This window comes from Loxodonta africana, chromosome 22 (assembly GCF_030014295.1).
Source record: "Loxodonta africana isolate mLoxAfr1 chromosome 22, mLoxAfr1.hap2, whole genome shotgun sequence".
NCBI lineage: Eukaryota > Metazoa > Chordata > Mammalia > Proboscidea > Elephantidae > Loxodonta > Loxodonta africana.
In genome coordinates, this window is record NC_087363.1 from 53,390,399 (window position 1) to 53,534,577 (window position 144,179).

General features: G+C 37.9%; 1 protein-coding gene across 3 annotated transcripts; it reads right to left on the bottom strand.

The window, feature by feature from the left end:
* Positions 1 to 9,845: 9,845 nt before the first annotated feature.
* Positions 9,846 to 110,720, bottom strand: CHL1 (cell adhesion molecule L1 like). Of its 3 annotated transcripts, XM_003409782.3 has the most exons (26): positions 110,630 to 110,720; positions 102,373 to 102,478; positions 98,176 to 98,363; positions 82,495 to 82,617; positions 81,237 to 81,407; positions 80,231 to 80,278; positions 77,533 to 77,653; positions 67,594 to 67,778; positions 60,225 to 60,356; positions 53,041 to 53,181; positions 52,598 to 52,709; positions 51,082 to 51,248; positions 48,020 to 48,185; positions 38,587 to 38,711; positions 34,242 to 34,343; positions 33,851 to 34,048; positions 31,626 to 31,696; positions 25,692 to 25,914; positions 24,283 to 24,398; positions 23,951 to 24,155; positions 23,626 to 23,748; positions 20,191 to 20,370; positions 16,776 to 16,937; positions 16,036 to 16,167; positions 13,851 to 13,923; positions 9,846 to 10,255 (listed from the first exon to the last, which is right to left on the bottom strand). In XM_003409782.3, the coding sequence occupies exons 1-26, from the start codon at positions 110,718 to 110,720 to the stop codon at positions 10,039 to 10,041; spliced, it is 3,678 nt and encodes a 1,225-aa protein (XP_003409830.1). In that variant the 3' UTR covers positions 9,846 to 10,038. The 3 variants fall into 3 exon arrangements, with proteins under 3 accessions (XP_003409830.1, XP_010588345.1, XP_010588346.1); XM_010590043.2 differs by lacking the exon at positions 80,231 to 80,278; XM_010590044.3 differs by lacking the exon at positions 16,776 to 16,937.
* Between the last annotated feature and the right edge of the window lie 33,459 nt (positions 110,721 to 144,179).

A 144,179-nucleotide genomic window follows, 5' to 3' on the forward strand; every position in this document is an offset into this window, starting at 1 on the left:
CTGTGGTATAGGTATGTATAGATTCACCAGAAATAAAATGGTATTATTGTACCCGGCTTATTTATATACTAAAGAAAAAGCTAAGAAATATTTCCTTTAAAAATAGATAATAATATAAATAACTCAGAGATCACGTCCCTCTGCTTCAACCTGAAATAAAAAAAGTTAAACTAAGAAATGAATTTTTTCTTATGCTCTAAGTAGAATGACAAAATAATTTTATTATGTCAAGATTTGAAAAGTAATGATTCCTATCAAATTTATGGAAAACTCAAAACAAACAAACGAACAAAACTCATTGCCTACGAGTCAATTCCGACTCACAGCGACCCTACAGGACAGAGTAGAACTGCTCCACAGGGTTTCCAAGGAGCAGCTGGTGGATTTGAACTGCTGACCTTTCCGTTAACAGCCTAAGTTCTTAACCACTGTGCCACTCCCAGAAACTAGGGCTCCCAAAATTATAACCCAAAACCAAGTGCCGTCGAGTCGATTCCGACTCATAGCGACCCTATGTAATTTCATAAAACTTGCATTAATGAAAGTCAGTAACGATTATAATGAGATCATAATTTAGAACTGAAAGAATTGTTAATAAATTATAGGTCATACATACATAATACGTACTTATTCTTAAAAACTGCCTTCAAGAAAAAAAATCTTGAATACAGGATGCTTTCTGTACATTGCAGTTCATATTACTTCAAAACACTTCCATCTAGTGGTTGAGTCTTGTAATTACATCTTCTTATTTTAAACGGTACAAAATTAAAAAAAAAAAATTTTTAAGATACTTCCATTGTTTAAATTCATCAAAGAGGTACATGCGGGCATTTTAAAAATTAATTTTAAAACTTAAATTTAACTCTCATACTTTATGTAGGCATTTATACTTTTTATAATACAAACATTTCTCCATGGAATTATAAACATACATTATAAACATTTTACTGAGTTAAAGCATTAAAAAAAAAAAATGCTTCATCAATTTGGCTTCGACTCATGGTGACCCCATGTACAGCATAATGAACCGCGGCCTTGTTCTGTGTGACATGTCTGAATCTATTTCAAAGCCACTGTGCAGTGCCTTCCAACCTAAGGGGGCACATCTTCCAGGATAATATTAGATAATATTCTGTGGCGATCCACAGAGTTTTCACTGACTAATTTTTGGAAGTAGATCAGCAGGCCTTTGTCCCTAGTCTGTCTTAGTCTGGAAGCTCCGCTGAAACCTGTCCACCACTGCTGATCCTGCTGGTATTTGAAATATCAGTGGTATTAGCTCCCAGCAACACACCAGCCACCCTAGTTTGACAAACTGACTTTTGTGTGATGGTAAGGCATATTACGTATCACATAATTTTTTTTTTTTAATGAATCATTAGTAGTAATTTCTTTTCTCAAGAGAAGAATAAGAGAGAGCTTGACATAAACTTTGGGGAAAAAAATAGTTGCATGGTGATGAGGCCTACATGTTAAGTTTTGTGTGTCTGTGCTCAAGAAAAGCTTTGGGTTGAGGCCACTGTTTACTCTCAATATGTCAACATAAAGAAATTAAAGTCCCAAGTCAATAGGTTTTGATAAGCAGGTTAATAAGTTTTTCTATTATTAGTTGCATATTTTCACATTTAATGCTTTAGTTCACTAATTTACACAACAAATATTTGGGATCTATTATATACGTATATATATGTATATAATAGATGCCAAATAAATGGTGCAAATGGAGACTTTTTTCATGTGTCAGAATCAGCATTTCCTCAAATGCCTTCATTATTTGGAACATTACCTATTTCTGGTTCTCATTCTTTTATTTAATAAATATTTAATGAATGCCTATTACATGCAATACACTATGCTAGATGTTTGAGATTTCCTGTGAAAATAAAGATAGATTTTCTGCTCCTATAGAATTTTTAGACTAATGAGAGACAGACACTAATCAAATAGACAAATAATAAAAGTGATTTGTGCTAAAAGTGAGAAGTACTTAATATGATGATACATTAAAAAAGGGTGATTTGAGGTAGTTGTGGAAGTCTTGGAAGGTCTCCCTAAAGAAATGATATTGAACTTGAAAATAGACTAGTTATTTTGTCAAAGAGAAGTAAGAAATTTAAAGGTCTCATATTAGGAAGAAATTTTTTTTGTTAGTCACCATTGACTTGGTTCCAACTCATGACCATCCCATATATAACAGAAATAAACATTGCCTGGTCCTGCACCATCTTCACGATTGTTGGTATGTTTGAGTCCATTGTGTGGCCACGTTGTCTATTCATCTTTACTAAACATGTTGTTCTCCATCAATCGGTCCTTTCTGATGGTACATCCAAAATAAGTGAGTGGAAGTCTTAGACAATAAGCTGTGATTCATAAAGGTTTCAGTGGCTTATTTTCAGAAGTAGGCTCCAGGCCTTTCTTCCCAGTCTGGAAGCTCTACTGAAAGTTATCCACCACAGGTGACCCTGTTGGTATTTGAAATACTGGTTACATAGCTTCCAGCATCATGGCAACATACGAGCACCACAGTAAGATAAACTGACAGACAGCTGGTGGACATGGGACTGCACTCTCTAATAAATTAGTAGTCCAAGTACTAACTTTCCCAGACTTGAGAAGCCTGACCATGCAGGGCATTGAAAGCCAAGTTGAGAATGTTTGTCTTTATCTATAGAACAACGGGAAGCCTTTTTTTTTTTAGTTCAAAGTAGTGAGGCACATGGACAGACTTGTACTTCAAAAATCACTGCCTGTGTAATAGAGAACAGATTGGAGGGGGAGACAGTAGACACAGACTGACCAGTTACCATCCCAAGAAAGTGGTCCAGCCAGAGTGGTGACAGTGTAGAGAAATGGTGGATCCAGGGAGGCTGAGGATGTGTTATCAACAGAATTTTGGGGTGGATTGAGTGTGGGGGTTGAGGGAGACAGGGTTGTATGAAGGATGATGTCTAGGTTTTTTGCATTCACTAAACTAGCAATAAAAAACTATCGTAATCCAGTCAATTCCGATTCAGGGAGACCCACTGTGTTACAGAGTGTAATGAGGAAAAAAACAGGCTTGAGGGGGAAGTTTATGTACTCATTTTTGAAACAGTGAGTTTGAAATATCCTTGAGACATCAGAGATGAGATGTCAAGTAGGAAAACCAAACCAAACCCATTGCTGTTAAGTTGATTTTGACTCATGACTACTCATTGTGTGTCAGAGTAGAACTGCACTCCGTATAGTTTTCAATGGCTGTAATCTATAGAACATGGTGGCGTAGTGGTTAAGAGCTATGACTGCTAACCAAAAGGTCGACAGTTCAAATTCACCAGTGGCTCGTTGGAAACCCTATGGGGCAGTTCTACTCTGTCCTACAGGGTTGCTATGAGTCAGAATCGACTCGACGGCAACAGGTTTGGTTTTGGTTTAATCTTGAAAGTAGATACTTTCTGTTTGTGTCACCCAAGGACCTGTCAAGTGTTGTTGCTGTTAGGTGCCATGGAGTTGGTTCCGACTCAAAGCGACCCCATGTACCACAGAAAAAAACACTGCCCAGTCCTGCGCCATCCTTAAAATCATTGTTATGCTTAAGCCCGTGTTGCAGCCATTGTTGCAGTCAATCCATCTCATTGAGGGTCCTCCTGTTTTTCACTGACCCTGTACTTTGCCAAGCATGATGTCCTTCTCCAGGGACTGATCCCTCCTGACAACATGTCCAAAGTATGTGAGACACAGTCTCACCATCCTTGCTTCTAAGGAGCATTCAGGTTGTACTTCTTCCAAGACATAGTTGTTCGTTCTTTTGGCGGTCCATGGTATATTCAATATTCTTTGCCAACACCACAATTTAAAGGCGCCAATTCTTCTTTGGTCTTCCTTAATGATTGTCCAGCTTTCACATGCATATAATGTGATTGAAAACATCATGGCTTGGGTCAGGAGCACCTTAGTCTTCAAGGTGACATCTTTGCTTTTCAACACTTTAAAGAGGTCCTTTGCAGCAGATTTGTCCAGTGCAATGCATCTTTTGATTTATTGGCTGCTGCCTCCAGGGGTGCTGATTTTGGATCCAAGTAAAATGAAATTCTCGACAGCTTCAATCTTTTCTCCATTTATCATGATGTGGTTTATTTGTCCAGTTGTGAGGATTTTTCCTTTCAAGTAGGAAGTCATTTATAAAGGATCTAAGGGAAGTTATGAGGTAAAGAATATCTTAAAGTCATTTATCTGTACATTGCAATCTAAGTCTTAGATGTGGGTGAAGTAATTCAGGGAGAAACTAGAGTAGGAAAGAGAACTAAAATTGAGTCTGCAAACTCTAGGGTCAAATAAGTCTGAATGTCATGTTCTCCCCCTGGAGATTTACAATGCAGTAAATATATCAACTTAATTATTTTTACCAGTATTCTCAAAATAGTTTGGTCAGAAATATTTTTTCCACATCCCACGGAATTAGTGATTCAAGGAACCTCCTTTGGACAAAATTTGTACTGATGATCAGTGTGACAAATTTTAATATTTTTATTCCATTATTATTAGGCCAGTCAGTGTAATATTTTCATCTCCATTTGTTAACAGAATTTACACATTTGCGTTGCAATGCAATTAATGATTTTCTTCAGGTTACAACTGGAGATGTCCATATTTTAGCCTTTAATAACATATACGTACGATGCTACTCCATATTATGTGATACAAGTGTGATGTAAACCTCATTGTAGTAAAATAGCAGTATCCCAAACTAAGAGCCCTTGAAAAGTTGTTGTACTTATGTTTATACAATTTACTTTGGCAAGTGGAATGCCATTAGTCTAAGGATATACAGCCTGAGAAATCTCTGTGTTATAGTTAATGGAGAAATAAATGAGAATGGCAAAAGAAGAACAAAAGTGCTCAATTACAGATTTCAAATTTTAATAAGGAGACACAGATGCCAACTTGAAAATATTCTGAAGAATTATTTCTGAAGGCATTTCTGGTAAGAATCTTCTACTCTCTTTTTAGTTACTCGAAGGACTAAGTAGAATATGATGAAATACCTGAGATCCATTTAAAATTGATTTATTTGAATTACTACTATTTAGGTTACACACACTCAATGGTATTATATGACATTAACCAAAAAACCAAACCCACTGCTGTCGAGTCAATTCCAACTCATAGCAACCCTATAGGACAGAGAACTGCCCCATAGAGTTCCCGAGGAACACCTGGTGGATTTGAACTGCTTACCTTTTGGTTAGCAGCCGTAGCTCTTAACCACTATGCCACCAAGGTTTCCTTATATGACATAGTATTTGTTATTTTCCTTATTGTATGTCTTCACATATCTTAAAACCAAGAGATTTCTAAACATGATCAGTAAGTCAGTTTTAGGCTCAAACTCACCTTTGTTTAGCATTTCTAAAAGAGAATGTGGAGGAGTAAAGAAATAAAAAAAAAAAGTATATGTTAGTATGGAAACCCTGGTTTGACTGCTATGACTGCTAATCAAAAGGTCAGCAGTTCAAAGTCACTAGGCACTCCTTGGAAACCCTATGGGGCAGTTGTACTCTGTCCTATAGGGTTGCTATGAGTTGGAATCAACTTAATGGCAACAGGTTTGTTTTGGGGGGGTTATATATTAGTATAATGATTATGAGCCTAAGCTATAAAGTCAGACAACTCTAGGTTTAACTTCTAGATTTAACCAAAGTTATTTAACTTTCCTGTGTCTTGAATTAAACAAAGATTGTTTTGACTAAAGGTGATAATGTACATAAAGCACTTTTCCCAAAAAACCTGTTGTCATCAAGTCAATTCCAACTCATAGCCACCCTGTAGGGCAGAGTAGAACTGTCCCATACGGTTTCCAAGGAGCGACTGGTGGGTGTGAATTATCGACCTTTCCGGTTAGCAGCCGAGCTCTTTACCATTGTGCCACCAGGGCTCCACTACAGATAAAGTTCTTTTTAAAGACCATGATTTTCAATAGATTGTTTGCTGAGTCAGGTTGGATGTCCCATTTCTCAAGGACTAAACCAAAATTGTCTTTTATCCTTATTTTAAAATATAATATTCTTGACATTTTCTTGAAAAGTGACATTTTTACATTTTTCTGAAAATAACCAGATAAATATCCATTCATCTTAAATTTTATGCATCATAAGTGTAAAATATATTGGCATGTTAAATGTCATAGATATTGATGATATTAAATGGTCTATTCCTAAATAGCCATTGGAATCAGAATATGTTCTTTGTATCTCATTTGTGCTTTATTAATTTATACTTCATTTATAGATATTCTAGTGTCACAGGCAACCGAAATTAAGGTTGATACACAAATTCTCGTTTTTCTCTCTGAATAGAAAAGAATACAAACATTTATAGAGTACATGAAGTTGAACTTTATTTGCAAAGTTGAATTTCATGAAAATATTTTAAACCTTACATATCCATCAGCATAATACAAACACCATCTACAATACAGACACATTTTAATAAGGTTCTATGAAGAATATTAATCTAAGCAAACAAAAATTTATTAGGGGAACCTATTCTACATACACTTTACCTCTTCTGATAGTGTTACCAAACAATTTATGATATAAAACAAAGTAAGCTTTGGATCAACCCTACTTATTTCGCTATAGAAACACTAGGATATACACTACCACAGATTACAAATCCAATCCCTTTATAATCAGTTTTAAATTGTTACAAGAATCACATCTTAATGACATGTAAACATACTTAAGGTTTCAATTGGCAATTATGTTTAAATGCTTAGAAAAACACACCAACATTTCTCATTGTTCTCTCTTTAGCTTATCTCTTCCATGAGTATAAAATAGGAAAAAAAATATTATTTGAGACTTCCAGCATAATTTCATTGTGCTCTACATTTTTATAAACATGGGCACATCTAAAATATCGGATGCCTTTGCACCAATAGAATAAAGCCACCAAATTCACATTTTCTTGTAAACATGCAGGCAAAATTAGTGAAAAACACTTTTGTATAGCAAAGACCCTGCTTAATTTTCCTCTGATTAATAATTTTCAATGGCATGTGCAAATCATACTGCTCATGGAACAGCAGATTTCTTTTATTTCCTGTAGATTCGTTTTTCTATAAAAATATATTTATGTGTTTACAGGAAAAACGAACTGAGTTGTTGTGGGTGGGGTGACTTTTAGATACATGATTAGATTAAAGATTTATTTATGAAGTTAAGAGGCATCTTAGCTTTTATCATTTTCAAATTTGTCTTCATAAAAAAGAAAACCCTGTGATAAGGATAAGGTAACCCAGGACATTGTCAGCACTTTATAGTTGAGACCATTTGAAGCAAAAGGGTTAAGCAACTAGTCTAAGTTTTGTGTACAAAATCAGTGCTGGAACCAGGAAGAGATCTCAATTTTCCCAAACCCTGGACAACTCTTTAGGTACTCATGCCCACGAACCATCCTTGAGATTATATACAATATATGACATAAAAGTAACATTGACAATAGACTAGAGAAAGTTAGTGTAAAGTTAATTAAGAATAAAGTTCTAGGTATTGGCTGCTGCCTTATCACTTAGTGGGCATATTGCAAATAGCATCCATTTATAATCATCATCGAACATCGTGAGCTCTGTTATTGAGATGCTGAGGGAAAAGAACAAAATGCATTTAAAAATATTTGAATCTTTTTTTTTTTTTTTAATTTGAAGCTTACTCTGGTTCACAAAACAATAATTTGATCATTAAAATCAGGAAAAGTCATGGGCCCTATTCCTTCTTTACTGAAGATTCCCAGTAGAAGCCAAGTGATATTGAGAAAAGGCAATAGAGAGTGATAACATGAAGCAGTCACAGTCTAATCTCATTTTTCATACATGTAAGTTCTGTCCATTGAGAAAATATGAACAGGACACTCTTGCTTCTCAGATCACTAAAGGCAAACACTGAGGTCTAGGAAAAGCAAACATTTCAGTATTTCAGAGTTAACTTCTAATTTAAAAAAAATTCTAATAAATCTGCTCCTGGTGTAGATTTATTTGACATTATTTCCAACCCACATACTTCTTTTAAAACCATCTTTTGGTTGATGACAAAGAAAAAGAAATGGCAGTCCCAACCTTGGCCTCATCAGTAGCTGAGCACCACAAATTCCTCCCGGATAAATCAAACCGGGATCATAGTCTTCCTTCTGAAAAGTTAGTTGTGTCTTAGAAACCAGATGGTGACAAAGCTCAAGTTGCACTGATTGACACGTGGATCCTTATGCTCACATGGGGTGAACCACGATGGCACTCTCCCTTCGAAACGCTTACTTCCATGAGAGTGGTCAAATCTTGAGCCCTTGAAATACTGTTTTAAATAAGACTTTCATTTCTTCCTGACACATTTTGGAGAACACATGAAGTTAAAAAGGACAATTAGATATTCCACTTGCATTACTCCACTGACCATTATAAACACATCTAATTTTGCTCCTCCAAGAAATACAGTTGATTACATAAATCAAAGTCGAGGATTTAACAATTCGCACCCATAATTACAGTTCAAAAAAGCAAGTTAAATACATGCATCAATTTCACTTAAACATAATAAGAATTTCAGTATAAAACTAAAAAAATATTTCCATAAAATGAGGGGTTGAACACTGCATTTTATTGGTATGTATGTGTGGGTCTTCATATTATTTGTGAATAAGTTTCATTTAAAATTTTAAAAGGATTAGTAGCCCACATGCCAGGAAATTAGTTCTCTAAATTCGTACTGACTTTGACAGAGGATAATATAGAAAAAATCCCACCCTCAAGATGTTTGAAGTGTGATAGAGGCAAACATATGTATAGGAATTTCTACCGCAAACAGTTTTTCTTTCTTGGGGCTGTGGTAGGAATACACTCAACAACAAAAACTTATTTTTGAAAAATATGAAAACATTTCCCTCAATGTTTATATGATACCTTATTTTGAGATTGTTGAAAAAAAGCAATAAGAACAAAATCCAAATGTTTTTTACAATGTCTTCGGTCTTGGAACCTTGTGTTATTGGTGGTAGCTCTGTAATGATGAAAAATGATATCTTACTATATACTCTAGCTGTACAGACATGCCTGTTAATGTTCTTTTTCTCACTTCAAAATAAAACACATCTATATTTTAACTTGTGTAAATATTAACACAATATGTACAATGCATTCATGAAATATATGCAAGCATACCATTATATAAACACAGAAAAAAGGTCAAAGCAGTCAATTTAGAAATGGACGTTTAAATAGATGTAGCTATTAGACTCCAGAATAACGGACACTTCATGACCATTCTTTCAAAGATCACCTTCTGACCACTGCTTCCTTTGCAGCTGAATTTAGTCTAAGGCTGGGGAGAGAGAGATGTCTGTTGATGGCATAACTAATAGAAATATAAAATCCATATTGAAACTGAAAAAAAGTTATAATTCTGTTTAAACATGACCATCTCTGGGCAAATAGTTAGGAGCTGAATAAATACTAGTCACTTGTTCACCTAAGACTCTTGCTACTCAAAATTTAAATAATAACTTCAGACTGTATATATTCAGTAAACTGTTTTAAACAAGACATTCATAACCCTTTTTACATTTTAAATAACCAGTTTGCTTACCATCTTTTAACCTCTACTGAAGCAAAGTCACCAAGAAAGTTCTCAGAGACTGTGTACAAATGTGCACGCAGAGAAAAGCCCCCAAGGCAGCAACACCTAAGCAAACACGCTGCAGAGGAAAACCAGGTACATACGGAGTACACTGAATGGGTACTTTGGATTCAACTGAGGTGAATCTAAATACAGGATTTGTTTTGTGTTCTGCATTTTGAGCACCTGAAAAAAAAAAAAAAGGCCTGAAGTGCTTGGCGTTTCATTCTTTCAAGGCAGTGCTATTTTTCTCAACACAATTCTAGAATGCTTGAATTCTAGATGAAATCTCTGCCTACATGTTTTTACTCCTATGTGAAAGGTCTTGCTCCCTTGAACAGATACATATGGAAGGTTGGTGTGAACCATCAGTATTGTTGGCACGTGTTTATGCCCGGAGTGGAAATGTTGCAGTAGAACTTCCATTGCTTTCAACAGATCCTTTCTCCTTAGATCCAGTGTAAGCGCCAATGAATGATCCGTCTTCATTGAACAGACCGTGGTCTCCTTCTCCGTACTCCACTAAGCTGTCAGCACTTTCTGTGACCTGGATATCCCTGTTGAGGGACCGAAGGCTTCCTTTGAGAGGTTTTTCGTCACTGTCACTAGAAAACAAAAAAGAATAGTTCAACAAAATCTAATAATAGGTATTTTTATAAAGCAAGACTCAAGTGCTAATAGGACTTATAATTTTCAGGACATTCATATTAGCACTGAAGATGGAGAAATAAACCCCAAACAGCATTTCCACAAATACGCATTTGAAAAGTCAGAACCAGATTGTACCATTCTGCGTAACTGAGAAACTCTTTTCTGTTATTCACAACACTGGTGTGAATTTTAAGGGAAGATTTTGTGGGATATATGGAGAAGCTCAGCCTGTGACATAGAAAGAGGATGAACGCAGTTCTCTTTGCTTTCATAGGCTTTTGGAGCTCCATGTCCCCAAGTCTTGATCTCCTGGCCTTACCTTTGATCCTGTTAAGTTCCCTAACATTGTTTTTAGGTGCCGTCAAGTTGATTCCAATTCATAGCAGTCCCACGTGACAGAGAACTGCCCCAGGCTGTAATCTTTACGGAAGCAGATCATCAAGCCCTTTTTCTTGTGTCACATTGCTGCTGGTAGGTTCGAACCACTGACCTTTCAGTTAGCAGCCGAGCACTTAACTAAGCATTGTACCACCAGGGGTCCTTTAAGCTCCCTCATAGCCTTCTAAAAATGTCTCTTTTGTTCAGGTTATCAATTTAATTCTGTTGTTTGCAACCCAAGAACTTTTTCTAATATTGTTTACTACCTCAGGTTTTTTTTTAAGGAAAAGAAAAAGAAAGGGCTGGCAGTTTAATAGCATAAATACTTATATGAGTTGGGTTTTAATCTTCAACAAAAGAAATTCTGAGTAAATAAAATGTCTATAAAATGATATGGTCTTCTAAATTTCTGATCACGATTTTGTTTTGGAAGTACCAACTAATACTACAAAGCTGTATATCAAATTAAATAATTTTATAAAATTTGAGTAAGGAAGAATTTGGGGAAAATATAATTAAAATAGGAATAAAACGAACAAACAAAAATCAAACCTGTTGCTGTGAAGTCAATTCCAACTCATAGCAACCCTATAGGACACAGTAGAACTGGCCATTAGGGTTTCCAAGGAGCGATTGGTGGATTCAAACCGCTGACACTTTGATTAGCAGCTGTAGTTTGCTATAGCTCACCATAGCTCTTAACCACTGCACCACCAGGACTCCAAAATAAGAATATCACTTTATCATTTGTGTTAGTCATGAGTGCTGTTTGTCAAATACGTCCAGCTCTCAGTTTTCTGGAAATTTGGCAGCATGGCATATCCCTGACCACTTTGAGTTATGCAATCAACCATGTGACTTCATTTGGTCAAAGAAAAGTGAGCAAGGATAACATGTGTCACTTCCAAGTGGAAGAAAAAACATTTTGGAGTTGTATCCTGACTGATGCAGTAACTGGGTCCAGAAAGAGGTTGGAAAGTATATTAACTACTACAAAGGGATGACTTGTTAAGCTAGTGAGGGGGATTGGTTTCACCTATTTTTTTAAAGAAGCAGCACAGTATGAGGGAATGAGAGCCTTGGATTCTAGTTGAGCTCCATTCACTGCTATATATAAGCTTTTGGAGAAAGTGTTTTCTTAGTTTCTCATGTATAAAATTGAATTAATAATATTTATCTTCCAAAAGTACATTAAGCAGTTATCACATGCCATCAGTGATCTCTTCCTCATGGAAATCAAACCCCTCCATAATCTCCTCCTTTTGAGCGTTGACTGAACTTATTGACTCGTTTCTATAGAATATGACAGAAGTGATGGGATATCACTTCCAAGATGAGGTTAAAAAGACTAGTGTTTCCAAATTCAGTGCTCTTTCTCGCTCAATCACAGCGAAGGAAGCCAGCTGCTGCTTCGAAAACTGCTGTATGGGTCCGTCCACATGGTAAGAAACTATGGATGGTCTCTGGCCAATAGCCCGTGAGTCCTTAGTTCAGTACCTTGCATGAAGTTGAATCCTGGTATCACCCATATGCTTGAACTAGGACGTGGCTTGTGCTTCAGCTGAGCCTTTAGGTAAGACCACAGCCCCGACCAAAATGCTACTGAAGCCTCATGAGAGACCTTGAGCCAGAGGCAGGCATGCAGCGAAGCTCTGCTGTGATTCCTAACCCACAGAGACTGTGAGATAGTACATGTTTGTTGCTTTAAGCCACTGAGTATTGGGGTAATGGTTATGAAGGAATTGGTAATTAATACAACAGTAATGAGTAAAGTTTCAATTTTCTTTCTTTTTTCTTCCCTTTAATGCTTCCTCTGGAATGGATTTAATGTGACTTCTCAAAAAATATAAAAACATAAAAAGAGTGTACCAATTGAGTAGAAGCAAGAAAAACAAGGACAATGATGGCATCCCAAGCAAGAAGAGCTAAGAACTAGAGAGGGTGGTGGAAAGGCTAAGATGGGGAAGAAAAATGGCGAGTGAGAGGTTCCACAGTTCCTCAAGAGCTATCGACCTCATGCTAGATTTCTTGCTTATCTCTCAAATGTATGGCACACTTTAATACCCTCTGCTCACCAGTTAAGAGTAACTTTTTTTTTTTGCACTTGAGAATCTTTCTCATCCTTTAAGTTCTGGCTTATCTTTTGGGGGGTGATCTCTTTCCAGAATCACTCCTGGGCAGACGTAGTTGCTCTCCTTTTTTCTGTTTTAGTCTATTTGGTTAATTACAGTTATTTCCATTTATAGGAGGCCTGGTGGCAAAATGGCTAAGTGCTTGGCTGCTAACCAAAAGGTTGGTGGTTCGAACCCACCTAGCAGCTCTGCAGGAGAAAGACCTGGTGATCTGCTCCCATAAAGATTAAAAATAAATAAATAAAGATTACAGCCTAGAAAACCCCATAGGGCAGTTCTACTCTGCCATCTAGGGTCACTAAGAGACAGAATTGACTCAATGGTACCTAATAATAATAAAAATATTCTTGTACAGAGGTGCTTGGGTGGCACGAATGGTTTGTGCATGGCTACTAACTCTACGGTTGGCAGTTTGATCAACCCAGCAGCCCCACAGAAGAAAGTCCTGATAATCTACCTCTGAAAAAAATCAGCCACTGAAGACCCTACGGAGTGCCTTCTACTCGGAAACTTGGGGGATCGACCTGAGTTGGCATCAGCATGATGGCAATGGCGTTTGGGTTTGGTTTATTCCTTTTTTCTCCCCTCTGCAGGCTAGGTATATCTTGAGGACAGGATCTGTAACTCACTTATGTTTGTAGATGCACACAGTAGGTACATACAATATGTGTTTGTGGATGTAAACTGGATACAACCTGAGTTCATAACGGCCATGCTGAAAAGTGGCTTCAACATGATTTAATCACTCCAGAAATTCAGTCAAAATAAAATTGAGTCCTTGCCTTACCCATACAGCTTGAGGGAAAGTCTCCTAACACACACTTCTATCGCGACGCTGGCTCTTAAGCACACCCCCACCCCACAAACAGAAATTCTGTTGTTAAGGCTTCAAGTTGGCCTTACTTTTTCAAGCTATTCTTTACAAGTGCATTACAATATACTAACCTTTGTTTTAAGAATAAATACTACCTTGCCCTTTGATCTTGTCACCTGAAGAATATGTGTTTTGATGTGTTTGAACATGGAACCTTATGTTTACCTGTATTCACCAAAGGTTTCATCTTTTACTGACTGAACTTCTGAATCTGGGTGCAAATCTTCCTTTTCTTTCACTAAAAGGAAAAAGAAAAAGGAATGCAAAGAATTTTTAAAGGTATTTAACCAGTGCTGTTGGGAGATGGATAATCGCTAAAAACATTTTTTTGTTTGTTTGTTTTTTCTTAATGCCAGTGAGGCAAGTTTTCTTTCAGAAAATAGGTTTTCTGGGGTCTACTTATTTGTTGTCAGAGTTTCCGCACGTTGCCAAACTTCACGTGACTACTCAATATCATGTGGGCAATAAGCCTTATGGGAGGGGTCAAAGTTGGTTAAGGTCTCTTAATGAAGATCAAATTACTAAGCATTTATTTTACTATCCAAAGCTTTTTGAAGGTATCAGAGGTTCATAGCAGATCTACATCATGAAGCTAAAGAGAGTAAAACAATCAATCATTTGGTGATACTCCGTTACTCAGTGTTACCTCGGTAATCAAAATATTCAGGACCATAGTGACATTTTAAAATTTGAGTTATTCTAAACAATGCTATGGAGGACAAGAAGGGCCTTGCTTCATTTCACTGGGAAAACTCAGATAAAAATCTTTCTTTACCTGAGGAGATACCATCGTTTTACCACGGTACTTCTCACTAAGACCAGAGACCTTAGGAGATTCTCTTAGATTTTCTGGAATATGAAATGCTGATTTTGTTTCTTTATGGGCACGATTTGGGGAAGCTTTTTTGGTAGAATGTGGTTAGGGTTTTACTTTGCAAATGACTGTTTGTTGGGCATACTCAAAGGGAAATGCTTTATCTCTTAAAAGTTTCCAATTCATTACTTAGAATATCCATTAGTCTTTGAAAACCTAATCCATAATAATTCAGTCTTCACAGGAAAGTGTAAAATACATAACTGAATAAATTATTCCTATAGTTGTAGAAAAATTTAGGAATTATGCTAATGGTAGCTCTGTATATATGGCGGGTTCCTATAAATATTTGCTGGATGAAACATAGGGCAATAAGAACTCACCAATCTGAACATCAGCAAATTAATAGCAGCAGGACCTATATTTCCTGTCCTATATAAAGACATCATGAATACTAAGCAAATAATAATATTGCAATATGTATATTTGGAGTTGGAATCAACTTGACAGCAATGGGTTTGGGTTTTTCCTTTGGTATATTTGAAAAAAGACAAAATACATTTGGAAATTAAATATTGAAGTAAAGCCAACCATTACTTTAATAATGTTGTTATTGTTGTTCTTAGGTGCTGTCAAGAAACCCTATATGACAGAGTAGAACTGCCCCACAGAGCTTCTGAGACTGTGATCTTTAGGAGAGCAGATCACCAGGTCTTTTCTTCCGTGGTGCCTCTGGTGGGTTTGAACCATCAACCTTTTGGTTAGCAGCCGAGGGCTTAACCATCCCATATTAACAACAGGGTGGATTTTGTTTCTATCTTACATATTCATTCAAGAGGCAGTGTAAAGATATGTAATGCTAATAAGAGGTGTATTCCCAACAAGGGTTAACTTTAACCAAGTTGACTGGTAGAGTCAACACTGTAGAATACAGTCATACAAAAAACCTTTGGGTCATGTAAGTATATAGAGACATGGTAAGGATGGGCCCTTTTTTTCTAAGACACTAAAACTTAGTAATATGTCTCCTAAACACCTCTTATATTTTAAAACAGAAAAAAGAAGATGGAAGCATTGCCAGCACTGCAAATAGGCTTAAAATAGAGCCTATTTTAAGTACTAGGAACTGGAAAACAAGTAACCACCTGGAGATAATATTCTAGACCATACATGTACCCACTGCCTTCAAGTCGATTTCAACTCATAGCAACCCTATGGGACAGAAAAGAGCTGCCCCACAGGGTTTCCGAGCAGTGCCTGGTGGGTTCAAACTGCCAAGGTTTTGGTTAGCAGCCGAGCTCTTAATCACTGCATCACCAGGGCTCCTAGACCATACATTTTGCTAAAAAAGAAAAGAAAAGAAATTTTTTCTTCTCTGTAAATTCTATGTCTAATTTCCTCATATAAATTTGACTTAAATGTGAAATTAAAGAATAGAAATAAAAGATGTCTCTGAAGAATGCCTCCCAGAAAATACTACTTAATGAAGTGGAAATCCACATTTTCTGTAACTCTGTAATTCTGTAACAGCTTTACCTGAGTACTTTCCACCTTTGTTCCTCCTCACAAAGCAAACCGTTAACAAGATTAGCGTCAGAAGAGCTATGGCGCACATCAGTCCAATAAACCAGCCTTGAGTGGAGATGTCGTCATATAAACCAGCATATTCTGTTGCACAGAGAGAAGTCACAACATTGGACACTAGAAAACAGTCTTTGAGATTTTGCACCAGGAAAATCAGACATCATTTTTAAAAATTATCAAAGAGTATCAATTTCACTTTTCCTTTGAGCAACCCCAGAGGGTAGGTGATTTGAGGGGCATTTCATTGGGGGAAATACTGATACAGCATTCCTTCTTTCTTTAGAAAGGGTCTTCTTAAGTTGCGTTTGATTCTGTGGATGAAAATCAAAGAAGGATAGTGGATGCAGATCAGGTTAAATACAGAAGTAGCAGAGAGGAAGCAAAAGCAGAACTGCCTTATTTAGATGCAGATTGCCATAGAGCCTCTGTGGTTTTTGTTTTCCTTTTAATTTGTGTTATTAACATGTGTTAATTAGCAGGAGATAGTATTTTTAGGCAGCCACCCTGGTGAAAATAACAAGGGGTAAGTCGGAGCACTGTGGAACATTTTTCATTGTGCTAATTTGAGAATGCTATGACAAAACAAATGTGCTCCATAGTTTTATCCGTAATATTGGAAATAAATACAATGAAATAATCTACAGAGCACTGGATTTGTCTCTGATTGCACCAAATATAATCTCATTTCTCACCTCTCCCTCTTGTCTCAATTACATCTTCAAAAATGCTATTGTTATCAACCCAATTCTTAGTCGATAGGCGAACTATATGTTCAGCTCCCGACTCAGACACCTCTATTGGGTGAATCTTTTGAGTATGATTTACTCCTTCTGATATCTTCCCGATACTTTTACCTATAAAATGTACACAGTTAAATCATATGAACTGTAATCACTGAAACAGGAGATGAAAAGTAAAAACATTGTTATTTGAGATGAGTAAGAAAACCACTTGTAGCATTTTTTCTCAAAGAGTTCTTGAATTTAGAGAGATCAAGAAAATCATAACATTGCATGGTGTATTTTTAATAACATGCTAAAACTGAGTAAATGAAATAAATTCAGTTAATGCCACTTTAAGATGAACGTATTTCTTAAGTGAGAAAATAGTGCTATAAATTTGCCTCATCACTTAAATTGTTCAAAACCAAATACAGACTTAAAAACACACAATTTTGATTTTTACTAACCAAGTGGGAAACTCAGTATGGTCATTTTGGCTTATAACTGACAACATGTGACATAATCCTAATTAACTATATATTAATTCTTTTTGCCTTGTTCTCCTCCATACGTATGATGGAATAGCATCGTGATATGGTCATATATTAAATATCTGATATTTGTAGAAACTTAAGAGACATAAAGTACATGTCTATAGGTGCATTTGAATTAAATGGATTTCACTAAGATTTTGAGATGGTGTGAGACATTACCACTTTTCAAAAAATACCAATATATCATTATGTTAATGACAGAATATCAGAGTAGTAAACATGAGTCAAGTTGAATTAAAATATACATATTTTTGCATTTGATCCATGATTTTGCTAGGAATCAATGCAATACAGTAAACATAAAGCAGAAAGTGTTACTAATTTGTACGTGAAAATAAACATATTCCTTGCCAAGAATATAAGAAGTTATGAAACCTGTTTTAAATTTAGTTATAATTTCTTACCATAGAGTAAAAATTGAATATATAGTTACTGAGTAATAAAAGGGCATCATTGAAAAATGGCACCACAGGAGAAAGAAGGCCAGAGTTATATTAGTTGAGCAAAGCCTTCAAGATTGAGCACCAATGAAATAGAGATGCAATTAATTTTGACCTTGAAAGACAGAAATATTAGTAATCTTTAAGGAGTGTAGCTTTGAAAAATATTGAGGAAAGCAAGTATTTTATTCAAACTGCTAATGACACACACACAAAAGAATATTTCTGTTCAACTCCATCTTTTTTTCTCTTGTTCATTACGGAATGTGAACCATCTTAAAATTGGACCAACTATCAGAAAATAACCAGGGGAAAAAAATGCTTGTCTACTAAATCTCATCCTTTGAATAAATACAATAATGTTAAAGTGTGTCAGCAAGGCAGGGCTGGGAGAAGAAAGACATACAGTAAGAGACTCCAGTTTGCACCAAAGTTAACATTTTCAGAGTGTTTAATGATAACAAGATGTATCTCCTCAATTAAAATATATGTATTTTTTCTCTTTTCAAAGATCATGGAGAAACCCAGTGGGAAAACAGATTATAGATTCTTCTGTATAAATGAGGGGAAGACAAGCCTATAGAAGAGAAATCAGTATCAACTGGGAAAGGGGCAGTAGGTAGAATACTGAAAATGTAGATTCCTGAAAAAGAGCACAAACACACCAGTAAGAAACATTTTCAAATTACCAGCATCTAAGACAGAGAAGACATTTACTTGAAGACACTCAAATGAATAAAGTTACATCTTTAGTTTGCAGAAAAGATACAGCCTTGTTTATAAAATCATACAAACAGCATTTTCCATCCTCTAAAAACAATTTGTCAAGCATGAAGGCAACCAGAATCAAATTTTACAACATTTATATTAGAATGTGTACCTATTGTAAGAAAGGTTGTGAATCTTCTGTTCTTATGTGCTGCAAATGGGCAAAATGGAACTAGCATTTCTCATGCATACAATGGTCTTGGTTCTACCAAAATAGCAACCATCTCCATGCCTTAAAGTTTATTTTAAAAATATGGAAGTTGTGTATTTATATTACTACTATCCTGATTTGTCTCCTTCATATTGAACACTTGATGCCAATTTTAAACATCTGAGAATTAGAATCTTTTTTTAATTACTAGGAATTGTTCAATCACCATCTTTACATCTAACTTGTATGAGTGGATAAATTAGCTCTTCATCTCACTTGATGCTCAGTTCAACTTTGGAAGTAATTTTCTTGAGAAATTATTTGAATATTTATATTTTTCCCATTGAAGGAAGTTATGAGTGTTTAGGGAGTATGAGAAAAACAAAAACCATTTATTATTTAGATAAAATAGAAACAATGAGGAAGGAACAAGTACACTGACAATGAAGGTCAGAACATAACTATTCACGCACAAACACATGGATTGACAAACCTATATTTTTAGATGCAACATTAACAAAAGATGGACAACTTAAATTTTCTCTTTATTATTATTTCCTCTTCCTGGTGTTTCTTCCATTGATTCTACCTTTTCTCTCATCTACAGTTTTGAAGAACATCCAGAACTGTGTCTGACACACAACACATGATAAATAAATGATCCTTTCTATTTCCCTTCCATCATCTCCATTCCCTTCTTCCCTTACTTAGCCTCCCATACCTGACCAGCCTAAACAAAACACGTGACCCCCTTTATCCATTGATTAGTTACATCAATTTCTCTGATCCATTTCCCTTTCTCCCTCTACCTTCTTAGTTTTCCGTTGACTTCCTATTGTGATCATAAAAAGGTTAGCAAGGATGCTGCTAAAATCCGTAACTGAAGAAATAATGTGGGAAGGGAAATGGATATAAGGTTAAAAAAAAAAAAAAATGGAAAAGTGCAATTGGATCAGGAAAATTTTTAAAAAGGAAAACATAGATTTAGGGACTGTTTTGAAGCCATTATTTGGCAGCAACCACCCAAGAGTAAAATAAAATTTATATATGAATCAATGTATAAATGAGACAAGGCACGGAAGTAAGATTTATTGGACGAGTGTTGCACAATGTCTTCCAAGGCAAGAGATAAATATTTTTCTCTATGGAAACATTTCCAAAAGAAAAATATGCCTCTACTAACCTTGTGAATACCTTTATGATTTTATGTCCTTCTATTTTAATTAAGTAAAATTATAGTTCCTGATCTTATATGTACTAAGACTATGGATTGATTGCTATTCTGTAGAAATCCATAAATTGAGTCAATATGAACTTTACAAACAAGATAAATAAATTCTGAATTAAAATCAGTGGAAAACAAAAGGTCAGGCAGATTTGGATCACAATAATTTCTAATTTACAGTGTCTAACATGGCATGCTCCTTTCAGAAAAATTGTTTAAAAAGAGAAGGCATGCAGAAACCACTTACTCTCTTCTCCTAACGTGGAACTTTCCTCAGTGACTGGTTTTCCACAGCCCTTTGATGTACAAGCCCTCAAGTAGAATTTGTACTTGGTAGTTGCATTGAGGTTCGAGAGATGCCAGATGGGCTTTGATGGAGTGGTAATGTTGATATCATTTAATTCTCCAATCTCATAGGTGTCATTTACTAAAGAAATAAACATGAGCCACAATGTTTCCAATTTCATAGTACTTAATTCAAGTTACATTGTCTCTTTCCTTGTTTTTGCTTCTCCTTATGCCTGTGGTACGCAAGGCTCTAACTTATTTATATGCATCAACTCATTTAATTCTATGAGGTAGATTAAATTATAATGCCCTTATTATAAATGGGGAAACTCAAGTCTACCAAGATTTAACACTTTCCCCACATCTAGCAATATTCAAAACCCATTACCCATTGCCGTCCAGTCGATTCTGACTCATAGCGACCCTATAGGACAGAGTAGAACTGCCCCTTACAGTTTCCGAGGAGCACATGGTAGATTCAAACTGCCCACCTTTTGGTTAGCAGCCATAGCTCTTAACCACTACACCACCAGGGATTCCCTAGCAATATTAATAATTGGTAAATTGAGATTTGAATCCAAACTACAGCCTTTTGATTCCAGAGCCCATGTTCTTACTGGACCCCAAATTCTACCTTTCTCATACCCATTAAAATGACAGACTTTCTTCCATTATTATATCTTCACCTTCCACTTCACTTAATTGCTATCCTTTTGAGGAAATAACTTGGACAATGATTTATTTGTGCCTTCTACAGTTTCTAGTTTAATATGTGGCATCAAATAAGTATGCAGTATATGGAAAATCAAGAAATGAATGGACCAAGTATTTTACATATCTACTGTCTGCTAGCACTGTGTAAAGGGCTACGTGAAAAAAGGTGAATTAAGTAGCTGCTCTCACAGAATTTACAGCCCAGCAAGGACATGAGATTTGCGCAATGGCACCAAGTACTATAAGGTTACTATAGAAATAGTGCAAGAGATACAATGATTTGCCCAAGGCCATGCAGGCAAGAAAAGGATTAGAAAAAAATTCTCTTGACCCTTAGTCCGTGACACCACACAAGGTCAAAGAGAAAATTGTATTTATTATTAACATAAAAATGCCTTCCTTGCTCTATACAGTGCAATTAGACCTGTGAAAGAAACTAAAGATCCAAATATTGGAAAGAAGCCAGTAAAATTATCACTGCTTATAGATTATTTCAGGGCATACCTGTAAAACACCAAGGAATCAATTGAACAACTACCGCAATCATATTAATATAAGAATTCAGAAAAGTATATATATAGAGTGCTCATATACACAAACAACTATTTAGAATATATAATAGCAACAAAAAAGGGCAAAATACCTAAACATTCACACAATAATAATAATAGCAAAATTGTACATAATTATTTTCTAAAATTCCATGTATAGAGCAGTACAATAATCACTACAACTGTTAATATTTTAGCTTCCTCTCTCCATGTTCTAAATTTAAATCTTACATACAGATAAATATGAGGGCTGGAGTTTAACTAGTGTTGACTTTCTTATTGTTGTGATAAGGAAAAGGCATATCCTTATCAAACAAATGGACATTAAAAAAATCTCCAATATTTCTTCAATAAACCAAAAAAAAAAACTATTGCCGTTGAGTCAATTCCGACTCATAGTGACCCTATAGGTCAGAGTAGAGCTGCTCCATAGGGTTCCCAAAGAGTAACTGGTAGATTCGAACTGCCAACCTTTTGGTTAGCAGCTGAGCTTTTAACCACTGCACCACCAAGGCCCCATTTCTTTAATACTTTGCACGTTTTTGAAAAGCAGTTCATGGAATGGTGTAGGCTTAGGAGCTCAGTGCCTAGAAAGAGACTGACCTGTGTTCAAAACCTTGCTTAGCACTGATTTTACTGTGGAACTCTGGCCAAACATACTCTACATGTCTCAGTTTCCTCCTCCATGAATTAGGGACAGTACATGCTTCATAGTTTTCTTATTTTAATGATATAATGTGCAGGAAGAATGCTTAGTACTCATCCTGCTACATAGCAAGGACTCAAAAATCTCAAAATGCTATTTCTTCTGGGATTATGTCTATTATCTATTTGAACATATATTCCCCACTCAGCAGAGGATATCACAAGCTCATAATCCCAGTAGAAACGGCATTTTTGAGTAGCACCTGGCCTGGATTTCTGCAAATCTTTAACTGGTGTGGCATATTAGGACTATGATCAAGGTGGCTTTTGCAAGTTGTGTAGACTGGGCCTCTGTAGACCTAGTGTTTTGACTGCTTAGGTATTCATATCCTCAGAGTTTAAAAATTCCAGGGTGGAACTGTTAGTAAATTTTTCTATGACTTCAGTTCCCTCATCTCCATTTTGAGATGATGCTTAGCTGAGTAGACTATTAGAGATGGAGGTGCTATGATTAAAAACGACCTAATTTTTTCTAATCGTGTTGTTTTCAACCTACTGGAATTGCAGAATGTGGGCAGTGTATACTGAGCAATGGTCCAGAGACAACTCGTTAGTCCTCTTACAGGCCACCAATAGAGGATTCTACAGACAGAAGGATATTTAGAGGTTGAGACTGGAAGCACGCGTTAGATGCAGAAGAGGCAGCGCAGCATAGACATTTTGTGTGCGGCACCATGGAGTTAGGCTAGCTTTGGATCACCACGACATCACTTTTTAACTCTGTGCTCTTTGGCATATTCCTTAATCCTGAAGGCCTCTTATCTATAAATATTAAAGTCATGTTTCCTGGTACTGATTGGCACGTCCTTTCTTTTCTCCTAGAAATGGGGTCAACAAAGTTTTAGCCTTTGTGGCCCATGCGGTCTGTGATCTAAATACCCAACTCTGCCATTGTAATGAGAAGCAGCTATAGACAATACCTAAGTGAATGGACAGGGCTGTGATCCAATACAAGTTTATTTATAAAAACAAGCAGCAAGCTGAGGACTTGGCCTGCAAATCAGAGTTTACAGACCACTGGCTAGAAGAAGGAGTCCTCGGGTGGTGCAAATAGTTAACACCCTTGGCTACTAACTGTAAGGTTGGAGGCTCAAGTCCACCCAGAGGAGCCTAAGAAGAAAGGCCTGGCATCTGCTTACAAGAAAACAGCCACAGAAAACCCTCTGGAGCACAGTTCTATTCTGACACACTTGTGATTGCCATGAGTTGGAGTTGCCTCAATGGCAATTGTTTGGTTGGTTGGTTGGTTGGTTGGTTGGTTGGTTGGTTGGTTGGTTGGTTGGTTGGTTGGCACTAGATGGAAGTAGACCAGACTACAAATCATGGCCTTAAGTGATCACTAGACTCCCAGCATAGCAAACCAAATACTCAACCCAAAAGTAAAATATTTTAATTGGCTAACTCCAATTCAAATCTCTACTTACTTATCTGGTATTGTAATAGATAGCCAGTTAAGTTTCCATTCAACTTATTAGGCAGTCCCCAGGATAGAGTGGCAGTGTCTTTATCAACCTTGATGACCTTGAGAAAAGTTGGCTGTTCAGGTACTAGAAAACACAAGACCAATTATAAACACTCATAAGTTGGTGACTTTCTTAAAAAAAAAAATTCCTATTAGATGAAAAATGTTTATAAAAATTGAAAAGGTAATTGATGTCAAGTACATTTTAATTAATAATAAGGAAATGTTTTATTTGGCCATTGGATAATTTCTATTGTTGGCATTATTCTACATTGTTATTCTCTTACCTCCTTCAGGTGTTTGAAAAATATAAGGCTCACTTTCTGGACCAGCTCCTTTGGAATTATAGGCTAAGACTGTTAAGTGAAATTCACTGAACGCATCTAAGGAAGGAACCATTCCATAGTTTCTTGGTCCTAAAAATCTTAGAATGTTTACTTCTTTGGGATGTGTTCTTCCATCCAACAGACTTTTTGTTTTCCACCAACTGATCTGCAAGGAAAATAGAAAGGCTTTAACATATCAACCAGTGTGGCAGGTTCTTCTGAAACTAGTTCTTATTTGCAGGAAGTACACTAATTCGACAATGAGAAGAAGAAAAAAAAAATATGTTAAAAACCTGATAGCCTTTTAGACGTCCATGTACTCTGTCCTTTGGAATGGTTGACCACGTAACTTTAACTACAGTGCTGTTTATAACATCCACTCTGTGAATGACTGGAGCCGTATCCGGATCTGTTAATTACATAAGATTGATTAGTTTTTAATAAACTCTAAGTGTGATGACTTGTGTCCTGCACCAAAAATCATTTTCATAATGTTTAATCTGGGGTAAAACCTTTCATAAAACCAATTCCGAATGGAACCAAGAGAGGTTCTCATTATGGAAGAGTTTCTTAGCCCATTGAGGTTTCCAGAAGAATATGGCCTGTACCACATCAAAAATGCAGCTCCCCAGATGGCCACAATACGGGCAAATATAACTGGAAACTTAGAACCATGGCCAAGGAAATATTCTGTGGGTATCTTGCCTTTGGAAGCAAGTGAACTAGACTAGTAATATAAATAAAATTTCTTGGAAATTCAAACATTAATAACAGATAGCATGAATTAAGCATGTGCTCTGTGTCAGGCACTGCTTAAGAGACTTATCTGTATCAGCTCATATCTCCTTAGAACAATCCTATGAAGTGATAACATTATCATCCTTATGCTATAGGGGAGCTTACTACAGGAGAGTAAGCCAAACCAGAGCAGCCTAGATGGATATTTTAGTACACAGTTGATATGCCCTGTGTCTTTTTATTGGGATAGAAGAAATGGAACAATGAGTGAATACAGAGTTGGTCATTTCTCATTCTCGACTTGCTCCTATTCTTCTACGAAAATATTACTGTGTGTGCTAGAAGAACCAATGAAAATAAGCTCTAATGTATAGTTATTTGGAGTTCAGCATCTTTCCTTTTTCCAATAATCCTTTTGCATTCATAGCAGTTATTTTTGGAATCAGTATTTAATAATATGATATCAACCAGTACTGCAAGGCTGTGGCTACGTGTGTGTATGTCTGTGTGTGTGTATGAAATTCCATATATAAGTCTAAGTCTGTATCTTTTCTGTGTTGGGAGGGCTTCAGACATGTAACTGAGGCCCAGGGCACAGCAGCAGGCAGTGGGAGTTCCTTGACAAGTAAGGACAGACACAATTAAAGATGTTAGGACAGTTGTGCTGCTTAACTGATTACACTGATGATTCCAGGTCCTCAATTTTCAATACAGAAGTGGCTCTATCTTTCTGGAAACTGAATAAAATTGAAAATCTCACAAAATTTCCTTAGTACTCTATACCAAACAAATGTCCTTCAGTCAACCCTAAGGTAGGAACCAAGTGTTAAGTTTCTTTTATCTGCTACAGTTAGTCTATCTTCTTTGCATGCAGTAGGTGCTCAAAAATGTCTGTTGACCACAGAAAAATATCTTGAGATGAACTGTTATTGGAGTGGTTAGGACTTTCAAGTGCATCACTTACAGTCTTCTCCAGAATAGAGAGTCACTGAATGAGGCTCAGGCCCAGAGCCCAGTTGATTGATGGCTTGGACTTGAACATCATATGGAGCATAGACAGTAGGCGTCATCACCCGCAAGGTGTGGTTTGTGACTGTTTCTTCTTCCCATTCCACTGGGGCTCCTTGTGGCTTCCAGGTCACTCTGTACTCCAGTCCTGGTCCATTCTGCTCCATGGATTTCAAAGGCTAAAAGAGAAGGCAAGACACATGTGGTGTGAGCACAGATACGTGCTGCTAGATGGTGGCAACAACTGACCTGATATTTCATCCCAGCCATAGATCTGTGTGTCTTGTGGCGTTGACTGATTGTCTGCCTCATGATCACATGATGTGGATGTGATCCCACACATGTCCAGGCCCCATCCCACCCAATGAACTGGAATCGCAGGATTACTACCCAGAAATCTGAACTTTCTATGTGGCATAGGAAACACTGCAATACAGGAGCGTTTCTTTGGTTTAGAAACAATTGTGAAAAATTTTGTCATTCTGTAAGCTTCGTTTTGAAACTTAATCCCCTACTTCCCTAAGTATCGAGAAGTGCACACATTAGATGCCTGGATTATACCCTTGGGTTCAATCTAACTTTTCATATACGAAGGAATCTACTAAGAAATTACACAGAGGGTTTTAACTTTTGTTAATGCTTTCCTGTGTATTCTACATTTCCACTCCCAAAGAATTGGCAGGTTTATGAAGGGCATGGACATGAATTCCATGGTTGTGAGATTTCCCTACAGCTTTTCAGGTAGGACTCTTTTCTCCATATGGCTCCATTCTTCTCCATCTCCCCTCCATTACAGGAATAAGTAAAACTGTATTTTTGGAGAATATGCATGTTTATACTGTAATGCCCAGAAGCTGTATCTCCTCTCTGTAATAAAGCAATTCCTCAGCTCCTTGACTATTCTGTTTCTTTCTTTAAGAGAAAATGCCCCCACTTTTCATAGTAGTAAAGGAATATTTAATGGAAGAATTTCTAGTAGAGGAAATTGGTTCTTTCCATTTTGTTTTTAATTGAGCAATACTTCAATTCAAAAAACTGTTGATGTGACTTAAACCATTTGTTAAATTTCACAAAAATGGGGATATGCATTTAAATGAATCACTTATATAAAATACACTTAAAAATGTGATTCTAATTCATAAAATTGACTTACATAAACAGTAGTTTTGTCGGTGTATGTGGGCAATTCAATAATGTCATATGTGGTATTCTTCCAAAATTTGTAATGCTTCTCGGCTCAATCTAATTTATGAAACTACTTATTAGAGGTGTGTTTGGAATTAGGTTGAAAGCATAGTGCTATATCAGCAAAATGATTTCAAGCCTATGCTTGTTCTAAGGTGACTACTTAAATTAGTTGGGAGAAAAAAAACAACACAAAACAAAAACCTTGTGAGATCTTCCACAGTCATTGTTCATACTTGCATTCGTTGGAAAATTTTGGCCCGGAATATTTTTTTAGTATAATATGGATATAAATCCACCAGAGGCTTTCAAATTGCCCAGATGAATTGAACCACAAGCTTTTAGTTCCACACTCCAATCTGTAATTATAATTCCCTCAGCCTCTACTGATATTATATGTGCACAAATAATATTATTCAATTTACTCTGTTTTTCTCCAAGGAAAATAGTTTCATTTGATAAAGCCCTCTGGCAAATTTTAAAATAAATTGTATCATAGAGGTAATAGTTTTAAGAAGAATTGCTTATCTAAATTCCCAGCCTCTTTCGTGCCTGGGCTTCTGAAGTAAGAGAGGGAGTGCTTTGCCTATGGCTTTCCAATAATGACCAATACAACCTCAGCAAGTTCTTAAATTAGCGCTCCAAAAAAGGGAAGGCCAGAAGGAGCAAGGGCAGAGCAGTGAGGAAGACCACACTCCTCTCCCTCTCCCCATAAAGCTGCTCATGAGGAAGGAATTTTTAGAAAAGGGTTTCTTAACTTGGGCATATATGAGTCCTTGAGTGGTGCAAAAGGTTAACGTGCTTAGCTGCTAACCAAATGGCTGGAGGTTCAAGTTCACCCAGTGGTGCCTAAGAAAAAGGCCTGGAGATCTACTTCTGAAAAATCAGCCATTAAAAGCCCTATGGAGCACAGTTCTGCTCCGACACACATGGGGTCACCAGGAGTCAGAACCAACTTGAGGGCAACTGGCCAACTTTTCTAGGGATCCCTAGACAAGTTCCATGGATGGCCTTCAAAGAATCTGAGAAGCCTATGAAATGGTTAGCAAAACTTTCTGTGTATAATTTTGTAAAAAGAGAGCCTATACTACTGTCAGAAGAGATCTGTGAACCAAGCAAGGTTATACTACTGATCTAGAATCTGGATAGTTTGCTGTAATGCCTTAATGTCATTTTAAACCACAACCAAACCAAACCCATTGCCATCGAGTTGATTCTGACTCATAACAACCCTATAGGACAGAGTAGAGCTGTCTCATTGAGTTTCCAAGGAGCATCTGCTAGATTTGAACTGCCTAACTTTTGGTTAGCAGTGTAGCTCTTAACCACTACACCATGAGAGTTTCCAGTTCCATTTTAAAGTTGGTGGATTTTCTTATTCCTCTTGCAATAAAAATAATAAAACTGAGGTCCCTTAGCAGTTAAAACTTGGCTGTGGCCATATAACCAAGTGACTGAAGAAATCTCTATTTCCCAACATTTGTGGGGTTTTTGTTGTGCCTTTGAAATTAGAAATTTAATATTTGGTTAAGGGAAGCTCAAAATTAACATAAAATGCATATGCTTAAGAACACTGGAAACGTCAAGCAAAAACCCTTTTTATAAAATTATTTAACTGACCAGGTTTGCAGTGGGCTCTTTTTTGCTGTTGTTTTGAAGAGTAGGGCATTATTATTTTTTGACACTGAAAACATATGGTGATTCATAACCCACCTAATATATGGAAAATGACTTCTTTTAGAAGACAATGTGAACTAAAAAGACTAGCTCTACCATAAAGTTAAAATTTAACATGTTACTTTTAATTTACTTATGCTTAATGTAAAAACAAACAAGAACGGCAACAAAATTAAGAATGGACAATCCGTTCCTAGTGTTGAAATGCTTTATTAATCCGTTTGTGGGAGATCAACTGTTTTTGTTTTAGTACAAATGTGTCTCTCTGACCATTATTTTTTAGATAGTTTTGTGAGTCAATGTCTGAGTGGATGTGGTAATTTATCCGTAGTATCTGCTTGTCAATTTGGAAAATTTCTGGCATGTAACCCCTTTCTACAGGATGATCCATGCAAAATAATACTCAATGAATGAATGCTCTTAACTCTTCAGTTACTATCTGTTTAATGGTATACCAGTTACTTTTTATGCCTCCAGATTTTGTAGGTAGACATTGTTCTGGTTCTAATGCATTTAGCATCAAGGTGGGTCTCTTTTGAAATGTGTGAAGCTCAGCAGACCTGAGCTGGAGCCACACTGTTGTGTAACATGAACATTAGATTAGGGGGTACTTCCTGGATGTCTTAAGTTTTCTAGGCTTTTGCCTTTTTTTCCCCCTTATTTCCTTTATTTTTGTGAGATAAGGCTTGTAAGCATAATTATGGCTTCCCTTGTGATAGTTAGGGAGCTCTGATGGGTTTGTTTTGGTTTTTCTGTGTCATATTTGGAAAACCAGAGGTTCCCCAAGTAACCTAATGAAAAGGCATCACAATAAAATCTCTGTTTAGTTCTTATTGGTATATTGTTATACCACGGATTGATGGCACCTGAGTGCCACTCGCCTCATTGGTGCCTTGTATTAAAACCAAAAAAACCAAACCCGTTGCCATAGAGCACAATAGTGATCCCACATGACAGAGTAGAACTGCCTCATAGGGTTTCCAAGGATTGCCTGGAGGATTCGAACTGCGACCTTTCGGTTAGCAGCCAAACTCTTAACCACTACACAACCATGGTTTCCAGTGGCTTGTATTACCAGATCACATTTCTCAGAATCCATGTTACCAACCAAAAATTTAAACCCATTCATTTAGTAAGCATGCATTCCTATACTGAAAGCACACACCATTGGAAAAAAAAAAAATCTTTAAAATAAAAATTTGGTAATGAAAGGGTTTCTGTAGCTATTAGATTTCTGACATTTTACAATAATATGAAACAAAATGAAACATATTGTGAATGTAACTATCAATCTGGTTCCAAATCCCTCTGACTACACTCCTCTTTTACTTACTGAATTACTAAATTATATGTTGTTTGCTCTTTAAAGACAAATTATAAACACTTTCTTAGTTTAGTCCCATTCTTCCTGGAACAGAGCATTAGTAGACAGTCTTGTGCATCTTTTAGGAAAGAAAGGAAAAAAAAAAAAAATAAAGGAACTTTTAGGTGAGATGAGCACCTAAGAGGATTGAAGATTTCTGCCCTCTCTTCATTGCTGACTCTACCTGGCATCTGGGTAAACTCCTTAAGCTCTGAGAGTCCCAGCTTCTCTATAGGAAACAAGGCTGATACCATCGAGCTACTGTAGCTTGGAGTGGTGAGGATTAATGGGTCCATGTTAGTATAACATTTTGTGCTTCTCTGAAAAACTGACTTGATAATTATATAGTTTTACTCATACCTAACCATTTATATTATCGTACAGAAATTTCTATAGAATTTAAAGAGGATAAGATGGAGATTCCCTAAAAGAATAAAAGACTCATGGATAGTTCCAGACGATAAATTAAACAATTCTTGTGAACACTGTAATGACCACTATTTATAACCAGAAAATTCAAGGAAGGAATAACATTCCTTAATATATCTAGGTTTGTTACCTTACCAATTTTTTTCAAGTTTTATACATTTTAAATTTATAAAACTTGATTCATTGAAATAGAAATAAAGGGTTAGTGCTGATATGAATATTATTGGCTAAATATTTTTCAGGTATAGGTCATGAGATTATGTAATAAGGGGAAAAAGCAAAGGAAACTTTACACATTCTAAAATTCTATAACAAATCATATCTGGAATAAGAAGCAGAAATAAATTAGTACATTCTACCATAAGTTAAAAAATACTCTATTTACAAAGAAAGCAACATTGAATTCAATGTTGGTGACCTATTACTAACCAGAATGATTGAAGGTGGGTCAATGAATGTTAATGTTCATGAAATATGTCCAAGAAATTAGATTTAAAAAAAAAAAATTCCACTGCTACAGAATAAATTTGAAAATAACTCTAAAAACATTAATCTTCTGAGCAAATATAAATTTTCACAAGAAATTCAAAGATTAAAATGCATTTATAACACTACTGAAATATGTAAAGAGAAAAAGGTGGACTTTGAAGTCTAAAGACATCCAAGTTCAAGTTCTCACTTTGTTAATTTCTAGTTGTGCAGTGACAGGCAAAACGATTACCCTGGACCTCAGTTTCTATGCCTAGCTCAAGATATGAATGATGCTTTCTTGACAAGGTTGTTTTAAGAACTAGAAATGGGTATATAAAATGCCTAACAGTGCTTAATAAATGATGACTATAACTTGTGGGCCATCTTTTTGATATAGGTAATATTTAGGAGACTATACTCTGAAATTCAGAAAAAAGGTTTTCAGGGTTTTTTGAATACTACAGCATCTACGACATCGGTAGTAAAAGTGTTAGAAATCTGAAACTTCTGGCAATAGATTCCAAATAATTTCAATCTATATTGTCTTCCTTAAATCAGGTAACCATGCTAAACTCTCTTTCACAACTGACCCTTCTAGTTACAACGATCATTATAATATTTAATGATGGTGACTGACAAATACATCTCATCCCCAGAAGTTACTTTGTTGTTCTTTAAAAACTACAGTCTTCTATTATTGTACTTAGCATGCAGATCTAAAAGGAAAAAAAAAAAAAAATACAAAGCACATTGAGGAATATTTACCTCCCATTTTATAATCATTTCCTTGGGTTGAGAAGCTTGAACCCTTATGTTTTGTGGATTCTTGTCTGGAGCTGAAAAATTCCAAGCATTAAAATGATTTTCCCATTATATGGTAATGTACAGGTAAATCACCATGTCATCCTCCACCCCACTCCCCAAAACTGATTTTTGAGTAACTTTGATATTTATTAATTTCATCTGCACTAGATTCTAAAAATAGATTTAAAGCTTTTAAATAACTGTTTTATTTAAAAGAGTAACGTAATATTCCTGGACTGACATAATCCACACTCAGTGAAGAGTAGATATGTCTAAGTGTGTGTATGTATGAAAAACTAAAACCAAAAAACCAAACTTGTTGCCGTCGAGCCAAGTCCGACTCATAGTGACCCTACTGGACAGAGTAGAACTGTCCCATAGGGTTTCCAAGGAGCACCTGGTGGACTTGAACTGCTGAACTTTTGGTTAGCAGCCATAGCTCTTAACCATTATGGCACCAGGGTTTCCAAGCAGGTTTTACAAAAGAATATATATTCTTTTGTAAAACCTGCTTTCTTAGGCACTATGAACTAAAAAGTTGCTGTTTCTATTGGAATTATCATTAGAAAAGTATTTGCCTCTAGGCATGTAAATTTAATATCATCCATAAATATCAACAACCAATTTTAAGAGATATTAGACAGGAAATAGCATGTAACGTAGCCATAGGAGTCCCTGAGCTGTGGTAATGATTAATGAGCTTTGATGTTAACCGAAAGGTTAGAAATTCCAGCCCACTCAGAGGCAACATGGAAGAAAAGCTTGGAATCTACTTGGTGGGGTGGGGGTGAGGGGAAGGGGGGACAGCCATTAAAAACTTCTATGGAGCACAGTCCTATTCTGACACACATGGGGTTGCCATGAATCAGAGTTAACTTGAAAAAAAAAAAAAAAAAACTTGAAGGCAACTGGTTAATGTAGCCATTAAATATATTCCAATGGATCGATTTTATCAGAAAGGGCTAAGAATGGAATCCAGTGCTAAATTCAGTCTATACAAAAATAAAAGAAGTATTTAATTTAGTTAGTACTTCTATTTGCAACTTCTTTGCCCAAAAAAGAGAATTATATCCTAGCATATTTATTTCACCCAGAAAAAAAGAAAGAAAATATGCTATGACCTCATAGATGGCCAGTGCCAATTTAATAACACATATTTTAGCTCTGTTATTCTTAAGATGAAAATTTTTTTTTAAGTACTGGGAATTTAGTTAGATATTGAGATACAAAGATACACTAAATGTATAATAACTAATGGTGTTAGATAAATTAAAAATGTAACAAGATGTCCATAATGAGTCAAAAGATTTATTCCAGAAGGGTGAATCCTTGACTTTCTAGATATTGTGCTTCTGTTTAGAACTTACTTTATGCTATCTAATTTAAACATGATAGCTATCAGAAATTACTCAGAGCAATGCTTGCTCGTATCAAATAAAAAAAAAACCCACTGCCGTTGAGTCGATTCCGACTCATAGTGACCCTATAGGGCAGAGTAGAACTGCCCCATAGTTTCCAAGGAGTGCCTGGTGGATTTGAACTGCCGACCTCTTGGTTAGCAGCTGTAGCACTTAACCACTGTGCCACCAGGGTTTCCTTGCTCGTATAATACCCTCTAATCCCCTGCTGTCTAACAAACATTTATGCAATAATTATGTTTTTTTTTTTTATATACTTTGAGTAAAGAGCTCTGGTGGCACAGTGCTTAAAGAGCTTGGCTGTCAACCAAAAGGTTGATTGCTTGAACCTACCGCTTGGTGAAGGAAAGATGTGGTTGTCTGCTTCCCCAAAGATTTACAGCCTTGGAAAGCCTATGGAGCAGTTCTACTCTGTCCTACAGGGTCTCTATGAGTCAGAATCAACTCAAAGGCAGTGGGTTATACTTTGAATATTTTGTGTTATTAGTTTACAGAATTGTTTAAGCTCTCTATGTGGGGACATTTAAAATCCTACACCACTCTCTCAATCTTTTAATTTTTTTCACACATTCAAAGATAGAGCAAAACTGGAGCCCTGGTGACACAGTGGTTAAGAACTCGTCTGCTAACCAAAATGTCGACAGTTTGAATTCATCAGCTGCTCCTGAAAACCCTATGGGACAGTTCTACTCTGTCCTGTAGGGTTGCTATGAGTCAGAATTGACTCCACAATATTTTGTTAGAAAACTGATGTGAGAACCTACATACCTGCTGGAGGTGTTTCATGGTGGTCTGATGGCTGGCTGGGTTGACTTCTCCCTACTTCATTCACAGCTATGACCCTGAACTGGTATCTCACAAATGGAGCCAAAGATAGCATGACTGTTGTTTCCTTTCCTTGGACTCTAGTCAATTCCTCCCATCTTCCTGGTTCCTCTTTGTTTCCTTCAAATTCTACAATATACTCTGGCATTATGAAGACGGGGGGGGAAAAAAACAGAATCTACTGAGTATGCTTAAGTTATATGAATATTTATATACAATTTGACAGTTTAAAGGGATGTTTAAGAAGGATAATCCACCAAAGGCGGCAAAATGACTTTAATATTAATTTTGATTCTGTAATGTAAGTATAATTGTCATCCCAAGTCTTCCCTACCACTGATGTTGCTATTGTGGTCATCGCCAGCTTCCCAAGAGAGCCGAACACTCCTGTTCTGTCTTTCAGACAAGAGAAGGTTTTCTGGTGGATCCGGCAGATCTAATGAAAGATGAAGGTAAGGAAAATGCAGATCATTGTCTTTGTTTACCTGATTCCCTCACTTAGCCATTTTTCTTCTTGGCGGTCCATGTCTCTACACTGAGTTGTCCATATCTCACCAGTCTTTCTGGTTCTTTTTCACATCTGTTTCCCAGTTGGAGGTGTTATCTCCCTCTATGCACACAATAGTTCTCAAAAGGGGTAGTCATTAATAATGCTGATTCCGAGGCCCTGGCTTACTGAATGAATTGGGCCTAGGAACCTGCATTTCTAAACAATTCTCTAAAGCACTCAAGTTTGAGAATCATGATCTATCTCAAACGGACTAATTACTTTCTTCCAGCTGGTATGCTTACTCATATGCCGAATTCATTTCCTGTATTTTTTTTTTAATGTGACTAAGCAGGGCTTCCAGAGTAGGGGCCAGATTTTATTAACCTTTGCATTGTCCACAGTGCTTTGCATATACATGTTTTGTGACTAAATGAGTAAGTAAAAAATACATTATGGCTTCAGTCATGCATATAATTGTATTAGAGCAATAAAAATGAGGTGCGATGGTTATAGAAAAATAAGATAGAGGTATGTGAGCTCAGTCTTTTTTCTGCAACTGCTTTGAATTTTTATTGGAATTTATAACAATGAATTTTCAGGATATTCTAGCAACTTCTATAGTCTCTTGGCTTTGAGTTCTGAAAAAGAGTAGGAAGACAGTGTATCTTGGAAGAGGAAGGTTTGGCACTGATGAATGCTGTGACAGAAACTAGAAAGTTGAATAGGCGGTGACAAATTTTAAGAGCATCAAAGTATAGGGAAATTGCTGACACTTTTAAAATAACAGCAACAGTAAAAAGAGATCTCTGTAATGGTCCTCTCGAAATTTGGTTTGGATTCTCCTGTATTCTAGGACATCGGTCTTTTCTCAGAGAAAGCAATGAATATATTACCAATTGTAGCCTTTCAATGGGCTCTTTCTTCTACAAGCGGGAAGCAACGTATACTGCTCCTATTGAATGTTTACCAATAACTGGAAATTTACATTGATAAAAAAAACAAAGAAATGTTCTCTTCAACTCATAAGGGAACATGTTTATTTTTAAAATGTATTTGGTGACTGTTCAAACTTTAGGGCCTTAAATAAATTCTTTATCAACAGATTTCAGAATCTCTGAGTTCTGAAACTTAGGTTCCCCTTCAACACTTACTAAGAGCCCACTCATGTCTCAAGGTTGCTGAAGCAAACGGTGCAGCAGGTTGCATCTGAGATTAAAATCTGATCCCTCTGACATGAAAAGGAATCAAACTGACCTGGGGCTGATGGACTTCCTGCTGAGACTTCAAAGAATGATACTCTCAAAGGAAGTCCATGTGAAGGCTTTTGAAGTAACTTCAATCTAAAAAGGGTCAAGAATATGCTTTTAAAAATGGTTTTCCAAGCGGGGGGAAGGGGAGTCCCCTTGGAAGCTGCCCATGGGTCTATAATCATTTGTTACTATTGGTTCCTAAGAGTCTTAGTCATCTAGTGCTGTTATAACAGAAATACAAGTGGATGCTTTTAACAAAGAGAAGTTTATTCTCTCTCTGTCTAGTAGGCTACAAGTCCAAATTCAGGGCGTCAGCTCCAGGGGAAGGCTTTCTCTCTCTGTCGGCTCTGGAGGAAAGTCCTTGTCATCAGCCTTCCCTTGGTCTGGGATCATCTGGACCACTCTGCTCCCAGCACTGCTTTCTTGGTGTTATGAGGTCCCCATGTCTCTCTGCTCCCTTCTCCCTTTTATATCTCAAAAGAGATTTGCTTAAGACAATCTTATAGACCTCATCAATATAACTGCCGCTAATCCATCTTATTACATCATAGTGATAGGATTTACAACATACAGGAAAATCACATAAAATGGTGGACAATCACACAATACTGAGAATCATGGCCCAACCAAGTTGACAGATATCTTTGGGGGACACATTTCAATTCATGACACTAAGATAAGCTTTTTTAAAACCAGAGATTGACCTAAACTATTAGAAAAAAATGACTAAGAAAATGCAGCCTATTTCATAGAATAATTTCCTAGAATATTCTTTAAAAATTGTCTATTTTTATTCTGGTGATGCAGTGGTTAACAGCTACAGCTGTTAACCAAAAGGTTAGCAGTTCAAATCCACCAGCCACTCCTTAGAAACCCTATGGGTCAGTTCTACTCTGCTCTATAGGATCACTATGAGTCGGAATCGACTCAACAGCATATAACAATTCTAAAAAAAAAGGTAGTTTAGTTTATACATAAGCAGTATATAGTCATAAAAAAAGAGCCACTACTTATTTAAAATTACCAAAACTAAATGGTTCTAGAAGATGGCAGCCAAATCACAAGACTGAAATTTAGAAGTTGAGGACCAAGTGGTAAGGAACCCAGTCCCCTTGCTGCCTGCCACTGCTCAAAATATTTAGGGACAAAATCCAGGAATTTTGAGACTTATTCCTATGTTCATGGTGCCTGGGATAAATTTGAATTTACCTGAAGGTCAGTCTGGTTGGAATAATTACTAAAAGGTTAAATCTTTCTGCTTCTAGAGGCCTGGAGAAACTTAAATTCTTTATGGTCAAACATCTCCCCAAAAGGACCAATATTTTTTGAACAAAGCCTATACCTTCTACATAACTGGAAACTGCTTCTCTTTTTTAGGGGAGCCCAATATGGTGGCCATTTGCTTTACTTAAGGAGATCAGCCTGTTTTCCTTTTTTTCACCTAGAAGAAACTCCATTCTTTTTCCTTCAGTCTGTATTGAGTTACCTACCTATGGACCCGAGCAGGCAGAGTGCTAAAGACATAAATGCCTATTAATAATAGTGACCTAGACATATAACAGAGGACCCTGGGTGAGGCAAACAGTTTGTAATCAGCTGCTAACCTAAGGGTTGGTGGTTTGAACCCACTAGCATCTCTGTGGAAGAAAGGACTGGCAAACTGCTTCCACAACGATTACAGCCAAGAAAACCCTATGAAGCAGTTCTACTCTGCAATACACGAGGTCACCATGAGTCAACATCAACTCGAAGGCACGAGTTAGGGTTAGTTTAGACATCTGATATATGGATAAGGGAGCTTAAGCAAATCGGCAAGTTGAAGGAAAGAGGAAATGGTGCTCAGCGAAACAGAGTTACAGGAGGAAGTCAGAGAAAACTGTAAAAATGTCCATTATCAGCCAGGGTCCCAGCAGGAAATAGCTTACTCACTTTAGGATATTTCAGATCGTTTTTAATAAAGAACTCTTTAAGACGGTATGGGCAAGGTAGCAGAGAGAAAGAAAAAAAAACTTGAAATAGTGGGAGTGGGGAAGCAGTTACTGGAATCCCGTTGGAAAGCACTGTGTGGAGACAGCCTTCTTGAAAGAAGCACTGACCTTTGACAGAGGGACACTGACCTTTGGCAGAGGGACACTGACCTTTGGCAGAGGGACACCCCCAGCCTAGGAGGAGGAAGGAGTGAGTACAAACACCCTCCAAACCCTCCTCCTCTACTGCCTGGGCTCTCCATTGGCTGAACCAAAGGAAAGCCAGAGGGCTAGTGGTTTACTGATGATGTCCTTACAGGTCAGTTTTCCAGGTCAGAGAGCTGGGTGGAAAAGAAATCTGGAATGGAAAATGGAAGGTACACAGCAGACCGTCTAACAGTTTAAACATTGGTGATTTGAGGGGTAATTGCATCGGTCACACTAGTGAAGTGTGCGCATTGGTTTCTGATTTGCATTTTGATTAAAAAAAAAAAAAATCAAAGGCATTCCTTTACAGAATCCTCGAAGTCCTTCCTGGAACCTCTGGAGTTCAGCCTGTTTCTGGGTTACAGCATGACTCTGTTCCACCACCACAGGCTGCTATCCTGCCCCTCCACTCCAGCCCACTTCCATCACTTGGTCCTATTCCTCTGCACAGTAGGAAAGGGTGGCTCAGTTCTCTGGGAACTCAAGCCAGCTTCACTTTTCTTTCTGCTGAGAGCTTTGCTCACCTTGCACTTCTACTGACAACCTTACCCATATGGAGGAAGGCAATTAAGCACAAATTAATTTCCTTAAAATGAGAAGAGGAGAAAACATTTGAAAGTGGGTCAGCTTTTTACATGAAAACATCAACTGGCAATATGCATGCAGGAGCTCAGATCAAATAATCACCATTTTAATCACGTAGGAACAATGGAATTTAATCTGTAGTGGAGAAGAAATAAACAGGTTTCTCATTAGTGCACTTACCAAGGACAGTTACTTGGGTTATATCAGCAGTGCTATCTAGAGCAGTTTGAGCCAAACAGGAGTAAACACCTTGGTCCTCTAAAGTGACATTAGCTATAGTCAGATTAGCTCCATCAATAATTATCCTAATAGAAAAAAAGTCAGTATATGATGAGGATGAAAATGACAGAAACAAACACCTAGAAGACAATCCTTTTTAAAATGTGTGTTTTCACAGAAAGCAATTTGAGCAGAAGTGTAAAGAAAAACTTCACATAATGCAAATTTTATTAGAGAATGCCGGAGTTGAAAAGTAGAGATAAAGTTTGATTCAGTTGTATGCAAATGTATGCAAAAGACCATGATTGTTTAACTAAAATTGTAAAATCCAGCCATCTGTGATGCCTGGATCATTGATGAAACTGTGTGTGTTGTCTGATGTGCCTAAAGAACGCATAGTACGTTACAGCAGCTGCGATTTATTTGAATATTTTTTAAACAGTCCTGGTGGTACAGTGGTTATGCACTCAGACACTAACGGAAGGGTTGGCAGTTTGAACCCACCAGCCGCTCTGTAGGAGAAAGATGTGGCAATCTGCTTCTGTAAAGATTTCAGCCTCAGAAACCCTATGGGGCAGTTCTACTCTGCCCTGTGGTCGCTAAGAGTGGAAATCAACTCAACGGCAGTGGCGTCACTAGGGTTGGTGCCCCCCTGTGCGGTAACTCATGGTGTCACTCCCTCCCCCTGCCTCCCACCCCACCCATGGGCCTCCTTCAGTATCAGACCATTCAGAATCCTTGCTGATGTTTTTTGTGCTAATGTTACTCGTAAATCGTAATTCCCGTATATCACTCCTTCTTTTCCTTTAATTACTACTTCGTTCTCAAAAAAGTTATTGATATAGGTTCACAAGTACTAATTACCACAATATTGTAGCTAAAACACCAGATGATTTGACAAAATCCGCGACTATACAAACTCTGGCAGCAAGGAAAACAACAGCTCGCGCTTGCACGGTGTGCAGAGGAAACCACGTGATTTGAAGCCTCATCATAACTGGTAACAACCACAGCCCTGACTGGAGTGCATCAGAAGGTTCACCAAGTAAATTAGCATAGAGCTTCAGCGTTGTACGTATATTGACACATGGAAGCTGGGCTTACAAAAAATGTTTTCCTTGTTACAACTAACTACAGAGATATTTTTACAGACAGTCATTTTGCTGTCACCCCCTCTGACAGTGTTACCTGGTGTGGTCTGCACCCCCTCCCCTCCTTAGGGATCACCCCCCTCGCCTCCTTAGGGATGCCACTGCTGGAGGGCAACAGGTTTGGTTTGGTTTGCCATCCTACACAGGAATAACTGAGATGCTTGCTGCAAAGGCAGATGCCTGAACCCTACCCCAGACCTACAAAATCAGAATATCTGAGATGGAGTTGGCTAATCTCCATTTTTAACAAGCTCTCGTTTCCCTAAATAGAATGCACATTAAAATCTAACAGTTAAATATGTGATTTATCTCAACAGTAGATGGCAGTCTTGTACTTCTTTTGGCAAAACATTTGCGACTAGCTTTTTTATAAGTCATTCTGTTCTTGCAAATTTATAATGAGGTTTACTACGTGAAAATTGTTTTTTTGTGTGTGTGAAAAAATACCTTTGACCCTATATCTATGTATGGTTAACACAGCTATTCAATTATTGTTTTAATAAAAGTCCATTAAATTTAAGATAAATTCACAGCAGTTTGCTACTTAGTTGAAATAATTTAAAAGGTTATCATCTTTGTGAGGAGGGAGGGAAAACTGATATAATTGAGCTTTTTAAAGGAGAGTTCTTATCAATTCCTTAGCAGTTTGAATTAGAGAAAACCACTTTAAAGTGTAGTACGGTCAAACACTTCTTTATATAGACAGAGTCAGTCTCTTAAGTCCTACACCAATTACTGAACAATTTGCCAATTGAAATTACCTGGAGTCAAGAGCCTCGCTATAATTCTAGACTGATAAAGCTTTGACGCAACTTAAATTCTCAGTTCATGTTAGTGATGTGTCCATCTGACATAATATCAGCATATTGGATGCACTGACCATTTCTTGAAAATTTTACCTTCTTTGATGAAGTACTACAAATTAATAACTTCAACCCCTTCAAACAAGGCCATTTGTGCCAGGCACAAAACCACTATAGCCACTAGGGCCCATGGGAGCTAAAATCTAGCCCATTGTCTTCTCATCAATATTTGTTTTCTGGTTCCAGGCTGCTTCAGGCCAGAAAGAAAAAGAAGCTTCTTGCTAACTCATTGGCCTACGGGAGGTGCTTTTTTTTTTTTTTTTCCAATCTCACAATATACCTTGCTGTTTTTGTTGTTAGGTGCCCTTGAGTCAGTTCCCACTTATAGCTATCTTATGTACAACAGAGTAAAACACCGCCAGGTCCTGTGCCGTCCTTATGATTGTAGCTGTGTTGGAGCCCACTGTTGCAGCCACTGTGTCAATCCATCTCGTCGAGGGTTTTCCTCTTTTTCACTGACTTTACTAAGCATGATATCCTTCTTCAGGGACTGGTCCCTCATGATAATATATCCGAAGTAACTGAGACTTTGTTTTCTAAGGAGCATTTTGGCTGTATTTCTTCCAAGACAGATTAGTTCATTCTTCTGGTAGTGAATGGTGTATTTAATATACATCGCCAGCATCATAATTCAAAGGCATCAATTTTTCTTTGGTCTTCCTTATTCACTGTCCAACTTTTGTGGGCATATGAGTTGATTAAAAATATCATGGCTTGGGTCAGTTGCACCTTAGTCCTCAAAGTGACATCTTTGCTTTTGCAAATTTTAAAGAGATCTTTTGCAGCAGATTTGCCCAATGCATCATTTGATTTCCTGACTACTGCTTCCATAGGCGTTGATTGTGGATCCAGCTAAAATGAAATCCTTGACAATTTCAATCTTTTCTCTGTTTATTATGAAGATACTTATTGGTTCAGTTGTAAAGATTTTTGTTTTCTTTACGTCGCAGTGTAATTCCTATCAAAGGCTGTAGTCTTTGATTTTATCCTTAAGTACTCTAAGTCCTCTTCCGTTTTAGCAAGCAATGCTGTGCCATCTGCATATCACAGGCTGTTAGTGAGTCTTCTTCCGATCTTGATGCCATTCCAACCTTCTTCACATAGTTCAGCTTTTTGGATTATTTGGTTAGCATACAGATTGAAAAGTATAGTGAAAGGATACAAACCTGATGCACACCTTTCCTGATTTTAAAATACACAGTATCCACTTGTTTTTTTTCAAATGACTACCTCTTGGTCTATGTACAGGTTCCACATGAGCACAATTAGTTGTTCTAGAATTCCCATTCTTCATAATGTTATACATAATTTGTTATGATCCACACAGTCAAATGCCTTTGTGTAGTTAATAAGACAGGTAAACATCTTTCTGATTCTCTGCTTTCGGCCTAAAATCCATGTGACACCAGCAGTAACATCACTCATTCCACGTCCCTCTGAATCTGGCTTGAATTTCTGGCAGTTTTCTGTCCATGTACAGCAACCACTTTGGAATTATCTTCAAGAAAATTTACCTGCATGTGACATTAATGATACTGTAGGATAATTTCCACATCTGTTGAATCCCATTTCTTTGGAATGGGTACAAATATGGATCTCCTCCAGTCGGTTGGCCAGGTAGCTGCTTTCCAAAGTTCTTGGCATAGACAAATGAGCACCACCAGTGTAGCATCCATTTGTTGAAACATCTCAATTGGTATTTCATCAATTCCTAGAGCCTTGTTTTTGATGAATGCCTTCAGTGCAGCTTGGACTTCTTCCTTCAATACCATTGTTCTTGATCATATACTATCTCCTGAAATGGTTGAACACTGACCAATTCTTTTTGGTACAGTGATTGTGTATCCCTTCCATCTTCTTTTGAAGCTCCCTGCATTGTTCAATATTTTGCCCATAGAATCCTTCAACGTTGCAACTTGAGGCTTGAATTTTTTGTTCGGTTCCTTTAGCTTGAGAAATGCCGAGTGTGTTCTTCCCTTTTGGTTTTCTAACTCCAAGTCTTTGCACATTTCATTATAATACTTTACTTTGTCTTCTCATGCCACCCTTTGAAATCTGTTCAGCTCTTTTACTTCATCATTTCTTCCATTACCTTTAGCTACTCTAGTTCAAGAGCAAGTATCAGAGTCTCTTCTGACTTCCATTTTGATCTTTTCTTTCTTCCCTGTCTTTTTAATGAACTTTTGCTTTCTTTATGTATGATGTCCTTGATCTCATTCCACAACTCATCTGGTCTCCAGTTATTAGTGTTCAATGTGTCAAATCTATTTTTCAGGAAGTCTCTATATTCCATTGGGATACAATCAAGGTCATGCTTTGGTTTTTACAGACTTGTTTTAATTATCCTCAGCTTCAATTTAAACTTGCATATAGACACTGGTTTGTTGTTGTTGTTGTTGTTTTAATAAGTAATTGATGGTCTGTTCCACAGTTGGCCCCTGGACTTGTTCTGACCGATGATATTGAGTTTTTCCATCATCTTTTCCACAGATGTAGCCTATTTGAATCTTGTGTATTTCATCTGGTGTGGTCCACATGTGTAGTCACCATTTATGTTGTTAAAGAAAGGTATTTGCAATGAATAAATTGTTAGTCATGTAAAATTCTATCATGTGATCTCTGGCATCCTTTCTATCCCCAAGGTCATATTTTCCAGCTACTCATTTCTTCTTTGTTTCCAACCTTTGCATTTCAGTCACGAATAATTATCAGTGCATCTTGGTTGCATGCTTGATCAATTTCAGATACAGAAGTTGATAAAAATCTTCAATTTCTTCATCTTTGGCCATAAGGGTTGGTGAATAAATTTGAAAAATAGTCGTATTGACTAGTCTTCCTTATGGGCAAATGGATATTATCCTATCACTGACAGCTGTGTACTTCAGGATAGATCTTGAAATGTTCTTCTTGACAATGAATGTGTTGCCATTCCTCTTCAATTTGTCATTTCTGGCATAGTAGACCACATGATTGTCTGATTCAAAATGGTGAATACCAATCCATTTCAGCTCACTAATGTCTAGGATATCAAACTTTATGATTTCCATTCCATTTTTTATGATTTCCAGTTTTCCTAGATTCATACTTCATCCACTTTGTGTTCCGATTATTAATGGATGTTTGCAGCTGTTTCTTCTCATTTTGAGCCATACCACATCAGCAAATGAAGGTCCCAAAATTTTTACTCCATCTATGTCATTAAGGTCAACTCTTCTTTGAGGAGGCAGTTCTTCCCCAGTTGTCTCTTGAGTACCTTCCAGCCTCAGGGGCTCATCTTCAGGCACTATATCAGACAATGCTCCGCTGCAATTCATAAGGTTTTCACTGGCCAATTTTTTTAGAAGTAGATAACCAAGTCCTTCTTCCTAGTCTGTCTTAATCTGGAAGCTCTGCTGAAATCTTTCCAGCATAGTTCACTACATTATTCACTACAGATTAGCAAGTAAGCACAAGTAAGCCTGTGCTCACCTTGCTTATTGAGTCATCCACCTCTGTCAGGGATTTAAATTTAAAAAGAGACTTTGATTCTGCAGAAAGGAGCTATGGGATTGGGAGAGAGTTAGATGCCAGCCATTCCTAGTAGCTGAATCTTTGATGTGGTTAAAAAAAAAAAAAAAGTGAAATGGTTCATTACAGATGATCTGGAAAGCAACGTAAGCACCTTGCTTACCATGCCTTTTGGATAATCTGCCTCTGATAATAGCTCTACTGGAGTCTGCTTAATGAGTCCTGGTGGCACAATGGTTAAGTGCTCAGCTACTAACTGAAAGGTTGGCAGTTCGAACCCACCCAGTGGCTCCACAAGAGAAAGGCCTGGCAATCTGTTTCCATAAATATTACAGCCTAGAAAACCCTATGTGACAGCTCTACTCCATCACATGGGGTCACTATGAGTTAACATTGACTCAACGGCATGCGACAGAACCGGACAGAACAGAACACAATAGGATTCTGCTTAAAGAAGTACTATCATTTCTATTCTCACAGAATCTGTTCTTTAGCTTCAGTTTCATCCATTCTTACCCTCTCCTCCCAGTCTTTTTCTCTGTCTTCCCCTACCTAATTATCTCACCTGAGATATCTATTGTTACTCTAACCTCTCGCCATCTTCATCTACAACATCCAACTTGCTAGCCCCTGGCCCTTGTTAAGCTTCCTTGTCTTCTTACTCCATTCCATAGCGAAGTTTTGCTGAAGGCAGTATGGCAAAAGCGATTCTTTGGAGATCTGTGTTTGCAGCTTATTTCCACCAATTATTCCACCAATTATTGCCTGTATATTATTGGGCAATATGTTGATCCTAATTCACCTTATCTAAAAAATAGAGGTAACAATAGTGTCTTTCTGTTCAGGAGAAGTCAATGAGACAAAGCACATAGAACCAAAAAAAGAAAATCAAACTCATTGTCACTGAGTCAATTCTGACTCATAGTGACCCTACAGGACAGAGTAGAACTGCCCCATAGGTTTTCCAAGGAGCAGCTGGTGGATTCAAAATGCCAACGTTTTGGTTAGCAGCCAAGATCTTAACTACTGTGCCACCAAGACTCCAAAGCACACAGAGAGATTAATACATAAAGCCTGGCATGATAAGTGCTTAAAAGTGGCTAGATAATGATATTAATCAAAAACATTTATTCTTTTCTGGCTTATCACTAATCACACTTTTCACGGAAGATATTTCAACGTCCCCCCCCCAACTCCCGTCCCTCTTGACCCTATGCTTAAGCTAATTACATTAATTTCTGACTTGTTGGGAAGGGACCATTCATTATGACTTCATTATTATTTCAGTATCATCCTCCTCCATTCATTTTCTACCATTTCTAAGGGAGAAAAAACAGCCCCCCTTTGGTGCCAATGATAGAGCCCTCCAATTTGTGTTCTCAACACCCTTTTCTCCCACACAGTCCTGGTTTCTGATACGTTGTTTATCCCTCTCTTCTTGCCACTGAGTCTTCATTCTGCCTGCAGCCATGAACTGTACCCACTACATTTGTGAAGCACAGTATCAATTTTAAGAATGCTTTCATATCCATGTCCTATTTCACTTTTCCTAACGATAGTGTGTGGGGTACAACCACTTACAGGTTAGAAATTCACAGAAAATGCCTTGGAGTCATTTCACCCTACCTAAAAGTTTTGCTGTGAGGATTAATAACTGTGTATGGGAATCACAAGCATAACACGAGGCACCCAGTGGGCATAATGGTCCAGAAAGGTGGTTTCTAACACTTAGCATGCACATATCTGTGAAAGGGGGCAGGAAGGAAAAGAAGCAGGAATTTTCACTTCTTGGTGTTCTCTATGGTTCTAACCTTTGATTAGAAATTCAACTTCTTTTTAAGTAAAAGCTTCTTGTCCCCAGCCTATTGATAAGGAGGAGTTGTCCCAGGAGGAGGTGAGAAACAGGAGCTTACTGATGGTTCTCTAAAAATTTAGCAAAAACCTATGATCTCAATCCCTTGCTCTATATCCAACACCTGCTCTTGGCACCAGTCAAAGCCAGCCCGCAGCAGTAGTGCCCAGGGTTCCCACTCCTGAGGCCTCTCCTGAGCTGAGGTTACCTTAGGGGAAATTGGGAGAACAGCTGCAACACATGCTCGGTCAACTCTGATGGCCAAAGGCTCATTTGAGTGTCAGCCTGCATCCTGCACAAACTTTAAAACTGGGTCCTACAAAGTGGCAGGTTGGAGTTTCTGAGAGCAGAGCCCAAATATGTACATCACATCACTAACAGGACATGAGTCTCTGACTCTCTTCTTGGCTGCAGCCCAGAGGTCACAACGACGACCTCAAATAACCAGGCAGTAGTGACAAGGGGGGAGATCTGGGGAGGCCTGAGTAGCTGACAGGTCAACTGAGACCTAACCTAAGGTGGAAGATATGGTATCTGTGTTGTAAGGTGTAGCCTTACGAAAATATACCTGATCTCTTGTTTCAGTGACAACTGGTTACAAGACATATGCTGCCTTTCCACAAACCTTCACATACATATAGAAGGCAGAGGAAGAAAAGAATTAAATACCCAGGCTAAGACCAATGCCTTAGTACAGAGGTCTCACACAAACACACATACATACACAGACAGGGCTAGATAGACTAGCTAAAACATACTGAGTACTTAGCATTTTCTAATTCACAACAACTCTAGGACAAAGATAATTTTTGTATAACTCAAAAACTATTTTATAGAAGGGAAAAGTAAGACAGAGAAAGGTTAACTAACTTCTCTAAGGTCATAGACCCAAGAAGTGACAGAGCTAGGAATCGAACCCAGGCTATTCAAATCCAGAGTCCATGCCCTTAACCATGACATTATGCTACCATCTCATCTGAGGAGAAAGTGTCCTATCCAAAGACCTTCAGATTTATTTTAGTCATAATGATGAATAACGAAACATAACTGCAGGTGAGATTTTGCTCAAAGACGGTCAGTGTTTAACCCCTGTTTAGTAGCAAGGCAAGAGGGAGGGGAGTGGACATTGGTATGCCTTCCGAAGGCATATTAGGCACTCAGTACAACATTGTTTTTCTCTGATGTGCTTAATATCGTCCTCAGCATTTATTCACATTTTCTGGAACATTCTTTTTGTATTACAAAGCCTGGAAGTTTCAAACTTAGATTCTTACTTGTCATAAAGAATTTGGATAGGATTTAGATCCTGCCAAAGAGATGCACTCCTGTGAGATTTGGAAGGTAGAAGGGAAATGGATAATGTTTTCTCTGGGGTGGCGAGGCAACCAGTGACTCTGGCAGCCATGAGAACTGGCCGTGGCTGGACTCGCCAGCAGCACCGTGGGGACAGCTACGGTCGCAGCAGCAGAAGCAGCTGCAGTTTCTAGACCTCTGGATCACAGCTGCAGTGCCGGGTATCATTAGCCAAAAGCTTAGTAAGCAGCCCCCTTTAAGCCTAGCTTTACCCTTCCCATGGCTTTGTAACCAACCAAACCCATGCAATAAATCCTTTTCTGTTCCAAATGCTCGCAGTGGCTTCTACTTTGTGCACTAACAGCATGATGTTTTTGTTGTTGTGTGCCACTGAGTTGATTCCAACTCATAATGACCCTATAGTACTGAGTAGAACTGCCCCGTAAGGTTTGATCTGCTGACTTTTCAATTAGCAGCCAAGCACTTAAATATCTCACCACCAGAGCTCCTTACAAGATGATACACATTATATAAAAAGTTGGTAGCCAAACAAGATAAGCATTTGATAGAAAAGTGAAACCAGTCCACCGCATGATCTTTTGAATGTTGATTTAAAGACTGAACTACGTTAGTCAAATTTTGTATTTTAATCGAGTGAGAATATTTTTATAATTTTTTAATGCAGGGTGTTAATCTCACGCAAATATTATATTTGGTAGTTTACTTACCTGCCATCTTCTGTGCCATTAATTTCAAAGGCTTCTCCATCTTTGCTCCAGGACAACTTCAAACTGTGTTTCAAATGTGAGTCACTTTTGCTCTCACAATGTAATTCAAGTATATGTGATCTGGGGACACGAGGATTCTTAGGAGAAACTCGAAGTTTTGTGGCATCTGTTTTTTATCAGACAAAAACAGTAGTTAGAACTACAGAGAACAGCTTAGTTTGCTATTAAGAGCCTGCAATTTTAATCAGCCAGAACTGTCAACATAGTCATCGAATCCTCATATGATGTTTGTCCCACTGTAATTTTCTAACATCATGTATCATTACTATTTGCTTTCCATTCAAGGATGGGCAACTGACAAATTCTGGGTGGGAGGATTAATTACAGGTCATCCCCAATTTACAACTGAGTTCAGTTCCAATGACTCCATTGTCGTAAGCTGGTTCCGACATAAGTTGAATACCTTCTTTTTCTTTTCTTTTTTTTTTTTTAGTTTTCATTATTATTGCCTTTTATTACCAAAATCTTTGTAAATCTGAACTTTATTTGTTTTTGGGAGTTGGAAACATGACATATAAACTTACAGATATGATGACATCAGCAAATTATGCCCTACAACATTGTATGTAGTACATATTACCAACAATAAGATGTATAAAAACACAGATGGTCATAAGTGTGGTTCATCATAACTCGAATACCTCTTAAGCTGGGGACTACCTGTAATAGTTTACCAATTCCCCCCCAATACTTCCTGGGTAAAGGGAAAAAGGAATGTGTGAGCAAACAAGCGGCTCTAAGAGGTGAAACTAATATAATTTCCCCTTGTGCTTGTGGACATAAGATCAAACCACCACAGAGAAAAAAGGAAAAGTAGTTGCTTTTCTATTAATATGTTTGTTGTTAATTCAGAAACCCGAGGTTAACCGATGATGCCACCTGCGCAGGTTAATGATCAATATGAAGGTGGGGAATTAGAAAGTAAATTCCATGAAGGCAGGGCCTGTGCCTATACTACCACACTGCACTATCCCCAGAGCCTAGGTGGGAGTCTGCATGCAGCAGGCACTGTGGAATGCATGGAGTAGGCACTGTTGAATGCATGCAGTAGGCACTGTTGTAGGCACTGTTAAATGCATGCAGTAGGCACTGTTGAATGCATGCAGTAAACCTGTTAAATGAGTGACAGTGAGTGATAGTTTAAAATCAAAATAAGTCATTATTAGCAATAATATGAAGCTCAAAGATTGGCACTACAACTGTCTTGAAAAATGTCTCCTTCATTACGACTGTTTCAAAACATAAAATCCTTCCTCTGTGACACCCGATTAAAGATAGGTCTACTTTACTCTAATGTGGCACTTGGTGGCCCTCTCAGGAGCCGTATCAATTATCTCACCTCCAATTCCTCGATTATGTTTTAATATCTGCTATCTACATGTCACTCAAGTGACAGAGTAAAAGTGAAAGTGTTAGTAAAATTGATTGTTTGGTATCCCAGGCACAAAACTTTGAGAGAGTATTACATTTATTTAATTTTAAGTGAATTATGAAATATCCTAATTTTAAATTTAAAGCCAGGGATCGATTGAATAATAATAGATATCATTTAAGAAGCACATACACTATGCGCCAGGACTCTGCTAAAAAGTTCACATTCACTGTGGCATTTTATAATTATAACAACTCTGTAAATAATAACATCCCTGTCACCCTGATGGCATAGTGGTTAAGAGCTATGGCTGCTAACCAAAAAGGTCAGCATTTCAAATCCACCAGACGCTCCTTGGAAACCGTATGGAGCAATTCTACTCTGTCCTGTAGGATCGGTAGGAGTTGGAATCGACTTGATGGCAATGTTTTTTTGTTTTTGTTTTGAATCTTCCAGAGGAGGTAACTTAAGGCAAAAATGAAATTAAAGGATGAGCCCAGGTTTTCCTAATTGGTAAGAGCCTGAGTCGGGATTTGAACATAGGCCTGGTAGAGAGTAAAGCTCATGCGCTAAATTACTACACTATAGACTCTTATTCAACTCCACCCTTGACATTACTATCTTTATATGCAAAAACTTGTATCCTTAATCCTTCATTGATATGAGTCGTGTACCTACAGTCCGCAGGTTACAAACGTCTGACTTACAGACAACTCTTACTTACCCTTTAATGTTATATAAATTTGTCTTCACTTTAAAACCATTGAACCAACCCCTACTCACAACAAATTCTTCATCGCAATCACCTTTACTTGCTGCACGTGCAGCTTTTAAATCATTGAAAAGACTTTGAGCCTTTTCTTGCACCAAATCCCATTAACCCATTGCCATCAAGTCAATTCCGACTCATAGTGACCCTAAAGGACAGAGTAGAACTGCCCCATAGGGTTTCCAAGGAGCACCTGGTGGATTTGAGCTACTGACCTTTTGGTTTGCAACTATATCTCTTAACCACTGGGCCACCAGGGCTTGCACTAAAGTAAGGCTAAATAAAACCGTATGGAACTGTTCTGATTTACCTACAAATTCTTAAAGACACTCAGGAGCAGAACTCTTTCATAACCCAGGGACTGCCTGTATACTCACTACATATAAAACGGCTGTAAGGGCAGACTGAAACTTCGTGAATTTGTCCATCTCTTGGGCCAGGAGCTCACCACTCAGGAAGGTTTAAAGCCCACTTTGGGCCAATCTTTGAGCTTCACATTGTTGCTACTTTGACCCTGGCTGAGTTGCTTGATCTGGATTAGGTTAGTTTGTTTTTGTTTTGTTTTTAGCTTTCTGTAGTATAAAAAAATCTTCTTCGCTGACTTTATAAGGAAATTTCAACATCTTTACCTGACACTTCAGAGTGCAGTGAGACATAAGGGTTAAAGAGACATCCTGAGAGAATGTTCATGTGCTTTAAAAATGTAGTCTGTGGGGTTGGCACATTGAGTTACTTAGTGGACATAAAGAGTCAAATACTGTAAAATAATAAAAAACAAAAGACAGGAAGGAAGGAAAGAAAAAGAAAGAGAGAGAGAAATGGAATCCATATGATAATTCATGCAAATTAAAATAAATTTACTTCTAATATCCAAGTTGGCTGTGACGGCAGCTTTTCCTTTAGCATTTTCTACCCAACAGGAGTATGGCCCAGCATCCTCTTCTGTGGTTTTATTGATCTGTAATGTGCCATTTTCATGGATATAGTACCGAATGCCTTCAAGAGGTTTCGCTTCATCCACCTTCTGCCTGTGGACACAGAAAACATAAATCAATTTGGAGAGTGACAGGAGTGTACACTCTTTTTGAAACTGGCTGCTGATGTCATTCAAGCTAACTCCTTCTTCAGGAGCTTAGCAGACCTTATGAAAGATTCCATAGGGGTGTGCATTTTTCTCAAAATGGGTCATGGGTGTATATCTTATCTACCCAACTAGACTGTGGCTAGAGGCAGTCTTGGTCCATGCTCTTTGCTTCTGCTGTATTTCTCATAGCAGTCAGCACCGTTTTGCATCTGTCCTCTGAGCTTAATAAATACTTGTTGGCTTATTGATGGTGAACTCTTTAGTTAATGACTGCTTCAGGATACTAAATGGAGAAGCTAGTAATTGAAAGAGATAATGAACCCTCCGAAACTCCTGCTGTCCTGGGAGAACACTGGTCATTCAGAAATAGTACAGTCTAGGAAGTCTTGTATGTCCTGTGGACATGGATTACATTTACCCTTATCAACTCCACGGTCCTTTTCTCCTACACTCATCCATTTTCTGAGCATTTGCTGCCACAGCTTGATTTACACAGGAAATCTCACACAAGCAACTTCTGGAGCTTAAAAATGTAAAGTGCAAATCAGGGCTGCTGCTCACACAGCATTTTCCAGGACTTGGGTGAGGCAAGTGGGACGCTTCCCTCAGAGGCAAAATTTGAGGGGGTGCCAAAAATCTCAGTCATTAAGGTAGGTAATGGTTAATACAATATTTTTTTAATCAAAATTAATGCCAAAAATTCGCAATGAACACAGTATCAAAATTTTAAATAAAGACAGGTTACAGTCCTGCACTGGCATGGCCCTCTCCTTACCCAAACTAGGCAAATAGTTTAATAGTATAACTAAGTTTAACCAAGCTTTTCCAGTAAAGTAACCAATATGTTAGACACATATGACAATATGTTCAGACTTATTACAGCAACAATACATTGGAAATTAAAATCAAAATGGATGATGGGAACTTTTAAGTATATATATTTAGAAATGAATACAGCTTTAGATAATTATTTAGATAGTCCCAAAACAACAACGATAACATTAGGTATGACTTCAAATATCCCCAAAATGAAAAAATAAATCCACATTTCAAATTGTCTCAGTAATCAATTCTTTGCTTCCCTGTATGAACAGAAATAGCTCTTGATATTTCCCCATGTGAGAAAAACTTAGAAACTAAGCCAATATTTCCGGGAAAGATAAGTTTGCTATCTCACTTCTCAGAGCCATTGAGTCCATATAACCACACAATGCAGCCTGCCAAATGATGGATGAAGAAACAAGATAAGTTCTGCACCTGAAATTCTCTTAAGAAAACTGTGTGCCAGCTTACCAGGACACGCTGGCCTTGGGTGATGCAAAGAACACACAATGTAAGAAAGCACTGTACCCAACTACAGCCGCATAATTTTCTTCATCTTCAGTTTGTATCAGTGGGTGGATATCTAGTTGCAAAGAACATAAATACAATTTTAACAACGGCAAATGACATTGTTCTAAACTGTACCCGTGTTAATGCTATAGGAACAGAAAGCAGCTTAATATTACAGAACACATTCTTAAATTAGAAAGGCATCTCAATTTAGTTCATTTCTGGAAGCACAGTTTTAGTGTGAAGCCTAATACTCAAATACATGGTGAAAGGTGCTTCGACTTTGCCCCATATTTTATGTGTCAAGAATTCAATCTGTGTGTGTGAGTCTGTGTGTGTGAGTATAACCTTGACCATTTTTCTTTAGAATGGTAGGTTAACAGTCTGCTTTCGGATATGCTCACCTACAACATCAACATTGGCATTGGTAAGGATGGTCCCATGGATATTCGAGGCTTCACACTGCAACACAGCAGTATTATTTGGTTGTAGATTGGTAAAACTGATTTCCTTTGGGGACCTGACATCGACAACAAATGGATGATCTGAAAGAGGTTAAAGAATGTCAGCTTGATAAAGAATAGGACATAAAATATTTATATGCCGTCTATTAAACATGTCACACAGTATTTATATTTTAAGACCAGTTTAGGGTGAATAATAATTCATGAAAGCTGATTCTTTAGAATTCTGTAGACTCAACCGTGTTTTTTTTTCTCTTCCCAAACCCTTTTGGTTTATGGTTTCAATTTCTTTCATCAAATGAATATTATTGCTAAAATATCTGCTAGCTTCCAGTTCACTGTCTCCCATGCCCATACCCCTGAATAAGATCACAGATTATCTATCCATTAAGCGTTCAGGTCCCACTAAGAAATGAATCTCACTTCCAAAAAAAAAAAACCCCACTGCTGTCCAATTGATTCTGACTCATAGCTACCCTATACAACAGAGTAGAACTGCCCCATGGAGTTTCCAAAGAGTGCCTGATGGATCTGAAATGCCAACCTTTTGATTAGCAGCCTGAGCTCTTAATCACTATGCTACCAGGGCTCTGAGTTTTGCTTACTCTTCTGAATTTCCTTCCTGATACTGCCCAGCACCCCTCCCAATGCACCAATATTGTCTGCTCTTCTCACCTTGACACCTTTATTCCTCTGCTTCACTTCTCTGTCTGTCCATAATTTTCTAGTCTTACATCTTTCATTTCAATTTTCTTGGTATATATATATCATGTATTTCACTTTTCCAGGAAGATTAAATCCTTCTTGAAAGCAGGGGTCAAGTTCTCTACTCTTTGGCTATAAAACCTACCCCACTTTGGATCTAAGAATACTTCTGGAAATATCTTTTGGAAGTGAGGAGCTCTGACATTTCTGGTGCGTTTACTAAGGGACAAAGAATTCTTTGGCACCTGTGCTATCTCACTGACTTTGTTCAGAACCTACTAGATCAGTATAAATATATTTGCTGTAGCCCTGGTGGTATAGTGGTTAAGCATTTGGCTGCTAACCAAAAGGTCAGCAGTTCAAATCCACCAGCCATTCCTTCAAAACCCAATGGGACAGTTCTACTCTGTCCTACAGGGTCACTATAGTCGGAATTGACAGCAGTGGGTCTATTTTTTTTTTTTTTTTTTGGTTTAGAGGTAAGAAAGCTGGATGCCAGAGACTGCACATGCCATGCCTTTCTATAACACTAAAAACAAGCAGTACAAAGGGAAACACATTACTTAGAAACATCAAGCGAGGGCAAATTCATTAAAATTTGTAGATTTAATGACATGATAAGATCACCAATAAATCTATTTGTGCTTATTGTGTCTCCATTATACAAAACAGTAACTATATGATGTTTTAGAAGACATTAATTATGATATTTTTAAATAGAAGATTTTATATTACATCTTTTTGCCCCTGGAATCAAAAAAATTTTTACATTTGACCGTGAGCTTCATGAAGACAGGGCCTGTCTGTGTGGTTTGTACGTATATCTCCAGCATCTAAAAAAGAGGCTATCACAGAGGAGACATTCAAAAGTATTTGTTGGGATTAGTGAAAAACAGCTACAGGAGTGGAATTTTACTGCCAGTATATGCCTGTGCCACGAGAAAAAGATGTGGCAATCTGCTTCCATAAAGATTTACACCCTTGGAAACCATATGGGGCAGTTCTACTCTTTTCTGCAGAGTTGCTATGAGTCAGAATCAACTCGACAGCAGTGGGTTTGGTTTTTGTTTTGGTTATGTCTCTGTGATGAGCAGAAAAATGATGCCCTCCTCCCTCCCCCCGCCAAAAAGAAGGTTCATGCCCTAATCCCCAGAACCTGCAAATATGCTATTTACATGGTAAAAGGGATTTTGCAAGTGTGGTTAAAATGAAGGACATTGAGATAGGGAGATTATCCAGATAAACCCAAATTAATCCAATGAGTCCTTAAGTTCAGAGAACTTCTTTTTCTCTGCTATAGTCAGAGGAAGACATGAATATGGAAGAATGTCAGAAAGACGCAATGTTGCTGGCTTTGGAGATAGAAGAAGGAAGCCAGGAGCCAAGGAATACAGGCAGCCTCTAGAAGCTGGAAGCAAAGAAGTAGATTCTTTCTCAGACCTTCCAGAAATCCCTGGTAATCCCTGCTGCCATGGATTAAATTGTGTCACCCAAAAATGTGTGTCAACTTGGCTAGGCCATGATTTCCAGTATTATGTGATTGTCCACCATTTTGGCATCTGAATCGATTTTCCTTTGTGTTGCAAAGCCTACCTCTATGACGTTGAAGAGGTGGGATTAGTGGCAGTTACATAAATAAGGCAGGACTCAATCTACAAGGTTAGGTAGTGTCTTAAGTCAATTTCTTTTGAGATATAAAAGAGAGAAGTGAGTAGAGACAGGAGGACCCCATACCAGATAAGAGCCAAGAGAATAGCATGTCCATTGGACCTAGGTCCCTGCACTGAGAAGCTCCTTGACCAGAGGAAGATTGATGACAAGGACCTTCCTCCAGAGCTGACAGAGAGAGAAGTCTTCCCCCGGAGCTGACACCCTGAATTTGGACTTCTAGCCTGTGAGAGAATAAACTTCTGTTTGGTATTTCTGTTATAGCAGCACTAGATGATTAAGGTACCTGACGACACCTTGATTTTAGCCCAGGGTGCCTTGTGTCATATATGTAACCTACGTTGTTGTTGGAAACCCTGGTGGCATAGTGGTTAAGTGCTACCACTGCTAGCCAAAAGGTCGGCAGTTCGAATCCACCAGATGCTCCTTGAAAACTCTACCGGGCAGCTCTACTCTGTCCTATGGGGTCGCTATGAGTCAGAATCAACTCAACAGCAGTGGGTTTGGTTTGGGTTTGGGTATGTTGTTGTTATTAGGTGCCATGGAGTCTGTTCTGACTCAGAGCAACCCTATGTACAACAGAACGAAACAATCCCTGGTCCTGCACCATTCTCACAATCATTGTTATGCTTGAGGCATAGTTTTAACCTCTAGAACTACAATAATAGATTTGTGTTGTTTTGAGTCATAAAATTTGTGATAATTTGTTACAGTAACAATAGAAAACTATCACAATCATCACAATCCTTAGGACAATTTATTACTTATCTCTTGAGAATTTGCAAGATGGATGGCTCTTCCTAGTCCTTTATGGCTAACTCTAAGAGACTGATGCAAAGACCTGGAAGTCTGATCTGATTCTTCACTCTTATATGGCAGGCCCAGAGTTCCATGCCCTTTAATATTAACTCCATTATCCCCTTTACTTCTGCTTATACTATCTGCCCCATGACAAGCCCTGAATCAACACAATCCAAACACAAAACCAAACCCATTGACATCAAGTCAATTACGAGTCATAGTGACCCTGCAGGACAGAGTAGAATTGCCCCATAGGTTTTCCAAAGCTGTAATCCTTTCTCCCTCAGAGTGGCTGGTGGGTTCGAACAACCGACCTTTCAGTTAACAGCCAGGCATTTAACCACTGCACCACCAGGCCTCCTTCAGGGTATTATCAAAAGAAGAAATGAGACTATGGCTTAAGTTTGAAATAAAAAGGAAATAAACATTGTTCTATGCAAAGACATATGACTATGTAGATCATAACAAGTTATGGATAACATTGCAAAAAATGGCAATTCCAGAACACTTAATTGTGCTCATGAGGAACCTATACATAGATCAAGAGGCAGTGGTTTAAAGCCAGGAAAGGTGTGTGTCAGGGTTGTAGCCTTTCACCATACCTATTCAATCTATACGCTGAGCAAATAATCTGAGAAACTGGACTATATGAAGATGAACAGGGCATCAGGATGGGAGGAAGACTCATTAACAACCTGCGTTATGCAGATGACACAACCTTGCTTGCTGAAAGTGAAGAGGACTTGAAGCACTTACTAATGAAAATCAAAGACCACAGCCTTCAGTGTGGATCACACCTCAACATAAAGAAAACAAAAATTCTCACAACTGGACCAATGAGCAACATCATGATAAACGGAGAAAAGACTGAAGTTGTCAAGGATTTCATTTTACTTGGATCCACAATCAACAACCGTGAAAGCAGCAGTCAAGACATCAAAAGACGCGTTGCATTGGGCAAATCTGCTGCAAAAGACCTTTTAAAGGATTAAAAAGCAAAGATGTCACCTTGATGACAAAGGTGCACCTGACCCAAGCCAAGGTATTTTCAATCGCATCATACACATGTGAACGCTGGATAATGAATAAGGAAGACCGAGGAATTGACATGTTTGAATTGTGGTGTTGTCAAAGAATATTGAATATACCACGGACTGCCAAAAGAACGAAATAATCTGTCTTGGAAGAAGTACAACCAGAATGCTCCTCAGAAGCAAGGATGGCGAGACTGCGTCTTACGTGTTTTGGACATGTTGTCAGGAGGGATCAGCGCCTGGAAAAGGACATCATGGCTGGTAAAGAACAGGGTCAGCGGAAAAGAGAAAGACCCTTGACGAGGTGGATTGACACAGTGGCTGCAACCATGGGCTCAAACATAACAATGATTGTGAGGATGGCATAGGACTGGGCAGTGCTTCATTTTGTTGTACATAGGGTTGCTAGGAGTTGGAAATGACTTGATGGCACCTGACAACAACAATAAGGAGCTTTGGTGGCACAATGGTTAAGTGCTTGGCTGTTAGCTGAAAGACTGGCAGGTTGAACCCACCCAGTGGCTCCATGGGAGAAAGATCTCTGGCCATCTGCTTCTGTAAAGATTACAGCCAAGAGAGCCCTATGGGGCAGTTCAACTCTGTCACATGGGGTTACTATGAGCCAAAAATGACTGCACAGCACCTAACAACAACAACCCAGCTATATTCTACTTTATCACCCTGCAGTACACATTTACAGGCTTACTGGTCTACTGACTGTCTCTCCCCACGAGAATATCAGCCTCAGAAGAACAGGGATTTTATCTGTTTCATTCGCTGCTGTATCCCAAGAATTAGCCCAATGTCTGGCACATAGGGAGCACTCAATAAATGTCTACTGATGAACAAACCTACTAACTGGGAGTAATAATAGCTCCTTCAGAAGTTTTGTGGATTTTGTTTTGTGTGTGTGTGTGTGTTTCAAAACCATTTGTGAATGCCCTTCATAAAGTGTCAAACACCATTCAAATATAAAGTGTTAGAATTTTATGTTCTCAGAGAATCAGCATTCCTTATTATAGCATCCTTAGTATTTTTTATGAACAACAAAAAGTTTTTATTTCCCTCTGATCTCTCTAAGGAGCCTTGGTGGCCTAGTGGTTAAGAGCTATGGCTACTAACCAAATGGTCAGCAACTCAAATCCACCAGCCACTCCTTGGAAATCCTATGGGGCAGTTCTACTTTGTCCTGTAGGGTGGGTGTGAGTCAAAATTGACTTGATGGCAACCAGTGACTTCCCTAAAGCCTCGTTTTTCAAATCTTATTCTGTTTTTTAAACAGATGAGGATAAATTCCATACTTGAAGATACTAATAATGAGAATTAAGCTTTCCTGAGCGCTTGGTATGTGAAAACTACAATAATAAACAGCACTTTGGGAGTGCTGTCTGTGTGGCAGTTCCTGTACTGAGCATTCTCTGTGTACTGTTGCCTGTAATTCACATAAAAATGCTTTCATCAGTACGTGTTATTTTCATTCCCATTTTCCTGATGAGAAAACAAGTGGTAAGAGGTTCAGTAATATGCCCCATCGCACAGCTAGTAAATGGTAGAGCCAGGATGCAATGAGAGGCAGTCAGGCTGCACAGTTCATAAACTTACCCATGATGCTTTAATAAAGTGTGCTCTCCTAGGTGGTTCACATTTATCTCATTCAATCACAACGAATATCCTTGTTTTAAAAGTTGAAAAATTATGACTTCAGGAGATTCATTAAACAGCTCAAGACTACGCAGCTAGGAAGGTGTTCAGTCCAGATGGAGCCCCAGGTCTGTGGGCCACCGGGGGGTCCATTCTTGGCATGTGTGGACCCAGGGCAAGAGAATGAATGGAAGCTGCATACGCATGTCTCAATACTGTAAATACTCTAAATCCAGCCAAGCAATTGATAAATAATATGTGTCCTATTATCCTACCTTAACAGATGCATTAAAAATGATCTGAGCTCTAGCTTAAAATTTAGTTGTACAAACAGTTAAGTGCTCAACTACTCACTGAAAGGTTGGTGGTTCAAACCTAACCAGATGCACCTTGGGAGACAGGCCTGGCAATCTATTTCCAAAAGGTCACAGCTTTGAAAACCCTATACAGCACAGTTCTACTAGGCACACCTGGGGTTACCATAGGTCGGAACGGACTTGATGCAATCAACTACAACCACCTTAATAAATACATTCAGAATGACCTGAGCTTCAGGTTCATGTTTAGAATTTCTGGGTTCTGTGCTGGAAAAGGGCAGAAAGGGGAGAGTAGCCCTCAGCCCTGGCCCATCCCTGCCTTTCCATCCCTAGACCATCTGGAGTGGGCTCAGAGTCAAATGCACTGGGAATTTGCAGGTCTTGGATGGTCTAGAATGAGCAGAAAAGGGGGAGGGTACAGGTCCAGGTTTGGCATGTCTCTTTGGCCCTGTGGATTTCTCATATCATGGAATCAGTAGATTTCTCATATCATGGAATCAGGAATGTCCAAGAGTAGTTAAGCAGGTACCTGTAAGGCAGAACTCAGGAAAGGGTCACTGTTGCCTGGGTCACTGTTGCCTGCATCTAAGCAAGGTATTGACCTCCGATCTGACTCTCAACCACTAGGTCACTTTACCTATTTCTTCTCAGGGAAAAGAAGAGCAGTTGGCTTTCCTTCTTGATACATTGTCTTTCACTCCATTAGTTATTTATTTTTTACCTTGTTTTCATATATAATTTTTATTATGGCCTACCCAGTACAGACTTCATTTAATGGCTCTTCCGTAAGTATCAAATCTTAAAGATGACATTACTTAGGAAGAGGCAATTTCTGATTCTCTGGTTAGATGAGTCTTGCTGAGTCTTGCCACTTCCCAACTACGTTTTACACATTACCAGTGTCTGACCATCAAACAATTGCCTATAGCATCACATTATAATTAGTTTTTTCACTTACTGATATTAGGGGAGCCATTCATTCTCCACTTGATTGTGGGTTGAGGTTCTCCTTCAGCCTCACATATCAAGATATCGCTGCTCTCAGTGTTATACACGCCACTCTGAGGTTTCTTTGTCCATCGAGGAGGCTCTGGAAACAAAATGAATGGTTCATCAGTTATTTTATCTGTTATTAAAGGCAAAAAAAAAAAAAAAAAATTAAGGCCTGTATTTCTACTACGTACCAGCAGATGGCACTCACCACCAAATGTTTCAAAATAGCTCTTTTTGATAAGCTTGCTCCGCAAACCAAGGTGGGCGTTGATTTTGTGTTGTATGGTGTGTGTGTGTGTGTGTGTGTGTGTGTGTGTGTGTGTGTGTGTGTGTGTGTGTGTGCGCGCGCGCTCGCGCTGGGTCTTAGTATGTATAATACATCAGTATACTAAAAATAGTGACCTGCAACCACTTTACTTAGCTACACAAATACCCATCTCACTAACAAAATGAGGGAGGACTAAAGAGGTGGTGAGTTTTAGTTCTGGCTACATCTTATTTTCAGGCTGCAGGCTGGCAGCTAAAATGAATGATATTTAGTAAATATATTTTGAGAGGAGCCCTAGTGGCACAGTGTTTACGAGCTTGGCTGCTAACCAAAAGATCAGTAGTTCGAATCTACCAGCCCCTCCTTAGACACCCAATGGGGCAGTTCTACTCCGTCCTATAGGATTGCTATGTGTTGGAATCGACTCCATGGCAACGTGTTTGTTGTTTTGTTTTGTTTTTATATTTTGAAATTATTTTATTGTTAATAAAATTAATTAACTGATTTTAAATATTAATAATGACTTTTCGGCATTTACGTATCTATATCTACCTATTTATCTTTTTTATCTATCTAGTGCATTTGGGAAACGTTCCTAGAGATTTTATTTTTGGAAGGGAGAAAGCATAAAAGTAACAGCTGTTCACCCTCAAAATAATGGAGGAAAAGCTACATTTAAATGACTTGACTCTTTCTATGCCCTTATGCTCCAATATTATAATTCTAAATGGTGTTTCAGAATAAAATGAGACATTTTTATTTCAGTGCAAACATCACTGTCATATTTTGTCACCTTAAGTATATTACTATGTCAGGAGTGAATAAAAGATTTAGATTAAAGTGTGGATGGTTTGGATGAATTCATTTCAGAGAAAATTGCTTAACACCTGCAGGTAGTAATTCCCATCAAGTGTTGCTTGGTTATTTCCCCTAAGACATTTTTGTATTTTCGTTTTAGTCAAAAAGGCAAGTCTTTAATGATACAAGCAAAAAAAAAAAAAAAAAAATGATACAGCTATGTGTTAAATGAAAAATTCCATTTGCATCTTTAAAGTAAAGGAGGAAAAAAGAGATTAGGTGAAAAGAAAACATCTATAAATTTGCCAGAGGACATGAAAGTATACAAATAACTGTCAAGTTCAAGCCCAAGCAAGATAAGTACCTTTGTAATTATTCCACAGGGTTTGGACTTAATTGTTAACTCCCAAGTTAAATATCTGCACTTATAATCTGTACACTCTGTAAATATTTATCCATTTAGTTTAAAATGCAATAGTCCAAAGAATAAACTGCATATCATTTTCTGAGGTGAAGAATTTTTTTGTATGTGTTTTTTTTGATGTTATTGTCATTAACAGTATTTCAGATTTTTCATACAACCACAGTAAAATTAAACATTCGTAAGTTTTAGATAAAAGTTCTGTTAATGTAGAAATAATCATATTTCTAGCAGAAAACTAAGACTACTGCTTAGTAGTAGTCTTACTACTACTACACGTAGTCCCTAACTTAAGGTAGAAGTTTGTCGGTTCTGACATAAGTCGAATACCACATTTTTGTTCTTTTTTAGTTTTCACTATTCTTGCCTTTTATTATCAGTATCTTTATAAATGTAAATGTGACAGTCTTCTCAACAGTAGATCATAAAATTGAACATCTGAAAATGATAACATCAGCAGATTACACGCTGCAACATATTACTAACAATAATATGTACAAAAAAATGGACAGTTGTAAGTGCTGTTCGCTGTGACTAGACTACGTCGTAATTCGAGGACTACTCATACTTGCTGCTACTACATGCTTTCAGAGCGTGTAAAAATAAAGATCTTGCAATGATGATATTTTTCTGCATCTTCATGCATAAGAAAATCAAGATTCCTATTTCTAGTCTCATCTTGCAAGCTTCATTAATCCCTTTGTGTCTGCATTGAAATCTAATATTGTTGACCTAAAAGACGACTTAATTATCATTTCAGCCAACGTTTTCACTTTACAGATGAGAGTACAGAGCTTTGAAGAAGTCATCTACCTTGCCCAAGATTGCCAGCAAAAGAAGCCCCATTTTCCTGTTCTTGCCATTCCAGGGATCTACGGACAGAACCTATACACAGTGAGTGGTATGTGACTCTAAAGTCAAGGTGGCTTTAATTATTTCTCAATCATTGCCATATTGGTCTGGGCCAATGAGAGATGGCAAGGTTTACCAAATTCACCAACTTCCACTTTATGCTCCCAAAACTAAAGTCCCCCAACATTCATCAACTGACTCAACAAGTTTTGAGAATTCACTAGGAATTATCACTAAACTTTACCTTAACCCTTCTTCATAAGCTTTTTCTATAAATGCTGGAACATTTAGTGTTATTCTCCTCATCCCTGTTTCTCCTGTACACGTAAGCTGGGCAAGACTCAAGGTAAACTTTGCCGTGCAATTTGAGAGTGATTTCAAGCCTGTCTTGCTCAGAAACATCGCCTTCTTGTGTCTCCCAAGACACTGCCCTTACTTCTAGCCCAGAATGAGACTCTCTTTGAGTCAGTGGAGTGGTGAGAGCCACTGGAAAAGTGATCTCTGAGAGCCAGGGCACAATCTTATTCTTCCTTGTGTCTCCTCCATTGACACATTGTCTGGTACAGAACTGACGCATATTAAGTGATTTCGAATTGATTGTAATGAGCAATCCCCAAAGACTCCAGTAAAAAAGGCATAGGGAACAAAGAAGGGAAATTAGTTGGAAGGAAATCATTGCCTTCTAGTCATTCACTCTGATAATTTCACCCATTTATTGACAGGTTAGCTAGTTGCTAATGTATTCACTACGTGGGCAGTGGTGGTTCAACGGTAGAACTCTCACCTTCCGTGCAGAAGACCCGGGTTTGATTCCTAGCCAATGTACCTCAGGAGCAGCCACCGCCTGTCCGTCGGCGGAGGGTTGTGTGCTGCTGTGATGCTCAACAGGCTTCAGTGGAGTTTCCAGATTAAGAGGAGCTTAGAAGAAAGGCCTGGTGATCTACTTCCAAACATCAGTCAATGAAAATCTCATGGATCAAAATGGTCCAATCTGCAATCAATCGTGGGGATGATGCTAGACTGGGCAGAGTTCTGTTCCACTGTGCATGGGTTTGTCATGAGCTGGGGGCTGATGCAAGGGCAGCTATCAACAACTTTATTCACTAAAGAAAGCACTAAAGTGGAGCCTGAGGATGTGAGCCAAGGGACAGGAACTTTTTGGTGGATGAGGTGCAGACTATAGACAAGAAGGGGCAGAGAGGAAACAGATGAGTTCCAGAGCTTAGACCATGCAACTCTATTCCTGAAAGGTAAGATCTAGTTGAGAGGATGCAAAAAAAAAAAAAACAAAAAACCAAAGGCTTGAGAGGAAAGAATGGTTAAAACTAAAAATTAGGAATGTAAACATCATCATCAAATCCCATTCTCTTTCCTATTATTTTAAGATATATGGTAACTGATGAAAATTACCCATGTTGAAATTTTATCCATTTTTTTCATAAATGTAAATTTAAAAAATAAGGTGATCAATTTCCTTTATGCTGCTGAAAACAGACGCAAATGTCTGAATATAAAGAATATAATAATCAAGCTAATTAGAGATGTTTGTCACTAGAAGAAAAACAAAATAAAACATACAATACAGTGGATATTTTCTTAATAAAATTGTTTTACCACAGATAGATTCAATTAAATAACTACACTCTAATAAATAAACTGTTAGGCTCATCAAATGGATTTATTTGCAATTTTTAGGAACAGGTTTGTTATTGGAAAATGAGGCTTTCTTAAGTATATCAATGATTGTATTGCATTTTAGTTCATGACCCAAAACCAAACCCATTGCCATTGAGTTGATTCTGACTCATAGCAACCCCACAGGCTGTAGAATAGAACTGCTCCATAGGGTTTCCAAGGAGGGACTGGTGGATTCCAACTGCCAGCCTTTTGATTAGACACTGAGCTCTGAACCACTGGGCCACAGGGCTCCTGAGTTCATGATTTCCTTTGAAAATGCTAAACAACTATGAATTATATTATACATAAATAATTATATATAGGAGTCCTGGTGGCACAGTGGTTGAGAGCTACAGTGACCTATAGCTGCTAACCAAAAGGTCGGTGGTTCGAATCCACCAGAAGCTCCTTGGAAACCCTATGGGGCAGTTCTACTCTGTCCTATAGGGTGGCTATGAGTCAGAATCAACTCAATGGCAATGGATTTGGTTTTTGGGTTAACCATGTATAAATACATTCCTATTACCCTTACTAAAGTTCAAAAGCCTTTAAATGATCCAAAAGTTTACAACTCAAAAATTGTTAGTGGCAGTTTATTTTTAGATAGTCAGTTGAAATGTGTTTGAGATCGATCATATTTTTATTTCTGATTTTAAAATAGTTCAGATGCCCTCCTAATATATCTCTTTCCACTGGATGTGTAGTTATTTATACCAAGGATACCTAGGAGGTATAGTTGTATCTAGTGAAAACGTCTGGCTGTTTTTGCTTATGCATATTATAAAAACCAGGAAACCAAACCCGTTGCCAATGAGTCGATTCCGACACATAGTGACCCTATAGGACAGAGTAGAACTGCCCTATAGGGTTTCCAAGGAGCAGCTGGTGGTTTTGAACTGCTGACCTTTTTGTTAGCAACCAAGCTCTTAACCACTGCACCACCAGGGTTCCATAGTCATTGCAAATACAGTTTGTTAATATATTTAGAGTGTTGTAGTTTAAATTGCAAGCTCATAGAATTTGATTGTGTTTAGTAATAAAGAAGAAATAGCACATATGGGGAGAATATAACACTGTCCATCAGTCCATGCTTTGATTTAAACAAAGGAGTGTTTTCAGAATGGACCGGATTTTCAAAATACATAATAGCACTGCTCTTTTCCCATATGGCTAATCCTTGTTATTTAATTTGGGTTTCTAAACAAGAGACAAAAAAAGGAAAGAAGAGGGTGCAGAAAGGCAGAAGAAAATTGAATAAATGTGAACTCATCCATCCACATGATTAATGAAGGTTATATTTACTGCTTTCACCCTTAAAAGAAATAAAAAAAAAAAAAGACTTATTGAGCTTAGTTTGACTCTCACTTGCCTGCAGGAAGAGAAACTCCTAAAACATACAGCTGAGGGCACATTTAGTAGTTTTTCATTAAGGGGGAAGGATTAAATGTTTCCCATAAAACATTATTTACATCTCAATGGTGCTAATAGCTGTTTTATGAATAGTGAAGGCAATTTGCTCAGGACACCTATATTCCTTTGGAGTTCTAGAGTCAACTTTTCAAATTGCATAATAAATTTTACATCCTTGATTTTTTTTTTTTTCTTTTTGCAACCCTTGCAATTCTTTTGAAAGCTTCAGTCTTAGAGTCAAAAAAAAAAAAAATGCTGTGGCCAGATTGTTAAAATATTCAGCTACCATAGCAATGTTCCAGCCATCTGGAAGGATTTCTAATAGTCAGCAACTTGGAGTAGAAGCAGCAAACAATTAGACATGTCTGGGTTGTGGGTATGTGTGTGAGAGCGGGAGCTAGGGGAGGAGGAGTTGATAGAAAACACCCATGTTGTCTGTTAGCCAAATTACACAGACGCATCCAGTGATGACTAAAAATATAGATAAAATAAATTCCTCAACCTCTGACTTTCTTTGTGAATAATTTCATTCCAGCGGAATATATCACAGTTGGCAGGTGTCGATGTTAATCCATAATATTGGGCTTTCTCTTATACACGGTTTGCTTTCATTGAATCAAGGAAAATTATATTCGCATCTTGCTTTTCTATTCTTTATGCCTTATCCAATGTTACACGTGGTGGGGAAGTCTCAGAAACACAGTGTTACTCCAGGCAGTGGCGTGACTAAAGCACTTATCCTAACATTTACTTGGGAATGGGATTGTGTTTGTCTTTTTTTTTTTTTTTTTTTCCTTTTGCTATTAACTAAAACAATCACCATTACTTAGGTTTTTCTTGTGCAAATTAAAGCTTGAAGAGGTGAACTTTGTTGGAAAATAGATGGGAGCCCTAGAGCACTGGTCTACTAAACGGTAGCCTTAAACAGGCGGTTCCTTTCAATAGTTAAGCCTACACAGCACTAAACTGCAAACACAGTCATCATTCCCTTAATTTGATCAATACAGTCAACCAAACTGTAGGATCAAACTTACAGAAAACATGATTAGACTTGTAGAAAATAGTCTGCATCAATCAAACTCACAGGATGACTAGATAACCTTACTTCTGCCCAGCAGGCATAGCCCCAATCATCTACATTTCATGCCCCCACCCCCTTTTTGAAAAATGATGTCATCATCAGCTCTTTATTTCTAGAAATACAACAAATGATAGCAAAATGTCTAGTGATCAAAAAGCTTAGACTTATGGAGAGAAGATGACTAAAATATAATGTTTTTTTGACCTTGTGAAAGAGAATCAATATTTATAGCATACAATCTATTCTTCTTTCCCCACAATAACACGCTGAGTATCATTTGAACCCAAGATATGGAAACCAAAAAAAAAAAAAAAAAAACAATTTTATCTAGGAAAGAGCTAAAGCAATCATTTATCTGACTTCCTCATTTCACTGGTGAAGAAACTGAGGTACAGAAAGGTGAAGTAACTTGATCAAAAACACAGCAAATAAATGACAGGACTGAGAAACAAATTTCAGGCTTTCTTCCAGGCCCAAGAATCTTTTCATTGTAACACTTATTTCCTCTTCTATAACTTAATATTATGTAGTGTCTCATGTACCTTATGATAAAAATCAGTTCTTACAATATGATGATATAGGACTCAAGGTTAATTGCTAAGATGGATCTTTCCTTGTCATTTGACCCTTCTATATGGCTTTGTGTGGTAAAGAATAAAACTAATCAAATAAAATGTTAAAAAATGTTACTTACTATAAATACAATTAAAAGTTGAGACAGCTTACCTATCTGTATTAAAATGTATACTTTAGAATTAAGACCCACTACATGCATAATTTTTTTTTTTTTTTAATAGAAGAAAAATAAATCAACATGGAGAAAGTACCTTCTATTGTAACATGAAAATCATGAGTGGCTGTTCCCAAAAAATTGTTGGCTGTGCAGCGATAAATTCCTTTGTCGTGGTAGGAGACATTCTCTATCTTCAATGTCTTGTTGTAATTTTCTTTTGTTACTCTTCCCTTTGGTAAATCACCACCCAGTTTGTCCCATTCAACCTGTGGAGTTGGCCTGCAAATAAATAAATAAACAAACTAAACATTTTTTGAGAGTTGAAAATAAAATGTAAGGAACCATCAGGACCCATTCCTCATTCTGTTGCTTCTACACATGTGCTTGGGGTCCGCTAACAGGGGCCTTGTCAGAGCACATCACCATCCATGTGATCTCTGGGGTTGCATCAAATCCATCTCATTGTAGGGTCCTTTAACATTCTGCTCCCTCTGAAATCTTCTGTGGCCCCCCTGTAAGAGGGCCAACCAAATGGAAGTGCTGAATAGGTGTAACTGGGTGGAGGAAGGATAATTGGAGACTGTTATAAATCAAATTGTGCCCCCCCAAATGTGTGGAAACTCTAACCCTGTACCTGTAAATATGACCCTGTTTGGAAATAGGGGTTTTAGTTTCCATGTTAATAAGGGCATATCAGAGTAGGGTGGGTCCTAAACCTAGTCATTTTTTAGTTATAAAAAGAGAAAAATAGGCACAGAGATACACAAGGAGGGAAGACAGACACTCAGGAATGCCAGGGAAAGGCAGGGATTGCCAAGTATCACAAGCAGACACCAAAAAAACAGGAGAGAGGCTCACAGAAGGCATCGACACAGCTAAGACCTTGATTTAGACTTTCAGCCTCCAGAATTGTGTGAAAATTTATTTCCATTCTTTAAAGTCACCCACTTGTGGTATTTCTATTGTGGCAGCCATAGAAAATGAAGACAGAACCCTTAGAAATAGTATTACAAGGTATTTTTTAAGTGTGAAAATCTCCCTGCAGATGGTTTGAGGGAGCCACAAATAGCAGCCCTTTTCCATGGATGAGTTTGAAAAATATGATGAAGTAGGATACAACAGTCACCAGAAGGAGACAGTGATAGCCCTTTAACCCCAACGAAGTGGAGAATGTGGCTGTAGTGGGAGAGCCAAATATGCTGGTCAGACCTAGAAACAGCCCATTCTAGGGCATGTTAGGGTCTGCAGGGCAGGTAGTGCTACCAAGGTTGCTCTCTTGCTCTTGTGGGGAATAGAGGGAAGGACCAGTGAATCAAATCTCCTTTGCTTAGGGCTTTGACAGAGCAGATCACCCAATCAGAACAAAGAAACAAGAACCACAAAACAACCTGATAATTTGTATACACCAACAAGATTACTTTCTCTACCTTGGTGGGGAGGAGAATGAAATCAAGCCAGCTGGAGTTAAATCTCTTCTCCTGTAATTCAGACGTGAAGAATTGGTACCTTTATGGCTCATGTGATTTAAAATTACATAGAGAGCATTGATGGATAATTGTTTTTATTCTTTCTATAAATCAGGCTTTATGAGTAAATGGAAAGAAGCTTGATTTTGCTATCTTTATGCTGATACTTTTTCTTCTTAACCATATTGTATTATTTTTTTCTTTTTACCATTAATCATTGTAAGTTATTGAATATGTGCTAAAGACAGGCATTATTATCATCATCTGAAGCTACAAGAAGTTAATTTGCTAAGGTTACTGGGGTAATAAATGACTTATTAGAAGTTACATTTGTCAGACACTTCAATCTGTTCTTCTGTGTGTGTGTGATAAATATGTAGGTAACAAAACATTTGCCATTTCTACAATCTTCACATGTACAGTTCAGTGACATTCATTATGTTTATCATATTGTTCAGTCATCAATATTAACCATTCTCAAACTTTTCTACCACCCTTAACAGAAGCTCAGTGTTCCCTAGGCATTGTGTCTTCCTTCCTCCTATCTCCCGCCCACCCCCAGTAACCATTAAAAAACTTTGGTCTTTATACACTTGCCTATTTCATGTAAGTGGGATCCCTGTAATCTATTTGTGCTATTTCCGTCTATGTCCTTCATAACCGTTACTTTTGGAATATATGCTTGTAAGTCAAACCATCAGTTAGTTACTAGTTAATAACTGAACAATTATCTCAAGCTGTGTCCCTTATCTCAAATTATTTGTATTAATAGGCAATGGTTAAAATAATCACTATTATGCCAAAAATATTGGAGGTCAAGATGAAGGTTTTTTAATTTACACGTATCTACTCCCTGGGAAGAAACTCATTTCTCGCTTGCTGTCTCTGCTCGTGCTCAAGGACTTACCTATTTCCAGATCTGGAATGACTGCTTTATGTTTTACCAGGCTGAGAGCGCATGGCACACATCTGTTGTTGTTAATTGCTGTGGAGTAGATTCCAGCTCATGGCGACCCCATGTGCTACAGAGTAGAACTGCTCTCTGGGGTTTTATTGGCTGTAATCTTTTTTTTTTTTTCTATTGAACTTTAAATAAGGTTTACAGAACAAGCTAGTTTCTCATCAAACAGCACACACATTGTTGTATGACATTATTTAACAACCCCATGACATGTCAACACTCTCCCTTCTCAACCCTGGGTTCCCTATTACCAGCTGTCCTGTTCCCTCCTACTTTCTAGTCCCTGTCCCAGGGCTGGCGCGCCCCTTTAGTCTTGTTTTGTTCCATGTGACTTTTCAATCTTTGGCTGAAGGGTGAACCTCAAGAGTGGCCTCATTACTAAGTTGATAGGGCATCCAGGGCGCCATACTCTCAGGGTCTCTCCAGCCTCTGTCGGGCCAGCAAGTCTGGTCTTTCTTTTTTTTTTTTTTAATTGATTATTGGCTGTAATCTTAATGGGACCAGATCGCCATGCCTATTTTCCGAGGAGCCACTGAGTGGATTTGAACGACCAACCTTTAAGTTAGCAATGGAACAAAATCTGCACCACTTAGGGACCTTATGGCACACTTCTGTAGAAAATGGGATCAATGTTCAGACAGGCCGCAGTGAGTATGTATTAGCTCTTGGCTTTCTGAGCATACCACCTCACAGGATGCCTAATCCAAGTCTCCTAACTGCTTACTTTTCACTCCATCTGCCAAAACAGCAATTTGCCAAGTTACAGGCTGCTATGGACCTTATCAAAAAAAAAAAGAAAAAAGTTGCCATCAAGTCAATTTCAACTCAGGGCAACCCTACAGGACAGAGTAGAACCGCCCCATAGGGTTGCCAAAGCTATAATCTTTCTCTTTTTTTATTTTTATTTTTTTTGTACTTTAGATGAAGGTTTACAGAACAAACTAGTTTCTCATTAAACAGCTAGTACACACATTGTTTTATGACATTGGTTAACAATCATACAACACGTCAGCACTCTCCCTTCTTGACCTTGGGTTCCCTATTACCAGCTTTCCTGTCCCCACCTGCTTTCTAGTCCTTGCCCCCTGGGCCGTTGTGCCCCTTTAGTCTCATTTTGTTTTATGAGTCTGTCTGACCTTTGGCTGAAGGGTGAACTTCGGGAGTGACTTCATTACTAAGCTAAAAGGGTGTCCTAGGGCCATACTCTCAGGATTTCTCCAGTCTTTGTCAGCCCAGTAAGTCTGGTCTTTTTCTGTGGGTTAGAATTTTGTTCTACATTTTTCTCCAACTATGTGCAGGACCCTGTATTGTGATTCCTCTCAGAGTAGTCAGTGGTGATAGCTGGGCACCATCCAGTCCAGTAGAGGCCATGGTAGATGTGGTCCACTAGTCCTTTGGACTAATCTTTCCCTTGTATCTCCAGTTTTCTTCATTCTCCCTTGCTCCCAAAGGCGTAAGGCCAGTGGAATATCTTAGATGGCTACTCACAGGCTTTTAAGACCCCAAACACTACTCACCAAAGTAGAATGTAGAACATTTTCTTTATAAGCTATGTTATGCCAATTGAGCTAGATGTTCCCCAAGGCTGTGGTCCCCAGAGCCATCAGCTCAGCAATTTGGTCCCTCAGGGAGTTTGAATGTGTCTGTGGAGCATCCATGATCCAAGGCTATAATCCTTACAGAAGCCAACTGCCACATCTTTCTCCCGTGGGTTCAAACTTCCAGTCTTTTAGTTAGTGTCATGAAGATAGAATTTTTTTTTCATGAATCTGTGTTTTAATAGTGCAAGCATGTCACTTTGTATTGTTTTATTTTGTTTGTTTTTTTAATGCCCACCTTTGAAAGCTGATCTAATCCTCTACTACTTATTATTTGAAAGAATAAAATATTGTACTGGTACAACAACAGACACATAGACCAAAGGAACAGAATTGAGAAACCAGATGTAAATCCATCCACCTATGAGCAGCTGATATTTGACAAAGGGCCAAAGTCCATTAAATGGGGAAAAGACAGTCTCTTTAAAAGAAATGGTGCTGGCACAACTGGATATCCATCTGTGAAAAAATGAAACAAGATCCATCTCTCACACCACACACAAAAACTACCTCAAATGGGCCAAAGACCTAAATATAAAACCTGAAATTATAAAAATCATGGAAGAAAAAATAGAAATAATGATAGGAGCCCTAATACATGGGATAAATAGTATACAAACCATAATTAACAATCCACAAACACCAGAAGAGAAACTAGATAACTGGGAACTCCTGAAATTAAACACTTACGATCCTCAAAAGAATTCACCAAAAGAGTAAAAAGAGAACCGACAGGCTGGGAAAAAAATTTTGGCTGCAGACTATCTCACAAGGGTCTAATCTCTAATATCTATAACACCTCAGCAGCAAAAAGACAAATAGCCCAATTAAAAAATGGGCAAATGATATGAACAGACACTTCACCAAAGAAGATATTCAGGTGACTAACAGACGCATAAGGAAATGCTCGCGATTTTTAGGCATTAGAGAAATACAAATCAAACTACAATGAGATACCATCTCACCCGGACAATACTGACACTAAAAACACACACACACACATACAAAATAATAAATGTTGGAGAGGCTGCAGGGAGATTGAAACTTTTATGCACTGCTGGTGGGAATGTGAAACAGTGCAACCATTTTGGAAAATGATATGGCACTTCCTTAAAAAGCTACAAATAGAAATGCCATATGATTCAGCAACCCCACTACTAGGAATATCCCAGGGAAATAAGAGGCATCACATAAATAGACATATGCACACCTGTGTTCATTGTAGCACAATTCACCGTAGCAAAAAGATGGAAACAACTTAAGCGCCCATCAACAGATGAACGGATAAAAAAATTCTGGTACATACCCACAATGGAACACTATGAAGTGATAAATCACAGCAATGAACCCATGGAACATCTCACAACATGGATGAATCTGGGGCACACTATGCTAAGTGAAATAAGTCAATCACAAAAGAACAAATACTGTATGAGACCACTATTATAAGAACTCAAGAAAAGGTTTACATATAGCAAAAAGCACACTTGATGGTTACAAGGGTGGGGAGGGAAGGGGAAGGGAAATCACTAACCAATTAGTAAACAAGTGTCAGCTTTGGTGAAGGGAAAGACAACACACAATACAGGGAAAGTCAGCAAAACCTGACCAAGAAAAAGGCATAGAATTTCCTAGACACATTCAGACACCTTGAAGGACCAAGTTGCTGGACTGAAGGCTGGGGACCATAGTCTACAGGGACACCTAGGTCAATTGACAGAACACAGCTCATAAAGAAAATGATCTACATCCTACTTTGGTGAGTAGCATTTGGGGACTTAAAAGCTTGTGAGCGGCCATCTAAGACACATTTTTTGGTCCCATCCCATCTGGAGCAAAGGAGAATGAAGAAAACAAAAGGCAGTAGGAGAATATTAGTCCAAAGGACTAAAGGACCACATGAACCACAGCCTCCACCAGCCTGAGCTCAGAAGATCTAGATGGTGCCCGGCTACCATCACCAATGATTCTGATAGGGATCACAACAGGGGGCCCCAGACAAAGTGTGAGAAAAATGCAGAACAAAACTCAAATTCACAACAAAAGACCAGACCTACTGGAGGAACCCCCAAGACTATGGCCCCCAGGCGCTTTACTAACTCAGAACTGAACACACTCCTGAAGCTGACTTTTCAGACAAAGATTAGATAGGTCTATGAAACAAACAATAGCATATGTGAGGAAAGTGCTTCTTAGTTCAGTCAAATATACAAGACCAATTGGGCAACTTCTGTCCTAAAGCAAGATGAGAAGGCAGGAAGGGACAGAAAAACTGGACAAAAGAACACGGGAAACCCAGGGTGAAAAGGGTGAGAGTGCTGTCACATTGTGAGGATTGCAACCAATGTCACAAAACAATATGTGTATAAATTTCTGAATGAGAAGCCACCTTGAGCTGTAACCTTTCACCTAAAAAAAAAAAAATTTAAGCACACTAAAAATGAGTTAATTGAAATATATTAAAATGTTATAATAAAATTGAAAAAAGAATAAAATAAGATCATTATAAGTATCAGGTGAACGTGAGACAAAATTTATTTAGAAGCATATCTACACATTTGCAAGAATTTCCAGCTACACTCTTGCAAATATTTTTTCCTTTTTTTCTTAAACATCATTTAATAACAGCATTTGAACAATGAAATGCTGAGGGATAATGTATTCCTTAAGCCATTTTTATACATAAACAAGAACTATCTCATGATCTAAAATTTTTGTGCAGGTCTTTGTTCAGCCAGCTTTTATTCCTATACTTCCTTTGGTTACAAAGTGGCAAAAGAATCATACAGTAACCCAAACTAATGAATTTTCAAGAGAGAGAGGGAAAACATTTCGACCAGGGCAGATGAGTCCGCCACCCATTTCATAGGGTGTGAGTGAGTGTGGATTGGTGCATAAATGTGCCCTTGTGCTTCTTTCAGGATGTGAATACCTTACACTTCTGAATGAGATTCAAAATGTAATTTCAATCATTCTTGATTCCCACCTTACAGAAACTACAGAACGTAGACCCCTGACACAGGTTTTCCCTATAAAAACTCCCTTGTTTTTATAAATTTTATCTACATTCTTATTATTACCTAGCATCTATTGAAATGTCCACTTTATGCCACTTCTGTATATTCAGAGGCAACCCTGGTGGCAAAGTGGTTAAGAGCTTAGGCTGCTTATCAAATGGTCTGTCGTTTGAATCCACCAGCTACTCCTTAGAAACCTTATGGGGCAGTTCTACTCTGTCCTATAGGGTTGCTATTAGTCAAAATCGACTCAACAGCACACAACAACAATGACATACATTCAGAGATAATGTCTTTTTTTTTTTTTTGTATTGTTTTATTTTGTTTTTCCCCACCTAACTGAGCTGAATAGCTTTCACTTGGTTAAAATATCCTCCTGATGTAGTTAAATTCGGAGGTAGTTTCGGGTTCTAGGGTCAGGCAGGATGGAATCCCAGCTGTGCCTTATAGTATGTTTGGAGAAAAGAATTAAACTATCTGAGCTTCATTTACCTAATCTGTGAGTAGGAATGAGCTAATGCATGTAAAGTGCAAAACATAGCATCTGACACATAATAAGAGCATAATACATCATAGCTATATTTTGTTTTACTATAGAACACATGGAAACCCTGGTGGCATAGTGGTTAAGTGCTACAGCTGCTAGCCAAAGGGTTGGCAGTTCGAATCCGCCAGGTGCTCCTTGGAAACTCTATGGGGCAGTTCTCCTCTGTCCTATAGGGTCGCTATGAGTCGGAATCGACTCGACGGCACTGGGTTTCTGGTTTATAAAACACATATAATTTTTTTAAATTCTTCAAGACATTTTTAAAAAGTACTTTTATACAAATGTATCCCCTTCATCTCAAAGAGGACACATGGATCACTCAATGCAAATCTAGTACGAGTAAGAAGAAACCACTTCAAGTGAGAATTCTTAGGACAATGTACCAAGAATCTTCATACCAAGTACACCATACATTTAGGTCCACTTTCTTTTTAAATATTGTTTCAGGACATATCATTTTCTAAAAGGCACATGAGAGAAGCATTTCAATTGTTTTGAAGATAAGCAGTGAAGTTGCCAAGCAAGTCAAGAAGCAGATGACAGCATTTGTGAAAAATAGGAAAAAAAAATTACTGAAATGTTCGTTCTGCCCGAAGAGTCAACCCAGAATAGTGATGAACCCTGAAAAAATTAATTTCCACCATTTAAATAAATAAGACCAATAGGGCAGGTGATTACCATCATGATTCATATGGAATCTGAGGGTTTCCATCTTCTAAAACAATACAAAAAGACCACACTTCTTGACAGAAGTCACGTCACAGCACAGGTAACTAACTTGCATCAATACGCGTCGGCAATTTAAGACAGATAAGCCACCTGTATAGTTCTGCTGGATGGAAAGAGAAATTTACACAGCTTATTGGCTGTAAAATGAAGATTAAAATCTGCTCTTTCCTTCATGAACCAATTTAAAGTCAGTCATTCAGAATACACGGAATTATGAATGAACATGATTTTTACATTTTCGAGTCCTAGTTCTGTATTTAGACTCCTGGCTATAAGAAGCCCTTAGCTTACAAACTGATTATGGTTTAAAGAAGTAAAACTTAGGTGCTGGGAAGGTAGAATGCATTAACCTATGGCATTCTCAATGTAGGAGTCGATGTGTGGTGGTAGGAAACAGGTGACCTTTTAAAACCAAATATTAAATAAGAGGGTCCTAGAAACCCTGGTGGCCTAGTGGTTAAGAGCTATGGCTGCTAACTAGCAGGTTGGCAGTTTGAGTCCACGAGGCGCTCCTTGGAAACTCTATGGGGGCAGTTCTACTCTGTCCTATAGGGTCGCTATGAGTCAGAATTGACGAGATGGCAATGGTGTGTTTTTTTGTTTGTTTCTTTGTTTACTGGAGCAAGAAGGGCATGGTGGTCTACTTCCAAAAATCAGCCAATGAAAACACTGTGGATCATAAAGGCCCTATCCCCAACCAATCATGGGGATGGGACAGGACCAAGCAGCATTTCATTTCATTGTGCATGGAGTCGCCATGAGTCAGGGACTGACTAAACCCATTGCCGTGGAATCAGTTCTGACTCACAGCAACCCTACAGGACAGAGTAGAACTGCCCTACAGGGTTTCCAAGGAGTGGCTGGATTTGAACCGCCAATCTTTGGAAACCCTGGTGGTGTAGTGGTTAAGAGTTTGGCTGCTAATCAAAAGACTGGCAGTTCAAATTCACCAGGTGCTCCTCAGAAACCCCATGGGGCAGTTGTACTCTGTCCTATAGGAAAGCTCGATGGAATCGTCTCAACCGCAGAGGGTTTGGTGTTCTTTTTTTTTTTTTTGCTTACTGGCTTACTGGACTTATGGTACTAACTCAATAAATGTAACAATTGCAAAAGACAACCAAGTGGAAGTCCTCTGGGCTTTTCTTGGGACACATGGAAAAGCAGATTGCTTTTTCAGGTGTTAAAAAAAAAAAAAGGTGCGATAACGTGTGCTTTGATGGCAAAATATATTACCCAGAATGGATCTCCTCCTCCATGTATGCAAAGGGCTGCAGAGTAAAGTATAGATGAGTAGGGCTCTTGGAACCTGAAAGGGAGCAGGGCTAGCAGCACCGCAAGCAGGAGTGGGGCAAGATAACAAAAGCACAGATTAAAAAAAAAAAACAAACCTGGCATCAGTAGCAGTGTGCTGACTACTGACAACCTTAAGTTCTAAGGATGGGATGCCCCTATTCAAGCTTAGGAAAATGTTGTCATTGTTCTTTCCATTGACACTATCACAGATTGACAGAGGGATCTAATTATAAGCCAATCTCCTCCGTCTCAGCCTGAAGTCTATAGAGGGAAGTGCGAATTCCTTCTTCCAAAAATGCAGTAACATTTTTTTTTTTTTAAGAAATAATTTTGACATGTGTAGGTAGGCACCCTCTTAACCAATGTCTTAGTCTTTACAGAGCTGGCCTGGAAAAGTCACAAACAGGAGTCAGGTTACTCACAGGCCTTCAGCAAAACACTCCAGCAGCAGCGTTTCCCCTTTGAGGATGACCTCTGAGGACCGACTGCCCCTCTCCGTGGGGGGCAACAGCAGTCTGGGTTTCCTTTGCTTGATCAAATTTGCTATAAAACAGAAAAGAAGAGTCTCAGACTTTTTCAAGCTAAGAGGGTTAAAGTCTGTGGCACTAAGGCTTTCTTAAAACATACCTATGAATGTATGTATGTATTGTTATGTGAGTGTGTGTGCACATACATATATACATATACATATTTTCCATTTAAATAGATTCCTCTTCTTTCTTAACATGAAGCATGGGTTGTCACACAGATGTGTTAACTAAGTGTCGCACCAAGTTTTATGAAGGCTATAATTAGACCACATCTTCTAATTCAGAAGTTCAAACACTGTTCTAGATAATTAATTTCTTGATGTAGGCCCTTAAATTAATTGATAGCCTATGATTTTATATTCTGCACTTTCATCATCCCTGGTCATGTTTTATGGCTCCGTGTGTGTGTGTGTGTGTGTATGTATGTGTGTGTGTGTTTCTTTAGCTCAGTGTACTGAAGCACTATATATGGAGCCCTAGTGGCACAAAGGTTAAGCATTTGGCTGCTAACCAAAAGGTCAGAGGTTTGAATCCCTCAGTGGCTCGGAGGGAGAAAGGTGTGGCAGTCTGTTTCCATTAAGATTACAGCCTTGGAAACCTTATGGTGTAGTTCTTCCCTGTCCTGTGCCATCACTATAAGTTGGAATCGACTCATCAGCAATAAGTTTTTGTTTTTATAAACATTATATCGGGTTCCTGTTAAAATGAAGCTTTTTTTTTTTTTTTTTGGGGGGGGGCTCTGTATCCAGAAATTCTGATTCAGGAAGTCTGTGATGGACACTAGGCATCTATGAATTTATCAAGCTCTTCAAGCAACTCTACTTAGAGTCTCAGACCCTCATAGAGAAAGAGCATTGTAGGGAATGATGGGCCAGCATTCTCACTAACTGCGTAACAACATGTTTCATTTTTTATTTGCTAAGAATCTCTCAATGGCAAATTGAGAGATTTCAATTTTCACTGTAATTTTTATGTCATTTTCCAAAGGTTCACCCAAATTGTATTTCCCATCCAAGGTCAATGTGACTTGACATGATATGGAAAGAGAACCAAATAGGTGACATTGTAGTCTCGGAGGAGAGGAGTGAAAGGCCCTGGAAGCAGGGTACACCTTACCGTACCTTCCTTACAAGGGTTCATTTATCTAAAGGTAATTGTTGAACATGTGCTCTGTGCAATGATTGTTATTCAGTACTTTGGAGATGTAACAATACACACGCTGTTAACTCAATCCTATATATGTGTGTGCGCGTGTGTATGTGTACATAAACCCAAATGAAACCCACTGCCATCAGTCAATTCAAACACATAGTGACCCTGTAGGGTTCCTGAGGCTGTAAATCTTTAAGGATTTCGAACTGCCAACCTTTTGGTTAGCAGTCAATCACTTTAACCACTGTACCACCAGGGGCCTCATATATGTATAACCAAACCCAACCCAAATCTGTTGCTATTGAGCCGATTCCGACTCCATAGTGACCCCGTAGGGCAGAACAGAACTGTCCTGTAGAGTTTCCAAGGAGTACCTGGTGGATTCGAACTGCTGACCTTTTGGTTAACACCCTGAGCACTTAAACACTACACCATCAGTTATGGATCTCCAAGGAAATCATGCTGGGAATGTACATTTAAGCAGTCTGCCTTCAAACTGAGGGTGCACCAGCAGGAGCCTCCACCAGCCTCTGCTGACTTGCTGGTGTATTAGCCACTGCTCCAAACGATTTAAAGAATATGTGTTGCATTCGTGTAAATGATTCCTATCCGTGGAAGCTAGCCCACTGTAGAATTGAGGTTGACTCAGGCATCGTCCACAGAGCACCAGCTCTGATAGACGATCTGTGGGAGGGAGGGTGGGAGAGGTTTCATGGACAAATGAGTTTGGAGAATGCTGAAACACTGTTTTCTTTCTCAGAGAGTCATAATACACAGTTGCATATTAAATATCCCAAAAAAAGTCTTAAAAAATTATCCATTTACCTTCTGTTAACCCAGTGTTTTCCCTAACCCTGTCGACAGCTCATCATTTATTTTTCCTTTCCTTATGTAAGAACTATTAAATTTATGTACGATGGGGGACATTTTACCAAAAATTCATTACCACTGAGTCGATTCCCACTCATAGCAACCTTATAGGACAGGGTAAAACTGCCCCATAAGGTTTCCAAGGAGTGCCTGGTGGATTTGAACTGCTGACTTTTGGTTAGCAGCTGTAGCACTTAACCACTACACCACCAGGGTTTCTGGGAGACATTTTGGGATACCCAAAATAATTATCTTATAAAATATGTAGTTATATATATTTTACATATATGCTTATATATTGCATATAAAAATTTATATTTTTATATGTATTACATATTATGTAAACATATATTTACATATGTTCATATATTCATAAAGATAATTCCATTTGCATATTTTTAAGGGGGGAGGGAAACAATAGAATATGATAAGACCTTGTCTTTAACAGGAAATATTAGTATTTCAATAAACTCACAAAGGCATTAAAGGGAAAAGTCCAAATTCTGAGATGACAATGAGCTACTAAAGGTAAAAATAAATGCCAACAGTCTACACGTGTTCCACTTACCCTTGGAACCAATTTCTGTAGATGAACTTGAGTCATTAGCATGCTTTACTGAAATAAGAAAAGATGGAAGGAAACAAAATGCAAACATAATGGTAGATGCTGTTATCAATAAAGAATGAATAGCCTTATTTTTTCTCTTAGAAACATTACAAAATGAGATAGGACAGTGCTTCACTAGAACATTGTCTTGGGGGATACAATTAAAAAATATCTCCAATGAGCTTAATCTTGAGTGTCCACAGACGAAACTAGGAGGAAAGGATCCAAATAAGAGAACGGCAGCTACCAAAAGAATGCTCTAGCGAAGCCCTGGCATCGTGTATCTACACATAACAATGAAAAAATTGCAGACCAATCAGACAATGAAATGGTAATGCCAACTTTCAACTATGTTAGAGCCAATTATGCAGTCGGTGAACTGTTGGAGATTATCTATGCCCTTTGAATCTTATGATTCTTCCTCCCACTAATTACTTTTTCCCATTTGGGAACCCAGACTGGCATCTGCATCGTCAAGTAGGAAAGAGAAGCAGTTCAGAGAACTTTGCCAATTTGTGGAGGAGGGAGGTGTGTGGGGCAAAAAAGGCTTGATATAATAAAAATGTGAATACTGCATCTTTTTATTTTTAACTCTTTTTTGATATTTCCTCCCACCAACCATTTCCAGCTGGCTAGGTTATCCAAGATCACTGTGGATCAATGCCTGGCACTTGCTTACAAAACTCTGGAATTTCATTGTGTATTTTTCCCACTGAAAACGACTAAGCAGACTTCAAGTGAAATATATTTGTACCGTGAATTGAGATTTGATTTTCTGGCTGCCAGAAACAGAGCTACCGCAGGCTTGCAGCTGCAGATGTCTCTTTCATCTGGATGAAGTCTCTAGAGTTGAACTAGACAATGGTGGAAAATATCAATCCAGCTTTCAATGGCTTCAGCCAGAATGGAACTAAAGACACATTTGCATTCAGCGTCCACGATGGAACAATAAATAATTTGGACTTACAACTGTTAACTGTTAGCTTCATTGGCATTTTCTGTACAATAGTCCTTAATCTTGGAAACGCAGCAAAGCAGCAGTAGTCATTCCGACTGTCTTTTTCTTCCACGTTCGCGAAGTACAGATCTCCCTTTTGGCTCATGTATACTCTTTCGTCTTGCTCTATGTGTTCTAATTCTGGAAAAAAATGTCTTATTATTAAAGGCAGCATCTGACCCTTATTGTGCTTCGTCTCCTTTTCTTGTCTTTAATTTCATTTTATTTATTTATTTTGTCTTGTCTGTTCTTCTTCTCGCAAGTCTGATCTTGCTATAGGAGCAGAGGATTAGCAAGAAAAAAAATGAATGAAATAAAACTGGGAGCATGCTTTTCATCACTGACCAAAGAAGTCCACTGGTGGACACTCTGTCTGGGCCTATCCACGTCTCCTTACTGTCTGGGCCTCTAGGGTGGATCTTCCTGTCTGCATTTGTTTATCTGAAAACTTGTCAATTCAAACACTGGTCTAATTATAATTGTTAGTTTCCTAGGATTGTATTTCTTTAAAACAGAGCTCCCTAAAAGGTATGTCTGAGATATTAATCTCTCTGCCTCAGATGCAGCCAGCAGGGTTCTAGGGTCATTACAGTCTGGGACTTTCTGGCTGTAGCCAAGAGGAGCTTCATTTACTTTCATCTGAGTTCTATACAAATATGATCATTTTTCTCACGAGCCAAAATGAAAAAAATTTTTAGGAAGCATTGCTAAGACAAAGGCCAGAAGTGGGATTTAGAAGAAGCTGGAATTTCAAGTGAAGAGTGAGTAAAACTTTTCAGCAAATGAAACACAAAGGTAATATGAATTTCTCTGTAGACCACTGTATTTAGCAGTTGGAACATTACCAACATTATTAACATAGAAGTATATAAAGCTAGCAACACAGACACAAGCCGTCCTCAACTACAACAGAGATTATATTCCAAAGGTAAGAAAGTTATTTGGAATATGGAATGTGTATTCCTCAGAGACATACTCTAACGTAAGAGCAGCCTCTGCTCTTTTCTAATATGGTAAAATCAAAAGGCATATTTGGTGGTATTTCAGTGTTTCATGTATACCCATCAGTGTAGATTGGGGACCGACTAAAAGTGGGTCTAATTTTTCAAAAATCCATTTGATTTCACAATGATACCTAATATTAATTTTTTTTCACTATGTTATGTGCCATGATGCATAAAATTAAAATGCCTCCCCACCCCCATTGACAGAACGGAACCTTACTTACCGATATTCATCCAATAAATGTGTAAAGGTGGGAGTCCTTTGGGGGGGTTGCATGGGAGGACAATTGAATCCCCCTCCTCCACTTCTAGAGGGTTAATTTTTTCTTTTGGGAATTTTGGAACACCTGGTGTAAATAAATCATTTGAAGACATTATGTTAAAAATTCACTTTTAATGTCACAAGTAATACCTTAATACATTCTTCTTTAAAAAAAAATGAGCGCATTTGAATAAATTTGACGCTCCAAATCCTGGTGCTCACATCTTCCCTTGCAGAGATAAATATTTCTAAGAATATGGTGTGTGCCCATTCACAACTTATAAAATGCTTGCTCATTTTTCAATTATCAACAACATATCTTTGGTAAGCGATGTCCTAAGACATGAACATGCTTGTGCCTATCTCTCTGGGCAGATGTGCAAACCCTGGGTCACAAGGTTTGCTCATTTTAGCTTTGATTGATATGCAATCTTCTTTTTTTTTCTCCAAACCCTGTGATTTCTTTTTTAGGCAGTTACATATTGCCTATCTCTTGCTTTATTGTGAAGTCTTTGAAAGTAATTGCTAAATAGTCCATTCAGAGCATTAACCAGACTAAAGAAAAAATCCAAAACCCACATGGAAGTATCAGGAAGGAAGCCATGAAAAGCCAACAGGACCACTTTAAGTTGCAAAGAGAGGCATTCACACTGGAATCACACCCAGTAAATGAAATTTTAAACGAAAATGAAATTGATGTAGGAAATGGGACCTTCCGATATGTCAGCCTATTTTTTCTTTCATGTTGCAGCCAATCTGCTAAAAGAGCAATAGAGTGACAATGAGAATATAAGTCAGAACTGAGCAAAGTTTGAAATCTGTCTTAGCCTTCTAGTGCTGCTTTAACAGAAATAGCACAAGTGGATGGCTTTAACAAAGAGAAACTTTTTCTCTCACAGCCTTGTAAGTTGCAGGTCCAAATTCAGGGCATCAGCTCCAGAGGAAGGCTTTCTCTGTCGGCTCTGGAAGAAGGTCCTTGTCATCCATCTTCCCTTGGTCTGAGAGCATCTCAGCACAGGAACCTCAGGTCCAAAGAACGTGCTCTGCTCTGGGCACTGCTTTCCTGGTGGTGTGAGTTCCCCAACCCTCTGCTTGCTTCCCTTTCCTTTTACCTCTTGTAAGGTAAAACGTGGTACAGACCACACTCCAGGGAAACTCTCTTTACGTTGGATGTGACCTGAGCAATAGTGTTACATCCCACCCTAATCCTCTTTAACCACAGGCAAAGGTAATGATTTATGTAACACATAGGAAAATCACAAAATGGAGGACAACCACGCATGGCCTGACCAAGCTGACAGATATTTTTTAGGGACACAGTTCAATCCATTGCAAAATCCAACACCAAAGTTTAAGATTTATATGATCCTATTTTATTTATAAGAAGGAGCCATGGTGGTGTAGTGGTTAAGAGCTTGGCTGCTAACCAAAAAGTTGGCAGTTTGAATCCACCAGCTGCTCCTTGGAAACCCTATGGAGCAGTTCTACTCTGCCCTATAAGGTCCCTATGAGTCAGAATCAACTCGACCACAATGGGTCTGGTTTTATTTATAAGAAAATTCAAAATGTATTCTGTCTGAACATTATGTTAGTACATTTCAACTTTGTTGACAAATTTGCATTACAGAAGTACACAGGTCCTTATGGAAGACAACCAAAACCCATTGCCGTCAAGCTGATTGCAGCTCATAGTGACCCTACGGGACAGAGTAGGCCTGCCTAGGGTTTCCAAGGCTGTAATCTTTATGGAAGTAGACTGCCACATCTTTCTCCTAAAGAGCCATTAGTGGGTTTGAACTGAAGACCTTTTGACTAGCGGCCAAAGGCTTAACTTCTGTGCTACCAGAGTTCCTTTCTCATGGAAGGCAAGGCCTTTAAAAGGACTTTTATAATATTCCTGGTCTGGGGAATTTATTAGGTGGTATTCCATTTCCATATTTCTTTCTTAAATTATGGTTCACAAAAGATTATCATTATTTCTGAGAAGCTTTGTATATTTTCTGCATTTATTGTCCACTTCTGCCCCAGTCTCCCCTGTTCACCTCCTTAGAGGTTAAGGGAGCTTGCTGACATTTCTGTTATGGATACACCAGCTGGTTATAATGAGTTGCTTTTTTGTCTAAATTCAAGGACCTTTCCAGACTTGACATAATGGGGCAGTGTGGTTATTACAGAGCCTTTGAAAGTTTAGAAGGCTGGCTTCAGCTCATTTTATAGTCATGTGACAGTCCTTTGGTAGATTCCATTTTGGTCAACTCAGGTCCAGGGTTATTTTTTGTTTTTGTTCTTTTAATCCTTTGAGATTTGGCATTCTAGCAGATGGTTGCTGGGTTTCTCTTGGTAAACCTGGAAACATATTTGAAATGGCATGTATCTTTGAAGCACACTTTTTCTATAGATAACAAGACGTTTTCATCAAAAGATAGGAAAGTATGTTCAGTACGTTTACTGTGTCAAGATCTTTGTAGGTAAAGTATGAATGCCACCGATTTGGTAAAGCTTTGGCTTTGACTGAGAGCGACAGACATGCAAGTCATCTTGCAGTAAGAGGTATATTATATGCCCAAAGCTTCAATTTCAAATCACTTATTTAGCATAACCTGCTATAACTGAAGTCCAGCATTCACTGGCACTGGAATTAGCTTTGTTGTTGGGTAGTTATTGAGTCCGTTTATACTCAGCTATAACAGGCACCAGAGGTAGGGAAATATAGATTATAAAAAGGAAAGAATATGTAATCCTCTTCTAAAACAAGCAAGCTTTGTACTACCGGATATAAATAAAAAGCATCCCTGGTGGTGCTAAGGTTAGGTGTTCAGCTGCCAAAGGTCGGCAGTTCAAAGCCATCACCCGTTCCAAGGGAGAAAAGACCTGGTGATCTGTTCCTGTAAAGATTACAGCCTAGAAAACTTGATGGCACACAATACAAATACATAGCTCAGCAAGTGACTTATAATGTAAAGTAGGTAATTAATAAGATATATAATACCCGAATTGGAGAGCAGCACCCTATGAGCATACGAAAAATCTAAAAATTTAAATAGATAGTACTGCCAGTGAAGAAATATGCCTGCATGAGTTAAATCTACATTAAAAACACTAACTCCATATAACTATATAATTCAACTGGCTTTCAAGGCATCAATAATGAAAAATAAAATAAAGTTTACAAGTCTACCACTTGTCTACAGACTACTGATGAAGTCTGTAGACAAGCTGCCGTAGATCTTTGGAACAGCTTTTAACTCAAGACGAAATTAATATCTGGAAACAATGAAGAATATTTATATATTTATTAAGACCTTGAAGAGATACTGTAAAGGGTGTTAATTTGTCAACTTTTATTAGTCCTTACTTTTTGATTTTGAAACTATTTAGTGAGCCCGAGGCCATACTAGAAAGTGAAAATTTTTAACACTCATGGATAAATGTGAACTTTAATTACTGTAACTGAACAGGAGCCATGAAGTCTACCGCAATTCAAATAAAGAAATGATTCTATTTAAAAGTAACTAACCAATGACTTTTGATAATCGAGTTCCTGTGGTGATAGACATTAGCATTGTTGGGTTTGGACAGATGCAATACTTTTAAAAATAAATTGTAAACCCTCTTTTTTTTTCCTTTTGTGTGAGGCAGCTACACTCCTTTGATTTGCCAACATATTTCAAATGAATATTCCATCAGCACCAAAAACAAAATCATCCAACTGTGTTTCAACAAGCCTGGACTTGACCCTGGAATGGCCTCTCTGCAATGAGGTCAGATGCTAATTGTACACGAGCATCTACCCAAAACACATGGGGTTGCCCTGAGTCAGAGTCCACTAGATGGCAACTGGAATCAAGACTTGGAGTCCCTGGGTGCAAACGATTCACACATTCAGCTGCTAACCAAAAGGCTGGAGGTTTGAATTCACCTAGAAGCACCTCAGGAGAAAGGCCTGGCAATCTACTTCAAAAATTCAGCCATTGAAAATTCTATGGAGCACAGTTCTACTCTGACACAGATAAGGTCACCATGAGTTGGAATCCACTCATGGGCATCTGGTATTGGTAATCAAGACTTTAAGAATGTTTGGGAATTCCATCATAGCCCAGTGTAGATGAAGTCAATTTCATCTCATCAATCTTTGTGCACCAGCAAATCATGTGTATCACTGCATCTGCCTCTTCACTCTTCTCCAATATGCTTTCACAGTTAGTATTCAGTATAGTAGGCAATTTCTAGTAACAACTCCAAGGGTATAAGTAACACTCACAGATATTCACTGCTAGGTTTCTGAAAACTTCCCCTGTTAGAATCTAGTATGGAAAATGTTTCCTAGAGACAAATGCGCTGCACACCAGTCTTCTTACTGGAGATACTGAGACACAGCAGACTTACAATTGAGAAATCTGTAGGAGCTCTGCAAGTTTTAAAAACTCACCATCTCAATTTTTTTTTAACCTGATATAGAGAAAATAATATCTATGTACTTGAAAGAAAGAAAATTTCTGAAGAGTTTAATCTTTATAGGATATTCAATAGGGCTTTAGAATAATCTGAGTTGTAGCCAAACCACCAAAGTTAACTGGATGCATAGCTGCAGACCAGTATCTTTACCTTTCTGCATCTCCTCTTACTTTTCTCTGGAATCCTAAAATTCTTTGAATCCATCCCACTGGGCTCCTCAAAAGCCTCACTAGGTTAGAAGCCTCTTATGACAAGAATGCTATAAAACCTAAACGTTATAAATCCCACCATGCCAACTTGCTTAACCGCAAAGAATAATAATGAAAATTGCATCAGAGTCATTTAACTAAATATAATTCATGCTAACTAGCCACCTCAATGAAGAAGACACTGGCAATTGAATCGCTATCCAGTTGTATTCCTCTACAGGGTATCCTTCTCTGGCACTCAAGAAATAACATCAAAAGTTTCCTTGTATTCTCCTGACTCTACAAGACTCTGATTCTCTACTGCAGAAATGTTGTCAACAAAAAATTTCAGCACCTTCCAGCTTATCTAGCGCATGTGTTGCCTGAATGATCAAAGTAGAGGTAACCCTGTAAAGATAGCATCAGGGTTATGCCTGTGGACTCTGGAGCCAACTGCTTGGGGTTGAATCCTGGTTTCAACACTTACTATGCAACCTTGAACATGTTGCTTAATGTGCTTCAGTTTCCTTATCCATAAAACAGGAAATGTAATGAACCTAACTCAGTGATTTGTATCAATTTTTAAATAAAAGATTTAGAGTAAACCAATTAAAAATATTGCCAGGCACTTAGAAAGTACTCGATACACATTAGCTATTATCCAAATGGAGCCCTGGTGGCAAGTAGTTAAAAGCTTGGCTGCTAACCAAATAAATGATCAGCAGTTCCATCCACCAGCCACTCCTTTAGAAACCCTATGGGGCAGTTTTACTCTGTTCTGTAGGATCACTATGAGTTGGAATCGACTCGATGGCAATGGCTTGGGTTTGCTTTGATTTTGATATTATCCAAATAATCTTAGTTTGCTAGGCACACTGTCATGGACTGAATTGTGTCCCTCAAAAAATATGTATCAACTTGGTTAGGCCATGATTCCCGGTATTCTGTGGTTGTCCTCCATTTTGTGATTGTAACTTTATATTGAGAGGATTAGGGTGGGATTGTAACACCACCCTTACTCAAGTCACCTCCCTGATCCAAGGTAAAGGGTGGTTTTTCTGGGGTGTGGCCTGTACCACCTTTCATCTCTGAAGAGATAAAAGGAAAGAGAAGCAAGCAGAGAGTTAGGGACCTCATACCACCAAGAAAGCAGCACCAGGAGCAGAGCGAGCCCTTTGAACCCGGGGTCCCCACGCCTGAGAAGCTCCTCAACCAGGGGAAGATTGAGGACAAAGACTTTCCTCCAAAGCTGACAAAGAAAGAAAGGCTTCCCCTGGAGCCGATGCCCTGAATTTGGACTTGTAACCTACTAAAAAAAAAAAAAAAAAAACTAGACTATGTTAAAGCCATCCACTTGTGGTATTTCTGTTAAAGCAGCAGTAGATGGCTAAGACAAACATGCAGCCACATTGTAGAGAAGTGGCTAAGGGAAAAGAGTTTTCTTCTGCTGTTGCTGATTTTCCCTGTAGCCTATATGTTAACAACTTCCGTACTTTTATGCAAATGTTTCAAACAAACTTCTCCAGAGGAGGTAAGGAGGGGCCAAAAGGGGAGGAATGCTATGCATTTCACGTAGAACCTATTTTTTTTTAGAACATTGTTCCCGCCTTTCCCATCAATGGGCTGACCTTCCTATGCCAGAGAGCTTGTCTATTTTGACTTCTCGCTCTGTTTATAGGACTGGCCTAGTGGGCTTTTGAGTGCCCTCCATTGCACTTGAACGTGGTTGACAAATTGCTTGCGATTAGCATCATTACCATGAATACATGTTACTGAGCTCACACACTATACCACCCCTAACTCCAGTTTCTGGCTTTAAAATGATTTAATTGATTCCCATTTCCTGTAGAGCACCCCATTAATCCATTTAGGACTGCAGAGAAATAACAACTGTCTTTCAGTCCAGGGGCTCGCAATGAATTCATGCTAAGGAAGGATGCCCAATTCGACTTGTGTCATTCCAGTCATTCACATACTCTGACAGAGGAAAGCAAAGTCCTTGGCCTTAATTAAACCTTCACAATTCAAAGTTGCACTCTCAATGGAACAAATTGATCTTCTTGGGTTGGTCTGCATATGTTAGAAAAAAAATAAGCATATGCTACTGAAACAGGTTCCTCAGCCATGACATTAACAGGACCTACACCATTTTTCTCTCTTCTAAACTTATTTCTTGGCTGCTCAGTTCCTTTTTCCTTGTTGAATTTTTACTAATGACTAATGTCCTTTTCAGACTGTAAAAACAAATGACAGGACCTAAGAGAATCTTATGACCATCGAAATCACCCCAGGAGACCAGCCACCCCCCGGGCGGATGACATGATACCTTGGGATCATGATCACCAGAACCACCCCAGGAGAGAATGACATTCCGCAAGTTCCTGAAACCTGCGATTTTGCCCTGTAAATCTTTGAGCCAATCTCCATTTGGGGGAGACAGACCGCTTTAGGAGGAGATCATTCCCCTCTGTCTCCATATACCAGTATATCTTCTAAAGTTCTTGCTACCCACCTCACCCCGTCTGAAGAATTGGCTGTTTGCAGCAGGCAGCTTTAACTCGCCAGATTGTGGTAACACTATCATAACCTGCTTTCGGGACCTTATCATTCCCAAACCAGAGTGGTAAATAGCCAGGGTGTATCTTAGGAATAAAGAGAATTGTACACGTGTACAAATCCAGCATGTGAGTAATTCTAACTGGTTTTCATTAAAACAGGGTAGGCCAAGTGGTTAAAGTGATGGACTGCTAACCGAAAGGCTGGCAGTTTGAAACTACCAGCTGCTCCACTGGAGAAAGATGTGGCAGTCTGTTTCCATAGAGATTTACGGCCTAGAAAACCCTAAGGAGTCCCTGTGAGTTGGAATCCACTCGATGGCCGTGGGTTTGTTTTGTTTTTGGTGGAGGGTGCCATTGCTAAGCCTGCCATCTTATTTTACTAAGCATATGGAAATTGTATTATTACTTGCAGCATCTCCAAGGCAATGCAAAGGAGGAAAAATATGATAATATGGCATCTTTCCTAGTTTAGGGATCCCAATTAATACATATGACAATCAAAAGATTCTCTTAAACAGTAGACAGCTTAAAGCTTTAATGATTCAGAGAACTTGTAGGTGCATGTTCATGGCAGCGCTATTCATAATGGCCAAAACGTGGAAACAATCCAACTGCTGAATTTCACATTAAAAGAATAAACCACTGATATGTGCTACAACATGGATGAAACTCAACATGGATGTACTAACACATGCTACAGCTTATGCTAAGTGCAAGGCGTCAGACCGAAAAGGCCACATATTGTATGATTCAATGCATATGAAATGGCCAGAAAAGTAAATGTGTAGAAGAAGAAAGTAAATTGGGTCCCTGGGCCCGGGAGCTGGGACACAGGCTGACTGCAAAAGGGCACAGAGAATCTTTCTGGGATGATGGACGTGTCCTAATATTGAATTATACTGATAGCAACTCTACACATTTACTAAAAACCCATTGATTATATAGTTATAAGAGGTGAATTTTATGACACAAAAATGATACCTCAATAAAGCTGATTTTAAAAGAAAAAGAAACAACAATAGAGAAGGTTGGTCTGTGTATTGACTGGTGGGGAGTGTTGAACAGACAAAAGTAGAGCTTTTTATATCATCATCTCAACGCTACTGGTGGTTAGGACAATGAAGGCAAGAAAACAGCTTCGCCGCTCCTTGGCTCCGCCTACCCATATCCACAGCACGGATGTTTCTTAGGGACAGAGACTTTCCCTGGATGGTACAAACACTTACTGCACTTGTTGCTAACTGAAAGTTTGGAGGTTTGAGTCCACCCAAAGGCACTTCTGAAGAATTGCCTGGTGATCTACGTCAAAGAAATTAGCCACTGGAAACCGTATGGAGCACAATCCTACTCTGACCTGCCTGGGGTCGCCGTGAGTCAGGCTTGACTAGATGGCAAAGGGTTTAGATACCAATTACTAGAAAAATGACTGGCTTAATAAAGATTCGTTGAAAATTCACTGAATAAAACCCCGTGTCATGTGCCAGGAAATACATTTATTTAAATGGTTTATCAAATATATGAAAATAATACTTTGTTTTTAATTTATTTTTTCAAATCTTGTTTTTCTAGAAAACTACTGCAATGCCATTGAAAGACAACAACTGAATATTGTCCATAAAAATATCAGAGAGACATAGGTTTCCATTTGTAGGGAACAATAATGGGGTATTTTCAGCTATTATACTCATGTCAAAACTTAGAGGGCTAAAACCCTTAAGGAAAGTCTAATGAAAACTTTAAGAAATAAGCAATATAAACTCTAAAAGCTCAAATCACAAAATTTCTATTAATAAAAAGAAAGATCAATTTTCTATAGCTTAAGAGAATCAATTGTTAAAGGCATAGGACATTTTAAATGGTCTCTGATTTATAAACTTCTAAGGGTAGTGGTCCTATTCAGTACATAGATGATTTCAGAAAGATGTTAGATGATGAAGTAATTTCAGGAGAGATGGGAAATAATGCCTAAGAAACCTAATTTATTTTGCTCTTTTCTACAGCAGCAGAAAAATAGAGTAATTACCTACTGCATAGCTCAAATCTAAACTCCATCTCCTAACTACAATACTAGCAGACTCTGGCCAGAATTACCATTACATTGTTCATCTCTTTAACTTGGTGTGCTTAGATAAGGGGAGAAAATATTTTTTAAAATCCTTTAATTGGAGTTTCTTACACTAAGGCATTTCTTTCTCTGCAATTAAGGCACATCTTTCTCTGCAATAGGTCTAGATACTACATTTTTCTTTGTGTCTCCATAGCAACCACTAGAATTCACCGTAAAGCCCTGTCCTCTACAGAAGATTTTTAATATCTCTGGCTCTCTTCCACTCTGTATTTCTAGTCTTAACTTATTTCAGTTAATAGTATACACAGTTTTCTGACCCTCAACCACAATTTTCATGGTAATGCTTTCTGATCCTGAATTCATGGACAATTTCTATTAAATCTTACTTCAAATCCAAAGTCCTAAGCCCAACTTAAGGTTTACTTGTCACTGCTCTGTTCATTTCTATGCTCCAATTTCTCACATAACAACACATAGCTTATATTTCAGACAAATCATCATACTACAGACAACTTATTTATTTTGAATATATAAAAGACTACAAAATGATTGTAAAGAATAAGAAAAAAGAGAGGAAAGAAGGGAGGAGGGAGGGAGGGAGAGACAGAGGAAGGGAGGAAGGAAGGGAGGGAGGGAGGGAGGAAGGAAGGAAGGAAGGGAGGGAGGGAGGGAGGGAGGAAGGAAGGAAGGAAGGAAGGAAGTCAACTGACACACTTTTCCTACCCACCATGCAGTTTACAAAGCAGTAACATCACCAGTATCTCTCTGGAGCTGATTTCAACCCCTTCCAACCCCATATAGAGGTAACTACTATCTTGGATTTTGTTTTTTATCATTCTTGTGTTTTTCATTATAATTTTACCACAGAAACGTGTACTTCTAATCAATGTTTTGTTTACTTTTTCAGTTCTGAACTTATATAAATGTCACACTGCATGTGCTCTTCTGAGATTTCCTTCTATTGCCAACACATTCTTGAGATTCATTGATTTTTACTGGTAAGTAGTATTTTTTATGTAAATATACCAGAATTTCTTTTTCTAGTCTAAACATGAATGGGAGCTTGTTTTTTCCCAGTATTTTTGTTTTAATACAAACAGTGCAACTATGAACATTCCCGGGGTACAGGGACAAGGGGCATATGCCTCTGTTGCACAAAAACAAGGGAGTAGAATCACTGGGTCATAGGATATGAACATATCACCTAAGAAAGTGATGATAACATGATTTACAATGATCAAGTGGTTAAGTTATACTCTCACCAGTCGTAGCGAGGGATTCTTGTGACAGCACATTTCCACCTGAAAGCATTACGCTCAGACTTTTCAATATTTCCCAAATTCATGGAGTCAAATGCTTTTAGTATTTGAGTTCCAAGTGGTATATTTCTGATTAGTAATAATGTTGAAAGGAGCCCTGGTAGTGCAGTGGTTAAGTGCTGGCCTGGTAATAGAAAGGTCGGCAGCTTCAACTCATCATGCACTTCGCTGGAGAAAGATCTGGCTATCTGCTCCGTAAAGACTACAGCCTTGGAAACCCTATGGGGCAGTTCTACTCTGTGCTACAGGGTCGCTATGAGTCGAAATCGACTTGATGGCAAAGGGTTTTAATTATGTTGAACATATTTTCCTATTTTTTATTGTCTACCCTACTTTTTATCTCAGATGCAAGTTTATATCTTTTGCCACATCCTTTTTTTTTTTTTTTTCTTATTACAGATTGAGCTCTGGTGGCACAGTGGTTAAGCACTTGGCTGCTAACCAACTGAAAGGTCAGCAGTTTGAACCCACCAGCCTACCCATGGGAGAAAGATGTGGCAGTCAGCTTCCATAAAGATTACAGTCTTGGATACACTTAGGGGGCAGTTCTACTCTGTTTTATAGGGTCATTATGAGTTCAAACTGACTCAATGGCAATGGGTTTTTACTTTTATAGTTATGTATATATACAGGATAGTCAACATTATTAGTTGTATATATTGCCAATAACTTTTTCTGGTTTGTGGCTTGTCTTTTTACTTTCTTCCTGGGGTCTTTTAATGAAAAGAACATCTAAAATCAAATGTAGTCAGATGTATTTTTAATGAATTCCTTCTTTAATCTTTAAGACATCTGGTTTAAGAAATTTTCCTTACCCTGAGGCCATAAATACATTTTCCAAATCATCTTCTATTTTATTTGAAGAGTTTCCCTTTCACTAGTAAGTCTTTAATCCGCCTGGAAGGAATCTGTGTGTATGATGTGAGGTAGAACATCAGTTGAACGTTTTTCTGCAATAATCCTTTCTTTTGCACCATTTAATTATAATAATTTTTAAAAATCCATGCTAACTGCCTTATACTGTTTTCACATACATGAAGGTTTGTTTCTGGGTTCTCTGTGTGGTTCTTCTGGCCAATTTATCTAACCCTTCACAAAGCCACGACGGCACTGGGTGCTGGTCACAAAGCCACACTGCACACTGGATTAATTACGAGTGTTTTACATTGAGTCTTGATATCTAATAAGGCAAGTCCCACTTTCTTCTTATTCTTTAAGAGTTTCTACCTAATTTTGCCCTTTGTTCCTCAAACATATTTGAGAAATAGTTTGCCACATTCCACAAACAGAAAAACAAACTGTAAGGATTTTCATTTCATTTAATCTATGTTATCAATTCAGACAGAATTCACACAATAGTTTTATTGAATCAACACATGAAAATGGTATATTTTTTTTTCCCACTTACCTAGGTCTTCATTAATGTTTTTCCATAAATATGTATACTTTTCACTATAAAAGCTTTGTACGTCTGTGTTGGATTTATTTCCCACTTCTATATTACTTTCTCCCTTCACTCTATTTTCTTTGAGTTTTTCTGTTATGCTTAAGTTAGTATATTCATTTCCAACCTCTGAGTTAAGACCTTAGGTTGCTGACCAAAAGGTCAGCAGTTCAAATCTACTAGCTGCTCCTTAGAAATCCTATGCGGCAGTACTACTCTCCTACAGGGTCACCATGAGTTGGAATCAACTGGATAGCAATGGGAGTAGGGTGCCTCCTGGCACCTATTGATAGAGATGAAGAGCCTTGGAACACTTGCCCCAGCAGGGCAGAAACAGGCAGTGAGGCCCCAGGGGGCCAAGAGGCCAAGGAACTAGAAAGAAGAAGCTGCAGAAACAAGGGACACAGGAAGCAGAACTGCCTCAGTCTCAAAAGTAGGGCCACAAACTCTGGGCTCTCAAAGGGTGGAGCTGTCACTCAGAGGGACTAGGAGAATGGGGCCACCCAAATTCAAGGGAGCACAGTTGCCATTCCAGTGGGCCTGGAAGGTGGAGCTGGAGCCCAGGGCCAAGGAGCCTCCACTCAGAATCCAGAGATTGTGGCCAATACCTACAGTCTGGAGGGCAGGGCCATTGTGTAAACAGTCTCAGGGAACAGAGGATTATTTTCAAGCCTTGAGGGCTAATGTAATGTGTTCTGATGACTTGCTTGGTGCCTGGTATCCCTTCTTTCCCTCCAATTTCTCCCATTTGTAATGGAAATGTCTAACTCGTGCCTGTTCCACCAGCGTATTTTGGAAGTAGATAACTCATATAAAGAGAAATTTTTGGATTTTGGACTTGGAGTTTATTTAAGACTTTTGTTATGATATGATGGGATGAATGTGTTTTACATGTGGCAAGGACATGAATTTTTAGGGGCCAAAGGGTAGAATATTATGGATTGAATTGTGTACCCCCAAAATTTGTATGTCAACTTGGCTAGTCCATGATTCCTAGTATTGTGTGATTGTCCACCATTTTGTCATCTGATGTGATTTTCCTATGTTGTAAATCCTGCCTCTATAACATTAACGCGGTGGGATTAGCAACAGTTACATTAATGAGGCAGGACTCTACAAGATTAGGTAGTGTCTTAAATGAATCTCTTTTGTGACCTAAAAGAGAGAAGTGAGCAGAAAGATATGGGAACCTCACATCACCAAGAAACAAGAGCCAGGAGAATAGTGCTTCCTTTGGAACAGGGTCCTTGCACTGAGAAGCTCGTCGGCCTGGGAAGATTGATGACAACAACTTTCCTCCAGAGCTGAGAGAGAGAAGCCTTCCCCTGGAGCTAACGCCCACTAGACTGTGAGAGAATAAACTTCTGTTCGTTAAAGCCATCCACTTGTGATATTTCTATTATAGCAGCACTAGATAGCTAAGACAGCTTAGATCATTAATTTTCATCTATTCTTACATTCTAAAATAAATTTTTAAAGGTAAGTATCCTTCTAAATAACGCTTTAGCTGCCTCACATATTTTGTCAGGTAGAATTGTCACTATTATCAGTTCAAAAATATACTATTTTCCCTTGCCATTTTTTATTTGACCTAAGAATTACTTAGAAGTATGTTTATCAAATTCCAAAGATTTGAGACTTTTCTAGTTTTCTTTTTATTACTGATTTCTGACTCAATTGAATTTTGGTCATGTTTTCTTTATAGCTCAATATGCTACCAAATACATATTTTTCCTGTGTGCTTAAAAAGAAAACATATTCTGCAGTTTTAGCTACTGTGTTATATACATGTTGTAATTGTGTTCTTTAAATCTTATATGTGCTTACTTATTTTTTTCCTTCAACTAACAAATAATGCAAGAGATAAGTTAATATTTTTCATTATAATGATACATTTGTGTATTTCTCCTTAGAGCTCTATTTCTGTTTCATGTATTTTGATATTATATATTTCTAGTGAATTAATCTCTAGGAAGGCTGTATCATTTTGAATTAGATGTACTATTTTATATATACTGTATAGTTTTTTTTTTTTTAACTTGGAGCATTTAGTCCATTTTTTTCATAATTACTAATCTATTTAAATTTATTTCTACTTTTTTCTGCTTGTCCCACTTCTCTAGCTTTCTTTTTTCTCCTGTCTTGTTTTTTTCTTTTCCTCCCATGTCCCACATTGTTTGAGGATCATTCAATTTTTTTTCCTATATTTTAAGTGTATGTACTCTAGAAATTTTAAGATACACACAACAGTTAGAGAAGTCTAAATTTAATCAATATATGTTGCCTCCTCTGGAATAACAGAAGGACTTCAGAACAATATACTCCCACCCCAATTTTTATGATAAGTACACATGTTCTTGGTTATTTGTTTCTTCAGACGTTTGTGTACATTCTGTCCCTAGAATAAAGTATTGGTATCCTACAAAGCCTAACATTTTCCTTGTGTTTCTTCAGTGAGCAGAACTCTAAAAGGAGACATTGCTAAATAGAAGTTGACACAGTTTTATATATAAGAGTTTATTCTGCTAGAATCATGTAACGTTACATACTTCAAGAGCAGAGAAAATCAATGACCAGATATAGAAAGCGGTCATCAGATATTCCATGCACATAGACCACATATGGCAATAAGGAAATAAACTAATCTTGGTGGCAATTATTGATAGAAAAATGTTTTACAGTTTTCCATGATTATTAGTTATGGTCCAGCCCAGTGCCATATTAATTATGGTAGATATAACTAATATGTACCAATAACTGGTTCTCCTCTCCTAAGGAAAACTCATATTACCCAACTTATATGCCAATGTGTGACTTTCTTTGGCCAATTAAATGTGAGTGAGATTGCCTGTGTTACTTCCCAGTGAAAGCATTTAAGAGCCTGTATACCATTTTTCATGCTTTCTGCCCCAGCCCCTTTGACCAACGTGGCATATGTTTCAGATGGTGCATCTATAGGATAATGATGTCTTCATCAGCCTGATCACCAAGGAGGCTGCATGGGCCGAATGTGCTCTGAAGAGTTGTCAGATCCACATCAAACTGGATAATCAAAATACAGGCTTGTGTTGACACAAGCACTTTGGGATTGTTACTGCAGTACCACTTGGCTCATGCTAATAACGTATTTAACTTAATGCTCATCCTATCAGGGAAAGTAGACGCTATTTCTTCCCATGTTGGAGATAAGATTATTGAGGCACAGAAAAATTTTGTTGCTTCTCAAAGTCACCCACATGTAAGTATCAATATCTGGTGCCGACTCACTTATAAAAAAAATATAAGACACGTATAACCCACTGCTGCCAAGTCGATTCCAACTCATAGTGACCCTATAGGACAGAGCAGAACCGCTCCATAGGGTTTCCAAAACTTTATGAAAAGTAGATTGTGACATCTTTCTTCTGTGGAGCAGCTAGTGAGTTCAAACCGCCATCCTTTTGGTTAGCAGTTGAGCACTTAACCCACGAGGGCTCCTTAAGACATGTATAAGCTGTCTTATACATGTCTTAATAAATTAATATCACCTTATATCATTAGATCCTAGTATAACTCCTACTCAACACTTAACTAAAACATTTGTAAAATAAAATCTGCATTGTAATACTTACTGGGAACTATAAATTCTATTTCTTCTGACAAAGCAACTCCCAATTTATTAGCAGCAAAGCAGCGGTATTTCCCTTGAAAGTGAGCTATGTGCCCTTCATTTGGGATCTTGAATGTTCCTGAATTGTTGGATACAATTATCCGGGGGTCAGAGAGATTAAAAGGCTTGTCATCCTTAGTCCACGTGAATCTATAAAATAAAATTTAATTTAATAGTTAAAAAAATCATAATTTTCTTCTTAATTTAAAAGTTTAAACCCCCCCAAAAAACCAAACCCAGCGCCATTGAGTCTATTCCAACTTACAGCGACCCTATAGGACAGAGTAGAACTGTCCCATAGAGTTTCCAAGGAGCGCCTGGGGGATTTTAACTGCCAACCTCTGGTTAGCAGCTGTAGCACTTAACTACTACGCCACCAGGGTTTCCAAAAGTATAAACAAATGCATGCAAATGGCAAAACCAAGACATATTGGTTACTGGAATATAATAGAACTAATGAAATATAACAGAATATAAACAAGACTACCCACAAAATCTGGAAAAGCATGCAAGCCGTAAAAAGCTGTGACAACTGAGAGAATAAAAATTGAAGGTAGGTTTTATTCTGTTCATTTTTCATTTTTTTAAATATTCAATCAGAAAGGTAATGCAAGCCATTTCTGATATTTTGATGGTTGCAATAAATATAAATGTATAATGTTTGTGTGTGTGTATGTGTGTGTAAAGCTCTAACCCAAAATCCAAAAACTCACAAGCAAGTATTATTAAATTTGGTCATATTTCCTACAAGTATTTTCAACATAGTTGTCACACAATTGTGACCACAATGAATATAATTACACCAACTGAGTTGTTCTAGTTATTACGATGGTATTAGAGACAGTTTTTATGGCTGCATTATCTTCATTTACCTGGGTACTATTTAAGTTACTTAACCATTTCAATATTTTTCCTTCTTATGAACAATACTGCATATTTATCTTTTGGTACTAGCCCAAATATTACATTAGGTCAATTCCTTAAAAGTAGGATAAATGGACCAATACCATAAGAAGTTTTTTTTTTTTTTTTTTTTTTTTAAATTTGTTTGGAGCTAGTTCAAAAGTTCAAAGGTTAATTTTTTTTAAATAATTTTATTTTTTGTTGCTGCTGTTGAGATGTTACACAGCAAAAACATATACCAATTCAAGGTTTCTACATGTACATTTCAGTGACCATGATTACATTCTTCGAGTTGTATAACCATTCTCACTCTCCTTTTCTGAGTTGTTCCTCCTGCATTAACATAAACTCACTGCCTTGTAAGATTCCTATCTAATCTTTCAAGTTGCTATTGTCAGTTTGATGCTATATAAACCCAAACCAAACCCAGTGCCGTCGAGTCGATTCTGACTCACTGTGACCCTATAGGACAGAATAGAGCTGTCCCATAGAGTTTCCAAGGAGCGCCTGGCAGATTCGAACTGCCGACCCTTTGGTTAGAGCAGTAGCACTTAACTACTATGCCACCAGCGTTTCCTGATGCCATATAGATAGATCTTAAAAGGGCATAGTGCTCAAGGTAGACATTCTTTACCAGTTAAGCTAAGCTATTATTTGCTTTTAAGACTTTAGGGGATATTTTCTGTTTAAGGTTTAAAGATTATCTTAGGATGATAGTTTCAAGGGTTTATCCAGCCTCCATGCCTCTCGCCCTGGTGGTGCAGTGGTTAAGTGCTCGTGTGCTAACCCACCAGCCATTCTGGGAGAAAGATGTGGCAGTCTGCCTCTGTAAAGATTTACAGCCTTGGAAGCCCTATGGGGCAAGTCGATTTCATTCAACTCATAGTGCTATGAGTTGAAATGGACTCCATGGCAATGGGTTTGGTTTTGAGTTTTATCCAGCCTCCACGGCTCCAGAAAATCTGGAGTCCATGAGAAGTTGAAATTCTGTTCTGCCTTTTCCCCCTTTGGATCAGAATTCTTCTACAGAATCTTTGAACAAAGTGTTCAGTAATTGGAGCAGGGCACCAGCCAGTTCTTCTGGTCTCAGGGCAAAGGAGGCAGTTGTTCATGGAGGTAATTAGCCACACATTCCATTTCCTCCTCCTATTCTTGACTCTCCTTCACATAGGAAGTTTTCTAGAACTTTTTATATATGCTGCAGAATTGTATTCCAGAAAAAAATATACACAAATTCTTACTCCAGGATAAGACAGTGTCAGTCCTTTGGACAGTGCTATTAAAGCCTTTTTTTTTTTTTTTTCATTTTTTCAATCTGATATAAAAATAACAATTTCTCAAGTAGATTTTATTCAGCATTTTATATACTAATTATCCATGCAAACTTGGATATATTTCGGGACACCATATTCTTATACTAATCTATCTATTATTCCTCCAACAGGAATAACAAACCTTTAATGGTATACGTATTTTTCTTAGGAATATACCCATCCTCTGCCCCACACCGTCTTTTACTTCACTTTCTATGTTTACGTTTTACTGGTTTTACATCTAAAATAATACATGGAGTCTGTTTTTTAAGTTGAAATATGTTTACTAGGATCACAAAGTATTCAGAATTAAACATTCCCACTTGAAAGTACGTTACTTCTTTTCCTTTATCAAAATCTTTTATGATCCCGGGTAGAATTGTATAGTTTTCCCTCCCCATTTGGATCCTACATAGCTCTTGTTACACAGCTTTTGATGTTGTTGATGTCGCTGTCCCTGTAATTGTTGAGATTGCTGGATTTGTTGTTTCTGCTACGACAAAAGGGTTATTTTCCCCTTATTTTCTAATTATTTTATAACTGCTTTGTCTAGGCATCTAATGAAGATTTTTTAAAATAAGATCTATTTATAATCAGGCACTTAATGAGACCCCTCTTATTTATAAAGCTTGTTTTTGCCCAGTGGATTTTCTTGGGTTTTCAGATAGAATATCAAGTTATATGACTCTAATGATAATATAATTTTAATAGCACTTTCCCAATATTTATTAGCATTATTGTATTTTTTACATAATTATATTGAATATGGCTCTGGAAAAATGATGATAATGGTATTAATAGCAGACTTTGTTTTCTTATTTCTGAATTTATTGGAAATGCTAATAACATTTCACAGTTAAATACAATACTGCACAGGGGCATGATAAATAAATTTCATCATCTCTAATGATAATTGTATGTTAATCTTTTTTGACATGATAATTTTGTTAATTAATATTAACATATACACTAATATCCATCCATATTCATATTGACTGAATACATGCTCCTTCGTCCCATTATAATTCTATTCATATTTACATACACTGATTGAATATATTCTATTTGGTAAAATGTAGGAATAATGATAATTTAACATGTTAATGATTCACTAATAATGATTTTTAGAATATCAAATTGTCATGCGATAGTAATGTTAGTTGCAATACAATTTAATCTATTTTTATTAAATGTCTTCTTAGTAGAGATAAAATGATGAAGTAGATCAAACAAATTGTTGATTCCCATTTTAGAATCATCTGGAACTTTAAAGTCTGGAATTTTCCCCATAGCTTCCTCCCAGCACACATACATTTCTTTCTCCCTTCCAGAACATAGGAGGTACTTGGAAAAAGCTCCTTCAATGATCCTTAGAACCTAGGGTAACAATTTCTTAATTAGTAATATAATATTAGAGAGTAATATCCCATACAAATAGTATGACACTATCTGGAATGAATTCATATTCCTATGATAACTTAAAAAATAAAAATCAGGTAACAATCTAGTCACTAAGATATGTGACAGATTTAGACTTGCAGCAAGAAGCATATATATAGAATATTGTTTAGAAATGTGTTAAATTTGACTTAATAAGTGTTATCCTTTACTAAATAAAATAAAGGATCTCTGGTGTTTGTCTACCTTGTTTACTTCTAGGGTAAGGAACTGTTGGGTGTTTCTGTTTAGGTTAAGGATTCGTTGACCTATGCTAAGTGTTTAGCAAAAAGCACCTTATTTTATATTAAAAGTAATTGAACTGGCAGAAGAACATTTGTAAAATCACCAAACTTTATTTTTATCGATATAGCTATCATTCACTTGGAAACCCTTAGCTTCAAATATATCTAGGTTTATAGTCCAACAAGGGTATAACGGTAGGCGGAGAAAGTTGTATAAAGGATGGCACACGCGTAAATAATTTGGTTCGAAGGAATACTCACTGTGGTGCTGGATTCCCTTTAGCTTCACATTCAATCTGAAAATACTCATCAAAAGGAAAAGCAACTTGCACTTTTGACTGTTTTATAATTGTTGGAGCCTGTTGAACTAAAAATAAAAATAAGCATTTGAAGAATATACTCATCAAAAACTGGGCAAGGTTAATTTTATTATAATAGAAAGACTTTAAAAGTGATTTCTATATTGACAATTAAAAGGATCACTATAAAAATGAAAATCATAGAACAAATCTAACCTTCTGTCTGTAATGTGTATTGATTATAAGAGTACACCTGACTGCATCATTTCATGTTGCCATATAGCTTAGTTTTATTTGAACTCAGAATATAATAATTTTAAAGCAGAAGAAAAAAAACCTGTATCATCACAACTTAAAATGTCTATTTTCAAAGCATTACCCTCGTGTGCATGCATTTTTACTTACTTCAATCATTTTGAAAGTTCTGATTTGTATTTATAATTTTTCATATTTCTCTATAGCCATTATAATTAACTTTCTGCTTTCTCATTCTTTTTTTCCTATTGATATGCTAGAACTTATCTGATAATCTTTGACTACTGGACATCAGATTGTTTTCAGTTTTGAGCATATGCTTCAGTGGAGACCCTTGAGCATATAGACTTTTCACGTATCGAATTAATTGACTTATGATAAATTTCCCGGTATAGATACAAATGGTAATGAACCTGGGTAAGTATTACTATCATTTGACAAAGGCATATTTTATACAAACAGTGCATGAGTGCAGTGGTTTCCCCACTGAACACTAGCATAGAGAATGTCAAAATATTTTACTAATTTTGAGGAAGGAAAACGTAACCTCCTTATCCTCTTTATTATGATTTTCATTTATTGTTTTTGATAATAAATGTTTTCCTTGGGCTTGCTTATTATCTGTCATTTCCCATTTATAAATCCTCCTTTCGTTTCTTTTGTCCACTTACTTGTTGGGGGCTTAAGCCCTTTTTTTTTTTTTTTTCTTTATAGAAAACCTACTGACAATCATTCATCTAAAGATAAAAGCTAATAGCATAATTTTTTTTTTTATGAAAAGATTCTTCATATTCAAACACCCTTTCATCGTAAGATAAGCTTTGTTAGTATTTGCCAAGTTAAATAACCCTGAAACAATCTTTAAAAAAGCTCATGGGTGACTTTGCCTCTCACCAAGTCAGGTAGCTAGATCGTATGTCTATGAAATTGTGATTATAAAATAAATATGTTAATGCTGAAGATATAAACGTTGGTTAAGTTTGAAATAGGACATAGATCATGATGTATGTAAAGATCTACTGCTGACACTCAATTTTTTTTTTTTTTTTTCAAATTGAGACATTTCTGTTTTAGAACAGTTACTACAACCTCTAGTTAAAGGACAGAATTAAATTCATAAAAAAGTGCAAACTTCATCAGCAGGAGCCTAACTTTGGCAAATATATTTTGAAAAAAGCAATTTGCCAAAGGCACAGAGCTTGATTTAAATGTGTAATATTCTGCAGTGGAATTACAAAGAGAACCCTAAACTCTGTGGCTTTCAGTCAGGCCCTGAACCGCTCTCTCCGTTTTCTCATTTGTAAAATTAAGGATTTGGCCTAGATAAGTTGTTCTCAAAGTGTTTGCCCAAGGACCCTTTACGTTCTTTAAAATCATAGGAAATCCCAACGAGCTTTTGTCATGTCAGTTACTGCTATCAATATTTAAACAAACACACCAGCCTGAGACCAGAAGAACTAGGTGGGTGCTTCGCTACCACCAAGACTGCTCTGACAGGGATTACAAAGAGAGTCCAGGACACAGTGGGAGAAAAACGTAGAACAGAATTCAAATTTACGACCAAAGACCAGACTTAGCAGTCTGACAGAGAATGGAGGAACCCCCAAGACTACGGCCCCCAGACACTCTGCTAACCCAGAACTGAAACTATTCCCAAAGCCCTTTTTTCAAAGATTAGACATGCCTATAAAATGAAAAATAACACACCTGAGGAATGCAGTTCTTATTTCAATCAAAAATGTGAGACCAAAGGGACAACTCCTGTCGTAAAGCAAGATGAGAAGGCAGAAAGGGACAGGAACTGGACGAATGGGCAGAGGGAACTCAAGGTGGAAATCAGGAGCGTGCTGGCACATTGTGGGGATTGCAACCAATGTCACAAAACAATATGTGTATAAATTTTTGAATGAGAAATTAACTTGAGCTGTATACTTTCACCAGAAACATAATAAAAACAAACAAAAAATAGTTGCCATGGAATCAATACCAGCTCATGGCAAGCCCTTGTGTGTCCGAGTAGAACTGTGCTCCACAGGGTTTTCAATGGCTAATTTCTTGGAAGATCGCCAGACCTTTCTTCCAAGGTGTTCCTGGGTGGACTTGAGTCTCCAACCTTTGGGTTAGCAGCCAAATGTGTTAACGATTTGTACCACCCAGGGGCTCCCTATCAATATTTACCATATCAGGAATTAAAATTGAGGAGCTGTAAAAAATATTTATTGATTAATTCATTTTAAAATAATGCTCTCACATGTTAAAATAAACAACATTATATAAACACTAAATATAATGAGAAGAATGACATTGTTTTACATTATTGAAAATTTCTTTAATTTCTAGTTTAAGAGGAGATAGCTGGATTTTCGTATCTGCTTCTGTATTCGATCTGTTTCAACAGGTGTCTGTTGAAATATATGAAGAAAATACAGATAAGTAGTTGAAAAAGGGTAAGGTTATTTTATAGTCCTTTCTGATAGGTATGGATAGTCTTCTTGGGTGCAAACCAAAACTCAAAATGTTGATAGTTTCTTAAACATTCACTGCAATGTGGAATCTGAAACCATATCTATAAATATTTCATATTCTGTTACATTAAAATATTTTACTCATGGATCTTTTACCCATGCATGATTTTGTAACATCACAAATTGGTCATTTGGAAAAATATTAGTTCACTGAATTAAGAAAATCTTCTAAATACTGACCCATTTCATTCTGTTGTCATTGTTGTTAGGTGCCATCAAGTTGGTTCTGACTCATAGCAACCTATTTACAACAGAACAAAACGCTGCCCAGTCCTGCGCCACCCATTTCATTATACCCAACCCAAAACCAAACCCATTGCCATTGAGTCGATTCCGACACATAGCGACCCTATAGGACAGAGTTGAACTGCCCCATATAGTTTCCAAGGAGCGCCTGGTGGATTCGAACTGCTGACCTCTTGGTTAGCAGCTGTAGCTTTAACCCCTACGCCACCAGGGTTTCCCATTTCATTATAGAATATTAAAAAATCACTTTTGTTAATACCATCACTGAGCTAACCAGAAAAGTCTTAAATGTTGGGAAGCTGTCAAGCTTTCTCATTCTTGTATGAAACACTCAAATTCTGTCACTGACGACATACAGTAAATCTCCAGGTTATGAACATCTGACTGGCAGACAACTCATACTTGCCCTTTACTGTTATGTAAATTTGCCCTCACAACAAATTCTCCATCACAAGCAGGTTCACTTGCTGCAAGTGCAGCTTTTAAGTCATTGAAAAGGCTTCGAGCCTTTTCTTGCACTAACCCACCCGCTGCTGTCAGTGGGTTCCAACTCATAGCAAACCTACAGGACTGAGTAGAACTGCCCCATAGGGTTTCCAAGGCTGTAAGTCTTTACAGAAGCAAACTGCCACATCTTTCTTCCAAGGGGCAGCTGGTGGGTTCAAACTACCAACATTTTAATTAGCAGGCAAGGGTTGTAACTACTCACCACAAGAACTCTGTTCTTGCACTAAAGTAAGGCTAAATAAGAACCGTATGCGCCTGTTCCAACTTACCTACAAATTCAATTTGAAAACACTCTTAGGAATAGACCTTGTTCGTATCTCGGGGACTGCCTGCATATTGTGAGTTGTTTTACTTGAAGTGACAGGCTCACTTGATTCATGTTTGGGAACATGCCTGCCATTTACGCATCTGAGTAACCATAATTTGTCTGTCAGTTCTACTTTCAAGTAAAAATGGTGTTCAGTTTGGGACTCAAATATGCTACAGTCACAGAGTGGAGACCATCATCCTACTTTGTCACATAGCAGATTTATGTGGATTTCCAGACTCATTCCACAAGACGTTAAAGAGAATGCTCTCACGGGTCAAGATTGAATAAAATTAATAATGCTTACTGTCTCACCAAGACAATCTTAAGTTAAAGTGTTTTGATTTTGTTTGTTGTGTTTTTGTATTTGTTTGTTTGTTTTACTATGAGAGTCCACGGCCCTGAAGAGTACACTGAGTACTGGTACCAATGTGGTGCCAATGCAATTATCTGTGCTAGGATACGAGCAGTTTTGCCACTTTTACTTTTATGTCATCAGTCTAAATGCCAACACAGTGAAAAAGAATCAAATGACACCTCACTGTTATGAAAACTGCCTGATCTTGTAGGATGCCTGAATGCATCTCTGGAACCCAAGGAGTCCAGGAGTCATATGTTGAGCCTCGATGGCCAGCCTAGAATGATAACTAAATGCCCTTTCCAATTCTAAAATTCTGTTCACTTTCCTTTTGCTAGTAAGTCTAATAAGTGTGATTTACTAGCTTAGGGGTCTTAGCCCAAGTTCAGTCTTAATTCAGTGGATATTCATAAATATTTTAATAACATCAGAAAGCATCTATATCTTCATTGACATTTACCTGTTACTGATTACCACTATTTCTAAGCAGAGCAGGTCCCGAGCTTATTGAAAATTCATGTCATTTAAATTGTATTACAGTTATAAATGGTGAGGGACAATGCACAATAGCAACAGTCCCTGAGATATCAGCTAGTAACTTGTAAACAACCTGTGTATTAGGCCATTATTCTTTCTTAAATTTGCTAAGGTTGTAAAGTCTCAGCAATAAGTAATTATTCAGGGAACGGAACTAATAACCTTTGGGTGTTTATAAGAATGTATTTTCTACATCATAAATCCTTCTTTCCATAATTAGGCCAATTATAGAGATACCAGACTCGTTGACATTCAAATTGGATACCTGCCTTAGTTGCATTTGCTAGTGAGTGCTCTAGAGGACTGAAATAAATGGATGATATTCAGTTGTTCTGAAAACATGGCATTAATATTTTATAACAGTTGTTGTCTAAGGACATTACAGCATGAAAATGCCTAAGTAACAGAGACGACCAGAATAAAAATGTGTGCTATGGAAAAATACAAAATTTCACATCCTTCACCACTGATGAACGAAGTGAAAAAAGATGGAAAGCAAATGTATATGCCAGAGAATATAGTCAGAAATCTGAATTAGGAACCCCTGGGGCATCTTTGTTGCTACTGGAGAAATAAAGGAAAATTTTAACTCCTTTTCTGCAGACATCACCAAGAATCTTGCTCTTCACTTGGCATTGCATACTCAAACCAAAACACTCCACTGAAGATGCAGTACTTCAGCCTCTTGACCAGGTTGCAACACATAGGCAGGTCAGTGATGAAATTTTATACATGGTTAAAGAAAAAAAAATGGTCATCAAGTCAACTCTAGTTTATAGCGACTCCATGTGTGCCAGGGTAGAACTGCGCTCCATAGTTTTCAACTGCTGATTTTTCAGAAGTGGATTGTATTGCCCGGCCCTTCTTCCGAGGCATCCTCTGGGTGAACTTGAACTGACAACCTTTCAGTTAGCAGTGAAGCACTTTAACCATTTGCACTGCCCAAGAACTTCATATTGTGTTTAAGTTGACAGATTTAGCTTAATTAAATGAGAATTTAAATACTTGTATTTGCAGGACAGTTAAGCGAAATTCCTTGAGAAGTGGCAATACCGAAACAGAGGCTTGACGATCTATCAAGGATAGTAGAGAAGGGACTCACCTTGGGAATGACCTACAAGTTCAGAGCTTCCCAAAGTGTACGATGTAAAATTGCTACATGAAGTAACTTATGGGGGCCCTCAGAAACAGATTTAAAAAAATTGTATTTTACAGTCAGAGAATTATTCCCTTTCCTATTCACATTCAATTTCTCTAAGTCCTTCAGAAAGAAAATTTCAGTTCAATGTTAGCATCTCTAACATTTACTAAACTTTCTGAGGTAAAGACTCTTCGTCTAGAATCTAGATCATCAGCAAAAAGCATTTTCAACGCCAAGATTCTAAGAAACAGCCAATGCTTATTACCTTATAGCTCTCCAAATGATATATGGAATTAAAAAAAAAAAAAAAAACATTGCCATGAGTCCATTCTGACTCATAACGACCCTATAGGACAGAGTAGAATTGCCCCATAGGGTTTCCAAGGAGCAGCTGGTTTGGAAAATTTTGTTGTACAAAGGACACATGTCCTAGAATGTTCACTGAGAATGTAGCCATACAATCTTTTATTAAAGAGATTAAGCCTGTGACTTATGTATCTAACCAACCACAACAGAAGAAAACCTATCAGCTTAGATGGAAGGGGACAGAGAGAGAACAAAAAGAAAGAACACCGCCTCTTAGAATTCTACAGGCAAGAAATAGGACAAAAGAGCTACATCTGTTGTCCTCCAAGAAAAGAAAATGACCATCCCTAGAAAAAAGAAATCAGAACTGTTGGAAGGAGCATGGACAGTAGAGTATTCTTGGTTTCAAAGAGTGGGGGCCATGGTCTCCTGGATCTCAAATGGTAGGGCCATAATCCCCTAGATTTCAAAGAGTTGGATTTTCACCAACTCAGTTCTGGAGTGTGGAGCTGCCATCAAGGTGTGCCAGGGTGATGTGGCCACTGCCCAAACCTAAGGGGGTGGGGCAGCCATGCCCAAGAGGCAGAAGAATGGGGCTTGCCAGGGCCTAGAGGGTGGGATAGCCACTCAGATGGACTAGGAGAATGTGGCTACCCAAAGCTAAGAGAGCAGAGTTGCCAACCCAGTGGACCTGGAAGGCAGAGCTGAAGTACAAGGGGCCTCCATCCAGAATCCAGAGGGTGTGGCCAATGCCCAGAATCTGGAGGGCAGGGCCATTGACTAGATGGTCTCAGAGAACAGAGAACTGTTTTTAAGACTTGAGACGTAATGTAAATTGTTCTACTGGGTTTTGAACTTGCTTGATGCTTATCCCTTCTTTCCCTCCAATTTTCCCATTTGTAATGGAAATTTCTACCTTGTACCTGTTCCATAATTGTGCTTTGGAAACAGATCACTTGCAATCTAAACTTCACAGGTTCAAAGATTAAGAGGAATTATGCCACGGGATGGACTATGCTAAAGTCTCACCCATATCTGATTTAGATGACTCAGAAGATGAGATTTTGGACTTGGAGCAGATTTAGGACTTTTGGGATGATGTGATGGGGTAAATGTGTTTTGCATGTGGGAAGAACATGAAATTGGGGGACCAAAGGGTGGAATATAATGAATTAAATTGTGGCCCCCAACCTCTATGCCTGTGGTTATAATTCCATTTGGGAATGGGGTTGTCTTTATTCTGTTAATGAGGCAGGATTTGTGTAAGCTGTATCTTTAGTCAATCTCTTTTGAGATATAAAGGAGATTAAACAAGGAAGCATTGAGCAGGAAGAGATGGGGAAAGAGATGTCAAGTTACATGAAAATCACCCAAGAGCAGAAGCTCAGAAGAGACAAGGACGTTCCTCCAGAGGCACCAGAGAGCGTAAGCCTTCCCCTAGAGCTGGCGTTCTGAGTTTCGACTTCTAGCCTCCTAACCTATGAGAAAATAAATTTCTCTTTGTTGAAGTCATCCACTTGTGGTATTTCTGTTATAGCAGCACTAGACTACCAAGGCATAGACAATTTTAGACTTATAACAAAATACCACCTCATTTATGGGTTATGTTTCCTGTCATGTGATAAGTTTGAATTCGGATGCAGATTAGAGCATTTAAACTTATCATTTGAGTGGGATGAAACAAACACTGTAAATTGAGACCTTGTCATATGTAGATATACGGATGTAGAAATATAGATAGATACACACATTATACATGTGTATGTGTATGTATATATATATGTATATATATGGCTTACAAAATGCAAGAGGAGCATCACAGGCAACAAACCTGAGCTGCAAAATAAAAAACAAAACAGTAACTGCCAAATATAAGTCATCCAAAAAATGAAAAATGCAAGATTGACTTCTGACAACAATTTGCTAGAAAATCTACAGGAAAATGTTATAAGAGTCATATCCTCAATTTACAAGTACTCAAAAACCAAAATGCAAATATGAAATTTCATGAATAGTTACTAAAGGCTGTAACATTACCTGAGAGTGGTATTTCAATCGCTGTTGAGAATTTTAACAGGAAAAAAATTAGAGATATGATTAATCCTCTTCCGCTTAACAGCATCTTCATTGCTCTTCAGGAAGGAGATAACACAGAAAGAACTAGTTTTGGTATACAGCTAAGGATAATGTGGTTAACCCGGAAACCTAAAAACAAAACAAAACAAACAGAGTAGTGTATTAGATATACTCTAGAGCATCAACGTAGAAATCAAATACATTTTCCTGTTTGGCAATATTTTTTCTCTTTACGAAACTGTTCTCTAATGTTGTAGTTAGGTATCATCGAGTTGGTTCCATCTCATAGTGACCCTGTGTACAACAGAATGAAACACTGCCCTGTCCTGCACCATCCTCACAAACATTGCTTTGTTTGAGCCCATCGATGCAGCCACTGTGTTGATCACTGTCTCGTTGAGGGTCTTCCTCTTTTTTGCTGACTCTGCTTTACCAAGCATGATGTTCTTCTCCAGGGATTGGTCCCACCTGATGACATGTTCAAAGTATGTGAGGTGAAGTTTCACCATCCTTGCTTCTAAGGGGCATTCAGGCTATACTTTTAAAACTGACTTATTTGTTCTTCTGGCAGTTCATGATATATTCAATATTCTTCACCAACACCATAATTCAAAGGCATCAACTTATCTTCTGTCTTCCTTACTCACTGTTCAGCTTTCTCATACATATGAGGCAATTGAAAATACCATGGCTTGGGTAAGGAGCACCTTAGTCCTCAAAGTGACATCTTTGCTTTTGAATACTTTACAGAGGTCTTTCGTAGCAGATCTGCCCAATGCACCATGTTGTTTGATTTCTTGACCGCAGCTTCCACGGGTGTTGACTGTGGATCCAAGTAAAATGGATCTAATAACTAGAGTTAGTAAAATGTTCTCTAATAACTCCATATAAATATAATTAGTTGTCCCTCATTGTGTTTAAAATAAGGGACATTAACTATATGCTTTATTATAAACCAGAAACAATTCCAATGAATCATATTTTTAAGCCACAGAAATTTTTACCTGGAAGGCACTTTAGTATACTGCAGTGAGTATAAGTGGCTGCGAGAATAACTTCAGCTAATTTCATTCAAAAAAAGTGACTCTTTCACATTAAGTCTTTATATCAGGCTTCTCTTTTTGAGTCAATATCTAAGATCACAAAAAGAAATCTTTGATTTTTCTGGTGAAATTACTTTTTGTCTTCAAACGTATCACACTAATAGAACTGGATAGTTCTAGTAAGTTATAAAGAAGAGAAAAAACAAAAACAAATGGAGAAGGGCCAGGAGTCTCAACTAAAATTCACAGATGTGAGTTTGGTACAAGGAGTTAATAATGGTGTCTGTTACTTTCCATATAAACAGAATGTTCATTTACTCCAAAATCTACCAAATAGATTGAGGATTAAAATTTAAATTTTCCTTTTCCCTCTCTTTACCATTTAATTTTTTTTTCTGGAACATTGTGGAAACAAAATTAGGTGTGAAACATCTAATCATTGTTTATAATATACTCTTGCAAATGATAACACAACAATTTGCTCCAAAATGTAATATCAGTTTTTCATGTATGTGATATTTCTTTTCCCTGAAACCTATTACTCTATTCATTTTGAACTGGTAAATAATAATAATAACGTAGATATAGACAGATAGGCTATTTATATTTAATTCCAAGTATTTTGGCTTTTAAAATTTTATCTCCAGTTGCATCTTAATAGGTTAAGGACCAAGATCTTCCACGCATGTGTACAAAAAAAGAAAAAAAAAACCAGTTGTCATTGAGTCAATTCCAACTCATAGCAACCCTATAGGACAGAGTAGGATTGCTCTGTAGGGTTTCCAAAGCTGTAATCTTTACAGAAGCAGACTGCCACATCTCTTTCCTGCAGAGACAGTTTGTGGGTTAGAAACAATGGTTAGCAGTTGAGTGCTTAACCACTGCACCACCAGGGATCCTTGTGTACAAGTAGGTCAAATTTAAATTAGTAACTATGCTGCTCTTTTGTTTTATGCGCTTGAAGGGTCTGAATAGAGAGTAATTCCATTTATATTCTGGTTTGAGAAAAGTTATATTGATCATGAGGGAAAAAACTCCACCATCACCTGAAAAAAGCTGTTAATTATTTCTTCTTGAATTACAGTAACAACATTATTTACATCCTCTTATCTCAATTAATCTATCTGTAAAATGAGAATAGGAAAAAAAAAAAAGAATCTTTGTGCAGTTTAGAATAGTTCCTAAAATGATATATTACTTGCATTGATAATCAAAGATATTTTCAAATGTATGACTATACTAAGTAACCTTCAGTTTCCTGATAAAAAGAGTTATAGTCACTCCTCATTATAAGCAGATTCCATAATTGTGAATTTATCTGCTTCCTAAAATTTATTTGTAAAGTGAAAACCAATACCACAGCACTTTTGTGGTCATCTGCTCACATTCACAGAGTGGCAAAAAATAGCAGTTACCAACATACACAATTCCAGCTGAGGCTGAACAAGGCAACCGTCTGCCTCTGGCTTTAGCTCTCCTGCTGTACACAAGTGTCCTTTTGGAAGTTTATTTAGTGCCATGGTTTCCATGTTCTTCTGCTCTTTGTTGGTGATTTTCTGATTAAAATGGTCCTTAAGTCTAGTGCTAAAGTACTGTCTAGTGTTTTTATAATCACAAGAACGCTGTAATGCGCCTTACAAGAAAAAATACATGTGTTAGATAAGCTTGGTTGAGGTATGAGTTATAGTGCTATTGGTCATGAGTTCAATGTCAATGAATCAACAATGTGTATTAAATAAGGTGTCTTTCCTCTTTTATGGCATTGACACATTCGAATTGTGGTATTGGAAAGAATATTGAATATCATGGATGGCCAGAAGAACAAACAAATTAGTCTTGGAAGAAGTATAGCCAGAATGTTCCTTAGAAGTGAGGACAGCAAGACGTCAACTGGCTTACTTTGAACGTGTCATCAGGGAACTAATCTTTGGAGAAGGACATCATGCTTGGTAAAGTAGATGGTTAGCAAAAAAGAGGAAGACCCTCAATGAGCTAGATTGACACAGTGGCCGCAACTATGGGCTCAAACATAGCAATAATTGAGATGATGTCACAGAACTGGACAATATCTCCTGTTACGCATAGGTCGTTATGAGTCAAGTCGACTCCATGGCACCTAACGACAACAACAGCAACAAAAAACTGTTGCCTTCGAGTCAATTCCAATTTGTAGCGATCCTACAACAAAAAGTGTCCTTAAACAGAAACATGCTAAAACAAGGTTATATATTGATTGGTTAACAAAAATGTGGCCAGAGGCTCATAGGAACCTCACCCTGTGTTTGCAATGGTTCAGTATTCACTAATCCAGTGTTTGAGGGGACTTTATAGGCCATAACTACTGAGAATAGTGAGAATACTGAGAATAGTCAGAATCAGCAACTACAACAACAAACATATGGGAAAAAATTGCTTTAATTATAAAAAGCAAGACACTCCCTAAACTAGATAAACTAAGTTCTACCTATCTGTACAAATTTAGGAGACATCGAGCCAGGCAGCCATCTCTTAGATGAAAAGTCTGAAGAAAAGATTAATGCCTGTACTTTGAATTTTTTTTTCCTTCCCTCTTCTGAAACAGTTTGATAATAGTCATCTAAATTCATTATTTATAAATATAGATAATTCTTTACTTGCAATCTAGTACATACTATTCTGTTCATTAATATTCAATGTCCATTGCTTTAAGGGCTTCTCGTGTATTTCTTTAATGAGCTGCCCTCTATTTGTAAGGAGCAAGCCTTTCAAAACCATGATGCTATTAGGAAACCATATTTCCAGGTTAAATACCATATATCTTTCCACCCTGAAATAGGGAATAAAAATACTAGACAGCCAAATATGTAAGAACAGACTCAATTTCAATTCATCTCCTGATTTAGGCAAGCAAGCTCAGTAGTCTCTAATTGCTATAGTAAAATCGCTTGGAGATAATAATTGTTCGATAGTGATGATCTGATTTTTCAAATTTTAATAGTTCAAGTACATAGCCTTGATCCAAGAAATTCTTTCATAAAAAGATGGCGCAATGAACCACTGGCTTAAAATAAGACTATATATTAAAAGACATAACAAACACTGACGACATCTTCAGTTTCCAGATTGTGGGTAACGGTTAATTCCACATCTGATCTTATCTCCTACAGGGATTAGCTTCAATTTACCTGAGACTTATGTGTTCAGAGGCTCTTACATAAGAGTCATTGGAAATTCAAATGTAACCCCGGGGAAGCAGACCGCCATTAAGTCATGACGATAGCCCTGAAATAGCTTTCAGCTTGGAAAATGGAAAGTCGGTAATAATTCCCTTGTCAGAATGCAAAAAGACCATAACGTTTGGTAATTCTGTTTTTCAACAGTAAGATCATATAATTAACACTTCCTGACCTGCCTCTGTTTCTTCAGTATGAACAGTTCCATGAGGATTAAGAACACACTGGTTTACAGACAGCAGAAACATGGACAGGCATGCATATCACATGGGGCTGCTTATAGTTCAATAATATAAAAATAAAGCCCTTTGTTCTCCAAAACACAGTAGCCTATAGTATACACTCATCAATACCACAAGTAACTTCATAACCCCTCTGATGGTCTCAAAATAGCTTCACAGTGGCAAAGCTAGAAACAATTTACTCTCTTCTTAACTCAAGTTAGTTTTCTCTTTCGAAATGGAAAAGTGAGTTGGCCCAGCCTTTGTCCATTCAACCTGGTCTTGAGGCTTGCAAAAAAAAAATAGTTGACATTGAGTTGATTCTGACTCATGGCTGCCCCGTGAGGGTCAAAGTAGAACTGTGCTCCGTAGAGTTTCTGATGGCTGAGTTTTCAGAAGTAAATGGCCAGGCCTTTCTTCTGAGAGCCTCTGGGTGAACTTGAACCTTCAGTCAGCAGGTGTGCACACTAGCCATTTGTACCATCCAGGGACTCCTAAAGCTCCCAAGATCTTATATAAAGGCAAAGTTATTATGACCTGCTGAACAGCCAACAGAAGGGAGTGAGGTGTAGTGAATAAGATCATGGAGACCTGACTCAGGAAATCTACGTTCAAAACCATTAGCTATATGGCCTTGGGCAGTTTATACAAAGTCTTACTCATCTCTACAAATCAGCCTAATAGTTTCTGCCTTACAGCACACTTATGAGAGTTTAACGAGGGTAATGCAGGCTTGCTGTTTTTAGGTGCCTTTGAGTCAGTTCTGACTCATAGTGACCCTTTGTACAACAGAAAGAAACACTGCCCGGTCTGGCAGTAAATTCTCACTTTGCGCAATTACGTTTGAGCCCATTGTTGCAGCAACTGTGTTAATCCATCTTGTTGAGGGTCTTCCTCTTTATTGCTGTCCTACTTTACCAAGCCTGATGTCCTTCTCCAGGGACTGGTCTGTCTTAATAATATGTACAAAGTACGTGAGATGAAGTCTTGCCATCCTCACTTGTACGGAGCATTCTGGCTGTACTTCTTTCAAGACAGATTTGTTCATTCTGGCAGTCCATGCTATATTCCACATTCTTTGCCGACACCGTAATTCAAAGGCATCAATTCTTCTTCAGTCTTCCTTATTCATTGTCCAACTTTTGCAATGCACATGAGGCGACTGAAAATATCATATAGGTTTAGCATAGAATAATAAATGACATTTACTAATAGTTGTAATGATAATGATGCTGATTGTTTTGTTAGTGGTAATAATGAGACGTAGATTTGAACTGCCGACCTCTTGGTTTGAAGCCGTAGTTCTTAACCACTTTGCCACCAGGGCTCCATTAATAACATTCTGATCCAGAAACGATGGTTAACTTATATGGCTTCTATTACAGTTACAAAATCCTAATGACTTAAAAAATAAAAGTGTCTTCATTGAAGTATTTAGTGGTCAAATGATGTTAATAAATTCAAAGTTCTCTTCAAAAGGAAAGAAAAAAGTAGAACGGAGTGATTGCAAAGATATTTTCAATTTTTCTCCCTTTCCCCCTTGAATCCATAACCTTTGCAAAATGATAGCTCCTCCCATCATGAAGGTACTTCCTCAGTTCTTGAATTTGTCAGACCTTATGACTTGCTTTGACTAATAGAATGTAGTAGAGATGGTGAGTATACTAGTCCTGAGCCTATGTCTTAAAAGCTGTTTCACACATTGACTCTCTCTCTCTCTCCCTCTCTCTCTCTCTCAGAACCCTACCCAGCTATCATGAGAATAAGCCTAGGATAGGCAGCTGGATGATGAGAGACACGTGATCCCATCACCTCCTCCTGTCCTAGCCACCAGTCAGCCAAACATGAAAGGACAGCCATCTTATGCCAGTCAGTTCCAGATGACTTGCCAGCTAATCATAGATGCAAGAGCCAGGTTGGTCGATATCAGCTAAGAATGGCCCCAAGATCAGCAAAATTACCCAGTGGAATAGTAGACATATAAACAGTAATTAATGTTTACTGTATTGAATCGCTCTGTGTTAGTCATCTAGGGCTGCTATAAAAGAAATACCACAAGTGAACGGCTTTAACAAAGAGAAATTTACTTCCTCACAGTCTAGTAGGGCTAGAGGAAACCCTGGTGGCATAGTGGTTAAGAACTACATCCACTAACCAAAAAGCTGGCAGTTCATATCCACTAGGCACTCCTTGGAAAATCTATGGGGCAGCTCTACTCTGTCCTATTAGGGCCACTATGAGTCAGAATTGACTTGATGGCAATGGATTTGTTTTTTTTGGTAAGTAGGCTAGAAGTCCAAATTCATGGCATCAGCCAGGGGAAGGCTTTCTTGCTCGGTCTGCTCCAGAGGAAAGTACTTGTCATCAATCCTGAACTAGGAGCTTCTCCGTACAGGAACCCCAGGTCCAAAGGATGCGCTCTCCTCCCAGTAGTGCCCTCTTGGTGGTATAAATTCCTCAACTCTCGGCTTGCTTCCCTTTCATCTCTTGTAAAATACAAGATGGAGCACAGAAAAACTCCCTTTATGTTGGATCAGGGATGTGACCTGAGCCAGGGTGTTAAATCCCACCCTAATCCTCTTCAACCACAGGCAGAGATTTATAACACATCAGAAAATCACAAAATGGAGGACAACCACACAATACTGGGACCGCCTAACCAAATCAACACATATTTTTGGAGGACAGAATTTAATGCATGACACAATCTTTTGGGGGGAGGGGGGGTGTTCTTCAATGCAGAATTATCTCACTAAAATAGGGAGGACAGACTAGAACAACTGATACACTATTGATAATTGTTGAACATGTGCAATATATATATATGGGGGTTCCTCGCACCATTCTATTTTAGGGTGTATCTTAATATTTCCATAATAATGAAGTTTCTAAAGTCTCTTCAGTCTGTGGAATCAGAAATCAGCCTAAAACATTCCAACAGCAGTAACGAGATTCTTTTATCCAAACGGTGGACAAAGTCATGAAAATGCCTACTAGCCGGCGTTTAAAACCAACCAGCTAACTGAGACTGGCTGCCTGCCCACCATCTTGAATAGGCAAAGGGCTGTGCCTGCCATTTTCCGTGATATACGAACTAACTCCCTGTCTTTAAGCTATTTCCCCATGTAGGTATACTGTTTCTGGCCAAGGTGAGGAAAACAAGAGACTGGGGTCGCAGCACCAGGTGCAGCTAGCAAGAACTAGATCTGGCCCGCCTGACAGGCACAGAACCATTGACCCGTCCTCTGGGTGACCCCAGAACTCTTATCCCACCCAACGGAATCCAACTTTAGCGGCCCAAGATTGGGGGAAGGCTTTCAAAAGAGAGGACTCGGAGCCTAAGATTCGGTTTGAGAGACCCCCTCCCCCTGCCTGTTTAGACTGAGCAAGCGCAGAAAGGCTGGACTGCCCCAGGAACGCCTTTTCGGGCCAGACCAATCAGCAAGCTGGTCCCATCTCAAGGCATTCCTGAAGACCCCGGACCCTATTTACTTCATCCATGTGACCTCTTTGGGCTGTTGTTCTGGGAGCAGCCCTGGTGAAGCAGGTCCCGGTGTGCTCCTTTGCTTGGCCAACCAAATAAAGCTTTCGCTTTCACCGTTTCCTGTTTCTATGGCTGTGCTGAGCAGGCCTGGAATAGTCCAGTCACATAACTAACAGATTTTGTTAAGACAACTATGCTATCAATCCCTGTTCTCTTTGAGCTACTTACCGAGCGTTGAGTCTCTTTGGAATAATGTAACTAAATGTGAATTGCTATTGCTTTAGGGGTTTGGAGAGTCATGGCCCCACAAAAGGCAATGGAAGCCCAGTTTATAGCAATTACTTACACCTGGGAAGCTGTGAGCATATAGCCCCGATGTCTTTTGATATTTCTTTCATGCTTTGATTCTTTTTTTTTAAATAATGTTTTATTGTATTTTCAGTAGAATTTTACACAGCAAAATAGGTTCCCGTTCAACAGTTTTTACACATATTGTTCAGTAATATTGATTACATTCTTTACATTGTATCAAAATTCTCGTTATTTCTGTTCTATTTGTTTTGTTCCCATTCACCTATTCCCACAGCCCCCCAACTTTCTAATCTATGCTTTAGAATCTATTTGTTGACCATTTGGTCTCACATAGATTTTTTTTTTAAAAAAGAACATAGCACCCAAGGGTGGTATTCATTCCTTTATGGGCTAACCTGCTAGTTCCCTAAAAGGTGACTTAAGGGGATATTTCCAGTTCAAGGCTTAAAGAATATCTCAGGGGAATAGCCTTGGGGATGTCTCGTGTCTCAGTGGGTACAGTAAATCTGAATTTCTTTAATATTCGAAGTTTTGTTCTACATTTTTCTCCATTTCTATCAGGGTTCATGTATCGTGGTCCTGATAGGAATGTCCTGTAGTGGTAGCCAGGCACCCTCTAGTTCTTCTGGTCTTAGGGTAGAGGAGCCCATGGTTCGTGTAGACAATTATTCATGTAAGCCGGTTCCTTCTAACTTCCCATCTATTTCTAAAATAAGCATTTATCCTTTTTATATTGAAAATGAAAACAAAGTTAAAATTAAAACATAAAGTTAGAATAGCAGTTACACCAGCCAGGGGTGATGACTGGAGGAGGAGGCGGGAGATTGCTACAGTGTGGGAAATATTCTATATCTTTATCTGGGTACAGTTTACAAGCATGTGTTAATTTATTAAATTTCTTCAACTCTTTCTTCAAACCTTTATGTGCATTTTTATGTATGTAGGTTGTATTTTGATAAAAAGTTTCAAATGGGATCAAATGCTCTAGTGAGTCATCTAGACAACATATTGTTTATAGGGTTTATATGTCTGTAATTGCTGTAAAGTGAACATAGTATTTGTCCCTGTATTTCTTCTTTATTTATTTTTTTAATCATGCTTTGATTCTTAATTCACCTATTTTGCATTATGTTTCCATTGGAGACTGATTTAAATTCCATTAATAAAATATGGAAAGACAAAATGAATAAAGTGGGTTAAGACTAAATTCTCAATTTGCATTAATTATATATATTCCACCCTTTTAAACTGAACAGAAACACAAAGTATTTTAAAATTACTTTAAAGATCTCTGGCTATTGTTAATCTATTCCAAATAATAACCATTTCCTAATAATCATTTTTTTGTTTCCTTGCTGTTTTTTTTTTTCACTTACTAGTAGTGGTAACAGGTTTACTAAAACTTTTGATGCTATGGTTCTCCAATGGTCCTATTGTAAACACTTTCTATTTTTTTCCTTTCAGCAAATGCTATTCAAACTGATATGCCTGACTTTAAAAATAAGAAGGGAATAGAATCTGAGTAGTTAAGAATGTCAAAAGCAGCAGAGAAAGGCAGGTAATATGGGATAGTAAATTTTACCTTAGTGATATTTCCCAAATCCTTTGCATTTTCACTCAGTAATTATTCACAAACATATCCAGGTCAAAATTTTAAAAAGAAACTATAACAAGGCAAATGGACGATGGGGGGGGGGGTGAAGGCAACTCTTACGATCATTATTTTAAAAACTCATTTCTACGGCAGCAACTACACAAAGCAAAAATGTCAGCGACAGTCCATCTGCCATTTCTAAAGAAGGAATGGAATGTATACAGTCCCAAAAAGTGTTCGGTGGACATTCCTGTCCACTAAGACACAGCATTAAGATGTTTCAGCCACCATGAATTCTAGGGATTAGAATTAGCTTCATACATACCAGCCCATGCCAAATCATTAAACAACATTTTTCTACTCGGGAAGCTTGAAATAGATCAACAACTTTTATTATAGTCAGCAGGAAGGAATATATTATCACACTGGAGCCCAAATTGCAGTTTTAAAAATAACAATAGATTTGTATAATAGACTGGAACAGTGTTATAACTTGGAATTGTTTGAATTTTATTTTCTGTAACATTAAAAGGGCTTAAGAACCACCGAGCTGCATCAAGTAAGGTGTCTTATATAAGGCTGTTTGACATTTTCATGATGGGACAGATGTCACCTTTGCTTCCCTTTGACCTCCCGTGTCCCTTTACGAAACTCCCTTTTATATGACTGTCAGGGTAGGGTAAACTGTTGCCCAGATTCTAAAATTGGGTCTATGCAGAGGAAACCCAGCACATTTCATAATCCTGAAATATAACCTGAACCACTCAGCACCTTGAAAGTGAGGAGGGGCGGGGGGACGAAAAGAAAATTAAAAGGCTTTTGTCGATCACCTGCTTGGCTAATACCATAAATCAATTTACAAGTATCATAAACACAGTAATCCTGAAATTACTGTTAGTGGCTTTTCACTAGGAAAACAAAGGAGATATTGAACATGATGGCCATATCCATTCAAACTGTTTCATGTCACTGAAGTGACAAGACAAAGGAATTGCTTAGAGTGTTAATTCATCTTCCCTGCAGAGCCTGCGTATTTGTATACAGTAGATCAAAGACATGCAGACTTTATTAGAAGCAAATTGATTTTATTGGAAAGATGTCAGCTTTAATTAATAATCACTATGTGGAATAAATTAATATTAATAATACCATTTATTTAATTAAATGGAAAACACTGCGGCCAAGTTCTGACAGGGATATATGTACGCGTAACGGAATATAATCTTTTTCTCCCCATTTTTCCCTTTCTTTTTTTTTTTTACCTATTTATTCAAAATTATTACCAAGTTGTATGACATCTAATTTAAATTCTCACCTGGTGGAAGATAGGAAAGGAAACCGCCGAACATGCAGATCAAGTGACTGCAGGGAAGGGTGATCTTGCATCCCAACACGTAAGTCACGTTCTGAGCTTTTTCTCACAAAACACTTTATTACCCGTGATTATCATCTAGGCAGTTGTTGTTATTGTTGTTGCTTAAACTGAGGAATAACACAGATCCTCTAAAACACACACAACTTAAGCATCCAGCTCAGTGAATTTTTACATATGTTTATGCCCGTGTAACCACTGCTTAAATCTCTTAGGGAGTTTTAGTCACCAAAAGCATTCCATTTGCTTCATTTCTAGAGGATTCCAGATGGCCAGCTCACAAGAGAGTAAAATACGTTTATCTTCCTCTAGGCTATTGGGAAGGAGCCCTGGTGGCACAGTGGTTAAGTGTTCGGCTGCTAACTGAAAGGTTGGTGGTTGGAACCCACCAGTTGCTCTGCAGGAGAAAAACGTGGCAGCCCTTCTCCCATAAAGATGACAGCCTTGGAAACCCTATGGGGCAGTTCTGCTCTGTCCTACAGGGTCACTGTGAGTCAGAATGGACTCGATGGAAGCAGGTTTGTTTTCTGTTTTGTATTTTGACTCTGAGCTATACTGATGCTTTAATATACTCAGTGAGAAGAAGAATGTGTGTGTGGTCAGTAAATTAGTAAATGCTCTATGCACTATTTTGTCCTTTGAAAATTTTCAATGCACATTAGCATTTTAAAAGCTGAGAATTTTATTTTGCTTAATTAGAGGCTTCAGAAATGTATTTGACTGTGAGAACGTGTGTGTGATATTTATTAATTTTTGTATGTCATAATCACTTTTACACACAAACTGATTTCATTCTCACAACATCTCCATGATATAGATAGTGTAACTTCCATTTCACATTTAAGGAAACTGAAATACAGAATGCCCAAAATCTTACAACTGAAATGCTGAGCTGAAATGAAAACCAGTGGAATCTGTTTTGAGAACCTTTATTCTTAACCATGGTTCCTAAAACCACTTGAAAATTAAGTAAGTCACTATTTAAAGACTGTCAATTAGGACGAATCACCCCAAATTGATCAAAAAGTTTCCTACTGATAAATTTCATCATTTCTTAACTAATAGCTTCTTTAAAAAATTGGCTTAAAATAATCTAACAATGGATTTTCTTCATGAAAAGAATTATTGGCACCTAGAACTTTACATTTTAGAACTTTACATCATTCATTATTGTCTAAACCAAGAAGATTCCATCTCTTCTAATTCAAGTAAGAGAGTTTGTGGATTATAGTCCCATCTAAAATAATCAAACAGCAAGCTTCTTAAAATTTAGGAACTGCAATATATAGAAGAAAGCAATTATAACAGATTTTTAAACTATAACCAAAAACCAACTTCAGGAAATAAGTCCTTAGGTTAACAAAGCATCCCTTCAACTCCTTTTCAGGTTTCCATCTCCTGGCCTCACCTTATTTAAAAAAAAAAAAAGTTGCCAAGTAGAGTCCATTCCGACTCATAGCGGCCCCGTAGGACAGAGTAGAACTGCCCCACAGGGTTTCCAAGGAGCACCTGGTGGATTCAAACTGTCCACCTTTTGGTTAGCAGTGTAACTCTTAACCACTACTCCAGCAGGGTTTCCGGTTCCACCTCAAAGTATCTAAAAAAAGCTACTGGCTTTTAACAAATAGCTATTGGATACCCAGCTGACAATTAGATAAAAGTTTTTTTTTTATCCTCTACTTTTCTGCTGCCGTTAAATGTTATTCCCTCTATTTCCCCCTTGTATATTTCAACTCTGCTCAGTATTAAGAAAGGAATTTTCAAAAAGAAAATGGAGTACTTCCAGGTAAATTGAAACCCCTTTGTTTTCCATTAGTAGGAAAATGATACAATGCATGCGAAAATAACTCGGGAAATTGATAAAAGTCAACCATAAGCAAGATATATGGCATTTTTAAAAAGATAAAATCTATATAATGTTTGGTTACAAGGAACAATTATATTTAAAAAATAGAAAACTGGAAATATATACCTAAGTTTTTGATGGTTCTCATCTATTTTCCAGTTTTTAATATTAATCAAATGGTTTTAATGAGTACATTGTACTTATAAAAGTAAGATAAACAAGACTCCCAAGTTGTTTTTGCACCTGCCTCATCCAAATGTTTGTAAGAGGTGGTAAACTTCCTGAAGCAGGCACCAGATCTGAATGGTCCTTACTATGCCTCCCTACGATATAGGAGACACTCAATAAATCTTTCTAAATAAATGAATTTCATTTACTCTGCCTAAATACAGCATATCTATCAAACTCTAATTTTTTTTTTCTTATTTATCAAAAAAAGCTCAGAAAATGAATTTTCCGAGATAGCTTCTAAAGTAGGTACGGGTTTGAATGTGTAATCATTGAGCTGAACATTACTGGACTTTTTGCCATGATTCTATAAAGACTAATCGAAATAGAACTTTCCATGAATCTCATCAATTTTATCAGTGTCTACGTGGAATCAGCCATATTCATAGGCAACAGTGATTCCCATGTGCCAACAGAAAGCAAAGTATCACATTTTCTAAAATTTGCCTTAAAATTCTTAAGCATAGACTGTGTGATGGTTATGTGTGTGCTACTCAATGTTAATCTATCCCATAAATATGGTTAGTTAATATTTAAAAAGCTTTAAACAAAACTCTTCTAAATCTCTAATCAAAAGCAGTAAAGTTGATAACCACAAGCTCTTCAGCTGTCTTTATTCTGAAAATTATATGGCTTGTTAATCATGAAGTGGATGCTAGAAAAACGTTCCATAGTAAAACAAGAGCCATTCAAGATATCGGTGGATCCATTCGAAATGATTATCCAGTCACATGTACCTGTACGTTAATAGGCATAAAAATCAAGTGAGTCTTACTGCCTACAGAGTTTCATGGCACTCCAGGCTTAGGATTCCACTAAGGCCCATGCTTCAAGGCTTGCAAGAGAGTTTTGTTCTCTGACTCCAATTAGAAGGGACGCTGAATCTGCAGTTAGAACACTGTCTAAGCTGCCTCTGAAGCTTCCTTGCAAGATTCTGTCATAGTGCCTCAGATGTCGAGCAGATTGGACCTACGAAGCTAACAAAATAGAGAGTATAATCCTACTTGTGTGTGCACGCCATGCGTATGTCTGATGGCTAATAAATATTTGCTCAGGCCATATGCACATCTGATGGCTAATAAATATTTGCTCACCTGGCAAATTTCAACATAAGACTGTCATATAGCACCTGGAAGCAGGGTAAGGAAGAAAGATCTAAACGCCTCATTTTTCTCTAAGACTTGGAACCTACCATTGTCTACAAAAAAGAACCTAATGATGATAAATGAACAAACTGGATTAGGTCCGGATGCAGACATGAAGAAATTATTTTGTACTGTAAACGTTCTATAAAGAAGCATTGTCAAAGAAGATACTCTCATAGATCTGAGAAAGTTATAGCATTAACCTTCACATACGGCCCATTTCAAAGGCTTTAACGTTTGACTTTCAACAATCAGTACTTGAATATGATTTTTTCTATAATCGTCAAAAGGCAGTTAAGAATCTTGTAGTGACTGCAAGGGTCATCAAATTATCAACTTCTAGTGAATATTAAGCACATGAAAAAGACATTTTTTCGGGGAGAACAAGGCTGTATGACGAACATAACCAGTCATGATTTGGGATATTTCACCTCTGGTTTTCTATGTTTTTACTGTCTTACAACCTTTTATTATTTTTTCTTCCTTTCTGTTTTGTTCCTCATTTCTTTTTCCATTGTCTAAAGCAGAAGTATCCGAAGCAATTTATTAGTTAGAAATGCTAAAAAAAAAAAAAAAACACTGCCGACGAGTGATTCCGACTTATAGCCACCCTACAGGACAGAGTAGAACCACCCTATAGAGTTTCCAAAGAGTGCCAAATGGATTGGAACTGCCAACCTTTTGGTTAGCAGCCGTAGCTCTTAACCAGGAATGCTAAAGGTCATATAAAAGCAAACCCATTGCTATCGAGTCCGACTCATAGCAATCCTGTAGGATAGAGCAGAACTGCCCCACAGAGTTTCCAAGGAGCGCTTGGTGGATTCAAACTGGTGAACTTTTGGTTAGCAGCCATAGCACCTAATCACTACACCACCCGGGTTCCCACATAGTAAGACTAAAACCTTTAGACTTGTTTTCTCTTAAAATGTGTGGTTCATAAAAATATCGCTATTGTCAATTCAAATATTTTAGGTGGAGCATAATGAAAGAAATCGGCTGTGATCAATGAGATCTGGGGGCATATTAAGGAAATAATATGGATGCATTGTCACATTCTAGATATTGTCTGTGTGGGATTCCTTTATTCAAATGCGTAAAATCATATAGATGTTTTTATTGAAATAGGCTGATAGATGTAAGAATGCTGAGGATGTGTTAATAGAAATTTTAAACTTGTCACTGTACAACCTTAAAAAGCAACCCTATTCTATTCAAACCATAAAATACAAAATATGATTTCCAGGTACTTAAGAGAAATTTATAAAAAGCTTATAATTGCCTTTGGCTCATCTTCTGCTCTGGTGATGGCATTAGAGCTGACAAAGTTGATTGATCATCCTTTACACTTTTATGAGAGGAATTAATGCAGAATCCTGGGCCGATGACCTAGATCCCTAAACCCTTTATATCTTGTAATCTCTTTCCATGAATAAGAAATAAGAACAGGAAAGCAATATCAGCTTATGTGTCATTTTGAACTGATTACCTCCTTTTACTTGTACGATAACCAGTTAGATACAATTTCCTGTGGTAGAGTTTTACAAGTTACTTAAATACATATATTTGACAACATAAAATAATCTTACTCCTTTTGATTCCAATACTAATATTTTTTAAAGCATATTCAGTTTTTATTATTACATGCCATTTTAATTAAATTATTTTTACTTAATTTTCAATAAAGGTAATTCCCCCTGTAAAAGAAAATACCAACAAGGAAATGTATTTAGTAAAAAAGTTAAAAGTTTACACATATATATATAAAAACATAAAGTTTTATATATATGAAATGCATAATACAGTATGTTATATAATCCATTGTTAATACTATCATATAGCTACGATACATTGTTAAATGTAAAGGGCAAGTTATGGAGTGATATTTATAGAACTAACAGGGAAGAACCTTGGAGCTTTTCCTAGGAAAGTCACAAGTTCCTAGTTGTTCTAATTTCAGTTCAGGAAACTAATTATTGGAGGAAAATTGTAAAAGATCTTCAATCTCACTGGCTATAAGTGTATCATTATGACAGGGGTCCCCACTGGTATTTTGAGCGTTCTTACGTCTGTCAACACCGCCAACGTTCATTCATTCATTGTATAACTTAAATCACTCTACTCTAGGACAGTTTTCTTTTGCATTGCATTTTTTTTGCGACTCCAAGTACAATATCATATTCATTGAAATATCCTGAATGACTAGCAAGTGACAGTGACAAAGAAGGCGATCTGTAAATGTTTTGATGAAACTTGTTGTGAACTCAAAGTGACTTTTAGCCACGGTAATTTCTTCCACGTTATATCTTTCCTTTGAATGGTGAACTCGATCTATTTTTTTTTTCTTTTGCTACTAATGTTAGCACTAATAAATTACAGCTCTAGAGATATTCTGTTTTCATATATGTTGTGATTTGTCAGGCAATTTGAATTCAACATAGCTAACAGTCAAAAGGGAAAGAAAGTTTATCCATGATCAGGTATGACTACAGCGTAACTTATCAGGGAGCAATTGATAAATAAAAGACCCCATAGAGCCACCCAAAGAGTGACTTCTTTTTGAAAGAAGAGTCCTAGGCAAGGAGGCAATTTGCACATAGTAATTCCACAACAAAGGTAACTAGTATATGCCAAAAGTCCATCTTTTTAAAAGTAGTCGTTTTCACAGCAAGAGTTCTGCATTTGCTCTTCACACTTCTAACCAGACAATGCTGAATCTCATCAAAGAGCTACATAATTGCAAAGAATCCCTTCTTTGAGCAATGGCAAATCACCTCGATTTGGGTGGAATCATTCAGTGGGGGCTAGTGGTGCTGGAAAGAAAACATAAACAAGTCACTAACAAGTCACTTTTGCTTGTTTATTGCGACCTCTCAAGCCAGTAGGAGGCTGGCAATGAATTCTCTTAAGCAGCAAAGAATAGTGTCTTTTCTTCACATTTCCTCAATTTTTTTTTTTTTTTGATACTGCCAGAACTATCTAGTTGCTCCAGAGATAAGTCATCTGCCACTTGAAGCACCAGGTGGTGCAAAAAACTGGCCTTTGAACTAAGGCAGCCATGTTCATTTGTGCGTACAGAAGAAGCTCCCTGTTCAGAGCCTGATGAGGCTAAGCTAATTCCTAATGTAGACCCTTTGGGGAAGATGAATCCATTCTATATTTGCCTTGGTTTCTTCTTCACTCTGTGTCTGGATAATGAAGATCTGGGCTAATGATCTTCTGAACGTGAAAATCTTCAATGGCATTACCTTACTATCAGGACGCAGATCAAAATCCTTATCGTCTTCCACAGGCTCCGAATGGTCTGGACCATGCTCGCATCTTTCAGCCACAGTCCCCTTGCTCTTGAGCACCAATGACATGTTCTTCTTTTAACTCCCCGAATATTCCAAACTATCTCTTGCCACATTGTCTTCCTTCACAGTGGACCACTCTTCACTTCCATCAGTAGACAACTCCTCCGTATCCTTCAGATCACAACCAAGCTTTACTTTCTTAGAGAGCCTGCCATTAGCAGAGGGCTTGAGTTTCATTCTTTTTCCCCTTGAAACAATACCTTTCCCATTAGAGCACTTATACAAGGTTAGAATGATATACTTGTTTGTGTAATATTCGATTGATGTGTAGACCCTCACTAGACTATAAACTCTGAGAGCAAGAACCACTAAGTCTTTGCTTGTCGTCAGAGCCTCAGTGCCAAAGACATTACCTGGCACATAGTAAGCACCCTATTAATACCTGCTGCTTAAATAAACAAAATGAGAGTGAGGGTGTATAAAATAAACCTTCATTTACCTATCAAAGAAAAATGAAGAAATAACAGTAAAAATTACAGTTTTACCGTATTCAGTCCTATCCTCTTCTTTTGCTATTGAATATGCTTTCCCAACTGCTCCCACAGTCAAAGTTTATGCAAAACTGTCTTCTACCTCAACATTTCTGTTTTCTTCAGATCGTGTTCACATCTGCCTACAAACTCTCCATCTGAATTATACAAACTTCAACGTCCAAGCTCCTCAAACTCAAAGGTACACTTATTTTCCTCCTACAGCAATTTCTATCTCAGTAACATCACTCAGAGGAGGAGCCCTGGTAGCTCAGTGGGTAAGTGCTCAGTTGCTAACAAAAAGATTGGTGGTTCAAATCCACCAGCTGCTCCACAACAGAAAGATATGGCAGTCTGCTTCAGTAAAGATTTACAGCCTTGGAAACCCTGTGGGGCAGTTTTACTTTGTCCTGTAGAGTCACTATGAGTTGGAATAGACTGGAAGGCAATGGATTTGAACATCACTACCCACCCTAGTGATCCAAGCTAAAAGTCTGAGTTTCTTCAATGCCCTCAACGTATATTACCAGTTTTAGTTTCTATCAGCTGATCCAAGTTCGCCTCTCCAGACTGTCTCTTATTACCTCATTCCTGGAATATTACAGCAGGCTTCTAACAATTTTCTCTAATCACAGATTTTCCAACCTTCAATTTGTCTTCACTTTCATGGCCAGTATATCTTTCTGAAAATGAATAATGATCCTGTCATTCTTCTACTGAAATCTTCAAAGTAGAGGTGGTCAGAGAATTTCTGTTGAAGATGGGCCAGGAGCTACAATCTGGCTGGAAGGGAGGTTGGTAGTGGACTTGTTTTGATATTGAATTTCCATAGCAAGCTCACTATTTGTCTTTGTTTGATGTTACTGTGGGTGTTTGCAGAAGCACACTGATATAGACTATGGATGGAGACTAACTGTTCATCTGAAGCCACACACTGTTGCTGATGCTGCTCTACTGCTTCCCTATCAGGTTGGGCAAACCACCAAACACAGCCAATGAGAGCTCACATAGTAGCATGGAAAGGGAATGGGTTTGAAGTAAGACATCTTTGGTGTCAAATCTTTATACCATATCTAAATAGCTGATGGATTTTACATTCTTATTTGTAAAATCAAGAAAATACAGAACAAACTTTCAAATTTTCATGGACTTCAGACTTTCTGGAGCCATGGAAGCTGAATGAACCCCTGAAACCTCTGCCCTGAGATAATCTTTAAATCTTAAACCAAAAATATCCCCTGACATCTTCTTAAAACCAAACAATAGTTTAGTTTAACTAGTAATAAGTGTCTGCCTTGAGCATTGTCCCTTTAAGATCTATCTGTATGGGATTACATTGACAACAGCAACTCAAAAGACTATATAGGAACTTTAGACAGCAGTAAGTATGTTAGTGGGGGAGGAACAACCCAGAAAAGGAGGGTAGCACTGTTTGCACAACTCGAAGAATGTAATCAATGTCACTGAATTGTACATGTAGAAACTGTTGAATTTGTTTATGTTTTCCTATGTATACTCTCAACCTGACCAAAAAAACCAAACCCATTGCTGTTAAGTCAATTCCAACTCATAGAGACCCTATTGGACAGAGTAGAACTGCCCCAAAGGGCTCCCAAGGAGCAGGTGGTAGATTCGAACTGCTGACACTTTGGCTAGCAGCCGAGTTTTTAACCACTGTGCCACCAGGGCTCTATATTGTCAACAACAAAATAAATAAAATCTAAAAAAATAAAAAAGATAAACTAAAAAAAAAAAACACTCAGGGATTAGGAAACGTGGTTCCATTGCAGAAATCAGGTGAGCCTACATACCAGGGTTCCACATGTGACCTCTGGTAGTGGATTTAGTTTAGGCCTCATATTTATGTGTATTTAACCATGCTTTCTATGTTCTGGGTCTCATGTTTATAGTAGGATGGTCAAACGCAGCATACAAGAATCATGAAAAAAAAGATATTCTATCCACATAATATGTTATAAGAGGAGCCCTAGTGGCACAGTAGTTAAAAGGCTCAGCTGCTAACCAAAAGGTTGGTGGTTCGAACCCACCAGCCGCTTCACGGAAGAAAGATGTGACAATCTGTTTCTGTAAAGACTTACAGCCGTAGAAACCCTATGGGGCAGTTCTACCCTGTCCTAAAGGGTCCCTGTGAGTCAGAATCAACGTGATGGCAGTGAGTTTTGTTTTTTTAATATGTTATTATAAGTCCCTGGGTGGTGTAAAGGGCTTGCACTGGACTACTTATATATAGGAGCCCTGGTGGCATAGTGGTTAACAGCTCAGCTGCTAACCAAAAGATCAGTAGTTCGAATCCACCAGCCTCTCCTTGGAAATTCTATGAAGCAGTTCTACTCTGACCTGTAGTGCCACTGTGAGTCAGGCTGGACTCAACGGCAAGAGGCTTGGCTTGGCTTGACTTCCCTACAGGCACTACAGAAGAAAGGCCTGGTGATCTGCTTCCGTAAGATTACAAAGCAGAGAACTCTATGGAGCAATTCTACTCGGACACTAGTGAAGTCATCATGAGTTGGAATCAACTCAATGGCAACAGGTTTGGTTTGGCGTAATATGTTATGAGAATTAAATAATACACTATCTGTAATGTGCTTAATACTATACCTACAGCATGGTAAAAAAAAAAAAAAAACGTAAAAATAAGTAGCAATGTTACTTATTTTTATCATTCAGTTCTATTAGCATCATTTGTCATTTAAGCCCCCACCTACTTTTCTAATCGTCTCCCTTAGAGTACGTATTCACACAGCAACCCACGTCCTCCATGTTCTCTTAGGTGGCTCCCCTTACCCATCTTACTTTCTCCCTCTTTCTTTACCTAATAAATGCTTACTCATCTTTCAATTTAAATAGTACATTGTTGGAACTTCTATATTTCTAAAGATCAAGCTTGCTTCTCTCCTGTACCTAACAAAAATATTTTTAACTCCCTTATCATAATGCATTTTAATTATTTAATTATCTGGCTGTATCTTCTCCAAGATTGAAAGCTCATAGAAACCTATAATTCTGTCTCATTTACCTCATGAGTGTCTGGCCTAAGAGACCACTCAATTAATGTCAATGAAACTTGAGTTTTGGTTAAGTTCAAATTGCATGGTCCACTTAGACTTTGCTCTCCAAAAAAATATTTAATCATGATTTATCACTTCAGCATTGTATTGTTAATACTATTTTTGAAATATTACCGTCTATTGAGAGACTTATTATGTACCACGCACTATGTTTAGGGTTTTAGATTCATTATCTATGATGCTGGTTTTGTGTTCATCCACTTAGCTTGCAAAAATATTTGAGGGCAGGGACTGTTTTACTAATTCCTGTACCTGCATCACCAAGAAGATAGTTGAGAAGCAGCTTAGTTATCAAGAGCTGCTATAAGAGAAATGCCACAAGTGGACGGCTTTAACAAAGAGAAGTTTATTCCCTCACAGTAAAGTAGGCTAGAAGTCCAAATTCAGGGCATCAGCTCCAGGGGAAGGCTTTCTCTCCCTGTCAGCTTTCTCATCATCAATCTTCCCCCAGACTAGGAGCTTCTCAGGTACAGGGACCCTGGGTCCAAAGGACGCACTCTGCTCCTGGCACTGTTTTCTTGGTGGTATGAGGTCCCCAGCTCTCTGCTTGTTTCCCTTTCCTTTTATCTCTTGTAAGATAAAAGGTGGTGCAGGACACACCCCAGGGAAACTCCCTTTACATTGGATCAGAGATGTGACATGGCTAAGGGTGTTACAATCCCACCCTAACCCTCTTTAACATAAAATTACAGTCACAAAATGGAGGACAAGCACACAATACTGGGAATCATGGCCCAGCCAAATGGATACACACATTTTTGAGGGGGCATAATTTAATCCATGACAGGAAAGAAAACAGTTGTGCAGCGTGCCTGATTCATTCTCTCCCTTTACCAAAGGACTACCCCCCTGGAAATAAATAAGATGACTCAGTCAAATTCCTGTTAAACATGGTGATGGCTGACCTCATGGCAAGCAAGTTAATGACATTTACTAATGAGAGAGTCCTCATTTATGAAATGCTGATCATCTAGCATGGCTTTCGGTAAACAAATCTGGAATCTATGAATTCATGGTGTCTGGTTTCCTGGAAAAAGCTGTGACTACCTGAATATAAAATGGAGATTTTGATGGCCTAAACACTCCTTCTATATGAGTGATGTGAACTTCAAGCATGTCCTAGAGATCTCCCATTAAACCTAGAGCATAATGTCTATATGGGCTCAAGGTGTGCTCCAATGCTGCAACAAAGACCTAGAGATGCCTTGGAGGGCAACGATGTCTCCTGCTTCACTTGTGCTTCATGACTACTTGTATCCTCAAAATTATTAATAAAGCTTGATATTGGGTCAGATCCCTGATTCATGGAGGTATGTTTTAACATTCTGATTGACTGTACTGTCTCATCCTCTAATAAATGCTTCCTGAGAGAACACATTTTTATGTCTATTTGATATAATGGGATGAAATTATGAGAGAAATCTTGTTGGATATAGCCAACCAAAATTCATAGGCTGGTATATTGTCTCTTCCCTGAGTCATAACCACTGAAAGCAATGAAGAAGCTTGGTTGCGTGTACCTCCAATGGAAGTCACAATCCATTTATCAATCTATTAACATAATCACAGATGATTATCAAGAGGGCCACCTAATACACTCCCCCTCTGGCCTTGCAACTACAAGCTGACTTACAGAGTCGGCTTCCATTCTGAACTCTAATCCAGCTCCACAAGCCCCACCCCACTGAGATGGTCCAGATAACATTTCCTGCATCGGAGTGAAGCATTCACAATATTAAAATCAATTTGGTTTCCTGTTGTTAACCAAGAGCCTGTTTCTTCAGTCCCGCAGAGATGAGGCAAGAATGAAGCTTTCTTTGAAGCTAACAAAAGCTTAAGGTCAGATCATCTCCATGGGATACAAAGCAAACCCAGAGAAAAATTGCAGCCAAATGGTATTTGAAGTGTTCTTTTAGAACAAGTACTTCTGTAATACACACCATTCATGCATTATTTGATATAGCTTCGTTCTCTCTTCATAGTTTTTGAAGTACGATTTTTTTTAAGTATATACCTATATATGTATATATATGTGTGTGTGTGTGTGTTCTATCTTCCATTGATAAAAACCAAACCTAATCTTTTAAATTGTGTATTATCGTATTTATCCACACCCTATTGAAACACATTTATAAGTTGGAAGTCAGCTTTACTCACAATTTTCTTTGTATGGTACTGTTGTTGTTTTTAGGTACCATCGAGTTGGTCCCAGCTCACAGCCACCATATGTACAATGGAACGAAACACTTCCCAGTCCTGCACCATCCTCGCAATCTGTGACTTACCTCCTAATTATTCTAAAACCTCTCATTGCAAAAAGTGCAAATGCAAAGGTAATACTAACTGCATGTTAATTTTCTCTCAACAAGTCATACCTTTCTTTCCCTAGCCTGTTACATGTCACTCTCTGTTCTTTTTCTCTCATTCTCTTTGTCTCTTGCCCTCATACTTACCCCCTAACCAGGTCTCTGTCTTAATCTCTTTACTTTGACTCTCTCCCAGCTATGCTCTCCTTAGATGCTTAGTTTATGATTGCCCACTTTCCTTTCTGCATTTCCATGATGTACATCAGCTCCTTCCCACTCTTCCTATCTCTTCACTTTAGATCCCTGACTTCATCAGGTATTTCCTTGATATAATTATATGCAGATATATATATCAACAAACCTAAAAACATTATATGAGTGTCTGTTTGATTACTCTACTTGGTTTCTGTCTGCACTTTCCCCCTTATCCTCTTTGTTTGTATAGAGAGAACAGGATAGAATAAGTATCTATTGTCTTTGTCTGCCTCCAGCCTCTTCCAATTTTTTTTTTTTTTATAACTTCCCATCCATTTTGTCCCAGATGTGGGCTTATGATCAAAGCTGGGAACTCCATAGTATCTAACTTCTCTCGTCCAATAAAATGGGTACAAGAGATAAGCATGGGGCCGAAATGACTCGCTGAGAATTTCCAAAGCCTCTCTTCCTCTGTGGTCATGAAACTACATAAACATGAGTCAGAAACTGCTAATGACCACACTTTTAAACTCATGGAGAGGTAGATGGAAAAAAAAAAAAAGATAATGAACACAGAGAGAAGCAGAGGAGGGCGTGGGAAAGTGCTGACAGCATTCACGGTCTAATACCAGCCCCACCCATGTTTTCAGATACTTTTCATATATGAGATAATAGTCCCTTTTTATGTTAACTAGTTCGAGTTCAATTTTTGCCATTTGCAACAAAATATAGTTTTGACTAATATAAAAGATACAAAAGTATACATATTGAAGCATAAACCTTAATTCACTGATAGACCAGGAATAATTACTAACGTGAAGAAAAAACAAATAAGAATCTATTAATTAAATTATTAAAAGGAGCCCTGGTGGGTCAATGGCTAACCACTCAGCTGCTGACTAAAAGGCTGTTGGTTTGAACCCACCAGTGGCTCCCTGGGAGAAAAGACTCGGCGATGTGCTCTCGTGCAGCTTGCAGCCTAGGAAACCCAATAGGGGCAGTTCTATTCTGTACGCAACATATGGGGTGGCTATGAGTCACAATCAACTCAAGGACACACAACAACAATTAAATTATTAAGTGCATAACGGGATATTAAAACAAAAGTTTCAGTTGAGGCACCAAGAAATTTAGGCACTAGGGATAGCCCACGCAGCCAGGAGCTGCTTTGCCATTACTAAACAAAAGCCTTAGGTGATAGCACTGGGTGTGGCTCAGCTGGGAGCTGCTCAGGCCAAGGGAAACCTGCTCCCTCCTGTCCATTGTCCTCAAAGTGCTGGGTGTGGCTCAAGCCAGTCAAACCCTATTTACTAGCCTACATGTCAAAGAAAAAATACAATTTGTCTTACTGCGCTTGTGTGCCGCGATAACATACGTAGTTCATAATACTTGTATGCACTTCCTTGTGAAAGACAGTATAAAATTCTGCCTCCCTTTGTGCATTGGGTTTTTTTTTTTTGTTGTTGTTCAGGGAGCTTGATTTGAGGTACACACCTCCTTGCTCCTTGCCTACATGCTTGCAATAAATGCTCTTCCTCCCTCCTCACTTCCGTGTGCCTTACTTATATATCAAGAAGGGGCCTAAACTCAACACATCAAAGATATAAAAGGATCGAGAGTTGGATGGGAACCAGAGGAGTATATCTTCAGAGTTGTGCTGCGGTTCCTGCTCTTCCCCGGAGAGGAGGGGTACTGAGGCGTTAGGCCTTAACCTCAAACCAAATGAGAGAGATTTAGAATTACCAGATGATTGTACCAATCTACTTACAATCATTGCTTAGAACATAAGCCTGGGCTCACTGGAACAGCCATACCTGTTCACTAGATAGACTGTCTGGCACTTTTTTAGTAGCTAATATTTTTTTTTTAAGTTACTAGTAAAGGAAATAAAAAAGAAAAGCCACAGTCCTGGCTTTGCTTTATCAGCCTTTTCCACTTGCTCAGGAAATTGCATTTAATCGGTATTAGGATACTTCCAATTAAATTACTTATCTAAAGGCAGAGAACTAATCTTTCACTGTTTTTGAGTGACGCTAACACTTTCCTTTACAATTTGTATTTCAGGACTCTGGTAGACATGGATGGTCCCAGACAGGAGAAAAAAAAAGAAAGAATGAGTTCCTTTTAAAGAACAAAGCATTTTATAATTCTGCACCCATGTCCTCTTTCTTAACTTAACATGACTTCATGCTACTTTTTAATTTGCTTTTTGTTGTTGTTACTCTGATGGTAGTTATTACTTTCATTTAAGTCTTACACGCTTAAATCCTGTTTTCCCATTCCCAGCTTTTGTCCATCAGCCAAAGGGCAAGAGATGTTTAAGCAGCTGCTGCTTCTTTGGCTCTGGGGCACTAGAAAACTCTCTTAATTAAATACTGTATGCTCTTCGACTTCATCCATACCCTTTATGGACTGGTAACTATTCAAGTAAAAAAAAAAAAAAAAAATTTTGTGTGGGCCTTTAGCTCCTTATCACTCTAATAGACCAAGGAATGCTAAGTCCTGCTCCTTCCCCAAACCTTATAAATTTAGAGTGCGGATTGGAAGGCTAATTGTGCCTCACAAACAGAAATGACCTGGTGAAAAAATATTTATTGATATATACTCAGAAAACAAAGAAATGGAGGTGGAGAGGGAGAAAAGAGAAAGAAGGAAGGGAGGGAGGGAGGGAGGAAGGAAGAGGAAAAAATTGAAGTTACCTATATATAAACTATTATCATTTTAATAAATATAATTACAATAATAAGTAATCTGAACTATCTCTCTTCGTGAAAGTGTCTTACATATTAAGCATTCAATAAATATTTATTACACATCAATAAAAAGGATTAATGACATGTAACTTTATGCCAATTTGTCATATATTGTCATGTATTTTCATAGTGTAAACACTGAATCCAGGTCAACTTCACTTCTAACTAAAAGGTTAGAGGCTTGAGTCCACCCAGAGGCATCTTGAACGAAATCCCTGGTGATCTGCTTCGGGGGCAAGGAGGATGAACCCTACAGAAAGCAATTCTACTGTGACACACATGCGGTCACCAGGAGTCAGAATCAACTCATGGGCAACCATTATTGTTCACTTCTGAAAGTCAAGATATGTCCCATCCTGGGGCATAGTGAATCAAACTTACTAATTATGTTGGCTATCTTAGTTTTCACTGTGGGCATGCAGGCACTGTTTCTAATATAATTTCATATTTAGAAAAAAACATTTTTTTAAAGAATTTACTGAATGGCTACTGTGAATGGCTTTTCAAAATTCGCTAACAATCCCAACCAGTGTCGCCGAGTCAATCCCGACTCATAGTGAATATGAAAAAAAAAGAGGGAGAGAGAGAGAAAAGAAAATGACAGCATTACCTGTTGGATGTCAAATAGCCTATGAGGGTTCTTGGTTTAACTTGGATGTGGTCAGTATTTTTAGAATCTTGGTCAATATGTAATTGTACGTCTTTGATTTTTTTTTTTTTTTAAGCATATGCAGTTCTAAAAATTATAAATGGGCAACTTGAAAAGGTTATAATTTATTTTCCTTGTTAACTCTGTAGAGTCAAAAATAATCTCCTTGGTTCTAAATTTAATCCTTAAAAATCATCTACAGCCTTTCCATGTAAGCATTACCCAGGGCCATCGGGTCAATTCCGATTCATAGTGACCCTATAGAACAGAGCAGAACTGCCCCACAGAGTTTCCGAGGTGCGCCTGGCAGATTCGAACTGCCATCCCTTTAGTTAGCAGCCGTAGCACTTAACCACTAAGTCACCAGGGTTTCCACGTAAGCATTAGGAAGTATAATTTAACACATGTGACCTGTTCAAGGATGCCTTCAAGCCTTGCAGTGGCTCAGAAGCAGCGCTTGGAGTCTCTGACCGGTGCAGAGGTGAAAGGCATAAGAGAGTGGGCTGTATCTCGCCAAACAGTAGGACATATCCTGCCTGGCCTTTGATTTCTGAATAAATATCCTACATTTATTGTTTTTGTGTGTGCTTACATTTGCTTCTTTACTTCAGGAAAACAGAGTGAAAAATCTAGTTAATTTAGAATTCCAGAGAGTTCTATTCCTGCTAAGCAAATTTTTCCTTGTAATTTCTACTTGACCATTTGTAAATTTTAATAAATGGATGATTAGCTCCATTATTAAAAGAAAGACTTAGTACTTATTTTCTAAACTAACCTAAAGCATTCAGATTAATGTATTTATACCAAGGCAACCAATCAGTGTTTGTTTGGTCTTACCATAAATCCATGAGTCGGGTTGGTAAAAATAATTTAATAGCATTGGTATTTCACTTGGGTAAGAATACTAATTATTTTCCCCCTAACAAGATTTACCTCCTGGGGCATGGTGAATTATACCTACTAATTATGTTAATTATATTAATTTCCATTGTGGTCATGTAGATATTCTTTCTAATGAAATCATTTCCTATTTAGAAAAAAACAGAATAATTTTTAAAGGATTTACAGAATGACTGTAAAAGCTGACTCTCGCTTTCCATAAGCTAAGTAAGTGATACATAAATATATTGTGGAGTCAAGCAAAACTTTGCCATCATTAAATATGTGCAGATGTCAAGGAAAATCCCTCAGAGCCTAGAGATAAGGTGGCATTCAAGTCAGTTGCTCTGTTTGCAGTAACAACACACCTTTTTCAGTCCTGGCTTCCAGCATCTTTGAATAAAAATGATATACGTCTGCCACTTAGATATTTTTACAAGATTTAAAATACGGAGTCAGCATTTCTGGAGTGTCGTTCTGTAAGGAACACCTTTACGATTTTCAGCACTTGTACAGTGCAGAAAATGCAAGAAAGAATGAGATACGAATAATAGAAAGACAGTTTCTAACATGAAAAGTGCAAGACAAGTCATTGCCAGTTCGTCTTTCTTCTGTTAAGCCCTGATATCAAAATAAGCATTTGGATTCAAGGGTAAGCATAAGTCCTGCCTCGGAAAGGGTATTTCCAAAGATGTAAAGGTTATATTCATAAGCTGAGCTGCAAGAGACAGTTTTCCTGCTGTGAGGCCCGACAGGAGCAGCCGAGTCAGCAGGATGTTAAAAGTCCTTCTGCAGACTTAGGGGAGCGAAGCTGCTGGACTCATCCAAAGCTCATTGTTTGCTGACAATCATTTTGAAAAAAACAAAGACCAAACACTTCTGAGTTTACCAGTGCAAATATGGATCAGTTAGTATTTCGAAAAAGAAAAGTCTTTAAAGAAATTTTTTACTCTGAGAGTAATTGTGTCAGTAATTTAAAATATTAATGTTCAGAAAAATGTCCTTCTTGACTGCTTATAAAAATCAAATTATTTATTTTGTAACTTATACTAGCGGTCCTAAAAATATTATCATAGGAAAGCCAAGGACATAGCCACAAGTTCGTTTACATGTCAGAGTGATAGAGCTTCTTTCCATTGCTGGATGTTTGATGGCTTTGAGGAAGAAAGGGTAAAAAATGAAATAAAAATTAAAGTGAAGAAAATTGCATAATTTACTTATTCAATTTGTTTTGCTAATGAGTGCAAAAGGGAAAACACCAAGGCAGGATGTATTTGTAAAAATAAAGAAACAGAGGTAGACTAAAATGTATATTGTTAAAAAGTTTAAATTTTCTGTTTCCAAGGGCTAAATAAATTCCAAAAGTCCTTCTTCCCCTTTGTTAACTGTAAAATCAACACAATTTACTTTGTGGACCAACCTCCTCCTGTTCTTCCATTAAGGGAACTCCCAAGTCATTACTTAAGTTTGAAAGGACATATGTAAACAGTTAATCCCTACTTTACAGCAAGAAAGGGCTGCATCAATATATTAAATTATATAGTATCTTCCCTAAATTAATCAAAATGCCAGTTACTATCTTATTAAAAACAATTAAAAGCAGCATCCTAGCTAATATTCTTTGTGTGGTTACAGCTCTTTCCATCTCATTGGCATTTGACGTTCAGAACAAATCCATAAATTTCCTGAGGGAAGAGAGAACACATATTCCTTCAGCATTGAGTGCCTAGTAAGACATAGAACAGTGATGAAGACATAGCCCCTTCCCAAATTATATGAGTCAGGCATGAAGAACTAAAATCTGTCGCTCAAGCGAATGAGGTACCGAGAGACAGGAGGAAATACTAAACCCAGGTTTTCCATTGGCTGGCTAGGTGACCATGAAGAGCTCACTGTCTCTCATTTATAACGTAAAAGGCACATAAATGTTTCTGTTTTCAGGTAGACTTTATACCCTCTATCATATTTGTAAATTAGTTTGAGAATAAAACTGCTTATCCTAATTCCTAAAAGAGGATTAATCAATAAATCCAAGGATTGAATAAGACATTAGCTATAAGTACATTCACAGCCCAAATACAATATCAAGTATTTATGTTTTTAAGATAAAAATGAATGAATATAACTTTGTGGCCAGTGCTTTTGGATTTTTGTTAAAGGAGCAAAACTAAGAAATTAAAGCAAACTAAATGATGCCAAGATGTTATCTTTGTCACTTGAAATGCAGATTTCCTGTTCACATATTTTCCCATAGATAATACCTCACATTGTCCTTTGGCCTGTTTTATGATGGAAAGGATAGTGATTAGACATGCTCGAAAGTAGGGAAATAGATACAAAAGAAAGCTTACAGATTTAATTTCTCTTAATGAAAGTTTTTTCATCAAGTATGACTAGGCTGATTAATGTTCCAAATATTTTCTGAAATAATATTCGGTTCCACAGTTAAGCTTACCCCAAGCTATGCATAATAATAGACAATTTTTTATATATAAAGACAGTGTTCCTGGTCCTGTTGATTCAAACACTTCCTCTGTCCACCACCTGTGGACAAAGCTCAGTTCCAGACACATAGAAAATGCAAAGATGGAACCCAACCTTCACGTGCCATTTGTCAGGAAAACGCTGAGTGCCTTGACCGGCAGAGGTAGGGGGTTGGCAGGGGGGCGCCCATCTCCTCCTACGTGGCCCCCATCCTGTGACAAACAGCTTTTGTGAAACAGCAGCGCAGGCATCAGGGTAGAATCTGTGGCAATGGAACTGTGCCAAAAGGCAGACTCTGAGGACTAGTCAGCCCGTGACCTCGACCTCATTAGCAGCAAACTGTAACCAGCTGCTAATTACCTTATGGCTATACTGTAAATTGTATCTGTGCATATGCAAAGTGCATATGTGTGTATGTACATTGTATATGTGTGTGTGTTAATTCTATATATGGTTGGCACCTAAAATTTGCAAGAATTTAATATGATTTGAGTTACAAAGGGGTGATACTAAATTAAACAACATTTTATGAAGGAAAGTTGAGGTTATATCTTAAAGTAGTGACCACTTGAAGTGATGGAAAACACACTAATCATACCAAGTGTATTGATTTGGTCACTTTAAATTAGCTTTGGTTTGTCCTGTATTTGGGAAGGGGTGAGGATGTATTTCAATCAGAACCCCAGTAAAATAAAGCCAACTTGAATGCCAGTGAGCTTGTGGAGGGTGTATCTATGTAATTCCAGAACAAAAATGATCGTTTTTAGCATACCTGATAATCTGAGGGGCATACTAATAAATAGGACTATCAGGATATTAAACATTTTCTTATTCAGTTGAGTTAGTTCTACGTATTGTAAATATAACCTGAAGGGTTAATTATACCAAATGAAAGACTGACATTTGTAATCTCTGATCTGAGTAAGCAAAGGGTGATACTAAATTAGGTAGACAGATTCTAAGATGATAAAATTTTAAGATTACAGGACAAATCCTAAGATTATAAAGAGGGACAAATTCTAAGATTATACAGGGGGTGCTTTACCAGTTGGACATGTCCACTGCAAGTAATAACTACAAAATTATATGCTTTTTGTGTCTCTGCTTAGATTTAGATAAGAGAAGGTAGGAAGACAATCTAAGTGTCTAAGCCTACATTCATAGATTGAATTATGTCCCCCAAAAATGTGTCTATCAACTTGGCTGGGCCATGATTTCCAGCATTGTGTGGTTGTCCTCCATTTTGTGATTGTAATTTTATGTTAAAACAGTTTAGGGTGGAATTGTAACACCACCCTTACCCAGGTCACATTCCTGATCCATCGTGAGTTTCCCTGGGGTGTGGCCTGTACCACCTTTTACCTTTCAAGAGATAAAAAGGAAAGGAAAGCAAGTGGAGAGTTGGGGACCTCATATCACCAAGAAAGGTGCACCAGGAGCAGAGGGAGTCCTTTGGACCCGGGGTCCCTGTGCCTGAGAAGCTCGTCAGCCAGGGGAAAATTGATGACAAAGACCTTCCTCCAAAGCCAACAAAGAGAGAAAGCCTTCCTCTGGAGCTGATGCCCTGAATTTGGGCTTGTAACTTACTAGACTGTGAGATAATAAATTTCTCTTTGTTAGAGCCATCCACTTGTGGTATTTCAGTTATAGCAGCACTAGGTGACTAAGACACCTACCAAATGGTAATTACTGTTTGAAGAAAAAGAGAAGATCTTCAACATCCAATATACACTGAATGCCTGTGTGTGCCTGGCACAGTGCTACGTCTAGGAACAGTGTGGGGTACAAAACCGACTTCCTCACCTTTTAGGCTTTAGATTCTAAATGAAAATTCAAAATGAAAGGCTTAATTCTCCCTGCTGAAAATAAAGTAAGAGCTCCTCTCCACCTCCTTTTCATTCAGCATTTACTTTAGAAAAGTTGTAATGGTAAGCTCTTTCTGTGTTTCTTTCAGTGGTTTTTCCCAAGGAAGATAGAGCCTCTATCTCCCAGTCTTCTGGGAAGAGAAGAGTATAACTCCCGGTGTGCCTGACTCCAAATCAGTCCTAAGAGATGAATTGGTAATTGTTTGTCTTGAAGTCCCGTATGTAATGAGCTGTATCATCTTGGCTACACAGAATGGAGTGATTTCTTTCTGTCTTTGCAATCTCTGTAGAGATTGCCTGGAATGTGCATCACATTCTAGTGGGAGGCTTTTCTGGGAAGGCAGGAGATTGTGTTTTTAATTGTATTTCCCCAGCAACATTCTAATGATGGGTGAGAGAAAATATAAACGACAAAATTAGAGGTTGCGCTAACTGGAAACTAACAGTGTACTATAATCATGAATAGGGTGGGCGTAAACATAGGCTTGGGAGTTAAGGAAAGCCTGCCTTAGAAGGTGATATCTAACACAGAACCAGAATTATGAAAATAGGGGTAGTGACTAGCAGGCAAAGAGAAAAAACTGATAGAAAGAAACATAATGGTGAAAACGGAATAAAGTCATCACAAGACCAGAAACACTGCTCCCTCACTGGCCACCATTTTTTTCCTTCCTATCTCAATCACCAAGGCAGAGTCACAATGTACTCAGAATTAGCAGTGACCTCAGAAACAAACAAACAAAAGCCTCTATTTTTTTTTTTTAATCACTTCTGGGGGAAAAATTTCCAATGATAAAGTTTATTATTTTTGTGCACTTGCTATGCCATATGCATGTTATGTATATCACTTTTTTTAAATCTCGCAACAGTCCTAGGAATAAATTGCTATTACTCCCATCCTGCAGTTGAGTAAACTGAGACAGAGCCTAAATAACTTGACTGAGGTTGCACAGCTGTGGAGAAGCCATGCTTCTACTGTGGAGCAGGCGGACCTATAAGCCTGTCATTTTA

What these genes read in the sequence shown, in the direction of transcription:
- CHL1 (XM_003409782.3), bottom strand. Translation starts at nt 110,720, where the DNA reads ATGAAGATGCTGTTAAGCGGAAGAGGATTAATCATATCTCTAATTTTT. An exon ending in AATTGAGACAAGAGGGAGAG is followed by an intron (nt 16,168 to 16,775) that starts GTGAGAAATGAG and finishes TCTGTGCAACAG; the next exon opens with AATATGCTGGTTTATATGAC. An exon ending in GAAACCTTTGGTGAATACAG is followed by an intron (nt 10,256 to 13,850) that starts GTAAACATAAGG and finishes TTTGTTTTCTAG; the next exon opens with TGACAGTGACGAAAAACCTC.